Genomic DNA, 133,668 nt, shown 5'->3' with positions numbered 1-133,668 from the left:
CTCAGTGGTGCAAGTGTAAGCTGACATGCCTGAGGGATTGGATGCCATTCAGAGGGACCAGGACAAGCCCCTTGAGAAATGAGCCCATGTGACCTCATGAGGTTCAACAAGGCCAAGCGCAAGGTCCTGCATTTGGGTCAGGGCAACTCCCGGTATCAATATCCCGGCAGGGGGACGAAGGGATTGAGAGCAGCCCTGCCGAGAAGGACTTGCGGGGTATGATGGGTGAAAAGCTGGACATGAGCACTCATGGCCCAGAAAGCCAACTGAATCCTGAGCTGCAATAAAAGCAGCATGGGCAGCAGGCCAAGGGAGGGGATTCTCCTGCTCTATTCCACTCAGGTGAGACCCTTCCTGGAGTCCCGCATCCAACTCTGGAGTCCTCAGTACAGGAGAGACGTGGCCCTGTGGGAGCGAGTCCAGAAGAGGCCCCAAAGATGATCGGGGGCTGGAGCTCCTCTCCTGTGAGGAAAGGCTGAGGGATTTGGGGTTGCTCAGCCTGGAGAAAGCTCTAGGGAGATCTTACAGTGGCCTTCCAGTATCTAAAGGCTTATATATAAGGGGGGCTTATAAGAAAGGCAGGGACAGACCTCTTATCACGGCCTGTAGCAACAGGACATGGGGTAATGGTTTGAAACTTATGGAGGGTAGATTCAGACTAGATATCAGGAAGAAATATTTTATGATGAGGGTGGTGAAGCACTGGCACAGGTTACTCACAGGCTGTAGATGCCCCATCCTGGGAAACACTGAAGGTCACATTGAACAGGACTCAGACCAACTTGATATGGTTGAAGATGTCCCTTATTACGGCAGTGGGGTTGGACTACCTGGCCTTTAAAGGTCCCTTCCAGCCAAAGCCATTCTGTGACTCTGTGAAGAGCCCAGATACAAATTGGACAGATATCACCTCACTCTGACACCTCACCCTCACCACAGCCCAGCTCTACAATGGACTCCACCATGCAGTGCAGTGCAGGGAGCCTATGGGATGCCGCAGCTCTGCATGCAGGCAAAGGTGTTCAGCTTCAGGTACAGGCAGGAGATTGTAGCTCCCAGCACAGGCAGAAGTGCAGGCAGCAGGGCACAGCTCCCAGCAGTTGGTTTCAGGCAGGGAGCAGCTCCAGCTGGAGGTAGGGGTGGTTGTGAGCAGGGAGTACAGGCAGTGGCAACCACTACAGGTGCTGTGGGTGCACCCCACAAGAGGGCACCGGGGGAACAGCCCACCCTTGCTGGGCCCACAGTAGTGAAGTCTTACTCTCACCCAGGCAGCCTTCAAACTGGGAACACCGGGGTCATCCTAGAACTGGGCACCATTGGAACCAGCAACACCAACCACCCCAGCACAAGCTGCAACTGAACTGAGACTCTTTAACAGAGCTGTGCACGCCCAAACCAGGACCATTAGGATCCCCTCAAACACAGAGCTGCTGCCAAACCGGGTTGGTTCAACTGCAAACACTGGAATCCTCCCAGACCCAGACTCTGCTTTACTGGGAACACTAGGATGCCCACATTACCACAGCCCAAGCCAGCCAATGCCATCTGTTCATGCAGGTCCCCAAGGGACCCTAAAGTCAGGGGGCACCACCACTTTCATGCCAGAGGGACAGGTTTATGTAGCTGCAAGGGGGGCAGAGGCTACATCAGTGGGTAGGTGAAGGGGGTCCCAAACTGTTTTAGGACCAGCTGCCTGCACCTATTCCCTCTGGAGCCTACCAAGGACACGACATGGCCACACTGCAAGGGGCCTTCATGCCCCCCCACACCCAGGCCCCACACACCACCCACCCCAGTAAGGGGGGAAAAGAAGGGGTCCACTGTGGTTTAACTCGTTTTATTTAGACTCAAAGGTAACTGCGGCCCAGCTGGACCATGCACATGGGGCTGAAACCCAGTAGAAACGCAGCAGTAAGTCAGGAGCAGGGTGGGATGGTGTGAGCTGCAGCAGGGCACAGTGCTCATGCTGCCTAAGGAAGGGTCAGTTGCTAAGAGAAGGGTTTATGAGAGCTGCCCGCAGTCAGTAATGGTGATCTTCTTGCTTGTTTTGCCATCTTTGGAGCCACAGCGCTCCATAGCCTCCACCACATTCATCCCCTCCTTGACACGGCCGAAGACAACATGCTTGCCATCCAACCTGCAGCAAAAGCACTGGTCACAACTGGCACCTACTGTCCCCACACAGGTACCTCAGCACCAAGCCTGGCATGTCACCCTCCCCACCAGGGTGGGTGCCAGGGACCCCCTAAGCTTGCCCTCCCACAGCCCAACTCACCATTCAGTCTTGGCAGTGCAGATAAAGAATTGAGAGCCATTTGTGTTGGGGCCAGCATTGGCCATGGACAAGATGCCAGGGCCTGTGTGCTTCAGGATGAAGTTCTCATCGGGGAACTTCTCCCCATAGATGGATTTGCCACCAGTGCCGTTGTGGCGTGTGAAGTCACCACCCTGCAAAAAAGTGGCATTCAAGGTCACAGGCACAGGAGAAGACTCTCAAACCAGGTGCAACAGCCCCAAAGAGGCTGCAGACAGAGCCACCTTCCCACCCCAAATATGCCAGCACCCAACTCTGAAACACACACAAGCACCAGATCCACTGCAGCAGGGAGGTGGGTGTGTTAGGAGGGGTACCACGCACCTGGCACATGAACCCAGGAATGATTCTGTGGAAGCAGGACCCCTTGTAGCCAAATCCCTTCTCGCCAGTGCTCAGGGCACGGAAATTTTCTGCAAAAGAGGAAAATCATGATGAATGGTTTATTTTGTCTCAATTTAGGGAGAATGTTAGGGTCTGCTGCAGCTGCAGCATGGCTAATGCCACTTTACCAACCTGCTGTCTTGGGCACCTTGTCTGCAAACAGCTGCAAAAAGAGAAGCTGCCATTAGTCAGGTTGGGGTGAAGACAGGCCAGTGTCCCCACTCCACAGGGCACTCCCAGCCCATGGGGATCCCCTCCCTTCCCTGTCTGGAGCCCAGGGACCTCCTCTGGGAGGTCGGATCTCACCCGTCTGCTACTGCAGAACACTTCCCACCTCAGTTTCATCTGGAAACCCTGGACTAACAGACAGGGCACCCAAACAAGTTTAGGTCGGAGGACAGAGGCACGCATTTGTTCTGCTAGCTGGGATTAAATCAGAAACCCCCATTTTACTCGAGCCTTGCCCGGCAGAGCACACGCCGCCTCCCATTCACTGCAGGAGAATCTCGGGCAGCGAGCAGCCATCTGCGTGGCAAGGGGCAGCCCGGCAGGGAGCAGCCGCAGCGCGGCCATTCCCGGAGCAGCGCCCAGCCAAGCCAGGGATGCTCCGCGGGGCGAGAAATGCTTCCCCCGCAGCGACAATCCCGCGGCGATCCGGCTTCCGCTGCTCTCGCTCCCCGGCGGCCTCCCCACACCCGGGGGGCACCACGGGCGCCCTAGAAGCGACCCCCGCAGCGGGGTCGGGGCGCGCCGCGATGTGCCCCTGGGGCGGCTGCCGCCTGCCGAGGGGCGGCCCCGTTCCGGGGGGACTGGGACAAAATGGCGGCGCGGGCAGCCGCGGCCCCGATCCCGCGGCAGGGGAAGCCACCGCGGCACCCCCGCCCCGCCCCGGGCCCGCCGGACCCCCTTCCGCCCCCGACTACCCGGGCGCGGCGAGGCGGCCAGTGACAGAGGGCTGGGGCTGCCCGCCGTTGGCAGGGCGGCCGGGACACGCGTTGCGGCGTGGCGAGCGGCGCGGCCGGGCCGGGCTACCCCCGGGCGACGGCACACCCTGGGCTGGCAGCGTGCCGCCACTCCCCGGGCGAGCCGCACCGTGCCGCATCCTCCGCCGCGCTCAGCCCGCAGCGGGGACGGCGCGGCGGGCCCGGGGGCTGCGGTGGGTCCTTTGTTCCCTCCCCGCCGCGGCCCGGAGCGCGCTCCGCCCTCGCCCCGCGGGGGCTGCGGCCACATGGAGGCCCCCCACCGCCCCGGCGTGGCGCCCCCCGCCCTTCCCCGGCGAGGAAATGGCGGCAGCGCCCCCCCCGCCGCCCCCAACCTCGAAGGTGACGCGGCCCAGGGGCTCGCCATTAGCGGCGATGTCGAAGAAGACGACGGGGTTGGCCATGGCGGGGTAGGAGCGGGTCGTCAGCAGCAGCTCCGTGCGGCGGGCGCGGCGCAGCAGAAGGAGACCAACCGCCCGCCGCGCGTTATATAGGACCAGGCATGGCCCACCTCCTCCGCAGCGCCGACCAACGGCTGCTGGCGTTGTGGCGGAGCGACGGGCCGAGCGGCCAATCGGCAGCGCCGTGTTTCGAATGAAGGGGGGGGGAAGCGGGGGCGAGGGACGCGCGAGTCTGGCGGCTCGGCAGGGCGCGGCGCGCATGCGTACTGCTGTGGGGTGGGGGTGGGCGGGGGCATGGGGCCCGGTGCGCCGAGCGGCGTGGGGCGGCCAGGAGGTGTGAGGCAGGGCAGGGGTCTGTGGGGGTAGCCCCAGCTATCGGACCGCGTGGGTTCGGGAGGTGGCGGCCCCCCCGGTCCCGCAGCCGCCCTGGAGAAAGACCCGAGACGCCCCCAACCCGCTCCCGGCAAGGCCACCCACGAGGGACCCCCTGCCCCGGGGGATGGAGTGGAGCGTGGGGCCAGGGCCCCAGCAGGGTGACAAAGGAGCCAGGGGCACACGCAGGGGGTGTGGCCTGGCCAGCGACAGGCGTGATCCCCGCCGAAACGAAATCCTTTAATAGCCAGCGATGAGCAGACGGTACAGGGAGCTCGACGGCGGCGGGGGGGGGCAGGGGGAGGGCCGTGGGCCAGTCGGGGGGCCAAACCCCACACCCCCCCGGCCCAGCACGTATGTTACACAGGGAAGCAGCGTATGCACATTTATACAGGGGGCATGGGCTGTCCCCGTGGTGACATGCTTGCCTTTAAATACGGGGGGGGGCGTCGTCTTGGGGGGCAGGGGGCCAGTAGTGTTTCTACACTATGTACAGCCTTGTGCTTCTGGGGGGCTGAGCCTGTCCATCTGTCCATCCCATCACATCCCTTCTGGGCAAGCCCCCTTGTAGGTGGGTGTCCCCGCTCTGCAGCAGGCAGGGGCATGCCAGTGCTGCACCCCCGGCCCCGTGGCGGGGGGGGACACGGACCCCGTGGGGCAGCAAGGATGGCTCAGTTGTTCTCGAAGAGGGAGAGGAGGTCGTCATTGCTGCTGCTGGGGAGGTCGGGGGGGCCCAGGTAGGAGAGCAGCTCGTCAGGGTTCGTCAGCTCGGGCAGGAGCTGGGGGTGGCAGTGTGTGATGACAGGGGCCCCCCCAGCTCCTCCCCACCCACCCTGTGGCAGCCGGGGTCCCAAACCGGCAGTGGGACCCCCAGCCACACTCCCCAGGGTACTCACGTCGAGGGCAGGCTCCGACCCGTCACCCGCCCCGGCCATGCCGGGCGCAGGGGGGAAGGCGAGGTCGGCAGTGTGTGCGGGGCCGGGGGGGCCCAGGGGGAGCCGCGCCGGCGTGCTCCGGTGGTGCAGCGGCTGGCCCGGCGAGCTGCCCAGGGCTGGGTTGTGCAGCCCCGGCTGCACCGGGGGATGGGATGGCTCCATCCGCCCTGGCGGGGGCAGCTACAAGGACAAAGCGTGGCAGTGAGACCCTCCCTCCGCTGGGACCCCCCCTGGTCCCACCACGGGGAAACACGGGGTCCTGAGGGAACCCCCCACCCTCAGCCCAGCTGACCTGTGCAGGGAGAGGGGGTGCAGGGGGTTTCTCAGGGGCCAGGAGGCCGCCAGGGATGTCGGACTGGTAGGAGATGGGGGGGGGTCCTGGTGTGAATTCGCTCACTGTTGGTGTGGTGGGGGCGCCGGGGGGGGGAAATGGCTCTGGGAAGCCCCCTGGTCCTGGAAAGCTGGAACCTGCAGGAGGAAAGGATGTGATTGGGGGGGGGGGGGGGGGGGGGGTTGTGTGTGGCATGGACACATGACACAACACGGACAGGGCCCATCCCTGTCCTCCCTGTGACCCCGATACCTGGGGCGCTGTAATCGGCAGCAGCACCCGCCGGCGGGAGTGGCAGCGTCGGGAAGGGTGCGGAGCCAGGCCCCAGCGCTGCGATCATCTCCATGATGTTGGGCAGCACCATGTGCGTGGGACTGAGTGTCCGGCAGCGCTTCAGTGCTGGCCCCTCTGGCTCCTCCTTGACATGGACATCAGGTTTGACTGGGACAGGTTTCCAGCTGCAGGTCGGGTCAATGGTGATCTCCTCATGCTCCGAGCTGGGGGTGGCAGGATAGTGAGGGGCAGGGGGGCTCATGTTGGGGGTCAGGGGGGTCAGGGATCAGCTGCACAGCCCCCCAGGGTGGCACAGTGACAGTCACAGATGGAGAGACAGAGTGGGAACACTTACTTCTGGATGTAGATCAGGATGCCCAGCATGTACTGGTCCACCTCCAGCCCCTCCAGCAGGGCTGTTTTACTGCAGGCAGGGAGAGGCAGGGTGAGGGCAGGGAACCCAACCCCCATTCCAGGCAGGGAAACCAGGGCACGGCCCTGCTGGGGCCCCCACTCACTTGCAGACAGGACACCGCCAGGTCCCCCCTCTCACAGTTGAGCTGCAGGTAGGACTCCAAGTCAAAGCACTGTGGAGGAGGAGGAGCAGCGGCTGAGCTGGCAGAAGTGGGAGACACCGGGTGGGGGACATCTCCCACCCCTGCGCCACCATCCCCCCTACCTGTATGTGCCGGCAGTCATGGCCCCTGGCCGGGAGCTGAATCCTCCGGAAGGTGATGGGGCACTTAAGGGACACCTTGATGGCCGTCTGCTCCACGCCATCCTCGCCATTGGGCCCTGGGGTCCCCGGGATGGTTCCGCTGCTGAAGTTGCGCTTGACTGGGGAAGGGGGGGGGGGGGGGAAGCGGGGCAAGGGGCACCAAGGGTCAGAAACAGGACACCTGGGATGGAGGTGGCACCATGGTGGCACCTGGGCGTGACATCCCATCATCCCAATCATGCTTCAGCCCCCAACCAGGGTGTCCTACCACCATGCTGCAGACCCTCCCATCCCCCAGGACCCAGTGGGCTGGGGGTGCTGGCCATGGAACTCACTTTTGGCAATGCAGTGCTCGGCAGGGAGCAGGCGCTTCTTGATAAGACCCTGCAGCACCGAGCGCACCGAGGGCCGGTGCACCAGCTGCAGGACGAAGAGATGGGACTGCAGAGATACGGAGAGGGGAAAGGCTGAGCTGCGGCCCCAGCCGCAGCCCCCAGCCTTGCCGCGGGAACCCCCTGGTGACTTACACAGCAGCAAGCAGTGACAGTGATCTGGATGGTGTTCCTGCCAGGCTGGCAGACGTGCTTCAGGTAGAGTGGCTTGTGGGAGGTCTTGTTGTCACCGCGCTCGATGGTGAGCGGCGTGGCGTTGACACTCACCTGCACGGAGGCCGGCCAGTTGGTGTTCATCTGCCGGTCCTCGTGGTGGTAGCACTTGAACTGCAGCTCCAGGTCAGGCCTGGTGGGGCGGGCAGGGGTGTGGGCAGGGGGGCGGGCAGGGCACGTGCCCGCACACAAGCCGCTGCACCGAGTACCACCGCACTGTACAGCACCGTGCTGTGCCAAGCCACGCCGTGTACCATCACACCGCACAGCACTGTGACAAAGCGCACCAGGTGCCACTACGCAGTGCTGTGCCATGACAAGCCAGGCCACATACCACCACACCATATGGCGCCATGCCATGCCAGGCCACATGCTGACCCACCACACACGCAGCACTGTGCCATGCTACGGCATAGAGGGTACCACTGCACCCTACAGCACCGTGCCATGTTGAACCACACCACATCCTGCCACACCAAACCACACCACATGCTGTGATGCGATACAGCACTGTGCCAAGCTGCACCATGCCATGTACCACCACACCACGCAGCACTGTGCAGGGAGAAGCTATGCTGCGTAGCACTGCACCACTCCATGCCACACCGTGCTGTGCCATGCCATGCTGCACGGCACTACACCAAGCAAGCGCTGCGTGAGGTAGGGCAGCAGGACACCACCCATGCCATACAGCCTCCCGCTCTCCCCACCTCATCATGAGGGTCTTGTAGACAGAGTCGCGCAGCTGGAAGACGTGGTTGCTGACAGCCAGGTTGTGCTGCAGGCGGAACGGCTCCAGCACCACACCATCCCGCACCGGGAAGGTCAGCCGAAGCTCCTCCCCCGGGGCTGGCCCTGCCAGGGACACCCTCAGCAAGGACCCCTGCAGCAGGGACCCCCTGTGCCCCGCCCCTGCCCCACCAAGCCCCGCCCATGGAGGGCCCACCCTGCAGGAAGCCCCACCTACTCCAGGGCACCCCACCCCATGCAAAAAAGCCCCTCCCACTACAGCCAGCCCCACCCACCCAAGAAGCACCGCCCACTGAAGACCCCTCACACTCTGGGACATCCCACCCTCTCCAAGAAGCCCCTCCCACCCCGAGGCTCCATCCTTGCAGAAGTCCCTCCCACCCAAGCTGCCATTGACTGAAGCCCCTCCCACCAGCCAGTGCCGCCTTCATAAGCCCCTCCAACTGTCACAATCTGCTCTCCCATTGGCCAATGGCTTTGAGGCCCGCCCCCAGCCCCTGCACACCCCGGCTGTGGCCACACCCCCTTTTCTTAAGCTCCACCCCTTTCCTTAGAGGCCACCCCCTGGCACCCTGCCCTTAAAGGGGCACTGGCCACCAAGCTGCCTGCAGTCACATCCACACTAATGACCTGGGGCACTGCTGGGGGAGGGTGAGGTGTCTCTATAATGTGCCCCCTCCCCCAGCCCCGGCAGCCCCAACCCCTGCTGGAGACACCTACCCGAGGGGGATGGGTGCAGGGAGGTGACACTGGGCTTCATGTCTGGCAGGAAGGGCGACTTGACATCCTGACCCGGGGATGCGTAAGGGGGGATGCCACTACCTGGCGTCATGGGTGGCGTGGGGTTCCCAGCCAGTGGTGAGCTGGGGTACCCTGGCAGCGACCGGCCTGGCTGCGGAGGCACCGTGCACCTTCAGCACCCATCCAGGACGGCATTGCCCCCCACCCCCACCAGAGCTGAGACTCACCCCATTGATGGCCGCCTGGCTGTAGGTGCTGAAGCCGGTGCTCTGTCCATTGAACTGGTCGGCTGGCTGCAGAAGGAGGAAGGTCCCCAGGGGCTGGCACCAGAGGATGGCAAACACCCGGCTGCCCTGCGCCGTGCCCCCTGTCCCCGCTGTGGTACCTTGTAATAGGGTCCAGCATTGCCTGAGGTAGAGAGGTACTGGCCCATGCCTTGCTGCAGCCTGTGGCCAGGGTAGGAGGCGGACGGAGCAGAGGGCTGGGGGGCGCTGGGGGCATACTGGGCACCAGCCACAGCATACTGCCCGCCCTGGAGGTACTGCTGTGCCGGGTACCCCTGCAGGGCAGGGGAGGTCAGCGCTGGCAGGGGCACAGGGGACAGTCATAGCAGGCTGCGGCCCCCACCTGTGCAGATGCTCACCTCGTTGGAGTACGCCCGCTTGAGGCTCTGGCGAGGGAGCTGCTGGCTCGGGGGGGGGCCAGGATAGGCATGCTGGGGCATTCGCTGCCCGCCATAAAGGGGGCTGGTGCCGGGCACCCGTGCAGGGCTCATGCTCACAGGGGAGACACCGGAGGGAGCCATAACACCCGCCATGCCAGCTGGGCTCATGCTGGCAGGGCCACGGGGTCCAGCATGAGGCAGGAACTGGCTGCTGAAGGGCTGCCCCGCGCCTATCTGCAGAAGGGAGAGAGGGGGATCATGGCACAGCAGGGGCAGCTGCCAGCTCCCTGGCTCTGCCATGGCTGGGCTCTTACCGTGCCGTACTGGCTCAGCTCCTGGCTCTGCTTCTCTTGCAGTGCCGCCACCGTCGCTGTAGCCGTGGCCGTAGCTGTGGCAGCAGCGGCAGCCACAGCAGCAGCAGCAGCTGCCTGGGTGAAGTCAGTGGGGGGCCGGCTGGCGTGTGAGGGGAGCCCCATCCCGCCGGGGCCACCAGGGCTGCCAGCATAGCTGGAGGACAGAGAGGCGGGGAAGGGGCGTGCAGCAGCCCTGCTGTAGGGTACGTACCAGGGTTGGGAGTGTAGGGCCAGCCTTACCTGGCAGTGAAGCCCGGCCCGCTGGGGTAGGTGCTGCGGCCATAGACGCCTGGCTGCACATACCCCTTCCCGGGTGCCCCCTCGGCAAAGGGCTGCTGTGGCAGGAACGGCGGTGAGCTCATGCCTGAGCCGGTGCCAGCCATACTGGGCAGCAGCGGGGTGCTGGAGCTGCTCCCCCCAGGGCCTATGGGGCTGCCAAAAACCTGGAGAGTGGACAGCAGTTGTTGGGGGGGTGGTAGGTGTGTCAGGCAGAGGCAGCCGTGCCCAACTGCTGGAAGGTCTGTGGGGTGGGGGACAAAGATGCTGCAGGTACCTGGCTCTGGGAGGTGTTGCTGACACCCCAGACAGTGGTTACCACGGAGAGGGATCCCGCTGGCTGATTGGTGCTCGGTTGCCAAGGAACAGCCTCATATGCAAATGAACCATCACTAGAAAGAAAAACAAATTAATTAAGATGAAGGCCAGGAGGGACAGAGGCCAGGGGCCAGGGTGGCAGCGGGTGCAGCCTCAGGGTACCAGCGCTCACCCGTGCGGCGTGGGCGGCAGGGAGGGTTTCATGGGGTTCATGGAGTTCATCAGTGGCGGGCGGGCACAGGCTGGGTCTTCCGAGGCTACAGCAGGCGCTGCGGGACGGTGTCACCGTCACCGGGGCTGCAGGAGGCAGAGGAAACAGCGGGTGAGGGGGCGGCCATCCCCAGGAGATGCAGGGAACCAGGGACCCCCCGCGGCGGGGGAGGAGGGGGGCCAGAGCCTGCATGGTCCGGCCTCCGTCCGGCACCGGGACTTGGCGTCCTGCCCGGGTCTGGCACGGGGTGCCGGCCGGTACGTGCCTGCCCCCGCAGCCCCGAGGGGGGTCTGTGGCCACGCAGAAAGGCCCCCCTGCCCCGTGCCAGCCCACCGCGGCATCCACAGAAAAATTCCCGTGGGCACAGCCCCCGCGGCAGTGGGCTTTCCCCCACGCTTGCGAGTGGGGGGAACCGTGGGGACTTTCCGAGGCGACACCCGGGGGAGTGGAACGCGGCCCCACCGGCATCGCCCCCCGCCGCGGGTATTCCCCGGCGCAGCAGCGCGGGGCGGGCCGCGGGGTCACCCCGGAGCTTTCGGTTCCCCCCGATCCCGCGGGAGGGCGGCGGGGACGGGGCCACCACGGGGAAGGGAGGGGGGCGCCCGCGCCGCGCCAGGCTCGGCCTGCCCCAGTCCCCGGGCGTCCCCTCGCGGCGCTGACACCCCCCCCCCCCCCCTTCCCCTGCCCGCGGGCCCTGTGGCACCCAGGGGACAGGCCCCGGGGCCGGTCTGGGTCGGGCCGCCACCGCCCCCCCACTGCCATGGCAACCCCCCCCGGGCACGGTGGGACAGGGGGCGCGGTGCCATCTTCAGCGGCGCGGCGGGTCTGCGCGCAGGGACCCGCCCGGGGCTGCCCGCCCCGTCCCCGCCCGCCCCGGCGCTGCCCGCACTCACCGTCGGAGCAGCCCAAAATGGCCCTGGCGGCGCCGGGCGCGCGCGGCTGCGCGGAAGCTGCGCGGGATTTTCAGCCCGCGCGCGGCCCCGGCTCCATGACGGCGCGGCGGAACGGGTGGGGGGCGGGGCGCGGCGGGGCGGGGCGCGGCGCGCGAGGCGGGGCCGAGCCGAGCCAAACTGAGCCGGGCCGAACCGGGCCGGGCCGAGCCCGCGCCGCCGGCGCCGCCGCCGCCGCGCACAATAAAGCCGCGAGCTGGGTGGTGTGTGCGGGCGGCTCCGCCCCGCCAGGCGCAGACAGCCGAGCACCGAGCGGCAGAGCGGGGCGGGCGGCGAGCGCGGGGCCGCGCGCGTGCGTGGCCGCGCGTGTCAGCAGGACGCGGCGCGTGCCTGTGTGCAGGGCGGGGGATGTGCGACACGCGTGTACCACACGGCGCTGTGCCAGCAGGGGCGGGACAAGGCCGATGGGTACCAGGGCGACCGAGAGGCAGCGGCACAATGCGTCACGAGGGAGGCGCGACGGCACGGCCACCCACCTGCCTTGTGCCAGCAGCCGGTGCGAGTGCCACCCGCCCACCGTGACTCCCGGCCCCACGGCTGATGGGGAGCTGGGTGGCACCGGGGGGACCAAGGAGGCAGGAAGCGGCCCACAGCCAGCGCCCAGCGCCCCGCCCCCCCGCACCTCCACGGCAGAACACGGAGCCGAACGCCCCCTGAGCGGCTGCAGGGCCCCAGGCCGGGGTCCCAGTGCGGGCAGGGTGGGACAGCACGTCCCCGGCACGGCCGAACTGCCCTCGGCTGCCCTGGAAGCTGGGGCCGGTGGGGTGGGCATCACCCCCAGACTCGCCTTGGTCCCACGGTGGGGGCAGCCACCCCGTGTCACGCCCCTCCACGAGCAGCAGGGGCAAGTGCAACAGCAGACTGGGAGGGACTGGGAGATGGCCGGGCACATTGCACTGGTCACCCCCAGAGAGGAGCCCCAGGGAGCAGTCCCCCAGGGGACCAGGGGCACGAAGGGTCTCCCCCCCGCCACAGCAGGTGGGGGCAGCTCCCAGCCCCTCTCAGCTGCCAGGGCAGCTGCGCCAGCGCTGGCCCCAGCCCCCGTGGACAAGGACTCCAGCTGCCAGTATAGGGTTGGACAAGGTCTGTAGTTACGGAGGGAAGGGGGAGGCGAGCGCGGGACAGACACGGACAGACACAGACGGGCGCATGCTGCTGCCGCCGCCGGGCTGGCACTTAGGCCAGGTCCTTGAAGGCGTCGAGGTTGAAGGCTGTGTCAAGGAGCCGCTGCAGCTCCGTCAGGTGGGTTTTCTTGTTGCCGGTGGCAGGGGCAGCCGCTGGCTCCCGCCCTGCATACCTATGGGGGAGAAGACAAGGGGTGAGGGGGGGTCTGCACCCTCCAGCCTCCCCCGAGCATCACGACCACCCCACCCCCCAAGTTCCTACCAGACGGGCTTGGCGCGGTTGATGGTAGTGCGCAGCCGGGGTTTGACGTAGTCGTAGTAGCCCTGGTTCTTGTGCTCCTCCTGGCACCACACCAGCTCGGCAGCTGGGTACTTCTGGGCTTCCAACTGGAGGAGGTCGAAGGGGAACGGGGAGAGCTGCGGGCAACACGGAGCAGCATCACAGTGGCGCCACGGGAGCAGCACCCCCAGCCCGTGGGCTCAGAGGTGGCCGGACGCTGCTCACCTGCTCCACCCTGGTGATTGCCACGTCGGCCTCCATCTGCCGGGCCTTGCGCTCACGGGTCAGGTCGTAGTAGACCTTGCCAGTGCAGAACAGCACTCGCTTCACCCGCTCAGGACTCTGGGCCGCAGGGCCGCTGTCGGGGATGACACGGAGGAAGTGGGTGCCTGCCACGGGAGAGGGTAGCACCGTCAGCCACAGCAGCCTGCGGCACCGCACCGGCAGCTGCCTGCACCCACATCCCATGCCAGCTCCTCCGGGGACCCCAGCCTGCGCAGGCAAACCGGAGAGGCAGAGCCAGGCAGCTGGTACTGGGTCAGCTCCCAGTACAAACCATCGCAACTCTGTGCAACCTGCGGCTGCCAAATCCGGGTGGCACCGCTCTGGCGGGAAGGGGCTGCTGGCGGAGGAAGTGCCACAGCAAAATCTGGAAAGCCGAGCCACCTCTCTCCTGGGCACCAGACTCGGCGCTAACAGGGGGTGGCTCCAATTTGCTGGGTAGATGGGCGCAGCCAGCACACCCCAGCTGCAGCTGGGGCGGGCACGCCGCCTTGGCACTGGAGGGGAGCGGGGAGGGAGGAAGGCAGCCCACGTGCTGCGCTGGCACAGAGCTCTCTGCATGACTGCCTGCGATGCCCCCGTGCCAGCAGCATCAGCCCTGCCCAGCTGCTCTTCGGCACAGGGAGGCCGCTGCCAGGCGGACTTTGCCCGAGGCCACTGGCTCCTGCCCTTCACCCTTCATCCCGCAGATCGGCACGGGGTGGGGGGGGTGGGAGGGGGGGAGAAATGAGCACCTCCGCGCCGCCCATACCTGGCAGCATGTCGTCAAAGCTGGAGCGGGCTTCGGGGTGGCGCAGCAGCGACTTTGGAGTGAAAATTATCAGCTGGAAGGAGGGGGGAAGAGGCAGAGCAAGGCGGTCAGCCTTGCCAGAAACATCTCCCCTACAAACAAAGGCCAGAGCACCGACCTGCCCATCCTGCCTGGCCCCCCCCCCGCCCCCACCCCCCGAGCCCAGGAGCAGCCGCAGATTTGCTCCTCGCTCGGCTGCCGTGCTCTGCCAGATCTGGCATCTGCTTCCAACAGCACCAGCTCTCCCTGTCTGAGCTTCCCCCAGGGAAGAGGCCAAGGTGCTGCCGAAACCTGCTTGGCCCGCAGCTGGAGCTGAAGGCAAGCGGCGGGACTGCACTAGTTACCGATGCCCACCAGCCGGCCGTGGCGCCTGGCCTGCCCACACAGGAAGGGGCCACAGCCACCGCCGCCTGCGCAAGCTGGCCGGCAGCACATCATGCACCAAGCCAGTCCCGAGCACCACGAGGTCCTTGGCCTGGCCAGAGGCAAACTGCCCGTGTTTGCTGCCCAGGTGCAAGAACAAGCCCGCCCCAAGTCCCGTCCCCAGGCTCAGCAGGGTCATGGGGCTGCCCTGCCTCGGCAGGCGCAGAGCTGCTGGCACTGACCGGTTTGCGGAAGGGCAGGAGGATCTGGCGCCGGAGGACGTGGAAGAAGTTGGCCGGAGTGGAGCAGTTCACAACAATCCAGTTGCAGTCATAGAGCTGACGCACATCAAAGTCGTCCAGTTTCTGCCTCGGTGAGTGCAGTTCAAGGGATTTCAAGAAACACAAGGTGCCTCTTGGCCTCACAGCTCCAGCAGCGGGGCAAAGAGCAGCACCCAGCCCTCTCTCCCTCCCCTCCCTCTCCAGAGCACATGGACACCCACAGAGACCCGGGAGAGGCTGCAGGTCCGTGCCCCTGCCTTGAGGTGGCCAGCAACACCCCCACCTCCTGCTGCTTTTGGACCCACCTCTGCCTTGCATCCTGCAGCAGCCCCGGGGGTGGTGGAGGTGCACCCTGGGCATGGGGTTCAGCCCCCTTCCCGAAACCCTCCAGCTGCAGCACGAGCCCAGGGCACCCCACACCTCCTGCTACTGGCTCCGCAGCCCCCGCTGCGACCGTAGCACTGTGCAGGGCCCACCCTGGTGGTGTTGCCCCCCTCCCCGTTTCAAGTCAGCAGTTGGATCCAGAACACAGGAGGGCCAGGCTGAGCTCAGCACGGCCGCCACTCACAGGGAAGACGTCAGGATCGTCATTGCACATCTGCAAAAATCGCTCTGGGCGGGCGGAGGAGTGCTCAGGACCCTGCAGGGACCAAGCAGCGGGAGAGTGAGAGGGGGGCGAGGCTAGTGCAAGCAGCTGATGCTAGGCGCTGCCACTGCTGCCCTCAGCTGCTTCTTATGCAGGCCAGACAATGGGCACACCCCTGGGTGCCCGTGAGCTGGGGGCTCCTTACCATGCCCTCCATGCCATGGGGAAGCAGCAGGACAATGCCGTTCTGCCTCACCCACTTGGCCTGCCCGGGACAGATGAACTGGTCAATTATGCACTGGGCGGTGTTGTGGAAGTCCCCAAACTGGGCTTCCCAAAGCACCAGGGCGTTGGGGCTGGCCATGGCAAAGCCCAGCTCAAATCCTGAAGGATGGGAGAGAAGCGAGGGGGTTATCTTCCCAGAGTGGCCTCACCCCTGGGCAGCAAGCACAGACCTCCTCACCCACCGAGGACGCCGTACTCCGACAGAGAGCTGTTGCAGACAGTGTAAGGAGCCTGGTTGGGCCACAGGTGGTTCATGGGGATACAGGTCCTCTTGTCCACATTCTGGTCATGCAGGACATGGTGGCGATGGCTGGAAGAGGGGAAAGCGTTACTTCACCGTCACCCTTCGGATGCCTTCCAGAAAGGCTAGAAGCACCTTTGCAGCCACCAAAAGCATGGCTTTACCTAAACGTCCCCCTCTCAACGTCCTGGCCACTCAGGCGGATGTGGATGCCCTCTTTGAGCAGGGAACCAAACGCCATGTACTCTGCCAGGGCCCAGTCCACTGTCCGGTTCTTCACCATCTCCCCACGGGTTTTCAGGATACGGCTCAAACCTGCCAGGACGGAATACGGTTTGTAGCCCACACAGGAGGGAGTTCCAGTGACACCATGTTTCTCCCACAATCCACCCACGGACTGACAGACTGCAAATGCCTGGAGGTAGAGGAACAGATTCACCTCTGCCACAGGGATGAACCAGGGATGAGGAATCATCCCTGCAAAGAAGGATCGGCTCCAAAGCAGAGCTAGCTCAGTTCACTTCCCTTAACCACAGCTCCCTTGTGAACTAATTCTCATAGACTCACAGGGTGCTCTGGGGTGGAAGGGACTTTCAGAGTCCCTCCTAGTCCAACCCCTCTGCCATGAGCAGGGACGTTTTCACTAGATCAGGTCGCTCAAAGGCCCGTCCAAGCCGGCCTTGAACTCTGCCAGGGATGGGGCACCCACAACTTCTCCGGGCAACCTGTGCCAGCATCTCACCAGCCTCACCGTAAACACTCCTCCTTTATTTATGTCCAATCTAAACCGGCCCTCTTTCGGCTTCAAAGCCTCGCCCCTTGTCCTGTCACTACAGGCCCCCGTGAAGTCTCTCCACATCTTTCTCATAAGCCCCGTTACACACCAAAAGGCCGCGGTGAGGTGTTTGTGGAGCCTTCTCCAGGCTGAACACCTCCAACTCACTCAGCCTTTCGGCACAGGAGAGGTGTTCCAGCCCTGCGATCATTTCCATGGCCGCCTCTGGACCTGCTCCAGCAGGCACACACCACACCACAACACAGGGAGCTCCATCTGAACGTAAGGAAGGACTTCTTTACTCTGAGAGGGACAGAGCACTGGCGCAGGCTGCCCAGGGGGGCTGCAGGGTCTCCTTCTCTGGAGACATTCAAAACCCACCTGGATGCAACTCTGCAACCTGCTCTAGCAGAACCTGCTTTAGCAGGGGGTTGGACTAGATGATCCCCAGGTGCCTTCCAACCCCGACCACTCTGTGATTCTGTGAACAGGTCCATTCTGTCCTGCGCTGCGCACCCCAGAGCTGGACACAGTGCTCTGGGGATGGGTCTCGGGAGAACAGAGGGTGAGAATCCATTCCCCCCACCAGCTGGCCACACATATCGAAGCACTGTAGCAGGTCCCTTCATCTCAGGCCATGTTCCAGCCCTATCTCACATCTTCTCCAGAATGAACGCCCAGTTTGGCATAGCTTCCGCAAGCTCCTACCTCCGTGGATAGTGAAATCCTCCACTGGCACTGAGCTGGCCACCTGACCAATGTGCGTCAAGTCCTCTTCGTTCAGACCAGTGGAAGGGCAGGTCATGCTCCGGGGTTGGCCATCCAGAGTGAAGAAACCTGCAGAAGGAGCAGCAGCCCACCATGTTGTGGGAGCCATGCCCAGCTCTCTGTGAAGAGCTCAGATCACGGACACTGTCAAGCAAGGGCGGGGATTGCCAGGAGCGGAGAGCACCACCCCACCAGGGTGATTTACTAGAATATAGCTGTCACAGCTCTAGAGAAGCCAGGGTCTTTGCTAGGGACCTCCAAAACATGGCTAGTGGCTTACCAGGCCAGGGTGAGTCCAGCCAGTGCTTGATGTGCAAGATCTTTTCATCCTTGGATCTCGCATGGGCCTCCTCGCAGATCTTGTCATACTTGGCGATTTCCTCCTGAAAGGCAGAACCAGGAGGCAGAAAAGCATTAGCTTTTAGTTGTCTCCAAACAAGGGTGATGAGCCGGGCGGCCTCGGCGTGAGCTTGCAAGGGTGCTGGAGGACACAGCTGGTCCCCACAGCAGGGCAGCCCCAGGGCCGCACAGCTCAGCCTTAGAGCGCAGAGCTGCTGCCGGAGGCCCCTGTCCCCCTCAGGACAGCCCCGCTGCCATCTGAGCCGGCTACTCACATTCTACCCGAAAGATCCTGCAACGTGGTACCGGGGGCAACAAAGAGCTGGCAGAGCTGCTGCCACGCTTGCTGCCAGGGAGGCAGAACTTGTGCAGGGGACCTGCCCCAGATCCCCCCAGGCCACAGTGAGCCCAAGTGCTGCACAGCCCAGCTCTTCCGTGAGTCGCAGCTGCACTGCAGTGGCCCAGCACCGTATGGCTTGTGCTGCACTGATCACGGGGCATCCTTGAACTACATGTTCCTGTGCTGTTCAGGACGAGCCTTGGCTCCTAACCTGGTTGCTGCCAGGTTTGCATTGCTCACCCATCCCTAGCACAGCTCTGCCAGCTTCAGGTGACAAGCACAAGCAGAAACGGGCATCATTCACACCCAGGTAAGAACCAAACACATAGTTTTTACCCGGAGATGCCGCCTGCAGTTTTCCTTCCAGGCCCCAAGGGACAGTACCTCGTACTCCAGCTGATTTACCACCCCCTGGGAAATCAGCAGCTCTGCATATTTCTGCAGCACTGGCTTCTGTTTCCGGATCTGTTTGTACATCAGGGGCTGCGTGAACATGGGTTCGTCCATCTCGTTGTGGCCATTGCGTCTGTAACAAACCTGCCGGGAAGGGAAAGAGCCTTTGAAAGCAGCTCCTTGCAACCCGCGACTCCAAAAGCAGTCGGAGGTACCTGGATCTCTGTGCTAGGCAGGGTCTGAAACAGCCCAGGAGGGACCCACGCACGTCCTCTCCAATGTGGGAGGCGAGGGCAGGCTCCACACAGAGACAGTGTCACCTCTCCAAGTGCTATTACAGCCTCGTTGCCTTGCTTTACACCATCTCCTCCCTACCATCACGTCAAAAGGGCCAAACAAGCCCTGAGGAGAAACCTCAGCTTTCAGAAAATACACCCCAAGAGGTATCAGCAAGCACCCACAGCAGAGCCACAGCTTTAGGATAAAGCCTTTTGCCACGTTCCTCACCAAATCCACCACCACGTCCTTATGGAAGGTGCTACGCCACTCTGCTGCCACATTGCACACGTAGACGACGGCCTCTGGGTCGTCTGCATTGACGTGGAAAATGGGTGCGTTCACCACACGGGCGACATCGGTTGGGTATGGGGAGGAGCGGGCCATCCGGGGGTCTGTTGTGAACCCAATCTGTAGCAGGTGAGAGGGAACAGGACCAGCACAGCGGTAAGGATTTGGAATATGGCTCTGCTACACAGCTCCTTCTATGGACACTCATAGACTTGGGCCCCTGGGGCAGCTGTTTTACCAGTTCAGGAAAGCACCAGGTGAGCGCACACGGAGCTTCGAGGGCAGCTCGGCTGCTATGCTGAGCTGGGGGCTCCCCCACCATGGCTGCACTGCTCAGTCATAGCACAACCCGCCCGACTCCTGCACCCAGGCACCGCAGCCCGTTCCGGTCCCGGCACCTAGGCTGTTAAGCCGCTGCACCCACAGGGATGGGCTGGCCCCAGTGAAATGTCTCTGGTTTACATGGGGCACAACAGAGCAGCCCTGCGTGATCTCAGACGCCAAGCACCAGGCTGCACCACCTCTGTGCCAGGCTGGACTCAAAAGTTGCTCCTGCTGAGTAGCTGGGTGTGGAGTACCCCCTGCTGACCCCAGGATCATGGCTCATGCCAGGAACGTTGGCTGGGAAACAGCTACTGCCTGCTGCCAGCTACCACCTAGACCTGAACCTGCAGGGGCTGATCTGCAACGGACCTGCTTGGACGCAGGGGACTTGCTCCTCACCTGGTTGTTCACCACAACGTGAACAGTGCCGTGGGTGGTGTAGGAGGGAAGGTCGCTCAAGTGGAATGTCTCATACACGATGCCCTGCCCAGCGAAAGCGGCGTCTCCGTGCAGGAGGATGGACATCACCTGGGAGATGTGAAGCCACAGCAGTCAGCAGGGGCTCTGTGGGGCTGGCAGGCAGAGGCAGCCACCAGGAAAGGGCCCAAGTCTCATCCCCGTGAGCCTTTGGCATCCCAGACAGGACATGGAGCAGCTCGCCAATGCATCTGATGCTTTCTCAGGGGATCGGAGAGGGGCCAGCCACGATGGGCGCGACTGCCAGGGAGAAGGTCGTGGCCACCGGTTTCCCCCCCACGCCAGGACAGCACACTTGGGATGCCTCAGCCAGGCAGCGGGACGGCACCTGGCGCACAGCACCTGGGAGGCGAGCCCCATTCCCAGACACACACATCTCAAAGCAAAGCCTTTTGTTGACGGGGGAAGACAAGAAAAATGCCCCTTTCCCCCATGCTTTCACTCCAGAAGACCTCTGGGCAGGATCTAGGCCAGAAGCTAGCTCCAACTTCAGTGACGTTACTTTGCTATCATACCCAGGGGCTGGCTGAGGACACCGCCTGTCAGATGAGGACAGTTTGTCTATTTATATCCAGCCCTTGGGGTGTAGGAGGAAGGGAAGCACTTTTGATCTCACCCTTCCACTTCTTGGTGTTGGAGATAGGTCTGTGATGAATCAGACCACAAATAAACCCCCCCGCAGCCCGCTCCCCTCCTGCTCTCCCACCTGGGTGTGGAGAGCTGCCTCCTGCTGACGGCTCCAGCTTTCCCAGCCCCAGGAATGGTTATCCCCGGTCAGGCTGAGATCCCTCAGCTTGAGACTCCTAGTGCCGAGTCCCCCAAGCTGCCATGCTTGGATTGGCTTTTGGGAGTGCCCCTCATTTCCCTGCTTTCCAACCAGGAGTTTGGGCATCTGCTGCTCCCCGCAGCCTGGCTGAGCCAGTTGGCTCAAAGACTGAGGAAGCAGCAACGGGAGCCCGGGGTGGGCGAGCCCCTGCCAAAGTTGTCCCCAAAGACAGTGGTGAAGGATGGCAGAGCAAAGTCAGGGTGACGGCAGGGAAAGGGGCACAGCAAACAAACACCAGCTGGGTTTTTTCGCTTCCCACCAACCTGCCTCCCACCAAACCCCATCTGGCCCGGGCCACTTCATTGTGGGTGTCTCAGCACCACTCACCTTCTTCCCTTCCGTGTCCCCGCAGTAAAACTGCTCTGCTTTAGTCTTGCCCTGAACAACGGGATCAGCTGCCTCCAAGTGCGAAGGATTTGCCACCAAGGAAAGGGTGATATTCCTGTCAGTGACACGGTTAATCCGCCGGTGGTACATTCCCAGATGGTACTTCACATCACCGGAGCCCTGATGGAGGGGAGAGGAGAGTCACCCCGAGGAACCTGGGTGGCTGTGGGGGCACAGGAGACCTGAAGCAGGATGGCACTGACCCCAGGGGCTGGAAAAAGGGGGCATTTTCTGGAGGCGGTGGCAGAAGGCAGCAGGCACTCACTTTAGGAACTGACCTGGCACCCAGCAAAGCAAAAGTAGCCTGTTCCAGGTGCCAAACCACCCACACACCTCAGACACACACCAAGCCCATCTAGGTAAGGTTTAAGGTGCAGGGGAAGGACCAAGTGTGGGGAGTTTGGGGAAGACACTGGAAAACATGTCACGCTCACCCAAGCTCTATTCACCCTGCAGCAGGACAGCTGTCACTGGCACTGCTCGCAATATGCACCTTGACACCCCAGGGTGCTGCTTTCTCACCTCAAAACCCCATCTGAAGGGCACAGCAGGATAAAGCCAGCCCAGCCCAGCTTTCCAAAAGCCAAATGATCCCATCTTATGATGCTGGAAGCTTTGGAACACGAGTGCACACACAAGCGACTCAAGCCTTGGGGCTTTTGCATCTGCTTTAGGGCCCCATATGGGGGCCGGGGGCTGCTGCAAGGGTACAAGCCAACCCCTGCTCCCAGCTGCCTTCCCCTCACCTCGCCGTGCACCTCAAGGCTGCTTTATGCCCATGGAGAGCCGCTGACCAGCCAGCCCGTGCTGGAGACACCAGCAGCAGCCAGGGCACGTCACCCCCAGGACAGGCAAGGACAGACCAGCACTGGCACCAACACGAAGGCTACAGTCGCACAGGTATGCGTGGAAACCCTTGCGATGCCGACGCCACCCAGTGACACCAGTGACCCAGTCCAGCTCATTCTGCACAGGCACACACCCAGGGACCACACGGGGACAGGCAACAGCAACCAGCTACAGAGAGGAGAAGACTCACCTCATCAGCAGCCTCCAGCTTGGAGTCAAACTGGCAGAAGATCTGCTCCAGCTCTTTCCTGATCACGTTGGCAAGAACATTGAGGCGTCCCCTGTAAAAGCAAGACCATTGTTGGCCACCGGCCAACTTGGCATCGAGTGCAGACGGTGACTTGCCATCCCCCCATCAAGCAGAGGTGGTGCGCAACCCTGCACCTCCTGCGATGGCTGTAGGGTCACCCAGGGAGGGCTTTCCCGAGAAGGAGACTGCAGACCCCTCAGCACAGGGACGGACCGCCCCATCCTGACAGCTGCCCCAAAGTGGGCAGGCTGGATCCTGCTCTGGGATTCCAGCTCTGCCGACGGAGCACCACGCCCCTCCAGGTGGATTTACAAACTAGCTGAAGCTGAAAGCGCAGCCATGAGCGGAGAGCAGCCAAGGCCTGAGCTCTCCAGCTAAGGTTCACCCCCAGGCAAGACCAGTTAGGTGATGGCAGAAACCGGTGTGCCCTCCAGTACCGAACCCCGGCTGCAACCCCCTCCTCCACGCCCCAAGCATCACCACGGAGAGAGGCAGGATTACCTGTGGGGCATTCCCATGATAACATAATCCACTCCCTTCTCGCTTGACTTATCAATAATGGTCTTTAAGGCTGGGATCAGCACTTCACAGCCCTCCAGACCAAAACGCTTCTCTGAAGACCATTTCCGATGAAGGAACTCCTCAAACCTGGAAGGCAAAGAGAGAGTGGGATCAGTGCCAGGGCTACAGCTGAGGGCAGAAACCAGAGAAAGGATGGGGACCACAGCAGGGGAGCCACAGCATCAAGTGATGCTTTAGCAGGCATCGTGCAGCAGCCCAGTCACCCTGGTCTCCCGCAGAGCTTGGCTGGCCGCTCCCCCACCCCAACAGTGTGCTGCACTTCAACCTTATTTTTAGGTTTCAGGATCTTTTATTGTCTTTCAGGATCACCCACATTTGCAGGTTCTTTGCCAGCACCTGAGCCTGCCAACCCAGCAGGTCACTGGCATCACCCTGCTGATTAAGCCAACCGTGACAGATGACGACAGATGACGTCAGATGGTGACTGCCTCACTCCAGCTGGGAGCAAACCACCCCAGGCAGCAAGGGAAGATAAGGAGAAGGTGAAGGCCCCCCAGGGTACCTGGTAGAGCGGACCAGCCTGGCCAGCAGCGTGCGTTTCTCTTCATTGGTAAACTGCATGATGCCCGGAGTCTCAAACTTCTGCCGGATCCACTGGCACTGCTCCAGGTCGTTGATAAACATGAACTCTACACCGATGTGCTGGCAGTACGCCATCTGCCCCAAGGGGAGGAGAAGGGCCATGAGACAACAGCCAGGGCTGTAGGACCTCCTCACCCCTCGGCAAAGACAGGCACATGTGGCATCGTATGGGACCGGGGTGCCAGGGACTCTCTGATCCCTCTCTTCAGCCTTCCAGCAAGACAAAGAGCCCTCTTGCACCAGTGGAGACACAAACCCTCCTGCCTGGCAGCCCCACCACGCTGCCTGAACGCCCGCAAGTGCTGCCTGCGGCAGTGGCCCAGGGGACCCATGAGCAGGGCCGGGCAGCCAGCACCGTGCCAGCCCCCCTGCGGAAGCCCCATCTGAACTGTTCTCCCAGGAAAGGTGACGTGGCAGAGGACAACCTGGGATGCTGGGGGGCAGCTTGGAAACTGCACACGACCCAGCATCAAAATGTTTAATTCCCTTTCCCCAGTGGGCCCTGGATCAGACCCTCAAGTGCTTTACATCCACCTTGGAGGCATGTTTTCCCTCTTGGTGGCATCAGCTGTGGCATCAGGTCCACAACACCACTTCTCATGGCAGGGAGACAATCAGCAAAACAACCAGCCCCAACAAATAAGGAGCCCGTTCTTACAGCTTGTCTAAGATGTCGGTGCAGCTTTGCTTCTCCCAAGGTCAACCTGTCTTGGCAGAGAACATCTGAGCAAGTCCACAGCTTGCCTGAGAGCTGTCTGCGCTCTCAGACCAGGCAGAATAGGATACGAAATTTGGCAGGAAAGGGGAACTGGCTGCAAGAGGTGGAAGCCCCAGCCCCAGGTTGGAGCTCCTCCTGCACCGAGACCCTCCAAGAGGCCACCACGCAGGGCAGCCTCCTCCTCCAGCCCGCTCCTGTGCTCTCCCAGCACAGTTTGCTGCTTTCAACTCGAAAGCAGCTGGAGAGGTTTCAATAAATGGAACTGTTCAGCTGCCTGGGATTTGTTCCACCTTGGGTAGAGCAAATACGTTGCCCCAATGCAGCACGAAGCTGGAGGTGATCAGAGGTGAACAGGTAACATGGGGCAGCTGGCAAAAGTGGGGCAAGCACCGAGGAGCAGCTCCCAACGTGAAAGGCTTAAGACCTGCAGGTTGGCCCAGGCTGCAGGCAGCAGCCGGACCCAGGACCTTCAAAAAGCAACTACTCTGCCCCAGCCCCGTCTGCAAACAGGTCTTGCAGAGCCCCCCCTGCCCTCCTCACCTCCAGCCGACGGATGATCTCACGGAGCGGAAGAGCCGATTCGTTTCCACCAATGAAAGTGGTTGTGGGCAAGTGGAAGACCTTGTCGAGGTCAGACTCATCCAGCCCGTAAAAGCCTGCAGGATTTTTCATGGGTGGGACAAGCGAAAGCAAGAGAGAAAAGGAAGGAAGGGGGATGGGGGGGGACACCGTCACGCAGGGACCGGGTGCAATTGGGAGAGGCGGGGAAGGGACAAAAAAAGCAGCATAAAACCAAAAATAAGCATGAGGGAGGTTTATACAGGTAAAATCCAAGCCATAATTAAACAAAAAGACATTGAGCACAGAACAAGGTTATTATGAAAGGTAACGCAGGAAGTGAAAACACAAAGCAATATATGTATATATATGTATATGTATGTGCAGGTAAACCAGCAATTAAAATCCAGGGTAAGAGTCAGGAAGTTTGTAGCCCCAAGAACACAAAAAATACACCACAAATTGTAACAGAGGGGAGAGAACGGGAACAGGAATTGAAGAGGAGTCACCGAGCACAACAGAGGTGTCACCACATGGTGGGAATTAAAAATGAAGAGTCAACGCAAGAGAAGGAAACGGTTAAAACAGACAAACCCCAAAGAGGGAGAGAAAGAGAAGCAAAAGAGAGAAAACGGCATCAGGGCTCTGCGATGACGGACTCTCCTGAATAGCTCAGCCTGGCAGTAGGGCAGCCAGCTGGCCCCTCAGGGGTTTTGGTGCCCAGATACCCCCTCACCCAATTAACAGCCTCTCAATTAGGGGGTTAGCCTAGCTCTGCTCAGCAAACTCCCTCCTTCTAGGTCCTGGCACCTGGTGGTTTGTAGGTGGCTGCTGCTTGCGGCAGGTGGGGCTGCGGGGAGCTGGGCTGTGCCTGGAGAAGGTGCTGAGCAGTGCTCAGAGCTGAGCATCGAGCTGTAGAGCTGCAGACAGGCCCCGACACCACCCACGGCTGCAACAGCGTCGGCAGGGCCCTGCCAGGGCCCGCAGCAGCTCCACAGCACCCCAAAGCCATCGGAGGTGCCTCAGCACCCGCTGACATTCATGGCTGTCTTTGGGGAAACTGAGGCACGGAGGAGGAGTGGCAATGAACTCGCTGGGCTGATGCAGCAAGGCAGAAGTGGAGCCGGGAAGGGCCGTCCCAGGACCCTTGGGAAGCAGGAGTCTGGCTGGAAGGGGCGGGCGAGCAGAGCTGCCCGCTGCTGGCCCACAGCCCTGAAGCCCTTCTCGGGCTCCTGTTCCTTGCCCCCCGCAGAGCCAGGTTTCAGGGCATTTTCTAACCCAGGGCAGGAGCCACAGAGGAGGCAGCTGCCACCGCTCCTCCCGGCTCCCTTCACGCCACCCAGTGCCCCAGCTGGGGGCTCCTGCAGGGAGGGTACAGGGGATGCCACCTGCAAGCGCTGCAGGGCAGCGTAACCCACCTTCCTCTGAGCAAAGGGAGGCAAAAATCAGACCCTCCTGGGCTGGCCCTCCTTGAACTTCACCTTAAAAAGAGTCTGGCCCTCGCTCTCTGGTCAGGAACAGAGGATGAGCTGAAGATGGGGCTGGCCACCGCTCGTCCCTGTGCAGCCTCAAGCACAGTGCTTGCCGGCGGCTGGCAACACCCACAGCAAGCCTGGAGCAGAGGTTTTCCTGGTTGCCACTGCCGTCCATCCCCTGCTCTGCCCACACGACCCTCCTGGGCACTGCCAGCGCCAGGGAAAGGAATTAAGCTGGACCCCGGGGAGCTCAGCTCCAGAGCGGTGGTGCCTGGAAGCATCGAGCCGCAGCTGGCAGCCGCTGCGGGTTTGGCCCCATGTCTCCAGGACCTCTCTGTGGCTCCTAGGCAAAGAGAAGCCCTGGGGAGAGGTGGCGTTAGTACGCACCATCCCAGAGAAACCGCTGGTTGGAGGTTTCAGGGAAGCTTCAGGTAACTTGCTGTGGCTCCCACCCTGCAGCACAGGGCTCCGGCTCGCTCTGCCATGCTGGTTTGAAGATTCAGGCACGCTCCGGGGGGGGGAGCGGGTGGGTATCAGATTTTGCAAGGAGTTTCCAGGGCTCTAAGCATCTCTGCTTCTGCTTTGCCGCAGCCTGCCAGCCTTTTTTTGACAGTGCTCAGTATTTATAGGCAGCAATACCATCAGACGGGAGGGGAGGCTAGCGATGAGCAGCCAAATTTTCACCATGACAAAACCAGGGCAGAGTCAGAAGACAGCTTGGATTTTTAGAAGACTTGAACCAATTGGGGAGATTGAGGCCTTGTAAAATGAACATTCACAACAAAACGTGTAGTCTAGCAAGCTAGGCATGCAAACACACAGTATGGAAAAGGCCAGCAAGGCTCTAAATTGGGGATCTCTACAGGTGAAGCATCACTAACCGAGCACCTACATCAAGACTTTTAGCGGGACAAATTAAAAATAAGCATGTTACAAAACTCAAGAGTGGTGTGAGACGGGAGGGGTCCGCTTTATCAGCTTGGTTCATGCCCAGAATAACCTATTCAAAGAGAGTCCTGCACTCCAGAGGGTTAAAGGCTCATTAATTGCATACCTCCTACTGTTAACACTCTCAGCCGCTCCTTGAACACTGCGAGATCTGGGGTGGGTAGGGAAGGGGGTGCAGAAAGGGAGAAGACAGAGAGACGCAGTCAAAGTTAGTAAAAAAAAAAACAAACCTGGAACTGTGAGAACTAGTCATGGAAAGCACAAGTCAAAAAAATACAGTATTTAAAATACAGTCAAAAACCATCAGAGGCAAAAGGGTTGGGATGGAGGACGACTACGCGCTAGGTGGAAAAGAAATCCCGGTGGAAAGTCTGGTGAGAGGAGGGAGGGGCAGGGAGAGGAATGGGGGGCATCAGACACTGGGGAGCAGTTGAGCTGCATGGTTTGAGATCTCCTGTCACGTGCACCCCTCGGATGACAGAGGGAGACCGCCCACCACAGCCTCTTCACCTGCTACCTTCTTCACCAAAAAGCACCTTCCCAACAAGCTGCATCAAGGGCAGCGCTATCCGCCACAGAGCAGCGAGATGCCTCCCGGCAACATCTGCTCCCAGAGGGTTTCGCTCTGCTCATCGCTAACCAGATTTCAAGGTCACCCCCAAGGAGGCACCGCTACTGCCTACACACAGGCAGGAAGGGGATCAGGGTGTTAATGAGCAGGCCGTTAATGAGGAAGACCAGCACCGAGGCAGGCACGCACAATGCCATCATTTCTCGAGCATGCTCAGCACAGGCGGGAGCGCCGGCGCACCGTGCCGGATGCAGGCAGGGCTGCCGGAGTGGCGGGCAGCGTGCGTCACTGGAGCTGTGCCTCCCGGCTAGGTTAGGTGACCCAAGTGCCTCAATCTCACCTGGGTTACAAGAAATGCTTTGAACACACTTCTCCTTTCAGTCAGCGGGGGAAAATCACACGTTTAGGTGAGATGTTTGGGTAGTAAGGTCTCCAGCTGGGGAAAGGGGAGGTGGCAGTGCTCCCAGCGCATCTCCCAGCAGGGGCTTGCCTGGCTCTTCCCAAGCTGGAGGACTATTTCCTTCCATTCCACCGGGCAAGAGGCACGAGCAGCTGCCTTCCACAGAGAGACAGACAGACGGACAGACACTCAGACACACACTGCCTTCCATGCACCACCTGGATTTCAGTGTGCCAAGCTATTATTTCCTTGAACAGGTCACATCAAGTTCCTGCAGTCATCTTGTCCTTGTTTTACACCACTTACCATGCCGGATCAGCTGCAGCAGAAAACCAGGATGAGATGACTTTTGTTTTTTGGTTTGGTTTTCTTTTTTTTTTCAAATGGAAAAGACAAGAGAAAGAGGAATTTGGTGGCTCCAGCCCCACCACTTGTCAGACCGAGTACCCCCAGGGAAGCTTTCTCCCCTTTACATTTTCTCCAAAGCTCACACTGCTTAATCCAAAGAGAGCTTACAAACCAGACACAAATCAGTTGCTAAACAAAAGGCAACTGAGAAGAAAGATCAATTTCTGAGATTACCCATGCAGCTCCTTTGAATTACAGCAGCGCTGGGCCATGGTTTAAGCTGCTGGCAGTAGAACTTGCACCACAAAAGCTGACCTTTAAGGATTTCACTGCTCAGAAAGAGGAAACAAGATCGTTTCCAAGTTTCAAAACCACTCCTGTTATTAACTGCTCTGTCAAGTGTTAAGAAATACTCTTTCAAAGCAAAATAAGCCAGCAGGATCTGCTTAGAAATTGGCTTTCTCTGCCACAAGCCGGCAACACCCGATCTTGGGCTCAGCCGGAGCTCTGCCCACGCTCCGCACCAGCGCTGCTCTCTTCCCCTCACGCTAAGCACAGTTTGCAAGCTACATTTGCCAAGTTGTATTCTAAGACTGACCAGATGAGGCTTTCCAGGATAAGAAGACCAGAGGAAAGTATTCAGTATAAATAATACTTACAGCAAGATAATAAAGCCTCCTTTGGCTGGACATAGCCAGCCGTTTGAGTCCTACCACGAGACACACCCCCAGCATGAGCTAGTGGCTGATAGCAGCATAGCTTGTTTCCAGGACTCATTATTTCCAACGAATTCACGGATTCCTGGTAATTCAACCAACACCAGGAACTGCAATGACAGACGCTTTGGTATGAAAGCCACAAAGGAACCAAAATTAAACAACACTTGGCTCAGACACGGAGGTCGCAGGCCGAGATTCTCTTCCAGCTGATGCCTACAGACCAGCCATGCCTGAACTCCTTCCACCGCGGGGAGCCCAACTGGGTCACGCTGCTGGGCTCATGACCGCTCACCCAGGAGGAACAGGAAAAATGGAGCTTGTATCGCTGTACCTGGATTCTGTTACAGCTGACGATGCTGTCAGCCCAGCTCTGCAGTTGGGGCTCCAAGAGAGGACCTGCTCTTGGGTCACTTTGGGCTCTTCTTCCTCTGCAGCAAGGATGCTGCTGGAGCACACCTTGCTTCAGAGGAACCACGGCGTCAAAGCAGAAGAAAAGCCCTCTGAACTGACATTTGCCATTGAAGCAGCCCTGTGACTTCAATGTCACAAAGTGGAAACAAGCAAGGAGCAGTGTCCCTCAAGGGTCCATACTGGGACCAATATGGTTTAATGTCTTAATTAGCGTGGACAATGGGATTGACAGCGCCCTCTGCCCGGCTGCAGGTGACACCAAGCTGAGTGGTACAGTCCATAAGACTTGAGGGAAGGGATGCCATCCAGAGGGACCTCGGCAGGCTGGAGGAGTGGGCCCATGTGAAGTTTATGCAGTTCAACAGGGCCAAGTGCAAGGATCAGGGCAATCTCCAGCCCCAGCACAGACTGGGGAACGGACAGATGGACGGACGGACAGATGGATGGGTGGATGGACGGAGAGCAGTCCTGCAGAGAAGCACCTGGAGATGCTGGTGGGTGACAAATCGGACATGAGACAGCAGCGTGCCCTTGCAGCCCATAAAGCCAAACACATCCTGGGCTGCATCCAAAGAAGCGTGGCCAACAGGTACGGGGAAGGGATTCTTCCTCTCTACTCCCCTCTCTTGAGACTCCACATGGTGCTCTGCATCCAGCTCTGGGGTCCCCAGCACAAGACAGACAAGGACCTGCTGGAGCAGGTCCAGAGGCGGCCATGGAAATGATCGCAGGGCTGGAACACCTCTCCTGTGCCGAAAGGCTGAGTGAGTTGGAGGTGTTCAGCCTGGAGAAGGCTCCACAAACACCTCACCGCGGCCTTTTGGTGTGTAACGGGGCTTATGAGAAAGATGTGGAGAGACTTCACGGGGGCCTGTAGTGACAGGACAAGGGGCGAGGCTTTGAAGCCGAAAGAGGGCCGGTTTAGATTGGACATAAATAAAGGAGGAGTGTTTACGGTGAGGCTGGTGAGATGCTGGCACAGGTTGCCTGGAGAAGTTGTGGGTGCCCCATCCCTGGCAGAGTTCAAGGCCAGCTTGGACGGGCCTTTGAGCGACCTGATCTAGTGAAAACGTCCCTGCTCATGGCAGAGGGGTTGGACTAGGAGGGACTCTGAAAGTCCCTTCCACCCCAGAGCACCCTGTGAGTCTATGACTTACTGATCAGCATGGTAACTGCTCCCCACACCCAGCTCCCTTTTCTCCTAAGGGAGAGCAGTCACTGCTACCACTTGCAGCCGTCCGGCTCTGGGTTTCATGCAGACCCTGCTCTCCTCTCAAAAGGGAAACACATCCAACAGGCACAGGGCTTCAGGGCTCTCTGTTGCTGTGATTCAGAAGGATCGTAGTGCCCACAGCACTGGAGCACTGGCCAAAATCTCCGAGCTAAAAAAGGTTCCCCTCACGCCGCCTTCTCCCTGGCCACTGGGACTGGCTTCCAAGTCACCTAAAAAAAGTCTCCCTGCTCCCCTCGCAGCACCAACTACGAGCACATGTCCTCTCCTGCGCCTGGGTCCATGGCCATCATCTCACCGCCTCTTCCCAGCAACATCTCCCCAGGCACAGGGCTTGCTCCAACCCAGAGCCAGCCAGCTCCTGAGGCACAGCCAGGGCTTGGTCCTCCAGACAAGCATGTCAGAAGTCCAGACCTCAGGATGAAGCAGCTTCCCCGTCATCCAGCGAGCTGGGACAACTAAAAAACCTAATCCTTCCCTACAACTCCCAGTACACATAATCCTACATGAGGGTCCAGCAGGTCCAGGGTGGGTGTCCCTGTGCTGGCAGCTGAACAAGGAATCAAGATCATTTACATGCACCGTACGCTCTGATCGGCTGTTTCAGTTGTGCGAGGTTAGTAATCATCACTGCTGCTCTAAGTTAGAAGCATGCCTCTCGAGCACTCACAGTGCCAGGGTAATGACCCTTGGAAAGCACCAGCAAGGTGAAAGAGCTCAGCGCCACAACCTCATTCTAGCTAGAAGAATGGCAGCATACTATAGAGATCAAATCTAAAGCATGTTGACAGGTGCTGAGTTTAAGCACTTTCAGACTAGGATTTCAAGTCCTAGGCGCCACACACACTTCTGTGCAACACTCATGCATCTTTCGCTCGAAGGCATTGGGATTTCCACTTCTCTACTTGGACGGGAATGCATCCCAAAGCTTCCTTGTTATGATCACTGGCAGGGACTCATAGCTCAGTCTTGGAAAAAGGGGGCAATTAAGGGATTTACAAATGCTGTGGCAAGCTGGGAGCAAAGGAGGGCCGAGCATCGTTGCAGGGGCACACCAAGAGGCACTTCTCAGCCCTGCAGAGACAAAGCTAGCCCATTCCCCCCAGCTCCCGGGGCCCCCAAGAGCAGCAAGAGGAGCTGAGGGAACAGACCTCCAGCTCTTACCAACACAAAACCTCTCTGCTTCACATTTCCAGAAGATGCAATTGCTTCCACCCCTGGATGAGTGAGTTCAGTGACATCATTAATTCGGCGCCCCGCCGGCTCTAAATTTAGAGTGATCATTACTAAGGAAACTTAAGACCTTTCCCCCCTTACGGGTGAAGCGATCTACGTACAAAGCTGTGAAAGAGAGAGGAGCTCAAGCAATGCAGCACTAACTGCTCTCAAAGCCCTCACCCAGTTTGTCTGTGGATGTGATAAGATCAGCTGGAAGGGAGGAGTCCAGATCTGCATCCAAGATGCCCAGTGGGTCGAGTTGTGCTACATGATGCCCTCGAATCTATGAAATGGGCCAGGAACGGAAAGGAGAACAGGTACCAAGAGGGAGAGGGGAAAGGGAGAAAAACAAAAGAGGGGAGGGGTAAAAAAGTTAAATTACATTATAATTAATTTGCAGAGTAATTCTCACCGACGTTTGGAGAAACAGTTACTGGCGCATCATCAAAATTTACACAACTAATGCCGAGAGGATCAAGCTTTGCAATGTGATGACCCCTGACCTGGAAGCAACAACACAGATTAGTCATTAAGTTAATTGAAAAGACGTTCCTTAAAAAAAAAAAAGCATGCAATCTCCCTCTTTACATTTTCTGCAGAGCCACCCCGATTTCTACTTTCAGCTACAGCAAGTAGGTGTGAGTGTCTCCAGCTGCTGCGACCGCTCTCCTCCGCCTGAAGCCAGACTTCAGCGGGGCAGGCAGAGGGACAGCGATCTCCTCCACAGCAGAGACCTTCCAGAACTGAGGTCTGAGGGTCCCCCACCGCTTTCCCAGTGTCCAACCCCAGCACCTGCTCTCTACAGGTGCAGTAACTCCACACCAATGGTTTCTTCCTAAGCATCACAGAAACGAAGAGGCAATCTTCCAGATTTTGGCAGATTCTGCCAACACGGCAGAGAAAACAAGCATCACCACCAGCAGTAGCTCCCGAAAAGGCAGAGGAACGTGTCTGAGGAACATCTGCCTGTCGGTGCTATTAAAGGTCAGCATTTTGGAGAGAGGAGCCTACAGCAGGACTGGGAGCCCTCTTCTGGGAAGAGGCAGGTGCAGAAACACCAAAGAGCTTTGGCACCAAGAGCCCTGGTGGCTCCCAGTGGCGCCAGTCAGGTCAGGAGTCACCACACTGGGTTTGAATCCACATCAGAAGCCAGAGAACAATGAGAGGAGTTCTGCTTCTCGCCCTCACAGGAGAAGGTGCCCACAGACAGACCCCAGCACATCTTGCTGGGCAAACTGAATTCACCTCAGTGGCCAGCACCACACATGGGCAATCCACAGTTTTATTTCTTGACAGCTCCTGCTCTTTCTTGAAGCTTCAGGCTCAGCTACGCTGGGAGTGGGGCAGGAAACACTGCTGCCATGGTGCAGGGTGCGGTGCCCTCTTTGCACTGTGACAATGATCCTCCCGGTCATCAGGTCTGTTACCAGTTAGAAAAAGCACTTGCATCCATGGGGATTACTAAACCCCTTGTACAAATCGGACATGCTGAACTGACCTTATTTACCAGAAAAGCATTCCTATTCTGAGTATCTCAAGGGTACTTCAGGAAAGAATTTTTGTGGCTTCACCAGCCAGAGCCTGGAATCAGCCATAGACGTCACAGCAAACTAAGAAAGCCCCGAACCCCACATGCTCTCTGCAGGGCCTGATGACAGCGTGCCCCTGCACACCGGTGGTTGTGTGGAAAGCTCTTCTTCTGGACCAGCTTTGTCTGGGAACTATTTGCTTGTCCATCTGGCAACAAAGCGCTGGGGCTAGCCCATCACTTAGCAGCTGGCAGGACGCAAGCTCACCAGCCTGATCCCCATAGCCAGGATGCTCTCACCGGGACCAGGAGGACACTTTGTCCAGCAAACAGCTTTGATCTGAGGGTGACCGGTAGCTTTGAGGTCAACTCAGCAGTTTGCAGGTACACAGCAAAAGCTCAAATGGGTGTGGGAGCAAGGAGATGGCCTCTTCCCCCATAGGAGCCATGCTGCTCGTTATTCTCCACATGCAACACAAGCCGAAACAAGAAGCCCAATGCAAAAAAAAAAAGACCACAGCAGATCTCTGCAGGAAGCATCACGCTCGTAGGCTCTGATCGTGACCGGGGACTTCAACCACCCAGATATCTGCTAGAAAAGAGGCGCAGCAGACTGCAAGCAGCCCGGGAAACTACTGGAGCACGTTGAGGACAACTTCCTAGTAGAGACGATGGAGAGCCCGACCAGAGGAGAGGCACTGCTGGACCTGTTGCTCCCTAATGCAGGAGAACTTATGGGAGAAGTCAGGATTGGAGGCAGCCTGGGTGGCCACAACCACATCCTGATGGAATTCTCAGTCTTGAGGGGTAAAGGACGGGTAACAAGTGGAGTCAGGACCCTAAACTTCAGACAGGCAAACTTCTTTTGGCTAATTAGGGTGCTAGTGCATGGATCCCTTGGGAAAGTGCCCTTGGAGACAAAGGAGTGAACAAGAGCCAAGAGATGTTTAAGGATGTTTATATTTATATATATTATATATAAATATATACACATATATATGTGTGTGTGTGTGTGTGTGTGCGTGGATATTTAAGAGGGAAGGGATACCATCCAGAGGGACCTGGACGGGCTAGAAAGGTGGGTCTGTGTAAACCTCATGAAGTTCAACAAGGCCAAGTGCAAGGTTCTGCACCTGGGTTGGAGCAATCCCAGTCAGATACAGGCTGGGGGACAACTGGATTGAGCCCTGTGGCGAGGACTTAGGGGTACTGGTGGATGAAAAACTGACTGCAAGCCAGCAACATGTGCTCACAGCCCAGAAAGCCAAGCATGTCCTGGGCTGTGGCCAAAGAAGTGCGACCAGCAGGTTGAGGGCAGTGACTCTCCCCTCTGCTCCATTCTGGGGAGACTGCAGACTCCATTCTGCAGTGCTGCCTCCAGCTCGGGGACCCCCAACACCAGAAGGACACGGCCCTGTTGGAATGAGTCCAGAGGAGGCCATGAAGATGATCAGGGGGCTGGAGCACCTCTTAAAAGGACAGCCTGGGAGAGTTGGGATTGCTTGGCCTAGAGAAGAGAAGGCTCCAGGGAGACTTTAAAGCAGCTTCCAGTGCCTAAAGGGGGCTTCAGCAAAGATGTGGAGCGGTACTTCATCAGGGAGTATAGTGATAGGATGAGGGGTAATGGTTTTAAACTGAAAGAGGGCAGATTTAGCTTAGATATTAGGAAGAAATTCTTTACTGTGAGGGCGGTGAGGCACTGGCATGGGCTGCCCAGAGCAGCTGTGGGTGCCCCATCACTGGCAGTGCCCAGGGCCAGGCTGGACGGGGCTGGGGGCAGCCTGGGCTGGTGGGAGGGGTCCCTGCCCACGGTAGTGGGGTTGGAACTAGATGATCTTTAAGGTCCCTTCCAACACACACTATTCTACAAGAAACAATGACTTGGACATGCAACCACAGCTACAATTAAGAAGCCACTGCTGACGCTGCAGTGGGTCGGTCACTGCTCACCTATGATTACAGGGACAATCCAGCTCGATCCAATTAAGAAATTAATTGCCTGGTGGTTTAAGCAGTTTACCCACAGAGGCAGGACTTCCTCCTGCCTTCCCACTCTTCTGTACCTCCATACACTGCACTGAACTTCCCCGCCTGGACACCCCACTGCAGCCACAGCCCTTTGGTGACACCGGGGTAGGAAGGGAGGTGAACTTCTCACTGCAGACAGCTTAGAAAAACACATCCAAGAGCGACCACCTCCCAGTGGTGTCATTTGGAGACTGAAGAAGTGATGGGAATGCAGAAGAGGTTACAGATCTTTTGTTCAAACCGCTGACTTGGAGCTGCTGCCTCCAACCACACCAGTTTGAACTCGGTATCTGCCCGCTTGTTCCAGCAGCGAGAGCTGCACGGCCTTTAGAAACAGCTCACCAGGATCCGCCCGGACTGGAGAGCGGCAGGGCGGTCACCTCCCATGAAATCAGCCACGAGGAAAGAAGCAGGTCCTCACAAACAGGTCCCAGCTTCCCCTTCTTACAGAAAAGCATGGCAGTGCCCCAGCATTGGTGTCGGCACCTCAGCTGTGAAGGCGGGCAGGGCAGGGGCACCTTCTTCAAGCCAGAGAGCAAGGCCAAGGCTGGGCAGGCCTTTGGACTTGTGCAGTGCTGCAGTTTTTGCCTTAACTGCAGCAATTTGTTGAATTCATGCTGTTGTTCAGCAGCAGACTGTTGAATTTTCCCTGTACCTGAGCAGGAACACAACCTGCAGCGGGTGCTTTTTCACCGGAATGGGTGAGAAGACCACGGTCACACCTCCACAGCATCTGGGTTTGTTAAAACTTCACACGGCAGCCCAAATTAGAGCCCCCACGCTTGACAAACCAGGGTGCAACCAAATGTATTTGACAGGTGTTCTCTTTAGCCAATTTTAGGCTGGCCATCCCCTAGCCAGAGGGTGTTTCCTTCCTGCTCAAAACTTGTTTCTCCTGAAAGGCCCAGTGGCACCACAGCCCTCTTCCATGCCACAAATCACAAGGAAACATTTTCTGAACTTTTATCTTAGGACCTCAGAAGTTCTCGCAGCAACATGGGGCAAGCAGGATGTGTGTCCCGCGCCACTGTTGAGCATGGCAGGAGCCCACAGCACAGAGGCATCATTCCGGAGGCCAGCAAATCACCCTGTGAGGAGAGGACCACCCCCTCCCTGCCACTGTAATGGCTCTGTTTGGGTGACAATAGCTTTAATCTTCCTATTGTTCAGCAAAGCAACAGCTGAGCTTCTGCCCCAACAGATCAGCAGCTCCTATTAAAAACCAGGCAGCGCAGCACGCATCCTGCATGCTCTTCATGCAAAACACATGCATCAGCCACACTAACCCCAGCCCACTGCAGCCACTGCACGCCCCTCTACAGAGGACATGCTCCTCCTCCGCGCAAAGTCAGTCTCTTTACCTGATAAGCTCTGATGAGAGATTGCACTGCGAGATGGTCCTCCACCAGTTTATCTACGTTGGGCTGTGCTTGACCCAGGAACTGCGCTTGGGACAGCACGGAAAGGCTGGTACTCAGTGGAGGGGGGCTTTGGTAAGCAGTGCCTGGAGCAGCTCCAGCATTGGCGTTGCGAAAGAAGATGTCCCATGACTAGGAAAAGGGAAAGAAGAGAGGCAAGAGGGTCATTACCTGTGACTCAAACACATCCTCACTCAAGGTTACTGGGGTCTCAGCAGTATTGCCAAAGCAGGGAGCACAATTCCTGGGGGGCAGAGCTGCCTCCTCCCCCTTGCCCCAGCACCATATAGCTGCTGCCAAAGACACCCACCTGCCTGGGACAGGAGAGCCCTAAAGCTCTCCCACTATTCCAGTTACATCATTATCTTACTTCTCATCCATCTGGATTGTTTCTTTTAGGATGAGACTGTCCCCAGAGCCCCCGCCCCAGGCCCCTGAGCAGCACAGCTCAGGACAGGACATGGGTGACACCCCTAGCTTGGCTCTCAAAATCACTACTGTGAGCAACGAGCCCCAGCCTGGTCTTCAGGCTCTTCTTCCCTTTTCTACAGGGCAGGAGACTGCCCTCTGAATACCCACGATATTTTCTGAAAAAAATTTTTGCCTTGTAGTCAAATGTACCTCTTCCTCTTTGCCTTTGTCTAAATGGCTTGAGACCCAAGTCCCCGCACAAGCGGTGCTGTACAGCCCTCAGCCAGCAATGGCTTTTTTCTTTTTCTGTCCCCTCTTCAACTTTCCCCCCACCCTTTCAGCAATGCCAATGCCAGCACTATGTGGATACTCCCATGCCAGCTCTCCTGTGCCCTTAGCGAGGCAGGCATCACCTCTGCTGCTGTTCCCCTCTGCAGATGTGTATTTCCAGGTGTTAAGACAACAAAGCAAAAATTCCCTAAAAAGCCCTCAACAGACTTGATGTAACTTTGTGGGATTTACCCAGCCCTGCCTGAAGAGCTCACAAATGTCCCAGGCCAAACTCAAGGCAATCCATCTACTTGGAGAGGCAGCAACGGACCTGGGGCAGGGGAGAGACCAGCACAGCAAGGTCCAGGCCAGGGCCTCCATCACACTGTCACCCCTGCCTGCTTCCTACACGCTACTGACCGACAGCAAAGGACAGGGCCAAGGTGGAGCCGCATCTGCGTGCCCACACGTACCGAGGTGCCAGCTACAGCAAAGCCCGTCAGATCTGTGCGCTGGTTTCAGCCCGAGGGTCTCTCCACTGACTGGGAGCAAGAGCCCAGCACTCAGTTAGTTCCCTGCGCACCCTCAAACCTTGTGCCTGCGGGGAGCACCCAACCCAACCTCAGCAACGCAGCGCCAGGCACAGTGCTGCCCAGCCAACCCCAGCACATTTCAACCAAGTCAAAAAGAGCCGCGAGAGCAGCTCTAGTGGTGCTTTGGGGCAAAAAAAGCAGCTTTGCACCCTGGTAGCAGGGTGGAGGGGACTGAGAACCTGATCTTCGCCAAAGGAACACCCGCTCTCCCCTTTTGCTGGAGCTCCTCCAGCTGCAGCACCCATCACATGCCCCAGGAAGCTATTTACAGCCTGGACCTACCCAGACGCCCCATGACACGGCTGTGCAAGGTGAGTAAATTTAGAAACGGGTCACGCTGGAGGAGCATAAATAAAACGTGGAACAATTTGGCACAATAACTGATAAACAACAGCTTCCCCAAAGGAAGAAAAAAAAACAACCCACAAACCAAGAAGCAAAATCAGAAAACACCCAACCTCATTCTGATCACTGTCTGCTAAAGGAAATCTCGACAGGAAAAGAGGGAGAGCTGCTTTTTGTACAATCTTTACTGCTGGCCACTGGTGGGAGCAGCCCAAGTCCCTCCCTCAGCCTCAGAGCTCAGGGCTGCCCCAGAAGCCTGCCAGCAAGAAGGACGAGCGCCCCGGCGACAGGCTCGGTGCCCTTCAGATGGGGAGGAATCAGGCTAGCTGCTTTGCTCGGTGGTTCAAGGTTGTTTAACAAACTGGAAGATAAAGACAGGCAAGAGAAAGGGAGCACCTGCTAGCCCCAGGAGGGGCCGACAGCAGCGCTGGGGACAGAGCCAGGAGGCAGAGGTGTTGCCTTTATGACCTCCTCCCTGCTGACATTTACTAACATTAACCTCTTGGAGATGCAGTTTGCTTCTGTTTTGAAAGAAAAAGTTCATTTGAAGCTCTCCAAACAAGGTGCGGCGCCGGCTCAGTCAGCTCAGGCACTTTCGCTAAATGCTTTACTGCCCAACGTAATTACAGAAGTTCCCAGGCTACCTGGCTGCAGGCTTTGCCCCCAGTGAAGGCTGTGGCCCTGGTAAGCGCTATAAAAATGTCAGCTTTCAAGCTGCTGATGCAGTTCTGAATTCAAGAGTATTCAAGGGCCGTCCCAGGGGTTTCTGGTGACCCATGGCGGTGCCTCTGGAGCTCACGTATCCCGTGGGAGAGGCTGAACAGCCCCATCAGCACCATCCTGCTGTATCACGAGAAGGAGATCTTTGCCTTAATCCAGCACGTTATTCCCTCTCTGCCCATGGCAGCCCTGCAAGAACTCCTCCAGCTCCAAGCTCAGATTTTTGAGCACCTCATTGTTACCACTTCACCAAAGCCAGCACCTCCCCAGCGCCCAAGCCTACAGGCAGCTCCCAGGTCTCAGCACGCTGAATACCACCAACCCCAGGTCCCTGCTGTGACCGTCCCGCGGCCACATCCCACCACAGCCACGGCACGAGGCATCAGCCCGGAGCAGCTTTCCCAGTGCTCTTCTGTGCCGCTGCTCCTGCGCCGGCAAAGCCGGGCAGGAGAGCCAGCTGCCCCAGCAAAGCCTGGATAGCTCAGAGGGATTCTGAGCTTGGCTCTGCCAGCGGAGCTCACCCCAGGCTTCTCTGCTGAGAACAGCCCCAGAGCAGCTCTCCAGGAGAAACCAGCACCTTTCACTTCATTTATCAGACTCTGTTCTCGGAGAAGGGCACAGGCTCAGATGTCCCAGCCTCCGCCACAAAGCCAGCTCGGAGGTCGGGCAGGCAGAGGAGGGCGACATCTTCCATCCACTGCAAGCCACCTCGGTGGGCTGGGGGTGCAGCAGGCTGAGATGCGCAGGGGAGACACAGCCCCTGCCTAGAGCCCAGGCTGCACCCCTGCTCCTTCTCCTGATGCTGACTCCAGGGCATGGAAAGCATCAACCAGACCCACTCTGCACGGTCAGCAAGCCAGGCAGCACCTCCTGCTTTACCAGCGAGAAGAGGAGGAACATTCAGAGCTTAGAGGTGGAAGAGGAGGAGCTCAAACCAAATTTACAGCAGGTAGCCCTTGCCGAGCATAGGTGGTCAAGCAGCGATCGATCAGTTCGTGCTCTGCACATCGTCTTGTCCCTTATCAACACCAACAAGGACCTTCGGTTCTCTGAGGCGCTTGCTTTCGAAGATGGGTAACAAAACCCAGATGTTTCAGACTCTCAGGCAACACTCCTACCAGATCCAGGCTTGGACCCTGCCTGCCAGCACGGCTGCGGAGGACGCAGGGAAGGCACCTCCCATGGCCGGGCATGGGGGTCTGGCCTCGCTGAAGACTGCAGGCTCCTGCAGTCGTGGCGGGGTTACACAGCACGGTCTACACACGTTACGGTCATACAGCCACTTTCAATATAAAAATCAAAACAGCGGTGTACTAAGAAGTCCACGTTAAAGACCATTCGATGTACATACCTAAGGGGAGAGCTGTCGCCCTTTACCAAGTTCATCCTACACACTGGGGCTGCCCTGTAGGAAGGCTAAACTCGTCACGGAGGTCTGACTGCAGGTATCACCTATCTGCAGTCAAAGCCCTCCAGCCATCTACCCTGAAGCAAGCAAGTTACTTGGGGTCCTGAGGAGACGGCGTGGGCTGTGCCAAGCATCGCTAGCAGCCAGCCCCACACCTGAGTTGGCAGCGTGGGGGCAGGAGGGCGGCATCCCCGCTGCCCCGGGAAGCAGTCCCAGGAACGAGCAGCACCGACCCTCTGGCAGCCCACTGGCACTGGCCCCCGCACCCTCACCTCCTCCTTCCCCAGCTCTGCCCACCAGACTCAGAAACTGGAGTTCAGCTGAAGGACTGCACACAGAAAAAAAACCCAAACCTAAAATAGCGGGGTTTGGTTTGGTTTTGTTTTGTTTTTTAAATCTTCCCTACTCTAAACAAGCACTGAAGTATATTCTGCAGTTTTAAACACCAGCATCTGCATGCAGGAAGGGAATTCATTTTGCTCAGCTGGGACACTCATGCTGGCTGGAGGTCTCAGGTTTTTGGTGACAACAGCAAAGACACTCCAGCTCTTCCCTGGCTGAAGGTCTCACCCCCATCAGCAGAACGAGGGCGAGGAGCAGCCGCTCCCTCTCTGTGCACGGAACAGGCAAGCGGCAGCCAGGCCCGTGTGACAGCCCAGCTTTTCGGTGAACTCCACCCTTGGATCTGACCCTACATCTAACGGGACGGAAGCCAACGCTTTATCAGTGACAGGGGTGACGCGCTCCACTGCTGCTTCAGCGTCACGCCAGATGGGACGCAGGCCGGCAGGGACTGCTCACGGGCCGAGACCAGGCACAGCTGCAGCACCGATCCCACCACGGCGGCTCAGCGTCCCAGCGGGGACAGGGTGAGCCAGGAAAAAGTGCAGAGGAGAAAGGGGCGAAGCTAGGAGCTGGGAAGGGATCTTGGTGAAGGGGTCACTGGAACGAGGTGGGATCCACCCAGGAGCGATGAGTCACGCATGAGGGCCAAGTACATCAGGGAGCAACAGCAAAGTCCGAGCCAGCTCAGGTATTAACCCCACCAGAAGCTGTGGGAGCGGGAGCTGGATTTCACAGGATCACAGAATGGTTTGGGCTCGAAGGGACTTTCCAAGATCACCTAGTCCAATCTCCCTGGCCCAACGCCCTTTCTGCCAAGCAGGGTGCCAGCTTCATTTTGTTCAAAAAGCAGTCCGTAAGACTTGGGTTTTACATTGTCAGTGTCAGGTTCGCTTCCTGGCAATGATACGACCCCATTTCATTTTCATTGACATTTCATTTTCACGTGACACCGATTTTCCTGCTGTCACAAACCATTTCCAGCTGCAGCGGAGGCAAAAATCTTGTCAGCTCCTGCACTGCTCTCTGAGCACTTAAAAATACTTCCAGGGACACCGATTTCCAGGAGTGACTAATACACACTTCACCACAAACACGGGACTGGGGGCCTGGAAATGTGGTGGGAGGTCCACCCTTGTGGGGGCTCAGAACTTGGCTGCACAAGGCCCCCAGGTGACCTGCTCTAGCCATGAAGCCAGATGCCACCTCCCAAGACAGCCATGCTGGGGTAGAGGCCCCAAGGCTCCTTCCAACCTAAATTCTCCTATTTCTTCAGCCGAGCATGCACAAGGACTCCCACGCAGCACCGCATGCACTGCCTACCTATAGACAAGCTGACAAAGCTACAGGAGCTACATTAAAGAGGAGACAAGACCAGAAGAGATCCAGAGGTCCAGCCTCAGCACCCAGCCACGGTTCCCTGCCAGCTGCCCTGGTGAGTCCTGATGTTTACTCTCACATCCACTCAGAGCATCATTCAAGACTGAGCAGGGGCTGTAAGATCAAACAGCCAGTATCAAACCACAAAGACTCTTTGCCAGAGACACAACTGTGCCCGTCAGTGGGAGAAGCGTGGTGTAACCCTCACTCATTTTTAAATTAGACTACGTCATTTAGATTCATGGCTTTTAACTCAATATCCTGCCTCTGAAGGACTGCGTTGCACCATGTGCACGTGCTTGGGTAGCTTTCATGTCACTGTTTGGCAAAGGGCACAACCCAAACATACTTCATGTCTTCTGAGTCTGTATTGCTTGGCTCAGCTACCTGTTTGCCTTGAAAGAAGCATCAAGACATCCTTGTTTGTGAAAATTTCAGCTTTGATCCTACGGTAAAGCCTTTATAGCACCCTACAGGCTGCGTGTTTTGGGTGCACGGGGTTGGTGCCATTGAAAACATACTCAACGCTGATGCAAGCATTGGGGCATGAGATTCCTTCCTCACCCCTGACTGCTCATTTAACCATCGCGTCCTGGTTCGCAGGCTGCTCGTGTGCTGCTGCACAAAGAAAACGCCTGCTCTACATCAGGACATGTATGAAACTGTCTTAAAAATCCCCTGGGTAATGTTGAGACTTAGTCACTGGAACATTTTCCTTGTGAAACACTGGGAATGGGGAAAAACAGAGATGGGTTTCAGAAATTCTCTTCCCAGCTGAGCCCTCACCTGCGGGACTCTACATTGAAGAGTTGCCCTCCACCGCGCTGGGGGAGCTTCACTAATTCCGATCAAGACAGACCTCTGCAAGTACTGCCCACAGCCAGGCTGGTTCCCCAGTTTTAAGTTCAGGAGCTGCTGGTGGGAATTCCTCTGGCCTCCAGACCCAGTCCCCTCCCTAGGCTGCAGATCACCCGTCTGGCTTTACACACACAAGCTCAAAGCACAAGCTTAGCTACGGCCCGTCTACCCCGACATGTAACACCACCCACGCCTGAAGCAAAAAGGAAACTAGTCAAGGTGTGAAAAATACCCTCCCTGCACCCCCCACCCCATCCTCTGCTCCAGAATAAACTCTCCTGATGAGCCATCAGAGCTGGACAAAAAAAAAAAAACCAAAAAAACCAAAAAAGCACTGGGAGCTCATTAAAGGTGGATTCCCAGCAGAAGGCACTCCTTGTATCTGCTTGTGATCCAGGATGCTGCCCACGTCCCACAAGCCCTCGGTGTTCCCTCTTGAACGGAGAAGCTCCTCTTGGCTCTTGCTCAAGGAATCGCTTAGGTTTCTTTCCACCAAAGCAGGCAAAAGGATCATCCACAACCATCCAGCCCCTCCAGCTGAATTCAGTCCTCCTTGGGATGCGTGCACTTACCCGAACCCCCTGCTCAGACACACACACACAGAGATGTGAGGGTGATCTCCTGGCGAGGTTGCTCCTTACCTTATGTACACTTTTGGGGTTTTCCAGCCAAGCATAATACATTTCCTCCACATAGTTTGAACTAGTCCCACTCAAAAATGGCTCGGCAGCCACCGGTGCGCTATAGCACCTGATCTGCTGAAACGTCCTGGGTGCTGCCAGCCTGTGTTGGGAAATTGTCTTTACAGTCTGCGAGGCCGTCAACGGCCTCAGCTTTGCTGCACAAGTCCTTAAGTTAAGCATGTTTGTCCTGTCGCCTCACACAAGTTCCTGTTGGGACAGAAGGGAAAAGTGGCTTAGAAATTATTGCAAGAGAGCACAGAACAGAGACACACGCACCCTTCCACCCGCCGTCAACCCTGAGCACGAGCAACTGAGTTTAGGATTAATTTTTAATACAGATTAATCCATCCACACCCGCCCCACCCCAGTGAAGTCCCCAACAGCTGAGAAACAGTTTCTGCTCAAGACAGTCGGCACAACCAGGTCTGCCTCCTCCATCGCTCCTGGCATGGCACCGTCATCTCCCCTGACAGTTAAAGCAGATTTGCTTGCTGGGGCATCCAACACCGGTCTCAAACAAGCCACTGCACGTCAAAACCACCTGCACCTTTTTATATCAGCACCTTTGTACAAAATAAGGCATGTTGGATGGTGAAACACAGCCCGGATTAAGTGTAAGGTATCAGGTTCCCCCAGCGCTTCCCTCTTGAGCTCCTGGCCAGCAACATCTACTTCTTTTTCACTAATGAATCCATGAAGTATTCTTTGACTTCTTTTGATTTTTTGATTCTTCGTCTGAGAATCCTCTTTTTGTTTGCTTTAAACCAGAAAATCCTCTCAGATTTCAGCAGGAGCTGGACACTTTAGCCCTTCAACTTCCCATTCGCAGGGACATCATACGAGTTTGAAGAGAAGCACTTTAAAGCACTATGCCCAGAAAGGCACTGGAAAAAAATTGTTACCAGCTGGATCTTAATGTCACGTTTTCTGTCACATCCAGCTCATCAAATCTAGCAGGGCGTGCTCCTCCAGGTCTGCGCAAGACAGAGGACAACTCCTATCACGTCGACCCAGCACAGAAGCTTTTTCTCTCACCCAGGTAGAAGGTCTTGGCTTCGATTCTTGCTGCGTTACTCACCCCGTGACCACTCTGCTTGGCCGAGGTTTTCTTCTCACCGGTTTGCATTATATGCATCAGTATAAAGCGGGGAAGAAACTGTCTATGGGGAAGAAACTGTCTATGCAAAGCAGAGGTACGGTGGTACAAAGCACTTGGGATGTGGGCTCCACGACAGACCACTTCATCGCTTCTCCTTACAAGTTCAGACCCAAGAAGGTCAATGCAGCTGAAAGACCCAGAAAGAGGCTCTCCCCCTGCCCAGAGAACCCAGAGAAGCAACCCGGAGCTGGCAAGGGACCTTCTCAGAGGTCCCCCCCTGCAACGTCCACTTTGTAGCTCTTGGTGAGGTGCAGCCCTGCATGGACAGGGAGGCCTGAGGTTAACCACGCTCCTCCTTACGCACATGCAACCAGCAGCCACAGCTCAAGAGAAAGCACTGAGGCAAGATCACCTCAAGGGAAGCGCTGGCGCTTGGAGCCAGCTCTTCTTGCAGCTGCCCTTTCCACCCAGCGACTTCTGCCAGAGGCAGGACCCGAGGCTGGACGTGACCCAGCTGGCCAGTTTCCATAACCCCAACCAGTTTAACAAGCAGCAGCCCAATGTCGAAGCAGCTACCGTGTGTTCACCAGATTAAAATGAAGTTTCATGGCAGACTAGAGAAAAAAAACACACCTTTGTGACTGGCGTTTCATCAGCCAGGCTGCCAGGTTTGCCTTGCTGAATCTAGTTCGGGCGACCTGACACAGCAGCAGCTACGCTTCCTGCTTCAAAACATAAGGTTTTGGTCCAAAGAGCCTGAAGAAGACCCGGGATCACTCTAATTCAGCCAAGGTGTTATACAGATTCACCCAAGGGAAAAAAGGAAGCCCACTTGCCCTTTCTGCCCTGCCTGCTCAATTCTGCCCGCAGGCAAACCAGGCCCGTAACAGGCAAGAGAAGGCAGGCAGGCGCAGGACAGCAAGCGCGGCAGCACGAGACGTTTTCCCAGCTTACCCTCCTCAGAGTTAAGCAGCAAAACACAAACAGATATTTTAGGGAGTCGACTGAACTGGGCATCAGCACACAGGCACGTAGGTGGCCCCTCCAGCTTCGGTGTCTGGTTTCGTACCGCCGCTCGCAGCGTCCCGGTGACCTCTCTGGAGAACGGGGGGCTCCGGCCAGGGAATCACCCGGACCAGCTGAACCAGAGGGGCCTCTGGCAGAAGGGGCTGGCTGGCTGCAGGCGCGGGAGCCCGTGCCGTGAGGCAGAGCAGGGGAAGCCCGGAGCAGGGGCGCTTCCCGGGTAATGCAAGGCACAGCCGGGAGCCAGGGCGTAGGAAAGCGAGCCCGGTTACCGGCGCAGGGCCCACTGGCGACCGCACACACAGCTACAGCCGCAGCAGGACTGAGCAGGGGAAGCCCGGGCGTGCAGGCCGGGCCCTCGTGGCCGCAGTCGGATCACAACCCAGATTTCATCGAGAGATCAAACAACAGGACCGTTCCAACCGGTGAACGGCTGGGAGCGGCACTGAGCAGATTAAGGTGCTAAATGCGGCCCCCGGCGGGCGGCACCCCCGGCACCTGCCCGACGTACCGAGGAGCTGCGCTCGGGTCTGCCTTAGCACAACAAACGCAGCGCCAGAGCAAGCGGCTGGGCCGGCGCGGGGCCGCGGCTGGCGGCCGAGCCGCTCCAGCACCGGGCGCCCCCGGGCCGGGGCCGCCGCTGCCCCTCTGGGGAGGCAGCACCGCCGACCCCGGCAGCGCCGGCACCCCGAGGCCGCCCCGAGAGGCCCCGCAGGTGGGGACGCCCGCACCGGGCGGGACCGGGCACCCCGAGCACAGGGCGGGGGGGAGGGGGAAAGCAACACGTAGAGGCGGGAAAGGGGCGCGTGACGCCCCGCCACCGCGCGCGGCCCGCGCTGCCGGGCCCGGGCCCGCCAATCAGCGCCCGCCGCCGCCGCCCAGGCTTGGCGCCCCCGCCGCCTATAGGAGCGGTGCGAAGCGCCGAGCCGCCGTCCCATTGGCCGCTCCGGGCTGCCCGTCTAGCGGCAGGCCCGCCTCTTCCCCCCGCCCCGAGGCGCCCGGGCGGCGGCGCCAAGGACACCGGGGAGCGGCCGCGGTCCGCCGCGGTCCCCCGCGCCCGCCGCCCCGCGCCCGCCGGCCCCGGCCCGGCCCGGCCCGCCCCCCGCCAGGGCCGGCCCGGCCCGGCCCGGCCCCGACACGCCGCCCGGCCCGCCCGCGGCACCCACCGGCACGTCCGTGCGCCCCGCTCGTTGTCCCGGCTCTGACAGCGGGCCCCGGCCGCCGCCCCGCCCGCTCCTGCGTCACCGCCCGCCCCGCCCCGCCCCGCCCCCGAGCGCGCCCGGTGCGCATGCGCCGCCGCGGGCCGGGCCAGGAGGAAGCCCGGGGGCGGCGGGGGCGGGGCCGCTCTCGCACCGGGCCTCGGCGCTGGGGGCGGTGACCCCGGTACGGCCCAGGGACTGCCGCCACAGCCCGGGGACCCCCAGTTTTGCCCGGGGACCCCGGTACGGCCTGGGGACACCCGCCATAACCTGAGGACTCCCAGTATGGGCCCGGGAACCCCCAGTATGGCCCGGGGACCCCCAGTTTGCCCGGGGACCCCGGTACGGCCTGGGGACACCCACCGTAGCCTGAGGACCCCCAGTATGGCCCGGGGACCCCCGCCAGAGCCTGCAGAGCCCCACCGTGCTGGGAAGGACCCCGTGGCATGGAGGACTTCAGGCCTTCCAGGGCATCCCCGCGTGGCGGACCTTGCCCCGCGGGGCACCGGGGAGCCGGCCAGGCGCAGGCAGGGCTGGGCGGGTGGGGGGTGCCCCGGGGGTTCAGGGGCTCCTGGCAATTTCCTGCCAGCTGAGTCATAGCCACGCCAGCCCTGCGCCGAGGAGCCACGCAGCCGGGCAGCACTTTCGGGAAGTGAAACGGGCACCAGGAAAACACCTCAACAGCCCACGGCCACACAAGCCCAGCCATGCACATCCCTGGCCCGGCCGGCATGGCGCAACCGCCAGCACCCCGGCAGGATGCGTCCTGCAGAGTGGGGTGTACGGCAGCACGGTGACAAGGAATGGCCTCAAGGGCATGGCGTCCCCAAAAGCCACGTCCCCAGAGTGGCATGGGTCGGCACAAGGGACCAAGGGGACAGCAGGGTCCTGTGCCATCTGATACTGGGGTGGTAGGGACAGGAGGTGTGGCAGAGCCCTGCCAGTGCAGGATGAAGCTGTGGGGAAATTGTGGAATGGCAGCGCTTGCACCACTGGCCCTTCTGGGGCAGCCGCGGTCCCCAGCTATGACGAGGGTGGACATCATCGTGGCCCCCGTGGGATGGGGCTGGTACAGTCCCTGCTGGGTCAGCCTGGCCGCCAAGGGCCAGCACACAAGCACCAGCCCCACACCTTGACCCCAGACATCCCCCCTGCTCTGCCCCACATGCCAACCCTGGAGCATCGCCCCTGCTCTGCCCCACACCATCCCTGGAGCATCACCCCTGCTCTGCCCCACATGCCAAACATGGAGCATCACCCCTGCTCTGCCCCACACCATCCCTGGAGCATCGCCCCTGCTCTGCCCCACATGCCAACCCTGGAGCATCGCCCCTGCTCTGCCCCACATGCCAACCCTGAAGCATCCCCCCTGCTCTGCCCCACATGCCAACCCTGGAGCATCGCCCCTGCTCTGCCCCACACCATCCCTGGAGCATCGCCCCTGCTCTGCCCCACATGCCAACCCTGAAGCATCGCCCCTGCTCTGCCCCACACCATCCCTGGAGCATCACCCCTGCTCTGCCCCACATGCCAACCCTGAAGCATCACCCCTGCTCTGCCCCACACCATCCCTGGAGCATCGCCCCTGCTCTGCCCCACATGCCAACCCTGAAGCATCGCCCCTGCTCTGCCCCACATGCCAACCCTGAAGCATCGCCCCTGCTCTGCCCCACATGCCAACCCTGGAGCACCCCCCCTGCTCTGCCCCACACCCAGCCCCTCCCTCAGCCCCACAGCACTGCGTGGGGGAAGCCAGCCCCCCAGCCCTCCCAGTCTCACCAGAGGAACTGGGCAATCCCAGGCATTGCGAAAGGTGGAAATCCCGCCCTGACGGCATTTCCTTCCAGAGGCTCTTGAAAACGCACCACGCCAAGGCTGGGCTCAGAGAGCACCCAAGCGACACTGCAGGCAGGACAGGCGGAGGCAGGCAGCCAAGTGCCGCGGCACTCAACAGGTACCAGCAGGTCTCTGCCCAGGGTTTTGCAGTCAGCACTGGAGATGGCGTTCGTGCCCGATTTGGACACGCTGGAGAGCAGCAGGTAAGTGTGGCCATGCCAAAGGGGACAGTGGGGACACAATGCCATCCTGGTGCCATGATGGCCCTGGCTTCACCATCTCCCTTTGCCTTTCAGCCTGAACGAGGAGACATTTTATGGCCCAAACGGCCTCTGCCCACAGAAGGTAACACTGGAGTGGTGGGAACGGTGAGACCCCTGCGATGGGGAAGCTGGGCTCTCACCCCACATCCCCTTTCCTCCCCAGAAATCCCGCCTGGACTTGGAGGCAACATCACCCGGAGTGGACATCCAGGTGATGGTGACCAAGGCACAACCTGCTAAGACCTTTCGCCAGGCTGCCGTCCTTGTGGTGGCCGTGACCAAGCTCCTGAAGCAGCCAATGCACAAGGACTTTGCCGACAGTGACCTTGGGGCCTTCCTGGATGATATTTTTGGTATGGGGGAATGGTGTCAGGGGTATCACCCCAGCCGAGGGATGCTCTTGGACTGGAGAGCACTGGCATCTTCCTGACCACCCCCCTCTCCACAGAGCCCGTCTCCTTCCAGCAGATCAAGAGCAGCTATGCTGGGGCACCTGTCTACCGCTACACCCGCTCCCAGTCCTTCGACATTTTTGACATCGACCAGAAGTGCTTCGTGCTGGAGTCACCCACCCAGCTGGTGGCCCTGCACCTGCAGGGACCCTCCGCCGGGCGGAAAGGTGAGAGGATATGGTCCTGACCCAACGTCCCCATCCCCAACCCTGGGACCACCCAGGAGCCACCCTACAGCCCAAGGACTACCCGTTAACCCATCCCTTCTCTCTGCAGTGAAGCTCAACATCGCTCTGTACCGTCCCCAGCTATCACAGGGTGGCCCAGGGACCTGGCAGATGCCGGTGGCATTGGGCATCAAGGGCTACCAACTCTACCTCTCATGCGTGATGAGTGGTGCTGAGCCCATGCTGCAGCTGGAGGTGAGTGGGGGCCCCACTTGCTCCATCCCCTATGGGGTTGAGGGCTCCATCGCACCCTGAACCCTGTTTCACCCCCGGGTTGTAGGAAGCCGACATCAAAAGGGACATCGAGAGCGTGGAGCTGACCCGCTTCATCTTCTACCGTGTGGACAGCCTGCCAGAGAAGACAACGCGCTTCGAGTCAGCCGCCTTCCCTGGCTGGTTCATCTGCACATCCCTGCAGCCCCACCAGCCAGTTGGCATCACCAACCAGCCCGACCAGGTCAACATTGCCACCTACAAGCTGATCAGGCACTGAGGAGCCCCACACCCAACCCAACCGGCAGTCACCGGTTTTCAAGCTGTATGTACCGAGTACAACCCCTCCCACCAGGACCCTTGTCCTGCCCACCTATTTCAAGTGAAATAGCAGCTCTAGGCCCCGTGGGCCCGAGCCACCCTAATTTATACGTATTTATTGTGTCCGCCCCTTGCTTTTCATTTGTATGTATTGTGTTGGAAACGCTGCGGTCTTGTTATTGGGAATGGGGCTATTAGCGATGGAGTTGAAAATAAAAGATTTCCCAGGGAGGCATTGCTCAGCTCGTTCCTTTTGCAGGGGTTAAATGATGCAGGGGTGGTTTATGGATGGGAAAATCCCAGTTTCATCTGGTCTGGGGGACTCTCCAGGTCTCAGTGCAAAGCCCAGGGGGTGGGGTTGACCCCACAGCTCAGGGACCACCCTGGCTTGGTCGGCTGCGGTGAATGAAGAGACGGGAGGTAGCTTGATGCAAGCAAGATGTCGATTTATTGGTGATTCTTTTACATTTACATACGTTTCTGCCTTCTGCATGTTACACACTGATTGGGTAGATCTTAAGCGTGACCTACACCGATTGGTTATCTTCTAAGACACCTCATTTAAACGATAGGTACTGATTAGTCTATCTTATTTTAGCAACAATCTCTATTCTAAGGTTGGGGGGGGGGGGTGTCCTACTTGACTTTGGTGAATAACAAAGTTCCTCATCAGCACTATCCGTTCCCTCTTTGTCCTGCTGTATGTCCCTCTTTGTCCGTGGGGGTTGTCATTTCAACCGCTATGGCTCAAGAGTCTGCTGTTAACTTGTTCCTTTGTTGCCAGGGCTTATGCCCGACAAGTTCTAACACGTCTCCATTCCTCAGGCTAACGGTGCTGGACTCTTGTCCTTGAGGCCTTGCCCTTCAGCCGGCCCCATGTAGGACCCTCTGCCACCCTGTCCCCATGCTCACCCCGCAGCTGGGTGGGTGGCTGGTGTGGGCATCCTACAGGTGGGGGTCACCTGCAGCTCCCAGTAGCTACCCAGGGCTGCCACCTCTGCCCCAGCCACTGCCACCACTCCAGCTCACCACTGAGGCATGGCGGGGTGGGCTGTAGTGTGGCATGACATTGTGAGGTGTGGCGTGGCATTCCGTCACATGATGTGGCATGGTCTGGCACAGTGTGACATGGCATTGCATAGCACGACAAGGTCTGGCGTGCTGTTGTGTGGCATGGCATGGCACAGCATGGTGTGCCATGGTGTGGCATGACTTGGCCTGGCATGTGATGGGGTGACGTGGTGCGGCATGGTGTGGCACGGCATGGGCTGTCACAGTATGGTGTGGCATAGCATTGTGCGGCATGGCATGGCATCGCATAGCCTGCTGTGCCACACTGCGCCCTGGCACGGCAAGGCCTGGCATGGTCCGGCAAGACATGGTGCCCCGCCCCGCCCCGCCGCGCCGCGCCGCCCCGCCCCAGGGTAACTGACGGGAACCGGGACTAACTGACGCGACGGCAGTTGCCGTGTCCCCGCCCCTCCGCGGCTTCGCCCTCGCCATTGGTGGGTTTGAAGGAGGCGGTAGCCAATGGGCGCGGCGCGGCTGTCAGAGGCGGCGGGCGGGAGGCGGCTGTGCTGAGGCGGGGGCCCGGCATGGAGCGGACAGGGGCGGCCGCGCAGGGTGAGCGGCGGGGGCCCAGCGGGTGGCGGCGCTCAGGGGCCGATGTGGGGCGGGGGACCAGGCCGGGCTGGGGACGCCCCGGCTGGGGACGCCCCGCGGGGTGCGGGCCCGCGGTGGCCCTGCGGTGGCCGGGGCAGTCGCTAGTGCCTGTGGAATGGGGGGCAGGGGGCGATCTGGGGGCTGCTGGGCTGAGCGTGACCCGAGACAGGCCTGGGGGGCTCAGTGGGGCCGGTGGGCCTGCCGGGAGCAGGGGGGCAGGGGCAGTGGGGGGCTGCTGGGACTTACGGGGGAGGCTCGGGTGCGCGGGGTGGCCCGTGAACGCGCGCACCGGCGTGGTTGGGGGGGCAGGCAGCGGGGGGGGTTGGGGCGCGCCTTGGGGTGCTGGGGACACCGGGGGTGCGGTGTCAAGGGAAGGGGGTGGCATAGGGGGCAGGTGGGGGGGCAGAGGTGCCCTCAGCGCCCTGGGCGCGTGGGCTGTCAGGGGAGGGGGCGCTGCCCTGGGGCTGGGGTGATGCTGCCTCCAGCCAGGCCAGGCCGTCCCGCCGCGAGATGCCCGGTACCGCAGCCAGACTGGGGGTGTCACAGGTACCCCGTGCCCCACGGCTGCGGCGCTCCTCGCTTTTCCCACCCGCCTGTGTTAGCGGTGGGCTTGGCTGCTGTGGGGCACGGGCTTGCGGGACCCACAGCTGAAGCAGGGGCACGGGCAGCATCTCCCCTTTCCTTCTGCGAACTAAGCCCCACACAGCTGAGGCGTGAGCAGCGTCACGATGCCCTGAGGATCGGGGAACTCGGGTCTCTCTATGCCAGTGAGCCCCTGGGCGATGTCATGTGCATGGAAACACTCTGGGAATTTGTGGGAACAGCATTGTCAGGCTTAGGCGGGGAGCTCAGGAGACCTCCACCGTTGTGCTGTGAATGTAAAAGAAATCCATTCTTACTGGTGCTCCAACTACCGGGGTTGTGGTGCGTGCACTGCGTTTTCCTACCATCTCTTTGCAGAGGAGCAGAGAAGACTGCTCCAGGAGCGCCTAGCAGCCAAAGCAAAGCTGAAATGCCCAAGTGCAAAGTAAGTCAGATGGATGTCGGTCCCTTCCGACCCAAATCAGTGATTCTCTGAGGTACAGCTGACTCTTCTCAGCTTGCCAGTGCCTGCCTTCTCTCCCCAGCAATTCACTAGCGTACAGAGAATTGCCTCCTGCTAGTGCCAAGCACCAGTGCTGAGGCAGCAGCTGGGGGCGGCTCTGCCCCCACAGCACCCTGGCAGCAGGAGCAAAGGGATGGCTTGAGTGCTGATGCTTCCAGCTGGTTGATCTCGTTCTCTTCTGGGTATTTTCTGAGTCTCCATGAAGCTTTCTCAGCTCAGCTCTTGGCTCTGGCGGAACGTGCCTTTTTGCCAGCTTTGTAACTGGGCCTTGAAGAATGGGTGGTTGGAGTCTCACCACTGCTTTTTACTGGCAGCTTTCAGTGGCCTTCTGGGATAGGTTAATGTTAGGAAGGGGCATTTTCAATGCATTTAAAAGGAAATAGATACAACCACCTGTTAAATGAGTTACCTGGCTCTGGGACCCCTTCTCTGTCTTGCCCAGTTCTGCTGGACCCGGGTTGTGTGCAAATACACTACTGTGAGTGCAGCCTCCGCTTGCAAGCTGTCAGTAGCAAGGCACCTTTTTTTTTTTCAAAGCTTTTAATTGAAACAGCTGATGCACTTGGCAAACCTGAACACTTCAAAGACTCCCTGTTGCAGTGAGTATCATGATGTTGTAGTGCAAAGGAAGCCATAAAACTTCTCCATGGGGAGAGAAGATAAATGTAAGCAGGATCAGAGACCAGAAAAAGCAAATCAGTCCCTGTGGTCAGGCTCTGGAAAATGCCACTAGTATAACAGAAATGAGGTGAGAAGATTCACAATCTTTCTTTTTGGCATACTTATGTAGAATAGAGGACAATACCCAAAGTCTCTGAGCTTTTTCATTGCAGGAAAATAGCTGCACAGGCATTAATCTTCCCTAACTGCTGAGCTGTTCCCTAGCTCCAGAGCCAGAGGGGTGGGAGAACCCTGCAGCTGGCTGCTGTCAGAGGGCTGTAATTCAGCGAGGAGGACAGGGTGGGGGAAGCTGACAGCCAGGGTTGCTGTCCCACTTCCCAGCTTCACTACCAGTGCCTGGGGCAGCTGGGAGGCTGGTGAATCAGCTGCTGCAGTGCTGCGGCTCACCGTGGCAGAGTAAAACCTGGCCAGTGCACTCCAAGACACTGCTGTGACCTGCAACACTGCAGCAGCTGACTCCGATGCACCTCAGCTGTCTGCAGCACCTGGGGGGGGGCAACTCTGACACCAGCCAGCAGCAGCAGCAGGAGCCTCCAAACTATTGCCTGCCAGGGCCCCCTGCCTGCAGGAACTGTTCTGGTTACTTTTGTTGTCAGTGGAAGCTGGAAGTTTTGTGGCAGCCTTGGATGGCAGTGTTTTGAGCTGCTCTTCTGTTGCCCCACAAAAGAAAAAAAATAATGTGGTACTTCCTTGACAGCTTTTTGATTTACAAAAGCTTCTTGTAAGCTGTGACTGAGACAGCCAGCACTGTTTTAGATATTTAACCTTTTCTGCAACTGCTGTTAAATAACCTGATGTTTTGTCTGACTTCCTACAGACCCTTTTTAAAGCAGCAGATGAATCCCCTGAATCCGCCCTTAAAACCAGTTTATAAACTACAGCATGTAAGTAGAAATCTTCTGAGTCTGATTTTGTATTTCATGCTTGAAGTGCGAGTCTGGGTGGAACAGGGTACCCAAATCACAGCAGTGAGTTCCTGACCCCAAATGGGGTCAGATTGATAAACGGCTAGCAGTAAGTCAACTGTTTATTTTTCATAGGATCTTTGTGTGGGAAACTCATCCTCTACCCATGTGCTGGTGGGTGTTGTGTTATTGTTCTGTTGACAACTGCTTTGTCACCACAGGCCTTTGCGTGGATGTCCCCTGGGCTAGGGGGGCTTCGGCAGGAGTGAGCTGTCGGGGTCTGATCTGTCTTGAGTTCTCCTGGGGCTGAGGTTCGCTTTGTCTCTCCAGGTTGACAGGAACAAGGAGGAGGCTTGCAGAAATGTGGTGAAGGGTGCTCAGAGAGATGGCAAGCTTGGTGCCAAATCCACGCAGCATGCTGGCCACGCTGCTCAGCAGAATTCTAATACATGCCAGAGAGCCGTGGTGGTGCATCCAGAGCAACCAAGGAAGAGTGCGAAGCTTCCCACAGGGCTCATGCCAAGCATGAGCCACTCTACACAGACCAAAGGGAGGCTCCCAGCTTCAAACTCTGGTTACCTAAATCCAGGAAGGAATGAGAAGCCTGCACAGGAGACTGTCACTGCTGCAGCACCTCAGACTGAAAGTATCGATCCCCTTCCTGGGTCATTTTGCTCCCTAAATGAGGGCCTGCAGGACAAGCTGGTCTGCAACAAAGAAAACATCCGAGCACAAGCCTCTAACCACCCTGTACTGAACAGAGTTTCTCAGTCTCATGGAAACAGTCTTAGTAACAGGAAAGTCTTGACTCACAGGCAAAGCTCAGCTACGATGTCAAGAGCCATCACTGGTCCAAAGGACAGAATTAATAGCCGCCAGGCTAAGGGAGAGCCGATTCAGGATAAAATCAGGAATACTTTGCCAGGCTCAAAGAGTGTATCTCAAAAACTAAGTATCAAAACTCAGCCATTACAGTCCTGTCAGTTACTTACTCCTACTAATTCGCTACATAAAAACCCAGGAGTAAACCAGGAAAAGACTAATATGGCAAGGCAACCCATGGGAAATCCGCTCAGCACACTTCCAGTTGGAAGCCTTAAGCGCCACAGTAGATCCCCCCAGGTGAACAGATCTTCCACAAAGCCTCCAGCCTCCAGCAGGCCCCTGGGGACCACAGACCTGAACTCCAGCCTGAAAACAGCTGGCCCTGTGCAAGGGCAAAGACCTGTGGCTAGAGGGGAGGCAAACAGGAAGGACATGAAGGTGGTGCCTCCAGGAAGCACTGCAGCATCCCGAGTAACAGTGCCCCCAAACCAGCCTCGCGGTGCACACTGCTCCAAAATTCAAGCAATTGAGAGCAATTTTAGTAGGAGAGAGAGGCTTAAACCAGAGCTGCCAAAGGCAAGCCAAACACAAAGGGTACAGGCTACGTGTGTTCCCAAGACCCCATCAGCTGCAGATCGGAAGTAAGTAGCAGCTCTGGCTGACTTGTCTTCACCTCCAGGGGACAGCAGAGTTTAAAATGTTTAACTGGGTGAACCAGGGTCCAAAGTCCCCTTATTGGTGAACACTTGTTTGGATGTTATGCCTCAGAAAAGAGGAGGGTGAGGATGGGATCTGGTGGTACCCTGGGTTCCTCTTCTGCCACTTAAGCAAGCCAGAGGAGAATGTGCAGCTGCTCACCTCTTTTCCTTTCAAGGGAATATAAAGAATATTAATAAATATCCCCTTAAATTTACAAGGATTTTCCTTTCCCACCCTAGAGCTTGGATGTGTTTTTAAGATAGAGCAGCTGAAGTTGGCTAGAGGGAGAGTCCAAGGGAAACAGTAGCCTGGCAAGTGCTGGCAGTCTGCTGGGGTGGTAACAGTGGTCCCTTGGTCCTTTGACAGGAAACAGCTGGAGGAGTGGTTGGCATCCAAAGGCAAGACATACAAGCGGCCACCTATGATGCTGCTTCAGAAGAAGCCACTGGAGCTGACCTGGAGAAATGTTAAGGAGAAAGAGAAGCAAGAGAAACAAGAGCAGCTAAAGCAGCTCTGCCTGGAGAAGATCAACAACACTCTAACTGAGTGCCTGAAGCTCGTTGAGGAGGTGGGAATGGGAAAGGAGCTGCTTGAAATGGGCTTCTCCTGGAGCATCCAAGGAGATGAGGGCCACATCCCCCCAACAGCACAGAGGAGTTTGAAGCAAGCATTCTTGCTTACTTGGCTGCAGTTGCCAGAGGGTAACATCATGTGCAGGAAAAGTAAAAGTCTTCATGGAGTTATGGATAGGCCAAAGTCATGCAGCAAGGTGCACTAATGGGGAAAAGGGAGCGATACGTGGTCACAGCGCTCACGTGTGTTACTGCTGGTGTCCTGGCAGCTGCAGCAGGGATTTCTGTGGCAGCAACATGCGCCAATTGAGCCTGCTTGTGGTATGTCCCTGGTGGACCTCACAACTGTTGTGAAGTGTCTGGGAATGGTGGCTACTGGCCCTGCTGCAGGGTTCAGTGGCCCTGGTAGTGCCAGCAGTGAGGAGTCTATCCATCGTCATTCCTCTGAAATACTAGACTAATTTTATCAAGGGGAAGATAGAGGCAGGAAAGCTATTATCTGTCCACGGTCGCATAGAAGGCTTGCAAAAACACTTCAGACCCTTCCTAGAGAGTGGTGGGACAGTGGTTATACACTGACAGCTTCCCTGGTGTACGCCTCTGGCCCTTGCAATTGATGCCTTTCTCCGGGATCTTGTCCTTCTTGTAGGGTGTCCAGGCAGAAGAGCTCTCTGCAGTGCTGTCCCACGTGCCCCAGGCAGAGAAATTTGCCAAGTTCTGGATCTGCAAAGCAAAACTGCTCGCCCGGAGCGGCCCTTTTGATGTGGCAGGGTTGTACAAAGCAGCAGTCTGCGCTGGTGCTGTGGTGAGTGAGGCGTGCTTCTCTTCAGTAGCTCCCTGTGTTCCCCTGCCTCTGCGCCAGCTAGTTTCCTTGAGATCCAGGGGCTGGACTTTGTCATGACTTTAGCAGCAGTAGTCGCTGGTGAAAAAGCTGTTTAGAGCTGCTGGTCCTGTTTTGTCCCATAGAAACACCTTCGACTTTAAATCAGCTGAACAGGCACTGCCATGTGGGCACAAACAGGGCCAGGGGAAGATGTACACCGTGCGCCGTGTCAGCTGTATCTGGAAGCAGTGTGACAGCAGCTGTGCGCTGGTCTGGGCAGTGTAACTGCAGCATCTGTTGGGATTTAACCATGCAGGGTGGACTCCTGCCCAGCCGTGCCTGTGTGCTGACAGATCTCACTTGGAGAAGGAAAGTCCTGCAGCCTTTTACTGCTGTCTCCAGCATAGGGTGTCATGATGCAGCAAAATCCTTTTGTCCTATTCATTTCTAACTCTGGTCTCTGCTCCCAAGTCAGCTGTGCCTTGACCCGCATTCTGCTTTTCCTGCAGCCACTCCAGGAGCTCAGAGAAGTTGTCCTTGATATTTTGAAGGCTGCAGATCAAACATCAGAAGGTAACAACATGTGCGTGTGGGGGCTGGCTGGCAGGCTGGAGTGTGGGCAGGCTCAGGTTCCCTGCTGCTGTAGCAGGGAAGCAGCATGGTTTGCAGTCTGTCCCAGCACCCCTTGTCCCTATTGACTTTGATGGAGACAGAGTCTTTTCCTCTCCTGTCAGGGGAAAAGGCTGAGCAGCCCATTCCTAGAGAGCCTATGACGCCTTGCCCAAGGGAGATGCAGCAGGTGGTAGCAACACCCTGCCTGACAGGGGCGTCCTGGACTAAGCTGCCCATCTCCATCAAGTTACAAGTTACGTCTGCATCCAGGTAAGGCTGGGCCACCTGCTCCTGGCAGCAAGTGCCCTCTGTGCCAGCACTCCTCTGCAGGGTTTACCTAAAGGCTCTTGTCCTCTCTGCAGAGGAAAGGAGTTGCTGGAAGCCCGGGAGCTGAAATTCCTGACACCAGTGCGGCGCTCACTGCGGATAGACCGTGCTGGGAGCCACTACCCAGCGATGCTGAAAGACCATGACCCTGTGGTGTCATCCCTCAGTGAAATCATGGATGCTGAGGGGGAGACTCAGTTCTTCTTCAGGAAAAACAAGGCTTTGCCAGAAGTGGTGGAGCTGGAGGGTTTGAGTTCGTATTCCCCAGAGTGCTGTTGAGGGATTCCCAGCAGGGTGGGGGCTGCCTGCTCCCATGTGCTGCCTTACACACACCACTGACTTCTCTTGTTGCCTCACAGATGTGAGTATGTTGGGGTGGTGCATGCTAAGCCTGTTTCAAATATGTAAGCACTAGTTTAAATACATAAACACTTGTGGAAGAGGTGCAGCGTGGCCTAGTAAGTAGTGTGCAAGGTTGGAGACATGGGCTATGTCGCCTGGGGCTGCCCTTGGCTCCCTCTGCTGTGATGCACACACCTGATTTTCCCGCTACAGGATAATGGCAGTCAGACTGCAATGCTCCAGGTACCTTCTGGTGTCTTGGAAATAACGTCCTGAAGGATTCACTGCAGAACTGTGTTGTGCCCTACTGGACACCGCATGGATGCTCTCCACCGAGAGGCATGCATGGACCCAGTGTCTTGAGTCATGCAGCAGCGCTAGCTATGCCAGACTGGTGAGGGGCTGGGGTACCTGAGGGACTGCAGCAGCTTCCACACAGGCTGCTGAAGGCAGCACATGCAAGGGGTGCAGAGGTCCTTGGGATGCAGCAGGCCAGGCTCCCAGACCCCTGGGCATGCCTGGGGGTCCAGGATGGGGCAGCTGAGCCTCATTGGTGCACATGTGGCCCCCACAGCAGCACCCACCCCCACACCCCTACCTCCCAAGAGCTGTCCTTGCACCAGGGGCACAAGGCACCTGGTGCAGGGCTGGTTGCTGGGGGTTGGCACAGTTTCCCTGCTGTGAGGAAGAAAGTGGTATGGATGCCGGGAAGGGTGGAGGCAACCTTCCTGTCCTCAGCAAGCAACGGCCCTGTCCTCATCCCACCCTTTTGCTGCCTCCTAACACAGCCACCACCACTGTTGGCTCAGCATCTTTACTGAGGAAACTGTGATGCTGGAAGAAGTCTTGGAGCAGTATCTGGAAGACCTGGTGCAGGTCTGGCTGCAGTCTGGGGAACAGGGCCAGGCCCCCTCCTCTGGGGTGCAGAACAGTGCTGGCAGGAGGGGGGTGGCCTGGGACTGCCAGGGACTTGCAACTGTCCCAGCTGCTGGCCGAGGATCTGGGAACTGCCCTTTGTCCCCACCTCTCAGGCTCAGGGGCAAAGGTGTTTTCATTTAAAATAACCGATTCTGTGTCTCTGTGGTGCCAGAAGTTTGAATGTCTTTTATAAAGAGAAAAGGGTAGAAAACAGAAGTGGGCAACAGCCGGCAAAAAGGATTCCCAGGGAGCAGCAGTCACCTCCAGAGTCCTCCTACACTTCAGCAACACCCCCCCACCTCTGCCCAAAGCTGGACCACGGCACCCGGGGCAGGAGCTGCTGCAGCCGCTGAGCGGAGCAGAGGATTTCCAGTGGTACACGTGTTGCTGTTTCTCCCCAGTGCTGGGCCACCCTCAGCTGGCAGCCAGCTGACTGGGAGAAGCAGCTGGTGCTGGGGGGCCCATGAGTGAAAGTGGGGGCACCGGGCAGCCTGTGGGCTCTGTGGGGCCCCTCTCCCGGCACAGCAGGGAGAAGGGCACCATTACATGGAGAGAGGCGTGATGTGGGTGGTGGCTGACCACAGGTGGCTTCGGTCAGCCAGCTGGTGGCACAAGTGTCCTGGGGCCACTGAATGTCCTTCTGGGGGCCAGCTTGGCTGCTGTTGGCACTGGGGTAGGCTCAGGCTTCTCCATCATCTTCCTCCTCTCCGCTGGAGTCCTGTGGGACCCCAGCAACCTGAGACTGAGATGGGGGCGGCTGAACGGGCACATGGCCCCACCAGCACTGGGGGGTTGGTGCTGGCACTTCCATGCCTTTCTGCTCCTCTGTCCCCTGCCACCCACCTGCTGGCCAGAATGGCCATGCTGGGCCAGCCAGGGTGCAAGGGCTGTGCCACCTTCTCCAGTATCCAAGCGGCTGTGCTCCACTGTTGACTCGTGTGCCATCTGCAGTAGGCAAAAGGCTTGCAGAGAGGGGCCATCACCAACCAGCTAAGTGGTTGGGTGCCCCCCAAACGCCACCATGAGCCCTGTACCCCCTTAGGCAGGGAGGGAAACTGAGGCACAGCAGGGGCTGGGAGGTGCATACCAGCACGGGGGGTGCCCGGAAGAGGTAGCTGAAGGGGTAGTAGAGGAAATTGATGAAGGAGGCGGCATACAGGTCCGCATAGCGCATCAGCTGGTTGGCAAAGAGTGTCTGGCGCGAGCCGCAGCGGAACAGGCTGCCCATCTTCCCGTAGCACATGTCCATCTCGTGTGTGACTTTCTGTGGGTGCAGCAGGGTGGTCAGGGCACCCAACACTCCCCAGGGGGAGATCAAGGGGTGGGGGAGGCTGAGCTGTGTGCGAGCTGGGACGCTGACCCAGGCATCACCTGGATCCGACGCTTGATGGAGCTGATGTCTGGGCGCTCACTACTGCCACTATCCAAGTGCCTGGAGTGGGAGAGACCCGGCTGAGGGCTCGCCTGGAGGGTCCCCCACGGGTGCCTGCATGCCTGCACACACCCGCACCCCAGCTAGTGCCTCCTGCCCACCCCATGCCCACTCACTGGTACAGCTCTGCCAGGAAGAGGTCCAGGCTCCGCAGCTCCTCAAACAGCTCTGCAAGGGCAACGGGGCCAGCTCAGTGTGGGCAATGTCCTCCACTGCCCAGCACAACCAACACTGGGTGTCAGGGCACACCCCACTGGGGCTGGTTTTGCCACCAAGGCCAGGTAGGAGGCTCCAGGCCATCTCCCCCAGCTGGGCTCAGCTGCATTCCTGGCTGGGCAGGGTCCATGTCCCTGGCTGGGCACTGCTCACCGCTCTTCTCGGTCCAGACCTGCAGCTCGCGGGCCAGCTCGGGCACCACCAGGAAGGTGCGCCAGCCCTGACGCTTCTTGGACTTGAGGATGTCCCCAAAGATGTGGTCCCCCATGTAGAGGATGTCTTTGCCCTTCACACCCAGCAGGTCACACACCACGTCTGAGGAGCCTGCAACAGCCAGATGTCACCACGATGGCACAGGCATGTCCCCCATGCTGCCCATGGAGCCCAGCCAGCCGCTCACCACCAGAATAGACAGCACAGTGCTGGAGCGGGCCGGTGTACGTCCCGATGCGCAGCTTCCCCGTGTCCTGCAAGACAAGAGGACTGGGGGGGTACCATTACCTGTGCCTGCCTGGTGCCCACCCAACAGTGAATCCCCCCCTGCTGTGCCCACAGGAGCTCCTGCAGTGCCCAGCTGGTGCCCGCTGCCCCAGCCAGCCCTGTGGCAGTGGAGGGGCTCCCACCGTGTTGACTTGGCGCAGGACGGTGCCCTCCGCAAAGAAGAGCGGCTTGCGAGTGTCCACCACAATGAGGTCAAAATAGGATCGCCAGGGGCGCTGCGGGGTCTCAGCCTGCCAAGTGTTGGGGTGGGGGGTGTCAGCGAGGGGCTGCCAATGGCACCCTGAACCCCCAACTCAGCCCACAGCAGCAACAGGCTCACCTTGTCGCCATCACTGAAGTTGAACAGGTAGGACATGATGGCCTGCAAGGACACCCAACATCACTGCCACCGGCCCCAGGGAGGGCAGACCCCTGCCTGTGCTTGGCACCCCCTGCCCCAGGGCAGGCTGGACCTTGGGGTGGGGGGGACAAACACAGACACCCTCTACTCACGTCGGTGTAGTTGTAGTCGCTGTTGGTGGCCAGAAAGACCTTTCCCACCTCCTTCATGCGGCTCAGCAGCAGCGGCACGCGGGGCTGGCAGGGGGCAAGTCAGTCAGGGGCCAGGGGGGGATGGTGGGGTGGTGGGCACAGGGACTCGGCTGAGGGACCAGAATGGGGAGGGGTCCACAGGGTCCACAAATACTCACGTCCTTCACCACGTATTTCTCCAGGTTCTCCAGTGTCTTCTCCTTCAGGCAGCCCTGCAGAGGGGACAGGTGGGTCCAGCCAAAGCGTCCTTGAGGTGGTGGGTAGGGGGGCATCCCCAGCACTCTCAGCATCACACACACAGACGCGCACACCCCACTCCCCCACCCCACCCCCAGCAAACTGCCCCCAGCCGACCGCACCCACCGAGAGGTGGACATGGTCCATGGCCTCACGCACATCCTGGAACATGCTGCGGAAGGACATGAAGAGGTTCCCATGCTTGTAGCCAGTGTCGCAGCTGCAACAGTGAAGAAAAGGGTTGTGGGGTGTGGGTGTGGGGCTGCGTGGGTGCAAATGGGCTGCCCTGCCAAGGGGAAACCCCGCCACACCCCCACAGATCCAAGCCCCCATCCCCCAACTCTGCCTTACTTCACATATCTGGAGCAGTTGGTGAAGAAGTCCACAAGACAGGCATAGAGGTGGGCCTCTGCCAGGGAGGGGACTGTGAGATGGGACACAGGGGGGTGGCACCCCACAATGGGGAGGGGGCAATGGGAGAGGAATTTCTCACTCACCTGTGAGGTTGAAGAGCGTGTTGAGGATGTGGAAGCGCTTCATGTCATCCCGCTGGATGAACTTGTTGGGGTAATAGTGCAGGATTTCAGCCCTGGGGAGGGAACACAGAGCTGCACCCCACACCGAGGGTCCTGCCCGTCCCTCCCCAGCCCCCAGAGTGGGGGTCCCAGACTCACCCCTTGAGGAAGCGGAAGCCATGGGCACAGACCAGCAGGTTCCCGTGGGAGTCCACCTTCAGCAGGTTCCCGTACAGGGCATCGAATACCAGCCCCCTGCACCGCACACCCCATCAGCGGGTGGGGGTCCCACCAACACCCTCACCCTGTGCTCCCCCCTCACTCAAAAAACTTACCGGGTGGGGAAGGTGGGGTCGTACTTGTAGGCGAGGATCTCATGGGGGTACCCAATGGAGACGAGGTGCTCCAGCAGCAGGGTGAAGGCAAGCTCCTCGTAGTCAGGGGACTTGTACACTGCACAAGGACACAAGTACACAAGTACAGGCACAGGGGGTGGTGTGGGCAGGGGCTGGGGTGTCCCACCAACACCCACCCCCACGCCCCCCCCCCAGAAAAAACCAAACCAACAAAACGCACTTGCCAAGGTGTAGTCCATGTCAAAGCCGAAGCACTTGATCTTCTCCAGCGCCAGGCTCCGGTTGACGAAAATCCTGGAGGTGACCAGGGCAGGGGGTGGTTATGGGGTGAGGGGGTGACTAGGGCTGAAGGGGGGGTACAGAGGAGGGGACAGGTCCCTGTCCCCCCATGCCCCGTCCCTGGCCAGCAGCCCTGGGAGGGGGGGGCGTGCCTGCCCTGGCCCAGGGGCCCCACAACGAGTTATTGGAGCAGAAAAATGGGCTTTTGAGCTGGAAATGGAGCCGGGTGTGGGCACACGGCAGGGAAGGGGGATGGTGGGCCCCCTCTTTTGGCCTGCCCCCCCGGCGTATCTACATGGGGGGTCCCTCCCCAGGGCCTCTCCTCCACTCCCCCAAGGGTCCTCCCTCGTACCTGCAACCCTGGAGTCCTTCCCTCACGTCCTGCCCCCTCCCCAAAGCGCCCCCCTTCCCCCACAGCTCCAGCTCCTGCTGCCCCCGCCCCAGCGCCCCGGGCCCCACCGGTGCTGGCAGTCCCTCCGCAGCGCACGCGTGTCGGCCGGGACCGGGCCCGGGGCCGGCCCCGGGCCGAGGGCCGCCGCCGGCCCCTGCTCCCCCTCGCTGCCCATCGCCGCCGCCTCCGGCCGCCGCCACTTTAACGGGGCCCGGCGGGCCCGCCCCGGCCCGGCCTCCAGCCCCGGCCCGGCCCCCCCGGGCGCAGGGAGCGGGGCACCCCGGGGTGGTGACGCTCAGAACGGGGCAGTGTGTCCCCCTTGCGGACCCCCACATGGGGCAGCGGACCCCCAAAGGGGCTCCCCTCGGCCCGGCCCGTGCGCCCCCCCGGCAGTGGCCCCCCCGCGGTGCCCGAGCCGCCCCCCCGGAGGAAGCGCCCTCCCACGGCCGCAGCCCCGACGGCGCCAGGAGCGGCCGCGGGCGCCCGGCCCGGAACCCCCGGGGCCGGTGTTTGCCCAGCGGGGCCGCGGGCAGCGCGGGGCCGCCGGCGGCGAATCATTAACCGGGGTCAAGGACCGGCCCCGCCGCCGCCCCGCCGGGCCCCCCGGGCGGGGGCTGCAGCCGGGGGGGGCTGCGCCGCACCGGGGAGTGCAGCGCCAGCGGCCACCCGCCCCCAGCACCTCACGCCGAAGGGACAGGAGGGGGCACCCACGTCCCGTGGGAACAGCTCAATCCCGGGTGGAAACGCCGTCCCCTTCCCCGTGGGCCCTGCCGCAGGTCCCCGGCCCCGCAGGGCTCCGCGGGTCGGATCCCCACGCAGCTCCATGAGGCGCATCCCAAACCCCACAGGCACGTTCCCGAGTCCACACGTGCCCACAGGGCTCACCCCCACCCCCCACCCGCGGGGACCCCCGGGGTGCAGGCTACGCCCCGCCCGGGCCCGCTGCAATCACCTGCAGCTCTTGCAACACCCCGGTGCCGACCTGCTGACGTGGGTCCCCGCGGCCGGCCTTGGCCGAGCCCCCGGGACAGCAGGGAGCATCCCCGGGACACGGCAGGGTGGGGGGACACGGCAGGAGGAGCTGCTGCCCCAAGGCCCGGAGGGGGCATAGGGCTAGTGACAGGGTCAGGAGCTGTCCCCAGACGTGGGGCCCCGATAACCTCCCCCTCCCCCAGATGTGGGGCCCCGATAACCTCGCCCCCCCCCCCCCCGCCCCCCCGCTCGGGGCTGAGGCGCAGCCCGGGGCTGTTTACGGCCAACATGTGGGGCCGTTATCAGCAGCCGCAGCCCCGCTCCCTCCCAGGGTGTGGGTGCCAGAGGGCCAGGACACAGGCCATGGCACAACACACCACCCGACCCGGGGTCCCCCGCTCGCACCCCCCAGGCCCCGGGACCACAGGCAGCACTGGGGTACAAAGGAAATCTTTACTGAGTCCGAGGTAGCAGCAGGGGAGGGGCAGGGGCTGTCCCCCAGCGACCCCCGAGCAAGATGGTTGGGCAGCATCTGGTGTCTGCACTACAGCAATGGAGGCAAAGCCAAACAGCACGGACCACGGGGGGGACAGGAACGTCCCACAGCCCCCAAGCCCACCCCGGCTGGGCAAGGCCCAGCCCCAGTCCTTACACATGGAGGAGTCACTGCCAGAGGATCTTATTTTTGATGATTTTAATTAGGAAAAGTGGCCTCCCATAACTGCTAATCTAAAACTACAGCACAGCAAGGCAGGCACCCCAAGGGCAGGCACAGTCTCAGTGCTGCACACCCCCCCTACAAACTTAGCGCCAAGACATTTAAAAAAAAGAAGATACTTCAGTGACAACACTATGCAGAACTGAGGGAGCTCCATGCCACGGTGGGACGAGCCTCCCCCACTCCTGGAGGGGAGGGTGGCAGCAGGGAAGCAGGAGCAGCGTGAGCCTTCAGGATCGCATACTTGAAGACAGCCATGATGGCAGCACTGATGAGACCCGAGATGGGGACAGTGACAAACCAGGCCATGAAGATGTTGCGGAAGAGGCGCCAGTCCACCGCCTTCCTGGAACGCAGCCAGCCCACCGAGACCACAGAGCCCACCTGCCCGAGAAGCCAGGGCACAGCTCAGCATTGCACTCTGCCTGCCACCCCCCAGCCCTTCCCAGGGTGCCAAAGGAAAGCCACAGCCATGGGGCCGGGGGTCTCGCTCCAGCCCTTGGGGACCCAGCAGACCCCAGGCAGAGCAAGCAGGGTGAGGAGCTGCCATCCCAGGGCAGCAGTGGGGACAGGGCACTGAGGCACCCAGGTTCTTATGGCCGCTCAGCAGAGCCCAGGGGTCCAAAGAGGTTTTACTACCTCATCGAGTGCCCCCTCACCCAGGGGCCTCCCCCAGCCCCGGGCAGCTGCTGCCACTCCACACTGGGAAGCAAATGGCAGAGCCAAAGGCCAGCTGGAAGCCCCATTTGGGACCTCCTCCACAGCTCAGCCTTATTAGCACCAGGATTTGGGGAAAGCAGGGCTTGCACAGAGCCAGTACCATCCCCCTCCTACCTTGCAGTGGGTTGTGCTGATAGGGAGGCCAACATTGGAGGCGATCACCACCGTCAGGGCAGATGCCAGCTCAATGCTGAAGCCACTGCAAAGAGAGAAAGTGCATGAGAACCTGGGCACCAGACACCCTGCGCTGCTCAGCCCAAGCCAGAGCTGGGACTGCTCTCCCCGGGCAGACCCTGCAGAGCTGAGTCAGCTCCTCACTTGGCTCTCCAGACCCCCAGCAGTCCCAGACTGATACCCCCCCCCCCCCGGCCCCGAGGGATGCAGGAAGGTGTTACAGGGCCACACATAACCCAGCTCCACCACCCAAGCAATGAAACCCCCAACAGAGAACGGAGAGGGGCTCCAGGAGCAGGATGCAGCTCTAGGGCTGCCTGCAGCCTCCCCCCGCCCCAAGGCGGACCTTACCTCGATGGTGTGATGGGAGTCAGATCCTTCCCCATTGTCTGGATGACTCTCCTCCCCCAGACCCACAAGCCAATGCAAATCCCTGCACCTCCATAGAGCAGCAGCCAGATGGGAGTTGCCACTTCACCTGTCTGATAGACCAGGTAGAGTGCAACCAGGGGCCCTATGGCATTGCTGGAAGAGAAAGGAGAGCTGGTCTAGAAGGCCAGAGGCTTTGGGCAAGATGGGCACCAGCCCTAGTGCGCAACCCCGCCGCTCCTGCTGACTCAACTGACCTGACATCATTGCCACCATGAGCAAAGGAGCCAAAGCAGGCTGTGAGGATCTGCAGGAACTGGAAGAGGAGGGACACCTCAGGTTTGTCCTGGTCATGCCACTCTTCCAGGGAGCTCCTGCTGCCTTTGTGGTCACCGACTCCTGTCTCCACTTGGGCAGCGTTGAGATCCACATCAGCTGCCGGGTGGGCATCTGCCACTGCATTGCAGTAGCTGGTGTAGCTGTCCATGCGGACTCTCTTCTTGGTGTCCGCCATGGGCCAGGTCAGCTTCTCCATCTCCTCCACCTCCTTGGCCCGGAGGGAGTCCAGGGGCATGCCACAGATAGCCATGGTGTAGGAGGTGTAGCTGTTGTTGCGCCGCAGGGGCTTGTCCCCCGAGTCCCCCATGCAGTCCCCCATCTTGGCCAGGTGCAGTTTATGCAGCAGCTCCTTGTAGAGGCCAGAGTCCTTGTGCACGGTGTGGTACTGGTACTGCCCACTGGAGCTCATCTGGTGGCCCACGGCCTGGTTGAACTGGACGAGGTTGCCGTTGGGCAGCCGCATGGCTCCTGCCAAGGGGGACAGTGGGGGTTTAGCACCCAGGGGTACCTGGGGTGAGGGAAAACCACGCTGGCACCCTACGTCACCCCCCACACCCGCTCACCGCTGTCAGTGCTGGTTTCCTTCAGGTCGAGGCTGGGAAGCCTCTCCTGCTCCGGGGCCTCCTCCAGGTCCCCCAGGTTGAAGGAGACTGTCCTCTCCTCCACCACTGCCCGGTGGGGTGCAGCTGACCCCACATCAGCAACGGGGCTCTTGGCATCACCCAGGGGCACCCGGGGCTCGTCGTGGTCCTCCTTGGGGCTGATGTTCTTCTCCATCAAGGGGCTTTCAGAAGGGCTTGATTTGATCTCACCTACAAAGGGAGGCAGCTGCCATCAAACCCCTTCCTGACACCAGGAACAAGCCCACACCCCTCACCACTCGGATTTATGCCAGCCAAATAAAATTCACAGCTTCGCCCCCATCCTGAACTTTGGAAACTGCTGGGCAGTTGCACCTTGTCCCAGGCACAACAGCCAAACAGTCACAGGCCAGCTCATCTCCTATTTTTAGGCCCTACCCACCCACACCGGGTGTGGTGAGCACCGTTATGGGGCTTTTATGCAGCAGAGGTTCCTCTTCAAGCCATGTTTGTCCCATCTCCATTCCCGGCAGCCGTGGGATGCTCTGGACCCGCTTCGGGGCAGCTGCAGCCCTGAGGCTGATGGGAAGGTGCCCAGAAGAGCCCAGCTCCTCCACCAGCCCACGAGCCCCAGCCCCCTGGGAGGACTTGCCCGCCTGGGCTCCTCTCCAGCACCCACTGGTGGGTGACAAACCCAAACCGGAGCCGGTCCCCACCTCCCAAGGGCAGCCTGGTTTCCTGTCCCACTGGGAGAGCCAAGCCAGCAGCACCAAGCCCTGCATACTGAGGCTGCTACACCCCCTCTACCAGGAAAAGCATGTTTTCTCCAGGTGAAAACATGAGATGAGGTCAGCTCCTTCAGACAACAACAAAAACCCACTTCCTTGTCACAAACATGACCATCTTCTACCCAGTTTGCTCACTGCAAGGGCCAGGCTGTGGCCTCCAGCCCCTCACCCTGGTATCAAGCCTCTGCAGAGCCCACATCCCCCTGCACCAGCGCCGCCCCACAGCAGAGCGGGGCTCTCCAGCAGGCAGGGGAGCCTGGCTGGCAGGCAGGCAGGAGTTAAGCCGAAGCTTGAACAGCTGGAAGATTGTCAAGGGCAGCCATAAAGCTGTTAGTCACACCCCAATTACACCAGTCTGACAAGGACACTGGTTATCCCCTCATCTCCAGTTCTGCAAGTGCCCCAGACTGCACACAAAATTTATATGCAAGACCACACACAGACTCCAGGAGAGCTGCCTGTACTTTTCAGGAGGCAGAGCTCGGGACTGCTCTTTTGGATGCCTTTCAATTTTTTTTTTTTTTTTTTTTGGCTACAGGGAAAGGATTTCATCAGCTTACACAGCTTTAAACTTGTGATCTGCATCTGCCAGGCCAAAGACCGATCAGCAGGTATGCAGAGGATTAAAGGTTACACTGGTTAACAGGCTGGTTGTCTCCCGCCTTCTCTTCTTTCTCTATTAAGCAGTGAAATCAGGCTGTTCAATATTGCCTGCTGTCCGGTGCAGCCCAAGGAGAGGCTGCCTTGCTGAGGGATCAGCTGCCAGGCACCACTCAGCAGCACAACAACTACTTCAAGGGGTATTTTGGGGCCCCGGGGAGCCGCTTGCTGGTATGGCTGCGGGGTAGGTGCATGCAGGTCCAGCTCAATGGGATGTGCTCCAGTGACTCGGAGTTTGCAGAGCAGCTTAAGCTCTAACTGAAGCTGAGGATCCCTGCTAGTAACAGCCCTGGGGCTAGTGAGATCTCCCACTGGGAAAGTAAGTTGGTTAGTTCAAGCACACCCTTCCCCAAGGGATTGCAAAAAGGGAGGCATTACTTACGTTCGATTTTCTTCTTCATTCTCGGACATACAAAGAACCAGACGACGAGAGCACAGACAACAGCACTCCCCACCGAAATTAGGAGGATACCCCACAGAGGAAGTTTGTCAAAGCCCAGCACTAGGAAATAAAACAACGGATCTTTGAAAACCTCCGGGCAAAAGCCTCCTTCACGTATGACTTTGCTCTTCCCGCCACGGGGACTCCATCACCTGCAACACCCCTGAGCTAATGTGCCTGCCAGGGAGAAATGCCACTGGAAAGCCAGCACTGGCCACAATGAAACCAAGCGCTTCACTTGCACAGAAGCCCCCCTCCCCCCTAGTTACAGTCTCCCCCACCCACAAGCTGGCCTTTCACATGGGCAGACACTTTCCCCTCCCTCCCGCAGCCAAACCAAATCAGGGACTGCTGCGTGCCCTGAGCAGAGACAGGAGACAACTCACAACCCTTGTCTCCTCTCTTGCTGCAATGTCAAAGAAAAAAACAACAAACCACCCAGCACGGCTGCTGCAGCAGCAGCACCACTTCCCCATCAGGGAGAAGACATGCAGGACCTGGGCTGCTCCCACCAGAGACCCATTAACTCCTCCCGCTGCAGGGGGAAGATGGTTCTCCTGCTCCTGTGTCCCTAGGAACTTAAGCTCAAGTTTCAAGGCATTTGAGGTGTTACCTGACCCAGTTACAAGCATTCCCACATGCAGTGTGACTTTTAGCAGAGGCTCTGCATTATAGAGCCAGCCGCAGCCACACCCTGAAGCCCCCCCCCCCCCCCCCCCCCCCCGGGACTATCAGGTGCTGTGACCGACCACTCAGCTCCCTATTCCTGCTGCAGGCCATACCCGACTGCTCTTAACACACCACCAGCAACATCACAGCTACTCTACCCACACATTTGGCTACTCGTTTACAGTGAGCCTGGCTCCCTGCAGGCTGCAAGCCCTGCATTTAAGCGGCACAGAGCTCCCCCAGCTCTCCTGCAGCACAGGGCTCAGGATAAACATGAATCCACCTTGGGGGTGGCCAAGTGATGAAGTGATCTTGGAGCAGCACCGCAGCAGCCTCACCTTCTCCCCCAGGCCGGGAAGCCAAGGAAGGGGAGGCTGACTTCCCTCCAGAACATTTTCCAGCCACTGTTTACAGAGGAAGCCCTGCAGAGCCAGGGCTGACTGCTCTCACCCCACCTCCGGCAGCTCCTCCACAACAGGAAACCGATGCTCAGACCAGAAGCGGCTCACACCAAGTCATCCCGACAGATGGAGGTTACGGAGCCTCCAGCTCCACAGGCAACGCCACCCTCCCCTGCCAAGCCCTCTCCTAGTCCTGCCCACGACATGTCCCCCTGCACAACAGCCAAACAAGCATTTCAATTTGGCCTTTCAGACTGAAGTACAAACTCCTCTTATCAGTACAGGTGCCAGCTCTTCTTGCCAGGGATAGTGAGTTTATTCTGAGGGACAAAGTGAATCGGGAGGCACAGCCTCCATCCCTGCTCCTAGTCTTGCTAGTGGCAGCCCGAGGAGTCTCTTCAGCTGCAGCCGGGTACCTGAGCTTTAGCACAGGTGAGAGAAGGGAAGAGGAAGCCAAGTTATCTGCTAGTCCTGTGCAGTCTAAGGAGAAAGGTCTGGAGGGGTTTAGTTTGAGCAGGTCTCTTTGGCTGGGCAACTATCTAGCCCAGAACTCAGCGCACACTAGCCTGCAGCCTTCTGTAACTGGCACAGGCCAGCCACCTTCTAGGAGATTTCAGCCCTGTAAAGCAAAAAAGGGGTAAATCGTGCATTTAATGGAGGTTTTGTAAAGCACACAAAAGTTAAGGTTCAATTTTTCTGACAGGTACTTACAAGGTGCACCGGTGTACATGATGGAGAAGAGGTTGATCCCCACGGTACAGGCATAGAAGACTGGCAAAGCTCGCAAACCATTGGGAACAGGATCTGCCTGCAAAACAAGGATCAGTGCTGCAGAAAGCCAGACCTCGAGGGCTGTGCAGCTGTCGGAGCCACCAAGCAACACCCCCTTCCCAAAAGGGGGTCTGCACCTTCAGTCAACTGCTGACAGCAGCTCAGACACCACGCTCCTGCAAGCTCTGCCAAAAGCCAAAGCTCCCAACAGCTTCTGGATAATAACCCACGGGGCTGGCACTGTCAGACCACCCCAGCAGCCTGGGGACAGAGAAGGTGGCAGAACACTAGGGATCCCATGAGGCTCCCCAGGGACCAAGAACAGGCACAGCCAAGTGTCCCACCACTCCAACGTGGAGCATCTCATCTGTGCCTGCAGCTAGGGGCTGCCTTGCTCCTGAACCCTTCCTAAGGCTCTCCAGCCTCTGGCTGCATTTAGGTTTTCTTTCAATTCCCCAGGCACTTTCAGACAAAATAGTCTGTCAGACAAAGCCTTTACCTCTTTCCAGCCGACTTGGACAAAATAGGAGTCCATTACTCACAAAGCAGCTTATCTGGCCACGTACCTGCACAGAGAGGCCCTCACCCGAGCAGCAGGAGGACTTAATCTCCACTGCTGCTGCCCAGCAATCAGGGTCTAGCATTGGTACAAACACACCAAGCCTTACCAAATGCCAAGCAGGACGGAGCAACCAAACTATTCAGCATCAGGATGAAGCATGACAGGGCCAGCCCAGCTTTGAAAAGCCAGTTACGCAAGGTTACTCTGACAGCAGTGACGCTAAACTGTTTTTAAGGGCTGCCAGGTAGAGAGAACAGCAGCGATAAGATCTGAACATCTCTGGAACCAGAAATAGTTAGATCTAGGATTTCAAATAATTGAAGTTAGCCTCAAACATACAGATGGAAATGCTGGAGCTCCTCTGTACAGCTGGCTGGGTACCCCTGCTCTGTGCTAGCAGCATCCTGTGCTCCACGGTAGTCATCATCATCTCAGAAGGATGAGGCTTAACACCGCCACCTCCATTTCAAGCAGCTTTGGGTGCCCGATACCTCTTCCTGGGCTTTCGGACACTCCCAACAGTGGGAGCGTGTTCCTGGAGCCAGCCCAGGTGCCTCTCACTGTACCTGGGGCCCCAGATGGGAGGAAAGGACAGTCTGCGCAGCACCGGGGACAGTCCTGGCCCTCCTGGTTTAAATAAAGCCATCACTGTTGGTCATTACCTTCACCTGCAGCCTGACACATGAGGAGGTCCTGCCTTGCACCAGGACTTAGGAAAAGCCTGACAAGCAGGTCTGACCTTATCAGTTCTGGGCTACTTCCCTGCTTGGGAATTACAGCTGCTTCTGCCAAGGCCAGGCCCACATATTTTGGAGGAGGTGAAGTGCTGCCTCCTCACCTCCTGGGCTCCACATCTCATTTTCCCACCCCTTCAGCCCTTCCCAAAGGAGTCCTGAAGGGCTCACCCAACTGTCAACCCAAGGACGGATGTGCCTGGCAAAACCCTGGTGCATGGAAGCCACCCAGCCACTGCAATGGGCAGACAAGGGAGCACCTGGGAGCCCCAAAAGCCATCAGAAAGCAGAGTGGGCAGCTCTTACCTTACGGAGGATGAACCTCCGGACAAGGAAGAAGAGGATGGCAGACATGATGCCTGAAAGGAGGGGCGAGACGAACCAGGACAACACTAGGAGAGAAGAGGCACAATCAGCATCCCACTGCTGGAAGGGGAAGCCCAGGGGGCACACGGAGGCCATCACATGAGCCGGGCTTACCGATCTTTAGCAGCTCGGACCACTTGACACCTTCTTGCCCTTTGGCCACCAGTGAAAAGCCAATGGTTGCTCCAACAATGCAGTGGGTACCTGAAATGGGGAGCCTCAAGAACGAAGCCACTAGCTGCCACACAGCAGATCCTGGAGCAGGAGGAGAAGCCTGGTAAGAAAGCCATCGCCGGGGCACCCTGGGGTACACTGCTCCCCCATCTTGCCCCCCCTCCCCCCCTCCTCACCAAACATGGCACTGATCGAACCCGCCATCAGCAGCTGCTGTGTGGAGTTGTACATCTCCACATCAATCAGTCCCTTCCGGATGGTCTCACTGACTTTGGCTCCCAGGAGGACGGAGCCCAGCGTCTCAAAGATGCTGGCGAGGATGCAGGCTTGCCGGAGGGTCACAACCCCCGAGCCCACTGCGACGGCACGGCCACCCACCTGCCTTGTGCCAGCAGCCGGTGCGAGTGCCACCCGCCCACCGTGACTCCCGGCCCCACGGCTGATGGGGAGCTGGGTGGCACCGGGGGGACCAAGGAGGCAGGAAGCGGCCCACAGCCAGCGCCCAGCGCCCCGCCCCCCCGCACCTCCACGGCAGAACACGGAGCCGAACGCCCCCTGAGCGGCTGCAGGGCCCCAGGCCGGGGTCCCAGTGCGGGCAGGGTGGGACAGCACGTCCCCGGCACGGCCGAACTGCCCTCGGCTGCCCTGGAAGCTGGGGCCGGTGGGGTGGGCATCACCCCCAGACTCGCCTTGGTCCCACGGTGGGGGCAGCCACCCCGTGTCACGCCCCTCCACGAGCAGCAGGGGCAAGTGCAACAGCAGACTGGGAGGGACTGGGAGATGGCCGGGCACATTGCACTGGTCACCCCCAGAGAGGAGCCCCAGGGAGCAGTCCCCCAGGGGACCAGGGGCACGAAGGGTCTCCCCCCCGCCACAGCAGGTGGGGGCAGCTCCCAGCCCCTCTCAGCTGCCAGGGCAGCTGCGCCAGCGCTGGCCCCAGCCCCCGTGGACAAGGACTCCAGCTGCCAGTATAGGGTTGGACAAGGTCTGTAGTTACGGAGGGAAGGGGGAGGCGAGCGCGGGACAGACACGGACAGACACAGACGGGCGCATGCTGCTGCCGCCGCCGGGCTGGCACTTAGGCCAGGTCCTTGAAGGCGTCGAGGTTGAAGGCTGTGTCAAGGAGCCGCTGCAGCTCCGTCAGGTGGGTTTTCTTGTTGCCGGTGGCAGGGGCAGCCGCTGGCTCCCGCCCTGCATACCTATGGGGGAGAAGACAAGGGGTGAGGGGGGGTCTGCACCCTCCAGCCTCCCCCGAGCATCACGACCACCCCACCCCCCAAGTTCCTACCAGACGGGCTTGGCGCGGTTGATGGTAGTGCGCAGCCGGGGTTTGACGTAGTCGTAGTAGCCCTGGTTCTTGTGCTCCTCCTGGCACCACACCAGCTCGGCAGCTGGGTACTTCTGGGCTTCCAACTGGAGGAGGTCGAAGGGGAACGGGGAGAGCTGCGGGCAACACGGAGCAGCATCACAGTGGCGCCACGGGAGCAGCACCCCCAGCCCGTGGGCTCAGAGGTGGCCGGATGCTGCTCACCTGCTCCACCCTGGTGATTGCCACGTCGGCCTCCATCTGCCGGGCCTTGCGCTCACGGGTCAGGTCGTAGTAGACCTTGCCAGTGCAGAACAGCACTCGCTTCACCCGCTCAGGACTCTGGGCCGCAGGGCCGCTGTCGGGGATGACACGGAGGAAGTGGGTGCCTGCCACGGGAGAGGGTAGCACCGTCAGCCACAGCAGCCTGCGGCACCGCACCGGCAGCTGCCTGCACCCACATCCCATGCCAGCTCCTCCGGGGACCCCAGCCTGCGCAGGCAAACCGGAGAGGCAGAGCCAGGCAGCTGGTACTGGGTCAGCTCCCAGTACAAACCATCGCAACTCTGTGCAACCTGCGGCTGCCAAATCCGGGTGGCACCGCTCTGGCGGGAAGGGGCTGCTGGCGGAGGAAGTGCCACAGCAAAATCTGGAAAGCCGAGCCACCTCTCTCCTGGGCACCAGACTCGGCGCTAACAGGGGGTGGCTCCAATTTGCTGGGTAGATGGGCGCAGCCAGCACACCCCAGCTGCAGCTGGGGCGGGCACGCCGCCTTGGCACTGGAGGGGAGCGGGGAGGGAGGAAGGCAGCCCACGTGCTGCGCTGGCACAGAGCTCTCTGCATGACTGCCTGCGATGCCCCCGTGCCAGCAGCATCAGCCCTGCCCAGCTGCTCTTCGGCACAGGGAGGCCGCTGCCAGGCGGACTTTGCCCGAGGCCACTGGCTCCTGCCCTTCACCCTTCATCCCGCAGATCGGCACGGGGTGGGGGGGGTGGGAGGGGGGGAGAAATGAGCACCTCCGCGCCGCCCATACCTGGCAGCATGTCGTCAAAGCTGGAGCGGGCTTCGGGGTGGCGCAGCAGCGACTTTGGAGTGAAAATTATCAGCTGGAAGGAGGGGGGAAGAGGCAGAGCAAGGCGGTCAGCCTTGCCAGAAACATCTCCCCTACAAACAAAGGCCAGAGCACCGACCTGCCCATCCTGCCTGGCCCCCCCCCCGCCCCCACCCCCCGAGCCCAGGAGCAGCCGCAGATTTGCTCCTCGCTCGGCTGCCGTGCTCTGCCAGATCTGGCATCTGCTTCCAACAGCACCAGCTCTCCCTGTCTGAGCTTCCCCCAGGGAAGAGGCCAAGGTGCTGCCGAAACCTGCTTGGCCCGCAGCTGGAGCTGAAGGCAAGCGGCGGGACTGCACTAGTTACCGATGCCCACCAGCCGGCCGTGGCGCCTGGCCTGCCCACACAGGAAGGGGCCACAGCCACCGCCGCCTGCGCAAGCTGGCCGGCAGCACATCATGCACCAAGCCAGTCCCGAGCACCACGAGGTCCTTGGCCTGGCCAGAGGCAAACTGCCCGTGTTTGCTGCCCAGGTGCAAGAACAAGCCCGCCCCAAGTCCCGTCCCCAGGCTCAGCAGGGTCATGGGGCTGCCCTGCCTCGGCAGGCGCAGAGCTGCTGGCACTGACCGGTTTGCGGAAGGGCAGGAGGATCTGGCGCCGGAGGACGTGGAAGAAGTTGGCCGGAGTGGAGCAGTTCACAACAATCCAGTTGCAGTCATAGAGCTGACGCACATCAAAGTCGTCCAGTTTCTGCCTCGGTGAGTGCAGTTCAAGGGATTTCAAGAAACACAAGGTGCCTCTTGGCCTCACAGCTCCAGCAGCGGGGCAAAGAGCAGCACCCAGCCCTCTCTCCCTCCCCTCCCTCTCCAGAGCACATGGACACCCACAGAGACCCGGGAGAGGCTGCAGGTCCGTGCCCCTGCCTTGAGGTGGCCAGCAACACCCCCACCTCCTGCTGCTTTTGGACCCACCTCTGCCTTGCATCCTGCAGCAGCCCCGGGGGTGGTGGAGGTGCACCCTGGGCATGGGGTTCAGCCCCCTTCCCGAAACCCTCCAGCTGCAGCACGAGCCCAGGGCACCCCACACCTCCTGCTACTGGCTCCGCAGCCCCCGCTGCGACCGTAGCACTGTGCAGGGCCCACCCTGGTGGTGTTGCCCCCCTCCCCGTTTCAAGTCAGCAGTTGGATCCAGAACACAGGAGGGCCAGGCTGAGCTCAGCACGGCCGCCACTCACAGGGAAGACGTCAGGATCGTCATTGCACATCTGCAAAAATCGCTCTGGGCAGGCGGAGGAGTGCTCAGGACCCTGCAGGGACCAAGCAGCGGGAGAGTGAGAGGGGGGCGAGGCTAGTGCAAGCAGCTGATGCTAGGCGCTGCCACTGCTGCCCTCAGCTGCTTCTTATGCAGGCCAGACAATGGGCACACCCCTGGGTGCCCGTGAGCTGGGGGCTCCTTACCATGCCCTCCATGCCATGGGGAAGCAGCAGGACAATGCCGTTCTGCCTCACCCACTTGGCCTGCCCGGGACAGATGAACTGGTCAATTATGCACTGGGCGGTGTTGTGGAAGTCCCCAAACTGGGCTTCCCAAAGCACCAGGGCGTTGGGGCTGGCCATGGCAAAGCCCAGCTCAAATCCTGAAGGATGGGAGAGAAGCGAGGGGGTTATCTTCCCAGAGTGGCCTCACCCCTGGGCAGCAAGCACAGACCTCCTCACCCACCGAGGACGCCGTACTCCGACAGAGAGCTGTTGCAGACAGTGTAAGGAGCCTGGTTGGGCCACAGGTGGTTCATGGGGATACAGGTCCTCTTGTCCACATTCTGGTCATGCAGGACATGGTGGCGATGGCTGGAAGAGGGGAAAGCGTTACTTCACCGTCACCCTTCGGATGCCTTCCAGAAAGGCTAGAAGCACCTTTGCAGCCACCAAAAGCATGGCTTTACCTAAACGTCCCCCTCTCAACGTCCTGGCCACTCAGGCGGATGTGGATGCCCTCTTTGAGCAGGGAACCAAACGCCATGTACTCTGCCAGGGCCCAGTCCACTGTCCGGTTCTTCACCATCTCCCCACGGGTTTTCAGGATACGGCTCAAACCTGCCAGGACGGAATACGGTTTGTAGCCCACACAGGAGGGAGTTCCAGTGACACCATGTTTCTCCCACAATCCACCCACGGACTGACAGACTGCAAATGCCTGGAGGTAGAGGAACAGATTCACCTCTGCCACAGGGATGAACCAGGGATGAGGAATCATCCCTGCAAAGAAGGATCGGCTCCAAAGCAGAGCTAGCTCAGTTCACTTCCCTTAACCACAGCTCCCTTGTGAACTAATTCTCATAGACTCACAGGGTGCTCTGGGGTGGAAGGGACTTTCAGAGTCCCTCCTAGTCCAACCCCTCTGCCATGAGCAGGGACGTTTTCACTAGATCAGGTCGCTCAAAGGCCCGTCCAAGCCGGCCTTGAACTCTGCCAGGGATGGGGCACCCACAACTTCTCCGGGCAACCTGTGCCAGCATCTCACCAGCCTCACCGTAAACACTCCTCCTTTATTTATGTCCAATCTAAACCGGCCCTCTTTCGGCTTCAAAGCCTCGCCCCTTGTCCTGTCACTACAGGCCCCCGTGAAGTCTCTCCACATCTTTCTCATAAGCCCCGTTACACACCAAAAGGCCGCGGTGAGGTGTTTGTGGAGCCTTCTCCAGGCTGAACACCTCCAACTCACTCAGCCTTTCGGCACAGGAGAGGTGTTCCAGCCCTGCGATCATTTCCATGGCCGCCTCTGGACCTGCTCCAGCAGGCACACACCACACCACAACACAGGGAGCTCCATCTGAACGTAAGGAAGGACTTCTTTACTCTGAGAGGGACAGAGCACTGGCGCAGGCTGCCCAGGGGGGCTGCAGGGTCTCCTTCTCTGGAGACATTCAAAACCCACCTGGATGCAACTCTGCAACCTGCTCTAGCAGAACCTGCTTTAGCAGGGGGTTGGACTAGATGATCCCCAGGTGCCTTCCAACCCCGACCACTCTGTGATTCTGTGAACAGGTCCATTCTGTCCTGCGCTGCGCACCCCAGAGCTGGACACAGTGCTCTGGGGATGGGTCTCGGGAGAACAGAGGGTGAGAATCCATTCCCCCCACCAGCTGGCCACACATATCGAAGCACTGTAGCAGGTCCCTTCATCTCAGGCCATGTTCCAGCCCTATCTCACATCTTCTCCAGAATGAACGCCCAGTTTGGCATAGCTTCCGCAAGCTCCTACCTCCGTGGATAGTGAAATCCTCCACTGGCACTGAGCTGGCCACCTGACCAATGTGCGTCAAGTCCTCTTCGTTCAGACCAGTGGAAGGGCAGGTCATGCTCCGGGGTTGGCCATCCAGAGTGAAGAAACCTGCAGAAGGAGCAGCAGCCCACCATGTTGTGGGAGCCATGCCCAGCTCTCTGTGAAGAGCTCAGATCACGGACACTGTCAAGCAAGGGCGGGGATTGCCAGGAGCGGAGAGCACCACCCCACCAGGGTGATTTACTAGAATATAGCTGTCACAGCTCTAGAGAAGCCAGGGTCTTTGCTAGGGACCTCCAAAACATGGCTAGTGGCTTACCAGGCCAGGGTGAGTCCAGCCAGTGCTTGATGTGCAAGATCTTTTCATCCTTGGATCTCGCATGGGCCTCCTCGCAGATCTTGTCATACTTGGCGATTTCCTCCTGAAAGGCAGAACCAGGAGGCAGAAAAGCATTAGCTTTTAGTTGTCTCCAAACAAGGGTGATGAGCCGGGCGGCCTCGGCGTGAGCTTGCAAGGGTGCTGGAGGACACAGCTGGTCCCCACAGCAGGGCAGCCCCAGGGCCGCACAGCTCAGCCTTAGAGCGCAGAGCTGCTGCCGGAGGCCCCTGTCCCCCTCAGGACAGCCCCGCTGCCATCTGAGCCGGCTACTCACATTCTACCCGAAAGATCCTGCAACGTGGTACCGGGGGCAACAAAGAGCTGGCAGAGCTGCTGCCACGCTTGCTGCCAGGGAGGCAGAACTTGTGCAGGGGACCTGCCCCAGATCCCCCCAGGCCACAGTGAGCCCAAGTGCTGCACAGCCCAGCTCTTCCGTGAGTCGCAGCTGCACTGCAGTGGCCCAGCACCGTATGGCTTGTGCTGCACTGATCACGGGGCATCCTTGAACTACATGTTCCTGTGCTGTTCAGGACGAGCCTTGGCTCCTAACCTGGTTGCTGCCAGGTTTGCATTGCTCACCCATCCCTAGCACAGCTCTGCCAGCTTCAGGTGACAAGCACAAGCAGAAACGGGCATCATTCACACCCAGGTAAGAACCAAACACATAGTTTTTACCCGGAGATGCCGCCTGCAGTTTTCCTTCCAGGCCCCAAGGGACAGTACCTCGTACTCCAGCTGATTTACCACCCCCTGGGAAATCAGCAGCTCTGCATATTTCTGCAGCACTGGCTTCTGTTTCCGGATCTGTTTGTACATCAGGGGCTGCGTGAACATGGGTTCGTCCATCTCGTTGTGGCCATTGCGTCTGTAACAAACCTGCCGGGAAGGGAAAGAGCCTTTGAAAGCAGCTCCTTGCAACCCGCGACTCCAAAAGCAGTCGGAGGTACCTGGATCTCTGTGCTAGGCAGGGTCTGAAACAGCCCAGGAGGGACCCACGCACGTCCTCTCCAATGTGGGAGGCGAGGGCAGGCTCCACACAGAGACAGTGTCACCTCTCCAAGTGCTATTACAGCCTCGTTGCCTTGCTTTACACCATCTCCTCCCTACCATCACGTCAAAAGGGCCAAACAAGCCCTGAGGAGAAACCTCAGCTTTCAGAAAATACACCCCAAGAGGTATCAGCAAGCACCCACAGCAGAGCCACAGCTTTAGGATAAAGCCTTTTGCCACGTTCCTCACCAAATCCACCACCACGTCCTTATGGAAGGTGCTACGCCACTCTGCTGCCACATTGCACACGTAGACGACGGCCTCTGGGTCGTCTGCATTGACGTGGAAAATGGGTGCGTTCACCACACGGGCGACATCGGTTGGGTATGGGGAGGAGCGGGCCATCCGGGGGTCTGTTGTGAACCCAATCTGTAGCAGGTGAGAGGGAACAGGACCAGCACAGCGGTAAGGATTTGGAATATGGCTCTGCTACACAGCTCCTTCTATGGACACTCATAGACTTGGGCCCCTGGGGCAGCTGTTTTACCAGTTCAGGAAAGCACCAGGTGAGCGCACACGGAGCTTCGAGGGCAGCTCGGCTGCTATGCTGAGCTGGGGGCTCCCCCACCATGGCTGCACTGCTCAGTCATAGCACAACCCGCCCGACTCCTGCACCCAGGCACCGCAGCCCGTTCCGGTCCCGGCACCTAGGCTGTTAAGCCGCTGCACCCACAGGGATGGGCTGGCCCCAGTGAAATGTCTCTGGTTTACATGGGGCACAACAGAGCAGCCCTGCGTGATCTCAGACGCCAAGCACCAGGCTGCACCACCTCTGTGCCAGGCTGGACTCAAAAGTTGCTCCTGCTGAGTAGCTGGGTGTGGAGTACCCCCTGCTGACCCCAGGATCATGGCTCATGCCAGGAACGTTGGCTGGGAAACAGCTACTGCCTGCTGCCAGCTACCACCTAGACCTGAACCTGCAGGGGCTGATCTGCAACGGACCTGCTTGGACGCAGGGGACTTGCTCCTCACCTGGTTGTTCACCACAACGTGAACAGTGCCGTGGGTGGTGTAGGAGGGAAGGTCGCTCAAGTGGAATGTCTCATACACGATGCCCTGCCCAGCGAAAGCGGCGTCTCCGTGCAGGAGGATGGACATCACCTGGGAGATGTGAAGCCACAGCAGTCAGCAGGGGCTCTGTGGGGCTGGCAGGCAGAGGCAGCCACCAGGAAAGGGCCCAAGTCTCATCCCCGTGAGCCTTTGGCATCCCAGACAGGACATGGAGCAGCTCGCCAATGCATCTGATGCTTTCTCAGGGGATCGGAGAGGGGCCAGCCACGATGGGCGCGACTGCCAGGGAGAAGGTCGTGGCCACCGGTTTCCCCCCCACGCCAGGACAGCACACTTGGGATGCCTCAGCCAGGCAGCGGGACGGCACCTGGCGCACAGCACCTGGGAGGCGAGCCCCATTCCCAGACACACACATCTCAAAGCAAAGCCTTTTGTTGACGGGGGAAGACAAGAAAAATGCCCCTTTCCCCCATGCTTTCACTCCAGAAGACCTCTGGGCAGGATCTAGGCCAGAAGCTAGCTCCAACTTCAGTGACGTTACTTTGCTATCATACCCAGGGGCTGGCTGAGGACACCGCCTGTCAGATGAGGACAGTTTGTCTATTTATATCCAGCCCTTGGGGTGTAGGAGGAAGGGAAGCACTTTTGATCTCACCCTTCCACTTCTTGGTGTTGGAGATAGGTCTGTGATGAATCAGACCACAAATAAACCCCCCCGCAGCCCGCTCCCCTCCTGCTCTCCCACCTGGGTGTGGAGAGCTGCCTCCTGCTGACGGCTCCAGCTTTCCCAGCCCCAGGAATGGTTATCCCCGGTCAGGCTGAGATCCCTCAGCTTGAGACTCCTAGTGCCGAGTCCCCCAAGCTGCCATGCTTGGATTGGCTTTTGGGAGTGCCCCTCATTTCCCTGCTTTCCAACCAGGAGTTTGGGCATCTGCTGCTCCCCGCAGCCTGGCTGAGCCAGTTGGCTCAAAGACTGAGGAAGCAGCAACGGGAGCCCGGGGTGGGCGAGCCCCTGCCAAAGTTGTCCCCAAAGACAGTGGTGAAGGATGGCAGAGCAAAGTCAGGGTGACGGCAGGGAAAGGGGCACAGCAAACAAACACCAGCTGGGTTTTTTCGCTTCCCACCAACCTGCCTCCCACCAAACCCCATCTGGCCCGGGCCACTTCATTGTGGGTGTCTCAGCACCACTCACCTTCTTCCCTTCCGTGTCCCCGCAGTAAAACTGCTCTGCTTTAGTCTTGCCCTGAACAACGGGATCAGCTGCCTCCAAGTGCGAAGGATTTGCCACCAAGGAAAGGGTGATATTCCTGTCAGTGACACGGTTAATCCGCCGGTGGTACATTCCCAGATGGTACTTCACATCACCGGAGCCCTGATGGAGGGGAGAGGAGAGTCACCCCGAGGAACCTGGGTGGCTGTGGGGGCACAGGAGACCTGAAGCAGGATGGCACTGACCCCAGGGGCTGGAAAAAGGGGGCATTTTCTGGAGGCGGTGGCAGAAGGCAGCAGGCACTCACTTTAGGAACTGACCTGGCACCCAGCAAAGCAAAAGTAGCCTGTTCCAGGTGCCAAACCACCCACACACCTCAGACACACACCAAGCCCATCTAGGTAAGGTTTAAGGTGCAGGGGAAGGACCAAGTGTGGGGAGTTTGGGGAAGACACTGGAAAACATGTCACGCTCACCCAAGCTCTATTCACCCTGCAGCAGGACAGCTGTCACTGGCACTGCTCGCAATATGCACCTTGACACCCCAGGGTGCTGCTTTCTCACCTCAAAACCCCATCTGAAGGGCACAGCAGGATAAAGCCAGCCCAGCCCAGCTTTCCAAAAGCCAAATGATCCCATCTTATGATGCTGGAAGCTTTGGAACACGAGTGCACACACAAGCGACTCAAGCCTTGGGGCTTTTGCATCTGCTTTAGGGCCCCATATGGGGGCCGGGGGCTGCTGCAAGGGTACAAGCCAACCCCTGCTCCCAGCTGCCTTCCCCTCACCTCGCCGTGCACCTCAAGGCTGCTTTATGCCCATGGAGAGCCGCTGACCAGCCAGCCCGTGCTGGAGACACCAGCAGCAGCCAGGGCACGTCACCCCCAGGACAGGCAAGGACAGACCAGCACTGGCACCAACACGAAGGCTACAGTCGCACAGGTATGCGTGGAAACCCTTGCGATGCCGACGCCACCCAGTGACACCAGTGACCCAGTCCAGCTCATTCTGCACAGGCACACACCCAGGGACCACACGGGGACAGGCAACAGCAACCAGCTACAGAGAGGAGAAGACTCACCTCATCAGCAGCCTCCAGCTTGGAGTCAAACTGGCAGAAGATCTGCTCCAGCTCTTTCCTGATCACGTTGGCAAGAACATTGAGGCGTCCCCTGTAAAAGCAAGACCATTGTTGGCCACCGGCCAACTTGGCATCGAGTGCAGACGGTGACTTGCCATCCCCCCATCAAGCAGAGGTGGTGCGCAACCCTGCACCTCCTGCGATGGCTGTAGGGTCACCCAGGGAGGGCTTTCCCGAGAAGGAGACTGCAGACCCCTCAGCACAGGGACGGACCGCCCCATCCTGACAGCTGCCCCAAAGTGGGCAGGCTGGATCCTGCTCTGGGATTCCAGCTCTGCCGACGGAGCACCACGCCCCTCCAGGTGGATTTACAAACTAGCTGAAGCTGAAAGCGCAGCCATGAGCGGAGAGCAGCCAAGGCCTGAGCTCTCCAGCTAAGGTTCACCCCCAGGCAAGACCAGTTAGGTGATGGCAGAAACCGGTGTGCCCTCCAGTACCGAACCCCGGCTGCAACCCCCTCCTCCACGCCCCAAGCATCACCACGGAGAGAGGCAGGATTACCTGTGGGGCATTCCCATGATAACATAATCCACTCCCTTCTCGCTTGACTTATCAATAATGGTCTTTAAGGCTGGGATCAGCACTTCACAGCCCTCCAGACCAAAACGCTTCTCTGAAGACCATTTCCGATGAAGGAACTCCTCAAACCTGGAAGGCAAAGAGAGAGTGGGATCAGTGCCAGGGCTACAGCTGAGGGCAGAAACCAGAGAAAGGATGGGGACCACAGCAGGGGAGCCACAGCATCAAGTGATGCTTTAGCAGGCATCGTGCAGCAGCCCAGTCACCCTGGTCTCCCGCAGAGCTTGGCTGGCCGCTCCCCCACCCCAACAGTGTGCTGCACTTCAACCTTATTTTTAGGTTTCAGGATCTTTTATTGTCTTTCAGGATCACCCACATTTGCAGGTTCTTTGCCAGCACCTGAGCCTGCCAACCCAGCAGGTCACTGGCATCACCCTGCTGATTAAGCCAACCGTGACAGATGACGACAGATGACGTCAGATGGTGACTGCCTCACTCCAGCTGGGAGCAAACCACCCCAGGCAGCAAGGGAAGATAAGGAGAAGGTGAAGGCCCCCCAGGGTACCTGGTAGAGCGGACCAGCCTGGCCAGCAGCGTGCGTTTCTCTTCATTGGTAAACTGCATGATGCCCGGAGTCTCAAACTTCTGCCGGATCCACTGGCACTGCTCCAGGTCGTTGATAAACATGAACTCTACACCGATGTGCTGGCAGTACGCCATCTGCCCCAAGGGGAGGAGAAGGGCCATGAGACAACAGCCAGGGCTGTAGGACCTCCTCACCCCTCGGCAAAGACAGGCACATGTGGCATCGTATGGGACCGGGGTGCCAGGGACTCTCTGATCCCTCTCTTCAGCCTTCCAGCAAGACAAAGAGCCCTCTTGCACCAGTGGAGACACAAACCCTCCTGCCTGGCAGCCCCACCACGCTGCCTGAACGCCCGCAAGTGCTGCCTGCGGCAGTGGCCCAGGGGACCCATGAGCAGGGCCGGGCAGCCAGCACCGTGCCAGCCCCCCTGCGGAAGCCCCATCTGAACTGTTCTCCCAGGAAAGGTGACGTGGCAGAGGACAACCTGGGATGCTGGGGGGCAGCTTGGAAACTGCACACGACCCAGCATCAAAATGTTTAATTCCCTTTCCCCAGTGGGCCCTGGATCAGACCCTCAAGTGCTTTACATCCACCTTGGAGGCATGTTTTCCCTCTTGGTGGCATCAGCTGTGGCATCAGGTCCACAACACCACTTCTCATGGCAGGGAGACAATCAGCAAAACAACCAGCCCCAACAAATAAGGAGCCCGTTCTTACAGCTTGTCTAAGATGTCGGTGCAGCTTTGCTTCTCCCAAGGTCAACCTGTCTTGGCAGAGAACATCTGAGCAAGTCCACAGCTTGCCTGAGAGCTGTCTGCGCTCTCAGACCAGGCAGAATAGGATACGAAATTTGGCAGGAAAGGGGAACTGGCTGCAAGAGGTGGAAGCCCCAGCCCCAGGTTGGAGCTCCTCCTGCACCGAGACCCTCCAAGAGGCCACCACGCAGGGCAGCCTCCTCCTCCAGCCCGCTCCTGTGCTCTCCCAGCACAGTTTGCTGCTTTCAACTCGAAAGCAGCTGGAGAGGTTTCAATAAATGGAACTGTTCAGCTGCCTGGGATTTGTTCCACCTTGGGTAGAGCAAATACGTTGCCCCAATGCAGCACGAAGCTGGAGGTGATCAGAGGTGAACAGGTAACATGGGGCAGCTGGCAAAAGTGGGGCAAGCACCGAGGAGCAGCTCCCAACGTGAAAGGCTTAAGACCTGCAGGTTGGCCCAGGCTGCAGGCAGCAGCCGGACCCAGGACCTTCAAAAAGCAACTACTCTGCCCCAGCCCCGTCTGCAAACAGGTCTTGCAGAGCCCCCCCTGCCCTCCTCACCTCCAGCCGACGGATGATCTCACGGAGCGGAAGAGCCGATTCGTTTCCACCAATGAAAGTGGTTGTGGGCAAGTGGAAGACCTTGTCGAGGTCAGACTCATCCAGCCCGTAAAAGCCTGCAGGATTTTTCATGGGTGGGACAAGCGAAAGCAAGAGAGAAAAGGAAGGAAGGGGGATGGGGGGGGACACCGTCACGCAGGGACCGGGTGCAATTGGGAGAGGCGGGGAAGGGACAAAAAAAGCAGCATAAAACCAAAAATAAGCATGAGGGAGGTTTATACAGGTAAAATCCAAGCCATAATTAAACAAAAAGACATTGAGCACAGAACAAGGTTATTATGAAAGGTAACGCAGGAAGTGAAAACACAAAGCAATATATGTATATATATGTATATGTATGTGCAGGTAAACCAGCAATTAAAATCCAGGGTAAGAGTCAGGAAGTTTGTAGCCCCAAGAACACAAAAAATACACCACAAATTGTAACAGAGGGGAGAGAACGGGAACAGGAATTGAAGAGGAGTCACCGAGCACAACAGAGGTGTCACCACATGGTGGGAATTAAAAATGAAGAGTCAACGCAAGAGAAGGAAACGGTTAAAACAGACAAACCCCAAAGAGGGAGAGAAAGAGAAGCAAAAGAGAGAAAACGGCATCAGGGCTCTGCGATGACGGACTCTCCTGAATAGCTCAGCCTGGCAGTAGGGCAGCCAGCTGGCCCCTCAGGGGTTTTGGTGCCCAGATACCCCCTCACCCAATTAACAGCCTCTCAATTAGGGGGTTAGCCTAGCTCTGCTCAGCAAACTCCCTCCTTCTAGGTCCTGGCACCTGGTGGTTTGTAGGTGGCTGCTGCTTGCGGCAGGTGGGGCTGCGGGGAGCTGGGCTGTGCCTGGAGAAGGTGCTGAGCAGTGCTCAGAGCTGAGCATCGAGCTGTAGAGCTGCAGACAGGCCCCGACACCACCCACGGCTGCAACAGCGTCGGCAGGGCCCTGCCAGGGCCCGCAGCAGCTCCACAGCACCCCAAAGCCATCGGAGGTGCCTCAGCACCCGCTGACATTCATGGCTGTCTTTGGGGAAACTGAGGCACGGAGGAGGAGTGGCAATGAACTCGCTGGGCTGATGCAGCAAGGCAGAAGTGGAGCCGGGAAGGGCCGTCCCAGGACCCTTGGGAAGCAGGAGTCTGGCTGGAAGGGGCGGGCGAGCAGAGCTGCCCGCTGCTGGCCCACAGCCCTGAAGCCCTTCTCGGGCTCCTGTTCCTTGCCCCCCGCAGAGCCAGGTTTCAGGGCATTTTCTAACCCAGGGCAGGAGCCACAGAGGAGGCAGCTGCCACCGCTCCTCCCGGCTCCCTTCACGCCACCCAGTGCCCCAGCTGGGGGCTCCTGCAGGGAGGGTACAGGGGATGCCACCTGCAAGCGCTGCAGGGCAGCGTAACCCACCTTCCTCTGAGCAAAGGGAGGCAAAAATCAGACCCTCCTGGGCTGGCCCTCCTTGAACTTCACCTTAAAAAGAGTCTGGCCCTCGCTCTCTGGTCAGGAACAGAGGATGAGCTGAAGATGGGGCTGGCCACCGCTCGTCCCTGTGCAGCCTCAAGCACAGTGCTTGCCGGCGGCTGGCAACACCCACAGCAAGCCTGGAGCAGAGGTTTTCCTGGTTGCCACTGCCGTCCATCCCCTGCTCTGCCCACACGACCCTCCTGGGCACTGCCAGCGCCAGGGAAAGGAATTAAGCTGGACCCCGGGGAGCTCAGCTCCAGAGCGGTGGTGCCTGGAAGCATCGAGCCGCAGCTGGCAGCCGCTGCGGGTTTGGCCCCATGTCTCCAGGACCTCTCTGTGGCTCCTAGGCAAAGAGAAGCCCTGGGGAGAGGTGGCGTTAGTACGCACCATCCCAGAGAAACCGCTGGTTGGAGGTTTCAGGGAAGCTTCAGGTAACTTGCTGTGGCTCCCACCCTGCAGCACAGGGCTCCGGCTCGCTCTGCCATGCTGGTTTGAAGATTCAGGCACGCTCCGGGGGGGGGAGCGGGTGGGTATCAGATTTTGCAAGGAGTTTCCAGGGCTCTAAGCATCTCTGCTTCTGCTTTGCCGCAGCCTGCCAGCCTTTTTTTGACAGTGCTCAGTATTTATAGGCAGCAATACCATCAGACGGGAGGGGAGGCTAGCGATGAGCAGCCAAATTTTCACCATGACAAAACCAGGGCAGAGTCAGAAGACAGCTTGGATTTTTAGAAGACTTGAACCAATTGGGGAGATTGAGGCCTTGTAAAATGAACATTCACAACAAAACGTGTAGTCTAGCAAGCTAGGCATGCAAACACACAGTATGGAAAAGGCCAGCAAGGCTCTAAATTGGGGATCTCTACAGGTGAAGCATCACTAACCGAGCACCTACATCAAGACTTTTAGCGGGACAAATTAAAAATAAGCATGTTACAAAACTCAAGAGTGGTGTGAGACGGGAGGGGTCCGCTTTATCAGCTTGGTTCATGCCCAGAATAACCTATTCAAAGAGAGTCCTGCACTCCAGAGGGTTAAAGGCTCATTAATTGCATACCTCCTACTGTTAACACTCTCAGCCGCTCCTTGAACACTGCGAGATCTGGGGTGGGTAGGGAAGGGGGTGCAGAAAGGGAGAAGACAGAGAGACGCAGTCAAAGTTAGTAAAAAAAAAAACAAACCTGGAACTGTGAGAACTAGTCATGGAAAGCACAAGTCAAAAAAATACAGTATTTAAAATACAGTCAAAAACCATCAGAGGCAAAAGGGTTGGGATGGAGGACGACTACGCGCTAGGTGGAAAAGAAATCCCGGTGGAAAGTCTGGTGAGAGGAGGGAGGGGCAGGGAGAGGAATGGGGGGCATCAGACACTGGGGAGCAGTTGAGCTGCATGGTTTGAGATCTCCTGTCACGTGCACCCCTCGGATGACAGAGGGAGACCGCCCACCACAGCCTCTTCACCTGCTACCTTCTTCACCAAAAAGCACCTTCCCAACAAGCTGCATCAAGGGCAGCGCTATCCGCCACAGAGCAGCGAGATGCCTCCCGGCAACATCTGCTCCCAGAGGGTTTCGCTCTGCTCATCGCTAACCAGATTTCAAGGTCACCCCCAAGGAGGCACCGCTACTGCCTACACACAGGCAGGAAGGGGATCAGGGTGTTAATGAGCAGGCCGTTAATGAGGAAGACCAGCACCGAGGCAGGCACGCACAATGCCATCATTTCTCGAGCATGCTCAGCACAGGCGGGAGCGCCGGCGCACCGTGCCGGATGCAGGCAGGGCTGCCGGAGTGGCGGGCAGCGTGCGTCACTGGAGCTGTGCCTCCCGGCTAGGTTAGGTGACCCAAGTGCCTCAATCTCACCTGGGTTACAAGAAATGCTTTGAACACACTTCTCCTTTCAGTCAGCGGGGGAAAATCACACGTTTAGGTGAGATGTTTGGGTAGTAAGGTCTCCAGCTGGGGAAAGGGGAGGTGGCAGTGCTCCCAGCGCATCTCCCAGCAGGGGCTTGCCTGGCTCTTCCCAAGCTGGAGGACTATTTCCTTCCATTCCACCGGGCAAGAGGCACGAGCAGCTGCCTTCCACAGAGAGACAGACAGACGGACAGACACTCAGACACACACTGCCTTCCATGCACCACCTGGATTTCAGTGTGCCAAGCTATTATTTCCTTGAACAGGTCACATCAAGTTCCTGCAGTCATCTTGTCCTTGTTTTACACCACTTACCATGCCGGATCAGCTGCAGCAGAAAACCAGGATGAGATGACTTTTGTTTTTTGGTTTGGTTTTCTTTTTTTTTTCAAATGGAAAAGACAAGAGAAAGAGGAATTTGGTGGCTCCAGCCCCACCACTTGTCAGACCGAGTACCCCCAGGGAAGCTTTCTCCCCTTTACATTTTCTCCAAAGCTCACACTGCTTAATCCAAAGAGAGCTTACAAACCAGACACAAACCAGTTGCTAAACAAAAGGCAACTGAGAAGAAAGATCAATTTCTGAGATTACCCATGCAGCTCCTTTGAATTACAGCAGCGCTGGGCCATGGTTTAAGCTGCTGGCAGTAGAACTTGCACCACAAAAGCTGACCTTTAAGGATTTCACTGCTCAGAAAGAGGAAACAAGATCGTTTCCAAGTTTCAAAACCACTCCTGTTATTAACTGCTCTGTCAAGTGTTAAGAAATACTCTTTCAAAGCAAAATAAGCCAGCAGGATCTGCTTAGAAATTGGCTTTCTCTGCCACAAGCCGGCAACACCCGATCTTGGGCTCAGCCGGAGCTCTGCCCACGCTCCGCACCAGCGCTGCTCTCTTCCCCTCACGCTAAGCACAGTTTGCAAGCTACATTTGCCAAGTTGTATTCTAAGACTGACCAGATGAGGCTTTCCAGGATAAGAAGACCAGAGGAAAGTATTCAGTATAAATAATACTTACAGCAAGATAATAAAGCCTCCTTTGGCTGGACATAGCCAGCCGTTTGAGTCCTACCACGAGACACACCCCCAGCATGAGCTAGTGGCTGATAGCAGCATAGCTTGTTTCCAGGACTCATTATTTCCAACGAATTCACGGATTCCTGGTAATTCAACCAACACCAGGAACTGCAATGACAGACGCTTTGGTATGAAAGCCACAAAGGAACCAAAATTAAACAACACTTGGCTCAGACACGGAGGTCGCAGGCCGAGATTCTCTTCCAGCTGATGCCTACAGACCAGCCATGCCTGAACTCCTTCCACCGCGGGGAGCCCAACTGGGTCACGCTGCTGGGCTCATGACCGCTCACCCAGGAGGAACAGGAAAAATGGAGCTTGTATCGCTGTACCTGGATTCTGTTACAGCTGACGATGCTGTCAGCCCAGCTCTGCAGTTGGGGCTCCAAGAGAGGACCTGCTCTTGGGTCACTTTGGGCTCTTCTTCCTCTGCAGCAAGGATGCTGCTGGAGCACACCTTGCTTCAGAGGAACCACGGCGTCAAAGCAGAAGAAAAGCCCTCTGAACTGACATTTGCCATTGAAGCAGCCCTGTGACTTCAATGTCACAAAGTGGAAACAAGCAAGGAGCAGTGTCCCTCAAGGGTCCATACTGGGACCAATATGGTTTAATGTCTTAATTAGCGTGGACAATGGGATTGACAGCGCCCTCTGCCCGGCTGCAGGTGACACCAAGCTGAGTGGTACAGTCCATAAGACTTGAGGGAAGGGATGCCATCCAGAGGGACCTCGGCAGGCTGGAGGAGTGGGCCCATGTGAAGTTTATGCAGTTCAACAGGGCCAAGTGCAAGGATCAGGGCAATCTCCAGCCCCAGCACAGACTGGGGAACGGACAGATGGACGGACGGACAGATGGATGGGTGGATGGACGGAGAGCAGTCCTGCAGAGAAGCACCTGGAGATGCTGGTGGGTGACAAATCGGACATGAGACAGCAGCGTGCCCTTGCAGCCCATAAAGCCAAACACATCCTGGGCTGCATCCAAAGAAGCGTGGCCAACAGGTACGGGGAAGGGATTCTTCCTCTCTACTCCCCTCTCTTGAGACTCCACATGGTGCTCTGCATCCAGCTCTGGGGTCCCCAGCACAAGACAGACAAGGACCTGCTGGAGCAGGTCCAGAGGCGGCCATGGAAATGATCGCAGGGCTGGAACACCTCTCCTGTGCCGAAAGGCTGAGTGAGTTGGAGGTGTTCAGCCTGGAGAAGGCTCCACAAACACCTCACCGCGGCCTTTTGGTGTGTAACGGGGCTTATGAGAAAGATGTGGAGAGACTTCACGGGGGCCTGTAGTGACAGGACAAGGGGCGAGGCTTTGAAGCCGAAAGAGGGCCGGTTTAGATTGGACATAAATAAAGGAGGAGTGTTTACGGTGAGGCTGGTGAGATGCTGGCACAGGTTGCCCGGAGAAGTTGTGGGTGCCCCATCCCTGGCAGAGTTCAAGGCCGGCTTGGACGGGCCTTTGAGCGACCTGATCTAGTGAAAACGTCCCTGCTCATGGCAGAGGGGTTGGACTAGGAGGGACTCTGAAAGTCCCTTCCACCCCAGAGCACCCTGTGAGTCTATGACTTACTGATCAGCATGGTAACTGCTCCCCACACCCAGCTCCCTTTTCTCCTAAGGGAGAGCAGTCACTGCTACCACTTGCAGCCGTCCGGCTCTGGGTTTCATGCAGACCCTGCTCTCCTCTCAAAAGGGAAACACATCCAACAGGCACAGGGCTTCAGGGCTCTCTGTTGCTGTGATTCAGAAGGATCGTAGTGCCCACAGCACTGGAGCACTGGCCAAAATCTCCGAGCTAAAAAAGGTTCCCCTCACGCCGCCTTCTCCCTGGCCACTGGGACTGGCTTCCAAGTCACCTAAAAAAAGTCTCCCTGCTCCCCTCGCAGCACCAACTACGAGCACATGTCCTCTCCTGCGCCTGGGTCCATGGCCATCATCTCACCGCCTCTTCCCAGCAACATCTCCCCAGGCACAGGGCTTGCTCCAACCCAGAGCCAGCCAGCTCCTGAGGCACAGCCAGGGCTTGGTCCTCCAGACAAGCATGTCAGAAGTCCAGACCTCAGGATGAAGCAGCTTCCCCGTCATCCAGCGAGCTGGGACAACTAAAAAACCTAATCCTTCCCTACAACTCCCAGTACACATAATCCTACATGAGGGTCCAGCAGGTCCAGGGTGGGTGTCCCTGTGCTGGCAGCTGAACAAGGAATCAAGATCATTTACATGCACCGTACGCTCTGATCGGCTGTTTCAGTTGTGCGAGGTTAGTAATCATCACTGCTGCTCTAAGTTAGAAGCATGCCTCTCGAGCACTCACAGTGCCAGGGTAATGACCCTTGGAAAGCACCAGCAAGGTGAAAGAGCTCAGCGCCACAACCTCATTCTAGCTAGAAGAATGGCAGCATACTATAGAGATCAAATCTAAAGCATGTTGACAGGTGCTGAGTTTAAGCACTTTCAGACTAGGATTTCAAGTCCTAGGCGCCACACACACTTCTGTGCAACACTCATGCATCTTTCGCTCGAAGGCATTGGGATTTCCACTTCTCTACTTGGACGGGAATGCATCCCAAAGCTTCCTTGTTATGATCACTGGCAGGGACTCATAGCTCAGTCTTGGAAAAAGGGGGCAATTAAGGGATTTACAAATGCTGTGGCAAGCTGGGAGCAAAGGAGGGCCGAGCATCGTTGCAGGGGCACACCAAGAGGCACTTCTCAGCCCTGCAGAGACAAAGCTAGCCCATTCCCCCCAGCTCCCGGGGCCCCCAAGAGCAGCAAGAGGAGCTGAGGGAACAGACCTCCAGCTCTTACCAACACAAAACCTCTCTGCTTCACATTTCCAGAAGATGCAATTGCTTCCACCCCTGGATGAGTGAGTTCAGTGACATCATTAATTCGGCGCCCCGCCGGCTCTAAATTTAGAGTGATCATTACTAAGGAAACTTAAGACCTTTCCCCCCTTACGGGTGAAGCGATCTACGTACAAAGCTGTGAAAGAGAGAGGAGCTCAAGCAATGCAGCACTAACTGCTCTCAAAGCCCTCACCCAGTTTGTCTGTGGATGTGATAAGATCAGCTGGAAGGGAGGAGTCCAGATCTGCATCCAAGATGCCCAGTGGGTCGAGTTGTGCTACATGATGCCCTCGAATCTATGAAATGGGCCAGGAACGGAAAGGAGAACAGGTACCAAGAGGGAGAGGGGAAAGGGAGAAAAACAAAAGAGGGGAGGGGTAAAAAAGTTAAATTACATTATAATTAATTTGCAGAGTAATTCTCACCGACGTTTGGAGAAACAGTTACTGGCGCATCATCAAAATTTACACAACTAATGCCGAGAGGATCAAGCTTTGCAATGTGATGACCCCTGACCTGGAAGCAACAACACAGATTAGTCATTAAGTTAATTGAAAAGACGTTCCTTAAAAAAAAAAAAGCATGCAATCTCCCTCTTTACATTTTCTGCAGAGCCACCCCGATTTCTACTTTCAGCTACAGCAAGTAGGTGTGAGTGTCTCCAGCTGCTGCGACCGCTCTCCTCCGCCTGAAGCCAGACTTCAGCGGGGCAGGCAGAGGGACAGCGATCTCCTCCACAGCAGAGACCTTCCAGAACTGAGGTCTGAGGGTCCCCCACCGCTTTCCCAGTGTCCAACCCCAGCACCTGCTCTCTACAGGTGCAGTAACTCCACACCAATGGTTTCTTCCTAAGCATCACAGAAACGAAGAGGCAATCTTCCAGATTTTGGCAGATTCTGCCAACACGGCAGAGAAAACAAGCATCACCACCAGCAGTAGCTCCCGAAAAGGCAGAGGAACGTGTCTGAGGAACATCTGCCTGTCGGTGCTATTAAAGGTCAGCATTTTGGAGAGAGGAGCCTACAGCAGGACTGGGAGCCCTCTTCTGGGAAGAGGCAGGTGCAGAAACACCAAAGAGCTTTGGCACCAAGAGCCCTGGTGGCTCCCAGTGGCGCCAGTCAGGTCAGGAGTCACCACACTGGGTTTGAATCCACATCAGAAGCCAGAGAACAATGAGAGGAGTTCTGCTTCTCGCCCTCACAGGAGAAGGTGCCCACAGACAGACCCCAGCACATCTTGCTGGGCAAACTGAATTCACCTCAGTGGCCAGCACCACACATGGGCAATCCACAGTTTTATTTCTTGACAGCTCCTGCTCTTTCTTGAAGCTTCAGGCTCAGCTACGCTGGGAGTGGGGCAGGAAACACTGCTGCCATGGTGCAGGGTGCGGTGCCCTCTTTGCACTGTGACAATGATCCTCCCGGTCATCAGGTCTGTTACCAGTTAGAAAAAGCACTTGCATCCATGGGGATTACTAAACCCCTTGTACAAATCGGACATGCTGAACTGACCTTATTTACCAGAAAAGCATTCCTATTCTGAGTATCTCAAGGGTACTTCAGGAAAGAATTTTTGTGGCTTCACCAGCCAGAGCCTGGAATCAGCCATAGACGTCACAGCAAACTAAGAAAGCCCCGAACCCCACATGCTCTCTGCAGGGCCTGATGACAGCGTGCCCCTGCACACCGGTGGTTGTGTGGAAAGCTCTTCTTCTGGACCAGCTTTGCCTGGGAACTATTTGCTTGTCCATCTGGCAACAAAGCGCTGGGGCTAGCCCATCACTTAGCAGCTGGCAGGACGCAAGCTCACCAGCCTGATCCCCATAGCCAGGATGCTCTCACCGGGACCAGGAGGACACTTTGTCCAGCAAACAGCTTTGATCTGAGGGTGACCGGTAGCTTTGAGGTCAACTCAGCAGTTTGCAGGTACACAGCAAAAGCTCAAATGGGTGTGGGAGCAAGGAGATGGCCTCTTCCCCCATAGGAGCCATGCTGCTCGTTATTCTCCACATGCAACACAAGCCGAAACAAGAAGCCCAATGCAAAAAAAAAAAGACCACAGCAGATCTCTGCAGGAAGCATCACGCTCGTAGGCTCTGATCGTGACCGGGGACTTCAACCACCCAGATATCTGCTAGAAAAGAGGCGCAGCAGACTGCAAGCAGCCCGGGAAACTACTGGAGCACGTTGAGGACAACTTCCTAGTAGAGACGATGGAGAGCCCGACCAGAGGAGAGGCACTGCTGGACCTGTTGCTCCCTAATGCAGGAGAACTTATGGGAGAAGTCAGGATTGGAGGCAGCCTGGGTGGCCACAACCACATCCTGATGGAATTCTCAGTCTTGAGGGGTAAAGGACGGGTAACAAGTGGAGTCAGGACCCTAAACTTCAGACAGGCAAACTTCTTTTGGCTAATTAGGGTGCTAGTGCATGGATCCCTTGGGAAAGTGCCCTTGGAGACAAAGGAGTGAACAAGAGCCAAGAGATGTTTAAGGATGTTTATATTTATATATATTATATATAAATATATACACATATATATGTGTGTGTGTGTGTGTGCGTGCGTGGATATTTAAGAGGGAAGGGATACCATCCAGAGGGACCTGGACGGGCTAGAAAGGTGGGTCTGTGTAAACCTCATGAAGTTCAACAAGGCCAAGTGCAAGGTTCTGCACCTGGGTTGGAGCAATCCCAGTCAGATACAGGCTGGGGGACAACTGGATTGAGCCCTGTGGAGAGGACTTAGGGGTACTGGTGGATGAAAAACTGACTGCAAGCCAGCAACATGTGCTCACAGCCCAGAAAGCCAAGCATGTCCTGGGCTGTGGCCAAAGAAGTGCGACCAGCAGGTTGAGGGCAGTGACTCTCCCCTCTGCTCCATTCTGGGGAGACTGCAGACTCCATTCTGCAGTGCTGCCTCCAGCTCGGGGACCCCCAACACCAGAAGGACACGGCCCTGTTGGAATGAGTCCAGAGGAGGCCATGAAGATGATCAGGGGGCTGGAGCACCTCTTAAAAGGACAGCCTGGGAGAGTTGGGATTGCTTGGCCTAGAGAAGAGAAGGCTCCAGGGAGACTTTAAAGCAGCTTCCAGTGCCTAAAGGGGGCTTCAGCAAAGATGTGGAGCGGTACTTCATCAGGGAGTATAGTGATAGGATGAGGGGTAATGGTTTTAAACTGAAAGAGGGCAGATTTAGCTTAGATATTAGGAAGAAATTCTTTACTGTGAGGGCGGTGAGGCACTGGCATGGGCTGCCCAGAGCAGCTGTGGGTGCCCCATCACTGGCAGTGCCCAGGGCCAGGCTGGACGGGGCTGGGGGCAGCCTGGGCTGGTGGGAGGGGTCCCTGCCCACGGTAGTGGGGTTGGAACTAGATGATCTTTAAGGTCCCTTCCAACACACACTATTCTACAAGAAACAATGACTTGGACATGCAACCACAGCTACAATTAAGAAGCCACTGCTGACGCTGCAGTGGGTCGGTCACTGCTCACCTATGATTACAGGGACAATCCAGCTCGATCCAATTAAGAAATTAATTGCCTGGTGGTTTAAGCAGTTTACCCACACAGGCAGGACTTCCTCCTGCCTTCCCACTCTTCTGTACCTCCATACACTGCACTGAACTTCCCCGCCTGGACACCCCACTGCAGCCACAGCCCTTTGGTGACACCGGGGTAGGAAGGGAGGTGAACTTCTCACTGCAGACAGCTTAGAAAAACACATCCAAGAGCGACCACCTCCCAGTGGTGTCATTTGGAGACTGAAGAAGTGATGGGAATGCAGAAGAGGTTACAGATCTTTTGTTCAAACCGCTGACTTGGAGCTGCTGCCTCCAACCACACCAGTTTGAACTCGGTATCTGCCCGCTTGTTCCAGCAGCGAGAGCTGCACGGCCTTTAGAAACAGCTCACCAGGATCCGCCCGGACTGGAGAGCGGCAGGGCGGTCACCTCCCATGAAATCAGCCACGAGGAAAGAAGCAGGTCCTCACAAACAGGTCCCAGCTTCCCCTTCTTACAGAAAAGCATGGCAGTGCCCCAGCATTGGTGTCGGCACCTCAGCTGTGAAGGCGGGCAGGGCAGGGGCACCTTCTTCAAGCCAGAGAGCAAGGCCAAGGCTGGGCAGGCCTTTGGACTTGTGCAGTGCTGCAGTTTTTGCCTTAACTGCAGCAATTTGTTGAATTCATGCTGTTGTTCAGCAGCAGACTGTTGAATTTTCCCTGTACCTGAGCAGGAACACAACCTGCAGCGGGTGCTTTTTCACCGGAATGGGTGAGAAGACCACGGTCACACCTCCACAGCATCTGGGTTTGTTAAAACTTCACACGGCAGCCCAAATTAGAGCCCCCACGCTTGACAAACCAGGGTGCAACCAAATGTATTTGACAGGTGTTCTCTTTAGCCAATTTTAGGCTGGCCATCCCCTAGCCAGAGGGTGTTTCCTTCCTGCTCAAAACTTGTTTCTCCTGAAAGGCCCAGTGGCACCACAGCCCTCTTCCATGCCACAAATCACAAGGAAACATTTTCTGAACTTTTATCTTAGGACCTCAGAAGTTCTCGCAGCAACATGGGGCAAGCAGGATGTGTGTCCCGCGCCACTGTTGAGCATGGCAGGAGCCCACAGCACAGAGGCATCATTCCGGAGGCCAGCAAATCACCCTGTGAGGAGAGGACCACCCCCTCCCTGCCACTGTAATGGCTCTGTTTGGGTGACAATAGCTTTAATCTTCCTATTGTTCAGCAAAGCAACAGCTGAGCTTCTGCCCCAACAGATCAGCAGCTCCTATTAAAAACCAGGCAGCGCAGCACGCATCCTGCATGCTCTTCATGCAAAACACATGCATCAGCCACACTAACCCCAGCCCACTGCAGCCACTGCACGCCCCTCTACAGAGGACATGCTCCTCCTCCGCGCAAAGTCAGTCTCTTTACCTGATAAGCTCTGATGAGAGATTGCACTGCGAGATGGTCCTCCACCAGTTTATCTACGTTGGGCTGTGCTTGACCCAGGAACTGCGCTTGGGACAGCACGGAAAGGCTGGTACTCAGTGGAGGGGGGCTTTGGTAAGCAGTGCCTGGAGCAGCTCCAGCATTGGCGTTGCGAAAGAAGATGTCCCATGACTAGGAAAAGGGAAAGAAGAGAGGCAAGAGGGTCATTACCTGTGACTCAAACACATCCTCACTCAAGGTTACTGGGGTCTCAGCAGTATTGCCAAAGCAGGGAGCACAATTCCTGGGGGGCAGAGCTGCCTCCTCCCCCTTGCCCCAGCACCATATAGCTGCTGCCAAAGACACCCACCTGCCTGGGACAGGAGAGCCCTAAAGCTCTCCCACTATTCCAGTTACATCATTATCTTACTTCTCATCCATCTGGATTGTTTCTTTTAGGATGAGACTGTCCCCAGAGCCCCCGCCCCAGGCCCCTGAGCAGCACAGCTCAGGACAGGACATGGGTGACACCCCTAGCTTGGCTCTCAAAATCACTACTGTGAGCAACGAGCCCCAGCCTGGTCTTCAGGCTCTTCTTCCCTTTTCTACAGGGCAGGAGACTGCCCTCTGAATACCCACGATATTTTCTGAAAAAAATTTTTGCCTTGTAGTCAAATGTACCTCTTCCTCTTTGCCTTTGTCTAAATGGCTTGAGACCCAAGTCCCCGCACAAGCGGTGCTGTACAGCCCTCAGCCAGCAATGGCTTTTTTCTTTTTCTGTCCCCTCTTCAACTTTCCCCCCACCCTTTCAGCAATGCCAATGCCAGCACTATGTGGATACTCCCATGCCAGCTCTCCTGTGCCCTTAGCGAGGCAGGCATCACCTCTGCTGCTGTTCCCCTCTGCAGATGTGTATTTCCAGGTGTTAAGACAACAAAGCAAAAATTCCCTAAAAAGCCCTCAACAGACTTGATGTAACTTTGTGGGATTTACCCAGCCCTGCCTGAAGAGCTCACAAATGTCCCAGGCCAAACTCAAGGCAATCCATCTACTTGGAGAGGCAGCAACGGACCTGGGGCAGGGGAGAGACCAGCACAGCAAGGTCCAGGCCAGGGCCTCCATCACACTGTCACCCCTGCCTGCTTCCTACACGCTACTGACCGACAGCAAAGGACAGGGCCAAGGTGGAGCCGCATCTGCGTGCCCACACGTACCGAGGTGCCAGCTACAGCAAAGCCCGTCAGATCTGTGCGCTGGTTTCAGCCCGAGGGTCTCTCCACTGACTGGGAGCAAGAGCCCAGCACTCAGTTAGTTCCCTGCGCACCCTCAAACCTTGTGCCTGCGGGGAGCACCCAACCCAACCTCAGCAACGCAGCGCCAGGCACAGTGCTGCCCAGCCAACCCCAGCACATTTCAACCAAGTCAAAAAGAGCCGCGAGAGCAGCTCTAGTGGTGCTTTGGGGCAAAAAAAGCAGCTTTGCACCCTGGTAGCAGGGTGGAGGGGACTGAGAACCTGATCTTCGCCAAAGGAACACCCGCTCTCCCCTTTTGCTGGAGCTCCTCCAGCTGCAGCACCCATCACATGCCCCAGGAAGCTATTTACAGCCTGGACCTACCCAGACGCCCCATGACACGGCTGTGCAAGGTGAGTAAATTTAGAAACGGGTCACGCTGGAGGAGCATAAATAAAACGTGGAACAATTTGGCACAATAACTGATAAACAACAGCTTCCCCAAAGGAAGAAAAAAAAACAACCCACAAACCAAGAAGCAAAATCAGAAAACACCCAACCTCATTCTGATCGCTGCCTGCTAAAGGAAATCTCGACAGGAAAAGAGGGAGAGCTGCTTTTTGTACAATCTTTACTGCTGGCCACTGGTGGGAGCAGCCCAAGTCCCTCCCTCAGCCTCAGAGCTCAGGGCTGCCCCAGAAGCCTGCCAGCAAGAAGGACGAGCGCCCCGGCGACAGGCTCGGTGCCCTTCAGATGGGGAGGAATCAGGCTAGCTGCTTTGCTCGGTGGTTCAAGGTTGTTTAACAAACTGGAAGATAAAGACAGGCAAGAGAAAGGGAGCACCTGCTAGCCCCAGGAGGGGCCGACAGCAGCGCTGGGGACAGAGCCAGGAGGCAGAGGTGTTGCCTTTATGACCTCCTCCCTGCTGACATTTACTAACATTAACCTCTTGGAGATGCAGTTTGCTTCTGTTTTGAAAGAAAAAGTTCATTTGAAGCTCTCCAAACAAGGTGCGGCGCCGGCTCAGTCAGCTCAGGCACTTTCGCTAAATGCTTTACTGCCCAACGTAATTACAGAAGTTCCCAGGCTACCTGGCTGCAGGCTTTGCCCCCAGTGAAGGCTGTGGCCCTGGTAAGCGCTATAAAAATGTCAGCTTTCAAGCTGCTGATGCAGTTCTGAATTCAAGAGTATTCAAGGGCCGTCCCAGGGGTTTCTGGTGACCCATGGCGGTGCCTCTGGAGCTCACGTATCCCGTGGGAGAGGCTGAACAGCCCCATCAGCACCATCCTGCTGTATCACGAGAAGGAGATCTTTGCCTTAATCCAGCACGTTATTCCCTCTCTGCCCATGGCAGCCCTGCAAGAACTCCTCCAGCTCCAAGCTCAGATTTTTGAGCACCTCATTGTTACCACTTCACCAAAGCCAGCACCTCCCCAGCGCCCAAGCCTACAGGCAGCTCCCAGGTCTCAGCACGCTGAATACCACCAACCCCAGGTCCCTGCTGTGACCGTCCCGCGGCCACATCCCACCACAGCCACGGCACGAGGCATCAGCCCGGAGCAGCTTTCCCAGTGCTCTTCTGTGCCGCTGCTCCTGCGCCGGCAAAGCCGGGCAGGAGAGCCAGCTGCCCCAGCAAAGCCTGGATAGCTCAGAGGGATTCTGAGCTTGGCTCTGCCAGCGGAGCTCACCCCAGGCTTCTCTGCTGAGAACAGCCCCAGAGCAGCTCTCCAGGAGAAACCAGCACCTTTCACTTCATTTATCAGACTCTGTTCTCGGAGAAGGGCACAGGCTCAGATGTCCCAGCCTCCGCCACAAAGCCAGCTCGGAGGTCGGGCAGGCAGAGGAGGGCGACATCTTCCATCCACTGCAAGCCACCTCGGTGGGCTGGGGGTGCAGCAGGCTGAGATGCGCAGGGGAGACACAGCCCCTGCCTAGAGCCCAGGCTGCACCCCTGCTCCTTCTCCTGATGCTGACTCCAGGGCATGGAAAGCATCAACCAGACCCACTCTGCACGGTCAGCAAGCCAGGCAGCACCTCCTGCTTTACCAGCGAGAAGAGGAGGAACATTCAGAGCTTAGAGGTGGAAGAGGAGGAGCTCAAACCAAATTTACAGCAGGTAGCCCTTGCCGAGCATAGGTGGTCAAGCAGCGATCGATCAGTTCGTGCTCTGCACATCGTCTTGTCCCTTATCAACACCAACAAGGACCTTCGGTTCTCTGAGGCGCTTGCTTTCGAAGATGGGTAACAAAACCCAGATGTTTCAGACTCTCAGGCAACACTCCTACCAGATCCAGGCTTGGACCCTGCCTGCCAGCACGGCTGCGGAGGACGCAGGGAAGGCACCTCCCATGGCCGGGCATGGGGGTCTGGCCTCGCTGAAGACTGCAGGCTCCTGCAGTCGTGGCGGGGTTACACAGCACGGTCTACACACGTTACGGTCATACAGCCACTTTCAATATAAAAATCAAAACAGCGGTGTACTAAGAAGTCCACGTTAAAGACCATTCGATGTACATACCTAAGGGGAGAGCTGTCGCCCTTTACCAAGTTCATCCTACACACTGGGGCTGCCCTGTAGGAAGGCTAAACTCGTCACGGAGGTCTGACTGCAGGTATCACCTATCTGCAGTCAAAGCCCTCCAGCCATCTACCCTGAAGCAAGCAAGTTACTTGGGGTCCTGAGGAGACGGCGTGGGCTGTGCCAAGCATCGCTAGCAGCCAGCCCCACACCTGAGTTGGCAGCGTGGGGGCAGGAGGGCGGCATCCCCGCTGCCCCGGGAAGCAGTCCCAGGAACGAGCAGCACCGACCCTCTGGCAGCCCACTGGCACTGGCCCCCGCACCCTCACCTCCTCCTTCCCCAGCTCTGCCCACCAGACTCAGAAACTGGAGTTCAGCTGAAGGACTGCACACAGAAAAAAAACCCAAACCTAAAATAGCGGGGTTTGGTTTGGTTTTGTTTTGTTTTTTAAATCTTCCCTACTCTAAACAAGCACTGAAGTATATTCTGCAGTTTTAAACACCAGCATCTGCATGCAGGAAGGGAATTCATTTTGCTCAGCTGGGACACTCATGCTGGCTGGAGGTCTCAGGTTTTTGGTGACAACAGCAAAGACACTCCAGCTCTTCCCTGGCTGAAGGTCTCACCCCCATCAGCAGAACGAGGGCGAGGAGCAGCCGCTCCCTCTCTGTGCACGGAACAGGCAAGCGGCAGCCAGGCCCGTGTGACAGCCCAGCTTTTCGGTGAACTCCACCCTTGGATCTGACCCTACATCTAACGGGACGGAAGCCAACGCTTTATCAGTGACAGGGGTGACGCGCTCCACTGCTGCTTCAGCGTCACGCCAGATGGGACGCAGGCCGGCGGGGACTGCTCACGGGCCGAGACCAGGCACAGCTGCAGCACCGATCCCACCACGGCGGCTCAGCGTCCCAGCGGGGACAGGGTGAGCCAGGAAAAAGTGCAGAGGAGAAAGGGGCGAAGCTAGGAGCTGGGAAGGGATCTTGGTGAAGGGGTCACTGGAACGAGGTGGGATCCACCCAGGAGCGATGAGTCACGCATGAGGGCCAAGTACATCAGGGAGCAACAGCAAAGTCCGAGCCAGCTCAGGTATTAACCCCACCAGAAGCTGTGGGAGCGGGAGCTGGATTTCACAGGATCACAGAATGGTTTGGGCTCGAAGGGACTTTCCAAGATCACCTAGTCCAATCTCCCTGGCCCAACGCCCTTTCTGCCAAGCAGGGTGCCAGCTTCATTTTGTTCAAAAAGCAGTCCGTAAGACTTGGGTTTTACATTGTCAGTGTCAGGTTCGCTTCCTGGCAATGATACGACCCCATTTCATTTTCATTGACATTTCATTTTCACGTGACACCGATTTTCCTGCTGTCACAAACCATTTCCAGCTGCAGCGGAGGCAAAAATCTTGTCAGCTCCTGCACTGCTCTCTGAGCACTTAAAAATACTTCCAGGGACACCGATTTCCAGGAGTGACTAATACACACTTCACCACAAACACGGGACTGGGGGCCTGGAAATGTGGTGGGAGGTCCACCCTTGTGGGGGCTCAGAACTTGGCTGCACAAGGCCCCCAGGTGACCTGCTCTAGCCATGAAGCCAGATGCCACCTCCCAAGACAGCCATGCTGGGGTAGAGGCCCCAAGGCTCCTTCCAACCTAAATTCTCCTATTTCTTCAGCCGAGCATGCACAAGGACTCCCACGCAGCACCGCATGCACTGCCTACCTATAGACAAGCTGACAAAGCTACAGGAGCTACATTAAAGAGGAGACAAGACCAGAAGAGATCCAGAGGTCCAGCCTCAGCACCCAGCCACGGTTCCCTGCCAGCTGCCCTGGTGAGTCCTGATGTTTACTCTCACATCCACTCAGAGCATCATTCAAGACTGAGCAGGGGCTGTAAGATCAAACAGCCAGTATCAAACCACAAAGACTCTTTGCCAGAGACACAACTGTGCCCGTCAGTGGGAGAAGCGTGGTGTAACCCTCACTCATTTTTAAATTAGACTACGTCATTTAGATTCATGGCTTTTAACTCAATATCCTGCCTCTGAAGGACTGCGTTGCACCATGTGCACGTGCTTGGGTAGCTTTCATGTCACTGTTTGGCAAAGGGCACAACCCAAACATACTTCATGTCTTCTGAGTCTGTATTGCTTGGCTCAGCTACCTGTTTGCCTTGAAAGAAGCATCAAGACATCCTTGTTTGTGAAAATTTCAGCTTTGATCCTACGGTAAAGCCTTTATAGCACCCTACAGGCTGCGTGTTTTGGGTGCACGGGGTTGGTGCCATTGAAAACATACTCAACGCTGATGCAAGCATTGGGGCATGAGATTCCTTCCTCACCCCTGACTGCTCATTTAACCATCGCGTCCTGGTTCGCAGGCTGCTCGTGTGCTGCTGCACAAAGAAAACGCCTGCTCTACATCAGGACATGTATGAAACTGTCTTAAAAATCCCCTGGGTAATGTTGAGACTTAGTCACTGGAACATTTTCCTTGTGAAACACTGGGAATGGGGAAAAACAGAGATGGGTTTCAGAAATTCTCTTCCCAGCTGAGCCCTCACCTGCGGGACTCTACATTGAAGAGTTGCCCTCCACCGCGCTGGGGGAGCTTCACTAATTCCGATCAAGACAGACCTCTGCAAGTACTGCCCACAGCCAGGCTGGTTCCCCAGTTTTAAGTTCAGGAGCTGCTGGTGGGAATTCCTCTGGCCTCCAGACCCAGTCCCCTCCCTAGGCTGCAGATCACCCGTCTGGCTTTACACACACAAGCTCAAAGCACAAGCTTAGCTACGGCCCGTCTACCCCGACATGTAACACCACCCACGCCTGAAGCAAAAAGGAAACTAGTCAAGGTGTGAAAAATACCCTCCCTGCACCCCCCACCCCATCCTCTGCTCCAGAATAAACTCTCCTGATGAGCCATCAGAGCTGGACAAAAAAAAAAAAACCAAAAAAACCAAAAAAGCACTGGGAGCTCATTAAAGGTGGATTCCCAGCAGAAGGCACTCCTTGTATCTGCTTGTGATCCAGGATGCTGCCCACGTCCCACAAGCCCTCGGTGTTCCCTCTTGAACGGAGAAGCTCCTCTTGGCTCTTGCTCAAGGAATCGCTTAGGTTTCTTTCCACCAAAGCAGGCAAAAGGATCATCCACAACCATCCAGCCCCTCCAGCTGAATTCAGTCCTCCTTGGGATGCGTGCACTTACCCGAACCCCCTGCTCAGACACACACACACAGAGATGTGAGGGTGATCTCCTGGCGAGGTTGCTCCTTACCTTATGTACACTTTTGGGGTTTTCCAGCCAAGCATAATACATTTCCTCCACATAGTTTGAACTAGTCCCACTCAAAAATGGCTCGGCAGCCACCGGTGCGCTATAGCACCTGATCTGCTGAAACGTCCTGGGTGCTGCCAGCCTGTGTTGGGAAATTGTCTTTACAGTCTGCGAGGCCGTCAACGGCCTCAGCTTTGCTGCACAAGTCCTTAAGTTAAGCATGTTTGTCCTGTCGCCTCACACAAGTTCCTGTTGGGACAGAAGGGAAAAGTGGCTTAGAAATTATTGCAAGAGAGCACAGAACAGAGACACACGCACCCTTCCACCCGCCGTCAACCCTGAGCACGAGCAACTGAGTTTAGGATTAATTTTTAATACAGATTAATCCATCCACACCCGCCCCACCCCAGTGAAGTCCCCAACAGCTGAGAAACAGTTTCTGCTCAAGACAGTCGGCACAACCAGGTCTGCCTCCTCCATCGCTCCTGGCATGGCACCGTCATCTCCCCTGACAGTTAAAGCAGATTTGCTTGCTGGGGCATCCAACACCGGTCTCAAACAAGCCACTGCACGTCAAAACCACCTGCACCTTTTTATATCAGCACCTTTGTACAAAATAAGGCATGTTGGATGGTGAAACACAGCCCGGATTAAGTGTAAGGTATCAGGTTCCCCCAGCGCTTCCCTCTTGAGCTCCTGGCCAGCAACATCTACTTCTTTTTCACTAATGAATCCATGAAGTATTCTTTGACTTCTTTTGATTTTTTGATTCTTCGTCTGAGAATCCTCTTTTTGTTTGCTTTAAACCAGAAAATCCTCTCAGATTTCAGCAGGAGCTGGACACTTTAGCCCTTCAACTTCCCATTCGCAGGGACATCATACGAGTTTGAAGAGAAGCACTTTAAAGCACTATGCCCAGAAAGGCACTGGAAAAAAATTGTTACCAGCTGGATCTTAATGTCACGTTTTCTGTCACATCCAGCTCATCAAATCTAGCAGGGCGTGCTCCTCCAGGTCTGCGCAAGACAGAGGACAACTCCTATCACGTCGACCCAGCACAGAAGCTTTTTCTCTCACCCAGGTAGAAGGTCTTGGCTTCGATTCTTGCTGCGTTACTCACCCCGTGACCACTCTGCTTGGCCGAGGTTTTCTTCTCACCGGTTTGCATTATATGCATCAGTATAAAGCGGGGAAGAAACTGTCTATGGGGAAGAAACTGTCTATGCAAAGCAGAGGTACGGTGGTACAAAGCACTTGGGATGTGGGCTCCACGACAGACCACTTCATCGCTTCTCCTTACAAGTTCAGACCCAAGAAGGTCAATGCAGCTGAAAGACCCAGAAAGAGGCTCTCCCCCTGCCCAGAGAACCCAGAGAAGCAACCCGGAGCTGGCAAGGGACCTTCTCAGAGGTCCCCCCCTGCAACGTCCACTTTGTAGCTCTTGGTGAGGTGCAGCCCTGCATGGACAGGGAGGCCTGAGGTTAACCACGCTCCTCCTTACGCACATGCAACCAGCAGCCACAGCTCAAGAGAAAGCACTGAGGCAAGATCACCTCAAGGGAAGCGCTGGCGCTTGGAGCCAGCTCTTCTTGCAGCTGCCCTTTCCACCCAGCGACTTCTGCCAGAGGCAGGACCCGAGGCTGGACGTGACCCAGCTGGCCAGTTTCCATAACCCCAACCAGTTTAACAAGCAGCAGCCCAATGTCGAAGCAGCTACCGTGTGTTCACCAGATTAAAATGAAGTTTCATGGCAGACTAGAGAAAAAAAACACACCTTTGTGACTGGCGTTTCATCAGCCAGGCTGCCAGGTTTGCCTTGCTGAATCTAGTTCGGGCGACCTGACACAGCAGCAGCTACGCTTCCTGCTTCAAAACATAAGGTTTTGGTCCAAAGAGCCTGAAGAAGACCCGGGATCACTCTAATTCAGCCAAGGTGTTATACAGATTCACCCAAGGGAAAAAAGGAAGCCCACTTGCCCTTTCTGCCCTGCCTGCTCAATTCTGCCCGCAGGCAAACCAGGCCCGTAACAGGCAAGAGAAGGCAGGCAGGCGCAGGACAGCAAGCGCGGCAGCACGAGACGTTTTCCCAGCTTACCCTCCTCAGAGTTAAGCAGCAAAACACAAACAGATATTTTAGGGAGTCGACTGAACTGGGCATCAGCACACAGGCACGTAGGTGGCCCCTCCAGCTTCGGTGTCTGGTTTCGTACTGCCGCTCGCAGCGTCCCGGTGACCTCTCTGGAGAACGGGGGGCTCCGGCCAGGGAATCACCCGGACCAGCTGAACCAGAGGGGCCTCTGGCAGAAGGGGCTGGCTGGCTGCAGGCGCGGGAGCCCGTGCCGTGAGGCAGAGCAGGGGAAGCCCGGAGCAGGGGCGCTTCCCGGGTAATGCAAGGCACAGCCGGGAGCCAGGGCGTAGGAAAGCGAGCCCGGTTACCGGCGCAGGGCCCACTGGCGACCGCACACACAGCTACAGCCGCAGCAGGACTGAGCAGGGGAAGCCCGGGCGTGCAGGCCGGGCCCTCGTGGCCGCAGTCGGATCACAACCCAGATTTCATCGAGAGATCAAACAACAGGACCGTTCCAACCGGTGAACGGCTGGGAGCGGCACTGAGCAGATTAAGGTGCTAAATGCGGCCCCCGGCGGGCGGCACCCCCGGCACCTGCCCGACGTACCGAGGAGCTGCGCTCGGGTCTGCCTTAGCACAACAAACGCAGCGCCAGAGCAAGCGGCTGGGCCGGCGCGGGGCCGCGGCTGGCGGCCGAGCCGCTCCAGCACCGGGCGCCCCCGGGCCGGGGCCGCCGCTGCCCCTCTGGGGAGGCAGCACCGCCGACCCCGGCAGCGCCGGCACCCCGAGGCCGCCCCGAGAGGCCCCGCAGGTGGGGACGCCCGCACCGGGCGGGACCGGGCACCCCGAGCACAGGGCGGGGGGGAGGGGGAAAGCAACACGTAGAGGCGGGAAAGGGGCGCGTGACGCCCCGCCACCGCGCGCGGCCCGCGCTGCCGGGCCCGGGCCCGCCAATCAGCGCCCGCCGCCGCCGCCCAGGCTTGGCGCCCCCGCCGCCTATAGGAGCGGTGCGAAGCGCCGAGCCGCCGTCCCATTGGCCGCTCCGGGCTGCCCGTCTAGCGGCAGGCCCGCCTCTTCCCCCCGCCCCGAGGCGCCCGGGCGGCGGCGCCAAGGACACCGGGGAGCGGCCGCGGTCCGCCGCGGTCCCCCGCGCCCGCCGCCCCGCGCCCGCCGGCCCCGGCCCGGCCCGGCCCGCCCCCCGCCAGGGCCGGCCCGGCCCGGCCCGGCCCCGACACGCCGCCCGGCCCGCCCGCGGCACCCACCGGCACGTCCGTGCGCCCCGCTCGTTGTCCCGGCTCTGACAGCGGGCCCCGGCCGCCGCCCCGCCCGCTCCTGCGTCACCGCCCGCCCCGCCCCGCCCCGCCCCCGAGCGCGCCCGGTGCGCATGCGCCGCCGCGGGCCGGGCCAGGAGGAAGCCCGGGGGCGGCGGGGGCGGGGCCGCTCTCGCACCGGGCCTCGGCGCTGGGGGCGGTGACCCCGGTACGGCCCAGGGACTGCCGCCACAGCCCGGGGACCCCCAGTTTTGCCCGGGGACCCCGGTACGGCCTGGGGACACCCGCCATAACCTGAGGACTCCCAGTATGGGCCCGGGAACCCCCAGTATGGCCCGGGGACCCCCAGTTTGCCCGGGGACCCCGGTACGGCCTGGGGACACCCACCGTAGCCTGAGGACCCCCAGTATGGCCCGGGGACCCCCGCCAGAGCCTGCAGAGCCCCACCGTGCTGGGAAGGACCCCGTGGCATGGAGGACTTCAGGCCTTCCAGGGCATCCCCGCGTGGCGGACCTTGCCCCGCGGGGCACCGGGGAGCCGGCCAGGCGCAGGCAGGGCTGGGCGGGTGGGGGGTGCCCCGGGGGTTCAGGGGCTCCTGGCAATTTCCTGCCAGCTGAGTCATAGCCACGCCAGCCCTGCGCCGAGGAGCCACGCAGCCGGGCAGCACTTTCGGGAAGTGAAACGGGCACCAGGAAAACACCTCAACAGCCCACGGCCACACAAGCCCAGCCATGCACATCCCTGGCCCGGCCGGCATGGCGCAACCGCCAGCACCCCGGCAGGATGCGTCCTGCAGAGTGGGGTGTACGGCAGCACGGTGACAAGGAATGGCCTCAAGGGCATGGCGTCCCCAAAAGCCACGTCCCCAGAGTGGCATGGGTCGGCACAAGGGACCAAGGGGACAGCAGGGTCCTGTGCCATCTGATACTGGGGTGGTAGGGACAGGAGGTGTGGCAGAGCCCTGCCAGTGCAGGATGAAGCTGTGGGGAAATTGTGGAATGGCAGCGCTTGCACCACTGGCCCTTCTGGGGCAGCCGCGGTCCCCAGCTATGACGAGGGTGGACATCATCGTGGCCCCCGTGGGATGGGGCTGGTACAGTCCCTGCTGGGTCAGCCTGGCCGCCAAGGGCCAGCACACAAGCACCAGCCCCACACCTTGACCCCAGACATCCCCCCTGCTCTGCCCCACATGCCAACCCTGGAGCATCGCCCCTGCTCTGCCCCACACCATCCCTGGAGCATCGCCCCTGCTCTGCCCCACATGCCAACCCTGAAGCATCGCCCCTGCTCTGCCCCACACCATCCCTGGAGCATCACCCCTGCTCTGCCCCACATGCCAACCCTGGAGCATCGCCCCTGCTCTGCCCCACACCATCCCTGGAGCATCGCCCCTGCTCTGCCCCACATGCCAACCCTGAAGCATCACCCCTGCTCTGCCCCACACCATCCCTGGAGCATCGCCCCTGCTCTGCCCCACATGCCAACCCTGAAGCATCGCCCCTGCTCTGCCCCACATGCCAACCCTGGAGCACCCCCCCTGCTCTGCCCCACACCCAGCCCCTCCCTCAGCCCCACAGCACTGCGTGGGGGAAGCCAGCCCCCCAGCCCTCCCAGTCTCACCAGAGGAACTGGGCAATCCCAGGCATTGCGAAAGGTGGAAATCCCGCCCTGACGGCATTTCCTTCCAGAGGCTCTTGAAAACGCACCACGCCAAGGCTGGGCTCAGAGAGCACCCAAGCGACACTGCAGGCAGGACAGGCGGAGGCAGGCAGCCAAGTGCCGCGGCACTCAACAGGTACCAGCAGGTCTCTGCCCAGGGTTTTGCAGTCAGCACTGGAGATGGCGTTCGTGCCCGATTTGGACACGCTGGAGAGCAGCAGGTAAGTGTGGCCATGCCAAAGGGGACAGTGGGGACACAATGCCATCCTGGTGCCATGATGGCCCTGGCTTCACCATCTCCCTTTGCCTTTCAGCCTGAACGAGGAGACATTTTATGGCCCAAACGGCCTCTGCCCACAGAAGGTAACACTGGAGTGGTGGGAACGGTGAGACCCCTGCGATGGGGAAGCTGGGCTCTCACCCCACATCCCCTTTCCTCCCCAGAAATCCCGCCTGGACTTGGAGGCAACATCACCCGGAGTGGACATCCAGGTGATGGTGACCAAGGCACAACCTGCTAAGACCTTTCGCCAGGCTGCCGTCCTTGTGGTGGCCGTGACCAAGCTCCTGAAGCAGCCAATGCACAAGGACTTTGCCGACAGTGACCTTGGGGCCTTCCTGGATGATATTTTTGGTATGGGGGAATGGTGTCAGGGGTATCACCCCAGCCGAGGGATGCTCTTGGACTGGAGAGCACTGGCATCTTCCTGACCACCCCCCTCTCCACAGAGCCCGTCTCCTTCCAGCAGATCAAGAGCAGCTATGCTGGGGCACCTGTCTACCGCTACACCCGCTCCCAGTCCTTCGACATTTTTGACATCGACCAGAAGTGCTTCGTGCTGGAGTCACCCACCCAGCTGGTGGCCCTGCACCTGCAGGGACCCTCCGCCGGGCGGAAAGGTGAGAGGATATGGTCCTGACCCAACGTCCCCATCCCCAACCCTGGGACCACCCAGGAGCCACCCTACAGCCCAAGGACTACCCGTTAACCCATCCCTTCTCTCTGCAGTGAAGCTCAACATCGCTCTGTACCGTCCCCAGCTATCACAGGGTGGCCCAGGGACCTGGCAGATGCCGGTGGCATTGGGCATCAAGGGCTACCAACTCTACCTCTCATGCGTGATGAGTGGTGCTGAGCCCATGCTGCAGCTGGAGGTGAGTGGGGGCCCCACTTGCTCCATCCCCTATGGGGTTGAGGGCTCCATCGCACCCTGAACCCTGTTTCACCCCCGGGTTGTAGGAAGCCGACATCAAAAGGGACATCGAGAGCGTGGAGCTGACCCGCTTCATCTTCTACCGTGTGGACAGCCTGCCAGAGAAGACAACGCGCTTCGAGTCAGCCGCCTTCCCTGGCTGGTTCATCTGCACATCCCTGCAGCCCCACCAGCCAGTTGGCATCACCAACCAGCCCGACCAGGTCAACATTGCCACCTACAAGCTGATCAGGCACTGAGGAGCCCCACACCCAACCCAACCGGCAGTCACCGGTTTTCAAGCTGTATGTACCGAGTACAACCCCTCCCACCAGGACCCTTGTCCTGCCCACCTATTTCAAGTGAAATAGCAGCTCTAGGCCCCGTGGGCCCGAGCCACCCTAATTTATACGTATTTATTGTGTCCGCCCCTTGCTTTTCATTTGTATGTATTGTGTTGGAAACGCTGCGGTCTTGTTATTGGGAATGGGGCTATTAGCGATGGAGTTGAAAATAAAAGATTTCCCAGGGAGGCATTGCTCAGCTCGTTCCTTTTGCAGGGGTTAAATGATGCAGGGGTGGTTTATGGATGGGAAAATCCCAGTTTCATCTGGTCTGGGGGACTCTCCAGGTCTCAGTGCAAAGCCCAGGGGGTGGGGTTGACCCCACAGCTCAGGGACCACCCTGGCTTGGTCGGCTGCGGTGAATGAAGAGACGGGAGGTAGCTTGATGCAAGCAAGATGTCGATTTATTGGTGATTCTTTTACATTTACATACGTTTCTGCCTTCTGCATGTTACACACTGATTGGGTAGATCTTAAGCGTGACCTACACCGATTGGTTATCTTCTAAGACACCTCATTTAAACGATAGGTACTGATTAGTCTATCTTATTTTAGCAACAATCTCTATTCTAAGGTTGGGGGGGGGGGGTGTCCTACTTGACTTTGGTGAATAACAAAGTTCCTCATCAGCACTATCCGTTCCCTCTTTGTCCTGCTGTATGTCCCTCTTTGTCCGTGGGGGTTGTCATTTCAACCGCTATGGCTCAAGAGTCTGCTGTTAACTTGTTCCTTTGTTGCCAGGGCTTATGCCCGACAAGTTCTAACACGTCTCCATTCCTCAGGCTAACGGTGCTGGACTCTTGTCCTTGAGGCCTTGCCCTTCAGCCGGCCCCATGTAGGACCCTCTGCCACCCTGTCCCCATGCTCACCCCGCAGCTGGGTGGGTGGCTGGTGTGGGCATCCTACAGGTGGGGGTCACCTGCAGCTCCCAGTAGCTACCCAGGGCTGCCACCTCTGCCCCAGCCACTGCCACCACTCCAGCTCACCACTGAGGCATGGCGGGGTGGGCTGTAGTGTGGCATGACATTGTGAGGTGTGGCGTGGCATTCCGTCACATGATGTGGCATGGTCTGGCACAGTGTGACATGGCATTGCATAGCACGACAAGGTCTGGCGTGCTGTTGTGTGGCATGGCATGGCACAGCATGGTGTGCCATGGTGTGGCATGACTTGGCCTGGCATGTGATGGGGTGACGTGGTGCGGCATGGTGTGGCACGGCATGGGCTGTCACAGTATGGTGTGGCATAGCATTGTGCGGCATGGCATGGCATCGCATAGCCTGCTGTGCCACACTGCGCCCTGGCACGGCAAGGCCTGGCATGGTCCGGCAAGACATGGTGCCCCGCCCCGCCCCGCCGCGCCGCGCCGCCCCGCCCCAGGGTAACTGACGGGAACCGGGACTAACTGACGCGACGGCAGTTGCCGTGTCCCCGCCCCTCCGCGGCTTCGCCCTCGCCATTGGTGGGTTTGAAGGAGGCGGTAGCCAATGGGCGCGGCGCGGCTGTCAGAGGCGGCGGGCGGGAGGCGGCTGTGCTGAGGCGGGGGCCCGGCATGGAGCGGACAGGGGCGGCCGCGCAGGGTGAGCGGCGGGGGCCCAGCGGGTGGCGGCGCTCAGGGGCCGATGTGGGGCGGGGGACCAGGCCGGGCTGGGGACGCCCCGGCTGGGGACGCCCCGCGGGGTGCGGGCCCGCGGTGGCCCTGCGGTGGCCGGGGCAGTCGCTAGTGCCTGTGGAATGGGGGGCAGGGGGCGATCTGGGGGCTGCTGGGCTGAGCGTGACCCGAGACAGGCCTGGGGGGCTCAGTGGGGCCGGTGGGCCTGCCGGGAGCAGGGGGGCAGGGGCAGTGGGGGGCTGCTGGGACTTACGGGGGAGGCTCGGGTGCGCGGGGTGGCCCGTGAACGCGCGCACCGGCGTGGTTGGGGGGGCAGGCAGCGGGGGGGGGTTGGGGCGCGCCTTGGGGTGCTGGGGACACCGGGGGTGCGGTGTCAAGGGAAGGGGGTGGCATAGGGGGCAGGTGGGGGGGCAGAGGTGCCCTCAGCGCCCTGGGCGCGTGGGCTGTCAGGGGAGGGGGCGCTGCCCTGGGGCTGGGGTGATGCTGCCTCCAGCCAGGCCAGGCCGTCCCGCCGCGAGATGCCCGGTACCGCAGCCAGACTGGGGGTGTCACAGGTACCCCGTGCCCCACGGCTGCGGCGCTCCTCGCTTTTCCCACCCGCCTGTGTTAGCGGTGGGCTTGGCTGCTGTGGGGCACGGGCTTGCGGGACCCACAGCTGAAGCAGGGGCACGGGCAGCATCTCCCCTTTCCTTCTGCGAACTAAGCCCCACACAGCTGAGGCGTGAGCAGCGTCACGATGCCCTGAGGATCGGGGAACTCGGGTCTCTCTATGCCAGTGAGCCCCTGGGCGATGTCATGTGCATGGAAACACTCTGGGAATTTGTGGGAACAGCATTGTCAGGCTTAGGCGGGGAGCTCAGGAGACCTCCACCGTTGTGCTGTGAATGTAAAAGAAATCCATTCTTACTGGTGCTCCAACTACCGGGGTTGTGGTGCGTGCACTGCGTTTTCCTACCATCTCTTTGCAGAGGAGCAGAGAAGACTGCTCCAGGAGCGCCTAGCAGCCAAAGCAAAGCTGAAATGCCCAAGTGCAAAGTAAGTCAGATGGATGTCGGTCCCTTCCGACCCAAATCAGTGATTCTCTGAGGTACAGCTGACTCTTCTCAGCTTGCCAGTGCCTGCCTTCCCTCCCCAGCAATTCACTAGCGTACAGAGAATTGCCTCCTGCTAGTGCCCAGCACCAGTGCTGAGGCAGCAGCTGGGGGCGGCTCTGCCCCCACAGCACCCTGGCAGCAGGAGCAAAGGGATGGCTTGAGTGCTGATGCTTCCAGCTGGTTGATCTCGTTCTCTTCTGGGTATTTTCTGAGTCTCCATGAAGCTTTCTCAGCTCAGCTCTTGGCTCTGGCGGAACGTGCCTTTTTGCCAGCTTTGTAACTGGGCCTTGAAGAATGGGTGGTTGGAGTCTCACCACTGCTTTTTACTGGCAGCTTTCAGTGGCCTTCTGGGATAGGTTAATGTTAGGAAGGGGCATTTTCAATGCATTTAAAAGGAAATAGATACAACCACCTGTTAAATGAGTTACCTGGCTCTGGGACCCCTTCTCTGTCTTGCCCAGTTCTGCTGGACCCGGGTTGTGTGCAAATACACTACTGTGAGTGCAGCCTCCGCTTGCAAGCTGTCAGTAGCAAGGCACCTTTTTTTTTTTCAAAGCTTTTAATTGAAACAGCTGATGCACTTGGCAAACCTGAACACTTCAAAGACTCCCTGTTGCAGTGAGTATCATGATGTTGTAGTGCAAAGGAAGCCATAAAACTTCTCCATGGGGAGAGAAGATAAATGTAAGCAGGATCAGAGACCAGAAAAAGCAAATCAGTCCCTGTGGTCAGGCTCTGGAAAATGCCACTAGTATAACAGAAATGAGGTGAGAAGATTCACAATCTTTCTTTTTGGCATACTTATGTAGAATAGAGGACAATACCCAAAGTCTCTGAGCTTTTTCATTGCAGGAAAATAGCTGCACAGGCATTAATCTTCCCTAACTGCTGAGCTGTTCCCTAGCTCCAGAGCCAGAGGGGTGGGAGAACCCTGCAGCTGGCTGCTGTCAGAGGGCTGTAATTCAGCGAGGAGGACAGGGTGGGGGAAGCTGACAGCCAGGGTTGCTGTCCCACTTCCCAGCTTCACTACCAGTGCCTGGGGCAGCTGGGAGGCTGGTGAATCAGCTGCTGCAGTGCTGCGGCTCACCGTGGCAGAGTAAAACCTGGCCAGTGCACTCCAAGACACTGCTGTGACCTGCAACACTGCAGCAGCTGACTCCGATGCACCTCAGCTGTCTGCAGCACCTGGGGGGGGGCAACTCTGACACCAGCCAGCAGCAGCAGCAGGAGCCTCCAAACTATTGCCTGCCAGGGCCCCCTGCCTGCAGGAACTGTTCTGGTTACTTTTGTTGTCAGTGGAAGCTGGAAGTTTTGTGGCAGCCTTGGATGGCAGTGTTTTGAGCTGCTCTTCTGTTGCCCCACAAAAGAAAAAAAATAATGTGGTACTTCCTTGACAGCTTTTTGATTTACAAAAGCTTCTTGTAAGCTGTGACTGAGACAGCCAGCACTGTTTTAGATATTTAACCTTTTCTGCAACTGCTGTTAAATAACCTGATGTTTTGTCTGACTTCCTACAGACCCTTTATCCACGCAGCATGCTGGCCACGCTGCTCAGCAGAATTCTAATACATGCCAGAGAGCCATGGTGGTGCATCCAGAGCAACCAAGGAAGAGTGTGAAGCTTCCTACAGGGCTCATGCCAAGCACGAGCCGTCCTACACAGACCGAAGGGAGCTCTCAGCTTCAAACTATGGTTACCTAAATCCAGGAAGGAATGAGAAGCCAAAAGACTAATATGGCAAGGCAACCCATGGGAAATCCACTCAGCACACTTCCAGTTGGAAGCCTTAAGCACCACACTAGATCCCCCCAGGTGAACAGATCTTCCACAAAGCCTCCAGCAGGCCCCTGGGGACCACAGACCTGAACTCCAGCCTGAAAACAGCTGGCCCTGTGCAAGGGCAAAGACCTGTGTCTAGAGGGGAGGCAAACAGGAAGGACATGAAGGTGGTGCCTCCAGGAAGCACTGCAGCATCCCGAGTAACAGTGCCCCCAAACCAGCCTCGCGGTGCACACTGCTCCAAAATTCAAGCAATTGAGAGCAATTTTAGTAGGAGAGAGAGGCTTAAACCAGAGCTGCCAAAGGCAAGCCAAACACAAAGGGTACAGGCTACGTGTGTTCCCAAGACCCCATCAGCTGCAGATCGGAAGTAAGTAGCAGCTCTGGCTGACTTGTCTTCACCTCCAGGGGACAGCAGAGTTTAAAATGTTTAACTGGGTGAACCAGGGTCCAAAGTCCCCTTATTGGTGAACACTTGTTTGGATGTTATGCCTCAGAAAAGAGGAGGGTGAGGATGGGATCTGGTGGTACCCTGGGTTCCTCTTCTGCCACTTAAGCAAGCCAGAGGAGAATGTGCAGCTGCTCACCTCTTTTCCTTTCAAGGGAATATAAAGAATATTAATAAATATCCCCTTAAATTTACAAGGATTTTCCTTTCCCACCCTAGAGCTTGGATGTGTTTTTAAGATAGAGCAGCTGAAGTTGGCTAGAGGGAGAGTCCAAGGGAAACAGTAAACACCCCAAGGGCAGGCACAGTCTCAGTGCTGCACACCCCCCCTACAAACTTAGCGCCAAGACATTTAAAAAAAAGAAGATACTTCAGTGACAACACTATGCAGAACTGAGGGAGCTCCATGCCACGGTGGGACGAGCCTCCCCCACTCCTGGAGGGGAGGGTGGCAGCAGGGAAGCAGGAGCAGCGTGAGCCTTCAGGATCGCATACTTGAAGACAGCCATGATGGCAGCACTGATGAGACCCGAGATGGGGACAGTGACAAACCAGGCCATGAAGATGTTGCGGAAGAGGCGCCAGTCCACCGCCTTCCTGGAACGCAGCCAGCCCACCGAGACCACAGAGCCCACCTGCCCGAGAAGCCAGGGCACAGCTCAGCATTGCACTCTGCCTGCCACCCCCCAGCCCTTCCCAGGGTGCCAAAGGAAAGCCACAGCCATGGGGCCGGGGGTCTCGCTCCAGCCCTTGGGGACCCAGCAGACCCCAGGCAGAGCAAGCAGGGTGAGGAGCTGCCATCCCAGGGCAGCAGTGGGGACAGGGCACTGAGGCACCCAGGTTCTTATGGCCGCTCAGCAGAGCCCAGGGGTCCAAAGAGGTTTTACTACCTCATCGAGTGCCCCCTCACCCAGGGGCCTCCCCCAGCCCCGGGCAGCTGCTGCCACTCCACACTGGGAAGCAAATGGCAGAGCCAAAGGCCAGCTGGAAGCCCCATTTGGGACCTCCTCCACAGCTCAGCCTTATTAGCACCAGGATTTGGGGAAAGCAGGGCTTGCACAGAGCCAGTACCATCCCCCTCCTACCTTGCAGTGGGTTGTGCTGATAGGGAGGCCAACATTGGAGGCGATCACCACCGTCAGGGCAGATGCCAGCTCAATGCTGAAGCCACTGCAAAGAGAGAAAGTGCATGAGAACCTGGGCACCAGACACCCTGCGCTGCTCAGCCCAAGCCAGAGCTGGGACTGCTCTCCCCGGGCAGACCCTGCAGAGCTGAGTCAGCTCCTCACTTGGCTCTCCAGACCCCCAGCAGTCCCAGACTGATACCCCCCCCCCCCCCGGCCCCGAGGGATGCAGGAAGGTGTTACAGGGCCACACATAACCCAGCTCCACCACCCAAGCAATGAAACCCCCAAGAGAGAACGGAGAGGGGCTCCAGGAGCAGGATGCAGCTCTAGGGCTGCCTGCAGCCTCCCCCCGCCCCCAAGGCGGACCTTACCTCGATGGTGTGATGGGAGTCAGATCCTTCCCCATTGTCTGGATGACTCTCCTCCCCCAGACCCACAAGCCAATGCAAATCCCTGCACCTCCATAGAGCAGCAGCCAGATGGGAGTTGCCACTTCACCTGTCTGATAGACCAGGTAGAGTGCAACCAGGGGCCCTATGGCATTGCTGGAAGAGAAAGGAGAGCTGGTCTAGAAGGCCAGAGGCTTTGGGCAAGATGGGCACCAGCCCTAGTGCGCAACCCCGCCGCTCCTGCTGACTCAACTGACCTGACATCATTGCCACCATGAGCAAAGGAGCCAAAGCAGGCTGTGAGGATCTGCAGGAACTGGAAGAGGAGGGACACCTCAGGTTTGTCCTGGTCATGCCACTCTTCCAGGGAGCTCCTGCTGCCTTTGTGGTCACCGACTCCTGTCTCCACTTGGGCAGCGTTGAGATCCACATCAGCTGCCGGGTGGGCATCTGCCACTGCATTGCAGTAGCTGGTGTAGCTGTCCATGCGGACTCTCTTCTTGGTGTCCGCCATGGGCCAGGTCAGCTTCTCCATCTCCTCCACCTCCTTGGCCCGGAGGGAGTCCAGGGGCATGCCACAGATAGCCATGGTGTAGGAGGTGTAGCTGTTGTTGCGCCGCAGGGGCTTGTCCCCCGAGTCCCCCATGCAGTCCCCCATCTTGGCCAGGTGCAGTTTATGCAGCAGCTCCTTGTAGAGGCCAGAGTCCTTGTGCACGGTGTGGTACTGGTACTGCCCACTGGAGCTCATCTGGTGGCCCACGGCCTGGTTGAACTGGACGAGGTTGCCGTTGGGCAGCCGCATGGCTCCTGCCAAGGGGGACAGTGGGGGTTTAGCACCCAGGGGTACCTGGGGTGAGGGAAAACCACGCTGGCACCCTACGTCACCCCCCACACCCGCTCACCGCTGTCAGTGCTGGTTTCCTTCAGGTCGAGGCTGGGAAGCCTCTCCTGCTCCGGGGCCTCCTCCAGGTCCCCCAGGTTGAAGGAGACTGTCCTCTCCTCCACCACTGCCCGGTGGGGTGCAGCTGACCCCACATCAGCAACGGGGCTCTTGGCATCACCCAGGGGCACCCGGGGCTCGTCGTGGTCCTCCTTGGGGCTGATGTTCTTCTCCATCAAGGGGCTTTCAGAAGGGCTTGATTTGATCTCACCTACAAAGGGAGGCAGCTGCCATCAAACCCCTTCCCGACACCAGGAACAAGCCCACACCCCTCACCACTCGGATTTATGCCAGCCAAATAAAATTCACAGCTTCGCCCCCATCCTGAACTTTGGAAACTGCTGGGCAGTTGCACCTTGTCCCAGGCACAACAGCCAAACAGTCACAGGCCAGCTCATCTCCTATTTTTAGGCCCTACCCACCCACACCGGGTGTGGTGAGCACCGTTATGGGGCTTTTATGCAGCAGAGGTTCCTCTTCAAGCCATGTTTGTCCCATCTCCATTCCCGGCAGCCGTGGGATGCTCTGGACCCGCTTCGGGGCAGCTGCAGCCCTGAGGCTGATGGGAAGGTGCCCAGAAGAGCCCAGCTCCTCCACCAGCCCACGAGCCCCAGCCCCCTGGGAGGACTTGCCCGCCTGGGCTCCTCTCCAGCACCCACTGGTGGGTGACAAACCCAAACCGGAGCCGGTCCCCACCTCCCAAGGGCAGCCTGGTTTCCTGTCCCACTGGGAGAGCCAAGCCAGCAGCACCAAGCCCTGCATACTGAGGCTGCTACACCCCCTCTACCAGGAAAAGCATGTTTTCTCCAGGTGAAAACATGAGATGAGGTCAGCTCCTTCAGACAACAACAAAAACCCACTTCCTTGTCACAAACATGACCATCTTCTACCCAGTTTGCTCACTGCAAGGGCCAGGCTGTGGCCTCCAGCCCCTCACCCTGGTATCAAGCCTCTGCAGAGCCCACATCCCCCTGCACCAGCGCCGCCCCACAGCAGAGCGGGGCTCTCCAGCAGGCAGGGGAGCCTGGCTGGCAGGCAGGCAGGAGTTAAGCCGAAGCTTGAACAGCTGGAAGATTGTCAAGGGCAGCCATAAAGCTGTTAGTCACACCCCCAATTACACCAGTCTGACAAGGACACTGGTTATCCCCCTCATCTCCAGTTCTGCAAGTGCCCCAGACTGCACACAAAATTTATATGCAAGACCACACACAGACTCCAGGAGAGCTGCCTGTACTTTTCAGGAGGCAGAGCTCGGGACTGCTCTTTTGGATGCCTTTCAATTTTTTTTTTTTTTTTTTTTGGCTACAGGGAAAGGATTTCATCAGCTTACACAGCTTTAAACTTGTGATCTGCATCTGCCAGGCCAAAGACCGATCAGCAGGTATGCAGAGGATTAAAGGTTACACTGGTTAACAGGCTGGTTGTCTCCCGCCTTCTCTTCTTTCTCTATTAAGCAGTGAAATCAGGCTGTTCAATATTGCCTGCTGTCCGGTGCAGCCCAAGGAGAGGCTGCCTTGCTGAGGGATCAGCTGCCAGGCACCACTCAGCAGCACAACAACTACTTCAAGGGGTGTTTTGGGGGCCCCGGGGAGCCGCTTGCTGGTATGGCTGCGGGGTAGGTGCATGCAGGTCCAGCTCAATGGGATGTGCTCCAGTGACTCGGAGTTTGCAGAGCAGCTTAAGCTCTAACTGAAGCTGAGGATCCCTGCTAGTAACAGCCCTGGGGCTAGTGAGATCTCCCACTGGGAAAGTAAGTTGGTTAGTTCAAGCACACCCTTCCCCCAAGGGATTGCAAAAAGGGAGGCATTACTTACGTTCGATTTTCTTCTTCATTCTCGGACATACAAAGAACCAGACGACGAGAGCACAGACAACAGCACTCCCCACCGAAATTAGGAGGATACCCCACAGAGGAAGTTTGTCAAAGCCCAGCACTAGGAAATAAAACAACGGATCTTTGAAAACCTCCGGGCAAAAGCCTCCTTCACGTATGACTTTGCTCTTCCCGCCACGGGGACTCCCATCACCTGCAACACCCCTGAGCTAATGTGCCTGCCAGGGAGAAATGCCACTGGAAAGCCAGCACTGGCCACAATGAAACCAAGCGCTTCACTTGCACAGAAGCCCCCCTCCCCCCTAGTTACAGTCTCCCCCACCCACAAGCTGGCCTTTCACATGGGCAGAACACTTTCCCCTCCCTCCCGCAGCCAAACCAAATCAGGGACTGCTGCGTGCCCTGAGCAGAGACAGGAGACAACTCACAACCCTTGTCTCCTCTCTTGCTGCAATGTCAAAGAAAAAAACAACAAACCACCCAGCACGGCTGCTGCAGCAGCAGCACCACTTCCCCATCAGGGAGAAGACATGCAGGACCTGGGCTGCTCCCACCAGAGACCCATTAACTCCTCCCGCTGCAGGGGGAAGATGGTTCTCCTGCTCCTGTGTCCCTAGGAACTTAAGCTCAAGTTTCAAGGCATTTGAGGTGTTACCTGACCCAGTTACAAGCATTCCCACATGCAGTGTGACTTTTAGCAGAGGCTCTGCATTATAGAGCCAGCCGCAGCCACACCCTGAAGCCCCCCCCCCCCCCCCCCCCCCCCCCCCCGGGACTATCAGGTGCTGTGACCGACCACTCAACTCCCTATTCCTGCTGCAGGCCATACCCGACTGCTCTTAACACACCACCAGCAACATCACAGCTACTCTACCCACACATTTGGCTACTCGTTTACAGTGAGCCTGGCTCCCTGCAGGCTGCAAGCCCTGCATTTAAGCGGCACAGAGCTCCCCCAGCTCTCCTGCAGCACAGGGCTCAGGATAAACATGAATCCACCTTGGGGGTGGCCAAGTGATGAAGTGATCTTGGAGCAGCACCGCAGCAGCCTCACCTTCTCCCCCAGGCCGGGAAGCCAAGGAAGGGGAGGCTGACTTCCCTCCAGAACATTTTCCAGCCACTGTTTACAGAGGAAGCCCTGCAGAGCCAGGGCTGACTGCTCTCACCCCACCTCCGGCAGCTCCTCCACAACAGGAAACCGATGCTCAGACCAAAAGCGGCTCACACCAAGTCATCCCGACAGATGGAGGTTACGGAGCCTCCAGCTCCACAGGCAACGCCACCCTCCCCTGCCAAGCCCTCTCCTAGTCCTGCCCACGACATGTCCCCCTGCACAACAGCCAAACAAGCATTTCAATTTGGCCTTTCAGACTGAAGTACAAACTCCTCTTATCAGTACAGGTGCCAGCTCTTCTTGCCAGGGATAGTGAGTTTATTCTGAGGGACAAAGTGAATCGGGAGGCACAGCCTCCATCCCTGCTCCTAGTCTTGCTAGTGGCAGCCCGAGGAGTCTCTTCAGCTGCAGCCGGGTACCTGAGCTTTAGCACAGGTGAGAGAAGGGAAGAGGAAGCCAAGTTATCTGCTAGTCCTGTGCAGTCTAAGGAGAAAGGTCTGGAGGGGTTTAGTTTGAGCAGGTCTCTTTGGCTGGGCAACTATCTAGCCCAGAACTCAGCGCACACTAGCCTGCAGCCTTCTGTAACTGGCACAGGCCAGCCACCTTCTAGGAGATTTCAGCCCTGTAAAGCAAAAAAGGGGTAAATCGTGCATTTAATGGAGGTTTTGTAAAGCACACAAAAGTTAAGGTTCAATTTTTCTGACAGGTACTTACAAGGTGCACCGGTGTACATGATGGAGAAGAGGTTGATCCCCACGGTACAGGCATAGAAGACTGGCAAAGCTCGCAAACCATTGGGAACAGGATCTGCCTGCAAAACAAGGGTCAGTGCTGCAGAAAGCCAGACCTCGAGGGCTGTGCAGCTGTCGGAGCCACCAAGCAACACCCCCTTCCCAAAAGGGGGTCTGCACCTTCAGTCAACTGCTGACAGCAGCTCAGACACCACGCTCCTGCAAGCTCTGCTAAAAGCCAAAGCTCCCAACAGCTTCTGGATAATAACCCACGGGGCTGGCACTGTCAGACCACCCCAGCAGCCTGGGGACAGAGAAGGTGGCAGAACACTAGGGATCCCATGAGGCTCCCCAGGGACCAAGAACAGGCACAGCCAAGTGTCCCACCACTCCAACGTGGAGCATCTCATCTGTGCCTGCAGCTAGGGGCTGCCTTGCTCCTGAACCCTTCCTAAGGCTCTCCAGCCTCTGGCTGCATTTAGGTTTTCTTTCAATTCCCCAGGCACTTTCAGACAAAATAGTCTGTCAGACAAAGCCTTTACCTCTTTCCAGCCGACTTGGACAAAATAGGAGTCCATTACTCACAAAGCAGCTTATCTGGCCACGTACCTGCACAGAGAGGCCCTCACCCGAGCAGCAGGAGGACTTAATCTCCACTGCTGCTGCCCAGCAATCAGGGTCTAGCATTGGTACAAACACACCAAGCCTTACCAAATGCCAAGCAGGACGGAGCAACCAAACTATTCAGCATCAGGATGAAGCATGACAGGGCCAGCCCAGCTTTGAAAAGCCAGTTACGCAAGGTTACTCTGACAGCAGTGACGCTAAACTGTTTTTAAGGGCTGCCAGGTAGAGAGAACAGCAGCGATAAGATCTGAACATCTCTGGAACCAGAAATAGTTAGATCTAGGATTTCAAATAATTGAAGTTAGCCTCAAACATACAGATGGAAATGCTGGAGCTCCTCTGTACAGCTGGCTGGGTACCCCTGCTCTGTGCTAGCAGCATCCTGTGCTCCACGGTAGTCATCATCATCTCAGAAGGATGAGGCTTAACACTGCCACCTCCATTTCAAGCAGCTTTGGGTGCCCGATACCTCTTCCTGGGCTTTCGGACACTCCCAACAGTGGGAGCGTGTTCCTGGAGCCAGCCCAGGTGCCTCTCACTGTACCTGGGGCCCCAGATGGGAGGAAAGGACAGTCTGCGCAGCACCGGGGACAGTCCTGGCCCTCCTGGTTTAAATAAAGCCATCACTGTTGGTCATTACCTTCACCTGCAGCCTGACACATGAGGAGGTCCTGCCTTGCACCAGGACTTAGGAAAAGCCTGACAAGCAGGTCTGACCTTATCAGTTCTGGGCTACTTCCCTGCTTGGGAATTACAGCTGCTTCTGCCAAGGCCAGGCCCACATATTTTGGAGGAGGTGAAGTGCTGCCTCCTCACCTCCTGGGCTCCACATCTCATTTTCCCACCCCTTCAGCCCTTCCCAAAGGAGTCCTGAAGGGCTCACCCAACTGTCAACCCAAGGACGGATGTGCCTGGCAAAACCCTGGTGCATGGAAGCCACCCAGCCACTGCAATGGGCAGACAAGGGAGCACCTGGGAGCCCCAAAAGCCATCAGAAAGCAGAGTGGGCAGCTCTTACCTTACGGAGGATGAACCTCCGGACAAGGAAGAAGAGGATGGCAGACATGATGCCTGAAAGGAGGGGCGAGACGAACCAGGACAACACTAGGAGAGAAGAGGCACAATCAGCATCCCACTGCTGGAAGGGGAAGCCCAGGGGGCACACGGAGGCCATCACATGAGCCGGGCTTACCGATCTTTAGCAGCTCGGACCACTTGACACCTTCTTGCCCTTTGGCCACCAGTGAAAAGCCAATGGTTGCTCCAACAATGCAGTGGGTACCTGAAATGGGGAGCCTCAAGAACGAAGCCACTAGCTGCCACACAGCAGATCCTGGAGCAGGAGGAGAAGCCTGGTAAGAAAGCCATCGCCGGGGCACCCTGGGGTACACTGCTCCCCCATCTTGCCCCCCCTCCCCCCCTCCTCACCAAACATGGCACTGATCGAACCCGCCATCAGCAGCTGCTGTGTGGAGTTGTACATCTCCACATCAATCAGTCCCTTCCGGATGGTCTCACTGACTTTGGCTCCCAGGAGGACGGAGCCCAGCGTCTCAAAGATGCTGGCGAGGATGCAGGCTTGCCGGAGGGTCACAACCCCCGAGCCCACCGCCGTGCCGAAGGAGTTGGCCACATCGTTGGCACCGACGGAGAAGGCCAGTACAAAAGCAATGATGAAGCCCAGGACCAGCATCCAGAGGAAGTCCTCCATGGGGAGGAGTGGCGCCGTGGGGGTCGGGTCCATGGTTTGGGGGGAGCTGGGCGAGGTGCTAATAAATTAGGTATAAAATTAAATACAGCGGGGGGTGGCGGGGTCGCTATAGGGCGTGGGGTGGCTCCGCCGTCCTACGGCCCCGGCGGCCGCGGGGACTGGGGACCGGATTCCGCGCCATGGCCTGCGCCACTCTTCATCCTGCAGGAGAGACGGGGCTCAGCGGGGCCGCCGGGATAACGGCCCTTCCCGCGCCCGGTAACGGCCCTTCCCGCCGCCATGTGCCCGCCCTACCCCCGCCCAGCACCATCGCCCAAGGCCACCGCTCACCGGCAGGGCCGGGCCAAGCCGCACTCACCGGGAAGCTGCCAGGAAGGGCCGAGGCCTGGGCCTGTCCGTGTCCGCACCCACTCTGTGCCCACGCCGCGCCACCCCCGCCCGGTGCCGCCGTCGCCCTTTAACGGCTCCCGCCGTCACACGTGACCTCCGCCCCGCCCCTACCACCTGACGCCTGCGCCGCGCGAGACCGCCATTGGCCCGCTCGTCGCCGGGGCGGGGCGGGGTCGCGCCGCCATTGGGCACCGCTCAGCGCAGAGCCCCCGCCCCGCCCCCGCCCGCCGCCGCGCCCCCGCGCGGGCAGCGCGCCCCGACACCACGTGCGCGCTCAGTGGCGCCCCGAGCGGAGCGGGGCGGGAGAGCCCGGCACCGGCACTGGACGTCACGGCCAGACCCAGGCACCGGCACCGGCACCGGCACCGGCACCGGCACCGGCACGGGACGGCCTGACACAGGCACCGGCACCGGCACCGGCACCGGCACCGGCACCGGCATGGTCTGGTCTGACACAGGCACGGGGTCAGCTCCAGTGCAGCCTGGCGCTGGCCTGGCTCAGCTCTGGCACAGTTTGGCCCTTGTGTGGCACAGCCTGGCACAGGTGTGGGCTCTGGCCCGGCCCGGCATGGGTGTGGGGCTGGCTCAGCTCTGGCACTGCCTGGCACGGGCGTGGGCTCAGTTCTGGCATGGTCCAATATGGGTTTGGGATCGGCTTGGCTCCAGCATGGATTGGCATGGATGGGCAGAGGTGTGGGCTTGGCTCCAGCATGGTCTGCTTTGGGTCCATGTGGGTCTGGCCCCCATCCGGCACGGTCCGGCATAGCCCCAGAGTGGCCCTGGCACGGCTTGGCACCAGGCACAGCACTTGTGGCACACCGGCTCGGGGGGGCACCGACCCACAGACCACCAGACCAGCACCATGGTGCAGCCAGGTGCTGCTCTAGGCTCTGAATCTGCATCACACACAGGCTGTGGGCCAGCACCCAGCAGCAGCACCAGCCTGGGGGGGCACCTGGCCATGGGGGCATCCCCCTTGCCCTGGAGCACAGCCCAGCTTTCCCCCACCAGCAAAGGCCCCATGCAGGGACCAAAACTGAGTCCCACCAGGACCAACTGCCGCACCTGGCCTGGGGGATCCTGTGAGGTCCCAGTGGATTCATAGGTCCCCCCAGCCCCCCTGCCTGGGTGGCACAGCCAGGGTGCACCCCTGCGTGCTGCTGGTGCACCCACCCCCCATGGACATGTGTGCACACACAGCCCCCATGTACACACACGCATGCTGAGTGCACACATGTGCCCCCAGGAGGGCCGGTGCCCATTCCCACCTTGGGGTGACCATTGCCCGGCAGGAACCGCGGCTCAGTGGGCAGAGCCACCATGTTCCAGCCCCAGGGCAGTGGGTCAGCCTGGCATGGGGAGCTGGGGTGGCCGGTGGGTGGTTGTGTCCATGGTTCATCGGCTCAGTGCCGGCTGGGGCTGGTCCGTCACAAGCTGCTGCACTGCTGGGCTGCCGGTGACGTGGGCCTGTGGATGGCACCCGGTGGGGGGAAGCGTCCGGGGTGCCCCGGCCCTGCTGCCCCACTGCCCCTGTGTCACTGGGCCAGAGTCCATCCTGTGTCCCTGCAGGCCCTGTGTCCCCAGCTACATGTGGTGCTGGGTGTGCGGAGCCGCAGCGTGGCCCAGCGTGGGCCTGAGGGGTGAGGGGGCGCGTGTGCCTGGAGCCTGGGGCCCCCTTTCCTCTCTCAGCCCCCTGAGGAGGTAGTAGGGGATCAGCCTGCACCCTTACACCATCCCTGTCCTGCATTCCTGTCACCCCTGGGTGGCCCCATCTGCCCTAGATGGGCGAGTCTGTGGGGGAAACTGAGACAAGAGCCCCTGGATGAAGCTGGCAAAAAACATGGCCTGGGCTCCTGGATCCCATCCCCCTGCACCCCCAAAGCTAGGAGAGCACCGAGGTGCATCTGCATCCCTGCAGGGGCAGAGGCAGCCTGGGGGTGCATTGCTGAGCATGTGGGGTGCAGCACAGAGGGTGTGGGATGTGAGGCTGAGCGCTGAGAAGTGTGGCACTGAGCATAGGGGGTGCAGCAGTGGGCACGAGGTGCAGCACTGAACAAAAGGGGGTGCAGGGCCACATACATGGGGAGCAGCATCAAGCACACGGGGTGCAGTGCTGAGCACACAGGGTGCAGTGCCAAGGATGCACTGGGGAATGAGCAGGCTGAGTGCCTTTCCTAGATGCCTCCAGGTGAATTCGTAGTGTGAGGACCCAACAGGAGTCAGCAGCACTGAAGTGCTGGCAGGAGCTGGATCTCAATGAGCTTTGAACAGTCGTGATGGGGAGAGCTTCCCGAGGAAGAGAGTACAATGTCACTCCTGCCTTAAAGGAGCCCTCTAGCGATGGTATAGCCATTTCCACCACATTCAGCCCCAACGTTTTTCCCAGCCAAGTAAATTTGAGGCTCCATCCCTTGGCTACTGAAGGCAGCGGACATTTTAATTTCCTCTTTTAATGCCTTAACCTCTGCCATCTCCATCAGTACCCTGGGGGGAATACCAGCAGGCCCCCTCGGCTCATCAATGCCGAGCTGATACGGCTGCTCTCTGGCAATATCAGCACCCAAACAAATGGAAAGTCACTATTCCCGCACTCATTCTACTCTGTCTTGGAGGATCAGGCAGCCCACAGTCTAACAGTATTCTGAAAGACAGAGGCAAAGCATTGAATCCCTCACTTTTCCCTCATCCCTATTCCTCAGGTGACCACCATCAGCAAGTAGCGCTCCAATGCTTTTGTTAGGCCTCTGGCCATGAACATTAATTCCAACCCCCTTCTTGCTGTCAGACACAGCCCTGGCCAGTTGCAGCTCTCCCCGAGCTTTGGCCTTTTAAGTCTCCTCCCGGCAGATGGTAGCCTCAGCTCTGGCATCTTCCTGTGAAGCCTGACCTCGCTTCCAGTGATTGTGTGATTCCTTTTTCCTCTGGAGCTCTGCAAGCATCTCCCTGTTCAGCCTGGCCAGCCTTCAGCCCCGCTAGCCTGATGTCCAACACAGGGCAATTGCCTGCTCCTGAGCTTCTCCAAGATGCTTCTTCAAAACTGACTGGCACTCACCGATTCCTGAGCCCTCAACAGCGGGTTCCCAGGGCACTCTGCCAAGTGCCTCCCTGAGCAGCAGAATGCTTGCTCTCTCAAACTCCAGGGGAGAAACTCTGCTGTCTGTTTTTTCTCATTACACTGCCCATTTCGAAGTCAACCATCCCACGATCACTGTGGTCGAGACCATCTCGTCTCCCATGAAAAGGCGTCAGGGTTGTGCAGCCCAAGAGCTTCATTGCTAGCAGGATCCAAAGGCAAGGGGAAGGACAGTGAGAGCCCACACATAGCAGTGGTACTGGGTAACCTGGGCACAGGTTTCTGCCACCATTCCTGAGGCCTTTGGGGACCCGACACCTCTGCGTGCGCAGGGAGACGCGACACCCAGTGTGGCTCTAAGTCCCACCCTGGCAGTGGGCCAGGAGCCGGCAGAGGCTCCAACAGCAGCAGCAGGCACAGCTGGGCCAGCTGGGCTCGGTTTCCTGCGGCGCGGCTGCTCACGGGCACGGGCCCCGGCCCGGCCCAGGCCGCCCACCCCCGGCCCGGCTCGGCTCCGCGGTGAGGGGCGGCGGGGCTGAGGCACCGAGGGAAGCGCAGAGCCCCCGCGCCGCTGGCTGGGATCTGCCCGCCGGCAGCCAGCGGCCAGCAGGAAGGGCAGAGCATCGGGCCGCCCCCCGCACCGCCGCCGCGGGCCCAGGGCCGCCCCCCGACCCCCGCCACAACGAGCCGCTGCCGCACCACCCGCCGCCACGGCGCCAAGCTCGCCCAGCGTCACTTCCGCCACCGCCACGTCCCGCGGCCCCGCCCCCTGGGATGAGGCCCCGCCCCCTGTGCGGCGGGGGGGCGCAGCGCCGCCTAGCGGCGCGGCAAAGGCAGCGCGGCGGCGGCAGGCGGGCGGCAGGGACCCCGCGGGAGGCAGGAGGGGGGAGCCTGGGGGGGAACCGGTGTGGGGAGGGGGGATTGTTGGGGCAGGAAACCGTCGTGAGAGGAGGAAACCATTGTGGGAGTGGGGAACGCTCGTGGGGGGTGGGAATCCTTTGTCAGGATGTGAAACCAACATTGGGATGGGAAGCCTCTGGGATGGGAAACCATCGTGGGGCTGGGAAACCACCGTGGGGGTGAGAAACCGTCGTGGGAGTGGGAAACCCTCATGGGGCTGAGGAACCATCGTTGGGATGGGAAACCATCACTGAGGACAATAGGATGGGAAATCATTGAGGTGGGAAGTTCCAGTATGAAGAATGAAACCATCGCAAGGGTGGCTGAAGCAGGTTCTGGCAGAAAGATCGCCATGGGGATGGACCCCCCAGAACACTGTCCACAACAAACCCCCACTGACCAACACCAGAGCAGGTACAGCAGCAGGCTCCTGCTCCTCGTGGGGCCCCTGACTGCCAGGTTAACCCCCCACCAGCTCTGCCTGCCAATATCTTGCCCCATCACCCCTCCTTGCTCCCCCCGACAGAGAGGTTCCTTCTCCAGCTGTGATGGCATCAGAGGTGCCTGGCGTGAGCTTCACCGCCCTGGCCATGCCGCCAGGGACACTGGTGCCCCACCAGCCGATGGGGCCAGGGTGCAGGGGAAGCCCCTGTACCCCGTGGGCTCCTGTTTGCTTCACATTGCTGCCCACCCTGGCCCCACCACCTGCTACCCCACGGCTCAGCACTGGGCATGGAGCCCCACTGTGCTCCATGCCCTGCCCAGCAGTGCCCAGAACCTGGCGGAGGCTTTTCTGAGCTGGCAGGGGACATCCCACAGGTGCAGGACCAGCAGCCATTCACCATGGACATGACCAGCATCCATGATATGCTGGCTTGGCTCAACACTGGTGATGGCAAGGACACCATCCCTGATGTCCCCTGCCGCAGCCAGCTGCCCGACTTGGAGTCAGGGTGGAGGGTGACTGCCCCAAGGACTGAGTAGTGACAGCGATGCTGGGGGACACTGACCCCTCCTGGGGCAAGGTAGTGATGTCTCCCTTGCTGCAGCCCCAGAGGGACCAGGGTGGGCTGGCAGCGGTCCTCCCCACCTGGCTGCCAGAGAGGCCCATGAAGCCCTCTCAGGAGAGTCCTGTGGAGACTTCACAGGAGAGTTCTCCAGAGAGTCTCACAGAGAGTTCAGAGGGCACCGATGTACACTTTTATGGGGAGCCCCCTGAAGGGTCACCCAGAGGGTCCCCTGAAGAATCCCCTGAAGAGACCCCTGAGGGTCCCCAGACACTCTCCTGCAGCAGCATCCTTCCCCATCCATCGCCGGCAGGTTCTGCAGAACCCGCTGTCTCCGGGCAGCAGTGCAGAGCAACTGGCCAAGCTGGAAGGTGCGAACACCTCAGCTCACCTGGGGGGCATTGGAAGGGGGCCTGGCCACAGCTGCGCCGCTGGGGCCTCCTGCTTCCCAGGGCAAGGCAGGGGACACACCGTGCTGGGGCAGAGGAGGAGGGATGGGCACCTTCACCTTCTCCCACCTCACAGGAGCAGGACTCACAAATTATGGATTCGAGAACATGCAGGTGAGAAGTGTGTGATGTAAGCGACCAGATAGTGAGTGCAGGAGTTAGACCAGCCCCTGCAGGGGGATGGAGCCCTCGTTCACATCATTGTCGCTTTCCTAATGAGCTTGTAAATTAAAACTTAATTTACAGTGTGTGTAGTCCTATAAATTTGAGAGATCCAAACAGACCATGACAGGGGACTTGGGGACACAGGAATGGGGAGGGGGTGGCTGGGAACATGTGGGCAAGTGGGGACGTGGGGCCAAAGAGGGGGAAGAGCTGTGGCGGATGGGGGACAGTGGGGTGAGGGGAACACCGGGGACAGTGCCAGGGTGCGGGGCTCAAGCCAGGGGGCTGTCCACCTGTGAGGGTCCGAGGGACCCCATCGCACCCCTGATCTCGGGAGGAGGGACAAGGGGGTGCTTTCCCCCCACCACGGGGCACCCTCACGCTCCTGGGGGCCAGGACCCCTGCACCCCCAGAGGGATGGCAGCCTGTGCCACCAGGCTGGATGTGAAGCTGGGGTTCCCTTTGTGGGGGCGGCCGTGGAGGCAAACCTGCTGCCAGGGCCCCCCAGGACTCATGGAGTGGCGGGGTGCTATTGCCCCATGGGGGGCAGGGTGCTGTGCCCTATGGGGACCCTGTGCCAGGACCAGCCAGGGTGAGGCTGAGAAGTGGCCGTGTAGCCCCCCCGGCTGGCTGCAGTGGGGCTGGGGTGGGTGGGCACTAGGTGCCACAGTGGGGCTGGGGTCCCACTGCCACCCTGGGGGGCTGGGGGTCCCCGGGGCACTGCAGCACAGCAGAGTGCCCACCGGTGCCACAGGCTCGGGGGATCCTCTGGGCGTTGAGGTGATGTGGGGGGGCCTGGGGGCTACCGGGTGTCCCCCGGGTACTGGAGGAGGATGCGGGGCCCCACCGGTGCCACTGGGGGTCCCACTGCCGCTTTAAGGGGGCTGGGGACCCCCGGGGAACCCCAGAGAGAGGGCCGGGGGGCCCGGGCGTCCGGAACGTCGCGGTGCGGGGCGAGTTCCGAGCGGGCCGAACCGGAAGTGCGGGACCGGAAGCGCGGGGTAGGGCGCGGGCGGACCGGAAGCGCGGCCGGGCGCGGTTGCCGTGACAGCGGGCCCGGAGCCGCTATGGAGGCCGCGGCCGCGCTCACCGACATGTACGACCAGGCGCTGCTGGGAATCCTGCAGCACGTCGGGAACGTGGAGGAGTTTCTACGCGTCCTCTTCGGCTTCCTCTACCGCAAAACCGACTTCTACCGCCTCCTCCTGCGGCCCGGGGACCGCCTGGGCTTCCCGCCCGGCGCGGCGCAGGCCATGACCCTCCAGGTATCGGCGGGCCGCGCGGGCCTGCTGCGCTCTCTCGGCCCTGAGGGCCTCCCGGGGCCGCTGGGCCTCGGCAGGCTGTGGAGGTGACGAGGCCGGGCCGTGCTGCCTGTCGGGTGGGAGGTGGAGGCCCCGGTGGCCGGTACTGTCCCCTCCGAGCCGCGCGGGCCGTGTCCCCCGGGGCTGGACGGGTGTGTGCCCGCGGGACAGCCGGGTCTACGCTGTGACGGCTGCAGTGCAGAGCCAGGCAGGGCAGGTGGGGCTGGGACCGGGCAGCACAGCAGCCCCCGGGTTACCGACCCTGCCCGGAGGGGTGGAGGAGGTGGGTAAGGTGTTGTGGCCGGTGAGGCAGGACGGTGGGTGCGTGGATGGGAAGCATCCCTCGTGTAAGGTGCTGAGCAGCCCCGGGAGCAGGCGGGGACTGTGAGACTTAGGGCAAGAGCTGGGGTGTGAGAGATCTCTCACAGCCTGAGACCGACTGCTGGCAGCACAGGGCCA

General features: G+C 58.7%; 11 protein-coding genes and 1 long non-coding RNA gene across 44 annotated transcripts in view; 5 read left to right on the top strand and 7 right to left on the bottom strand.

Moving 5' to 3' along the window:
• Window positions 1-1,821: 1,821 nt before the first annotated feature.
• PPIA (peptidylprolyl isomerase A) lies at window positions 1,822-4,168 on the bottom strand. Its single transcript, XM_055820127.1, has 5 exons — window positions 4,014-4,168; window positions 2,831-2,861; window positions 2,639-2,727; window positions 2,276-2,448; window positions 1,822-2,137 (listed from the first exon to the last, which is right to left on the bottom strand). The coding sequence occupies exons 1-5, from the start codon at window positions 4,080-4,082 to the stop codon at window positions 2,002-2,004; spliced, it is 498 nt and encodes a 165-aa protein (XP_055676102.1). The 5' UTR covers window positions 4,083-4,168; the 3' UTR covers window positions 1,822-2,001.
• Window positions 4,169-4,359: 191 nt separating this feature from the next.
• On the bottom strand, window positions 4,360-10,680 carry ZMIZ2 (zinc finger MIZ-type containing 2). Its single transcript, XM_055820117.1, is given in 19 exon segments — window positions 4,360-5,230; window positions 5,348-5,566; window positions 5,679-5,854; window positions 5,970-6,214; window positions 6,346-6,414; window positions 6,509-6,534; window positions 6,536-6,577; window positions 6,670-6,827; window positions 7,044-7,149; window positions 7,236-7,446; window positions 8,024-8,168; window positions 8,784-8,955; window positions 9,032-9,097; window positions 9,190-9,363; window positions 9,448-9,702; window positions 9,783-9,975; window positions 10,062-10,264; window positions 10,375-10,489; window positions 10,588-10,680. Coding segments are annotated over 19 exon segments (2,733 nt in total). The 5' UTR covers window positions 10,638-10,680; the 3' UTR covers window positions 4,360-5,122.
• Window positions 10,681-12,645: 1,965 nt separating this feature from the next.
• On the bottom strand, window positions 12,646-48,967 carry OGDH (oxoglutarate dehydrogenase). 17 transcript variants are annotated; one of them, XM_055820091.1, is made up of 24 exons: window positions 48,949-48,967; window positions 43,807-44,055; window positions 36,782-36,970; window positions 32,277-32,367; window positions 27,073-27,117; window positions 24,526-24,641; window positions 23,188-23,342; window positions 22,605-22,751; window positions 22,044-22,134; window positions 20,945-21,124; window positions 19,714-19,842; window positions 18,931-19,110; window positions 18,415-18,567; window positions 17,632-17,734; window positions 17,292-17,420; window positions 15,973-16,123; window positions 15,750-15,877; window positions 15,488-15,666; window positions 15,265-15,336; window positions 14,658-14,780; window positions 14,014-14,086; window positions 13,206-13,369; window positions 12,963-13,117; window positions 12,646-12,873 (listed from the first exon to the last, which is right to left on the bottom strand). In XM_055820091.1, the coding sequence occupies exons 2-24, from the start codon at window positions 44,026-44,028 to the stop codon at window positions 12,753-12,755; spliced, it is 3,096 nt and encodes a 1,031-aa protein (XP_055676066.1). In that variant the 5' UTR covers window positions 44,029-44,055; window positions 48,949-48,967; the 3' UTR covers window positions 12,646-12,752. The 17 variants fall into 17 exon arrangements, with proteins under 17 accessions (XP_055676066.1, XP_055676064.1, XP_055676065.1 ...); XM_055820089.1 differs by lacking the exon at window positions 32,277-32,367 and adding an exon at window positions 32,045-32,147; XM_055820090.1 differs by lacking the exons at window positions 32,277-32,367; window positions 48,949-48,967 and adding exons at window positions 32,045-32,147; window positions 47,137-47,225.
• Window positions 48,968-49,015: 48 nt separating this feature from the next.
• LOC129785793 (interleukin-1 receptor antagonist protein-like) lies at window positions 49,016-50,705 on the top strand. Its single transcript, XM_055820126.1, has 6 exons — window positions 49,016-49,208; window positions 49,302-49,350; window positions 49,432-49,621; window positions 49,717-49,887; window positions 49,997-50,142; window positions 50,228-50,705. Exons 1-6 carry the CDS (start codon window positions 49,168-49,170, stop codon window positions 50,438-50,440), a joined length of 810 nt encoding a protein of 269 aa, XP_055676101.1. The 5' UTR covers window positions 49,016-49,167; the 3' UTR covers window positions 50,441-50,705.
• A 1,298-nt stretch (window positions 50,706-52,003) lies between these two features.
• CKAP2L (cytoskeleton associated protein 2 like) lies at window positions 52,004-59,134 on the top strand. 3 transcript variants are annotated; one of them, XM_055820119.1, is made up of 10 exons: window positions 52,017-52,104; window positions 52,840-53,170; window positions 53,786-53,996; window positions 54,747-54,813; window positions 55,165-56,300; window positions 56,725-56,926; window positions 57,580-57,735; window positions 58,263-58,326; window positions 58,488-58,635; window positions 58,728-59,134. In XM_055820119.1, exons 3-10 carry the CDS (start codon window positions 53,992-53,994, stop codon window positions 58,969-58,971), a joined length of 2,022 nt encoding a protein of 673 aa, XP_055676094.1. In that variant the 5' UTR covers window positions 52,017-52,104; window positions 52,840-53,170; window positions 53,786-53,991; the 3' UTR covers window positions 58,972-59,134. The 3 variants fall into 3 exon arrangements, with proteins under 3 accessions (XP_055676093.1, XP_055676094.1, XP_055676095.1); XM_055820120.1 differs by having other exon boundaries at window positions 52,088-52,104; window positions 53,104-53,170; XM_055820118.1 differs by lacking the exon at window positions 53,786-53,996 and having other exon boundaries at window positions 52,004-52,104; window positions 53,104-53,170.
• Window positions 59,135-60,118: 984 nt separating this feature from the next.
• On the bottom strand, window positions 60,119-65,466 carry LOC101921091 (cytosolic purine 5'-nucleotidase). 4 transcript variants are annotated; one of them, XM_055820122.1, is made up of 18 exons: window positions 65,363-65,466; window positions 63,961-64,034; window positions 63,720-63,837; window positions 63,544-63,639; window positions 63,367-63,458; window positions 63,221-63,278; window positions 62,996-63,089; window positions 62,791-62,844; window positions 62,594-62,677; window positions 62,421-62,462; window positions 62,224-62,331; window positions 62,001-62,067; window positions 61,754-61,924; window positions 61,501-61,552; window positions 61,324-61,384; window positions 61,040-61,216; window positions 60,796-60,897; window positions 60,119-60,694 (listed from the first exon to the last, which is right to left on the bottom strand). In XM_055820122.1, exons 1-18 carry the CDS (start codon window positions 65,449-65,451, stop codon window positions 60,632-60,634), a joined length of 1,602 nt encoding a protein of 533 aa, XP_055676097.1. In that variant the 5' UTR covers window positions 65,452-65,466; the 3' UTR covers window positions 60,119-60,631. The 4 variants fall into 4 exon arrangements, with proteins under 4 accessions (XP_055676097.1, XP_055676096.1, XP_055676098.1 ...); XM_055820121.1 differs by lacking the exon at window positions 65,363-65,466 and adding an exon at window positions 64,479-64,632; XM_055820123.1 differs by lacking the exon at window positions 65,363-65,466 and adding an exon at window positions 64,479-64,632 and having other exon boundaries at window positions 60,119-60,670.
• Window positions 65,467-66,061: 595 nt separating this feature from the next.
• LOC101912774 (sodium-dependent phosphate transporter 1-like) lies at window positions 66,062-74,903 on the bottom strand. The gene is made up of 11 exons (XM_055820426.1): window positions 74,880-74,903; window positions 74,027-74,750; window positions 73,791-73,931; window positions 73,617-73,702; window positions 71,955-72,051; window positions 70,114-70,233; window positions 68,266-68,514; window positions 67,621-68,170; window positions 67,346-67,519; window positions 66,935-67,019; window positions 66,062-66,484 (listed from the first exon to the last, which is right to left on the bottom strand). Exons 1-11 carry the CDS (start codon window positions 74,901-74,903, stop codon window positions 66,233-66,235), a joined length of 2,502 nt encoding a protein of 833 aa, XP_055676401.1. The 3' UTR covers window positions 66,062-66,232.
• LOC101924442 (2-oxoglutarate dehydrogenase complex component E1) lies at window positions 74,822-110,960 on the bottom strand. 11 transcript variants are annotated; one of them, XM_055820108.1, is made up of 24 exons: window positions 110,942-110,960; window positions 105,983-106,231; window positions 98,958-99,146; window positions 94,453-94,543; window positions 89,249-89,293; window positions 86,702-86,817; window positions 85,364-85,518; window positions 84,781-84,927; window positions 84,220-84,310; window positions 83,121-83,300; window positions 81,890-82,018; window positions 81,107-81,286; window positions 80,591-80,743; window positions 79,808-79,910; window positions 79,468-79,596; window positions 78,149-78,299; window positions 77,926-78,053; window positions 77,664-77,842; window positions 77,441-77,512; window positions 76,834-76,956; window positions 76,190-76,262; window positions 75,382-75,545; window positions 75,139-75,293; window positions 74,822-75,049 (listed from the first exon to the last, which is right to left on the bottom strand). In XM_055820108.1, the coding sequence occupies exons 2-24, from the start codon at window positions 106,202-106,204 to the stop codon at window positions 74,929-74,931; spliced, it is 3,096 nt and encodes a 1,031-aa protein (XP_055676083.1). In that variant the 5' UTR covers window positions 106,205-106,231; window positions 110,942-110,960; the 3' UTR covers window positions 74,822-74,928. The 11 variants fall into 11 exon arrangements, with proteins under 11 accessions (XP_055676083.1, XP_055676081.1, XP_055676082.1 ...); XM_055820106.1 differs by lacking the exon at window positions 94,453-94,543 and adding an exon at window positions 94,221-94,323; XM_055820107.1 differs by lacking the exons at window positions 94,453-94,543; window positions 110,942-110,960 and adding exons at window positions 94,221-94,323; window positions 109,313-109,401.
• Window positions 110,961-111,008: 48 nt separating this feature from the next.
• On the top strand, window positions 111,009-112,698 carry LOC101924267 (interleukin-1 receptor antagonist protein-like). The gene is made up of 6 exons (XM_005235755.4): window positions 111,009-111,201; window positions 111,295-111,343; window positions 111,425-111,614; window positions 111,710-111,880; window positions 111,990-112,135; window positions 112,221-112,698. Exons 1-6 carry the CDS (start codon window positions 111,161-111,163, stop codon window positions 112,431-112,433), a joined length of 810 nt encoding a protein of 269 aa, XP_005235812.1. The 5' UTR covers window positions 111,009-111,160; the 3' UTR covers window positions 112,434-112,698.
• A 1,238-nt stretch (window positions 112,699-113,936) lies between these two features.
• LOC129785802 (uncharacterized) lies at window positions 113,937-117,631 on the top strand. Of its 2 annotated transcripts, XR_008750050.1 has the most exons (3): window positions 113,937-114,097; window positions 114,834-115,164; window positions 116,741-117,631. It is a non-coding gene; the product is annotated as an uncharacterized LOC129785802 (long non-coding RNA). The 2 variants fall into 2 exon arrangements; XR_008750049.1 differs by lacking the exon at window positions 113,937-114,097 and having other exon boundaries at window positions 114,497-115,164.
• A 190-nt stretch (window positions 117,632-117,821) lies between these two features.
• Window positions 117,822-126,409, bottom strand: LOC101924095 (sodium-dependent phosphate transporter 1). Its single transcript, XM_055820267.1, has 11 exons — window positions 126,283-126,409; window positions 125,642-126,125; window positions 125,406-125,546; window positions 125,232-125,317; window positions 123,570-123,666; window positions 121,722-121,841; window positions 119,870-120,118; window positions 119,225-119,774; window positions 118,950-119,123; window positions 118,537-118,621; window positions 117,822-118,086 (listed from the first exon to the last, which is right to left on the bottom strand). Exons 2-11 carry the CDS (start codon window positions 125,955-125,957, stop codon window positions 117,835-117,837), a joined length of 2,070 nt encoding a protein of 689 aa, XP_055676242.1. The 5' UTR covers window positions 125,958-126,125; window positions 126,283-126,409; the 3' UTR covers window positions 117,822-117,834.
• Window positions 126,410-132,898: 6,489 nt separating this feature from the next.
• Window positions 132,899-133,668, top strand: part of NUDCD3 (NudC domain containing 3) — a 31,985-nt gene continuing 31,215 nt past the window's right edge. The window contains exon 1 of the mRNA XM_013297870.3: window positions 132,899-133,173. Coding sequence (XP_013153324.2) covers window positions 132,976-133,173 — 198 coding nt within the window. The 5' untranslated portion in view covers window positions 132,899-132,975. The remainder of the gene's footprint in view (window positions 133,174-133,668) is intronic.

Source organism: Falco peregrinus, chromosome 17 (genome assembly GCF_023634155.1).
Source record: "Falco peregrinus isolate bFalPer1 chromosome 17, bFalPer1.pri, whole genome shotgun sequence".
In the NCBI taxonomy this organism is placed as follows: Eukaryota; Metazoa; Chordata; class Aves; order Falconiformes; family Falconidae; genus Falco; species Falco peregrinus.
Note: the sequence above shows the minus strand (reverse complement) of the source record. Positions and strands in the feature narration are given on the sequence as shown.

Excerpts from the sequence above, each read along its gene's own strand:
- PPIA (XM_055820127.1), bottom strand. The coding sequence starts at position 4,082 with ATGGCCAACCCCGTCGTCTTCTTCGACATCGCCGCTAATGGCGAGCCC. Across the intron at positions 2,862-4,013 it reads TGGGCCGCGTCACCTTCGAG|CTGTTTGCAGACAAGGTGCC; the intron begins GTTGGGGGCGGC and ends CTCTTTTTGCAG. Across the intron at positions 2,449-2,638 it reads TTCCTGGGTTCATGTGCCAG|GGTGGTGACTTCACACGCCA; the intron begins GTGCGTGGTACC and ends ACTTTTTTGCAG.
- OGDH (XM_055820089.1), bottom strand. The coding sequence starts at position 44,028 with ATGCTTAACTTAAGGACTTGTGCAGCAAAGCTGAGGCCGTTGACGGCC. Across the intron at positions 22,752-23,187 it reads AGGCTGGTCCGCTCTACCAG|GTTTGAGGAGTTCCTTCATC; the intron begins GTACCCTGGGGG and ends TTTGCCTTCCAG. Across the intron at positions 17,421-17,631 it reads GCTGGACTCACCCTGGCCTG|GTTTCTTCACTCTGGATGGC; the intron begins GTAAGCCACTAG and ends CTCCTTCTGCAG.
- LOC129785793 (XM_055820126.1), top strand. The coding sequence starts at position 49,168 with ATGGCGTTCGTGCCCGATTTGGACACGCTGGAGAGCAGCAG. Across the intron at positions 49,351-49,431 it reads ACGGCCTCTGCCCACAGAAG|AAATCCCGCCTGGACTTGGA; the intron begins GTAACACTGGAG and ends TTTCCTCCCCAG. Across the intron at positions 50,143-50,227 it reads AGCCCATGCTGCAGCTGGAG|GAAGCCGACATCAAAAGGGA; the intron begins GTGAGTGGGGGC and ends CCCGGGTTGTAG.
- CKAP2L (XM_055820118.1), top strand. The coding sequence starts at position 52,077 with ATGGAGCGGACAGGGGCGGCCGCGCAGG. Across the intron at positions 52,105-53,103 it reads GACAGGGGCGGCCGCGCAGG|AGGAGCAGAGAAGACTGCTC; the intron begins GTGAGCGGCGGG and ends ATCTCTTTGCAG. Across the intron at positions 54,814-55,164 it reads CAGTTTATAAACTACAGCAT|GTTGACAGGAACAAGGAGGA; the intron begins GTAAGTAGAAAT and ends TTGTCTCTCCAG.
- LOC101921091 (XM_055820121.1), bottom strand. The coding sequence starts at position 64,585 with ATGGGCAGCGAGGGGGAGCAGGGGCCGGCGGCGGCCCTCGGCCCGGGG. Across the intron at positions 64,035-64,478 it reads CGGAGGGACTGCCAGCACCG|GATTTTCGTCAACCGGAGCC; the intron begins GTGGGGCCCGGG and ends GGTCACCTCCAG. Across the intron at positions 60,898-61,039 it reads TCCGGGCACCCCCCGTGCTG|ATGGCACACGAGTCAACAGT; the intron begins GTATGCACCTCC and ends TGCCTACTGCAG.
- LOC101912774 (XM_055820426.1), bottom strand. The coding sequence starts at position 74,903 with ATGCGCCCGTCTGTGTCTGTCCGT. Across the intron at positions 74,751-74,879 it reads GCCCGTCTGTGTCTGTCCGT|GGGCTGGGAGCTGCCCCCAC; the intron begins GTCTGTCCCGCG and ends GGCAGCTGAGAG. Across the intron at positions 72,052-73,616 it reads GGAGGTTCATCCTCCGTAAG|GCAGATCCTGTTCCCAATGG; the intron begins GTAAGAGCTGCC and ends CTTGTTTTGCAG.
- LOC101924442 (XM_055820106.1), bottom strand. The coding sequence starts at position 106,204 with ATGCTTAACTTAAGGACTTGTGCAGCAAAGCTGAGGCCGTTGACGGCC. Across the intron at positions 82,019-83,120 it reads GGGACACGGAAGGGAAGAAG|GTGATGTCCATCCTCCTGCA; the intron begins GTGAGTGGTGCT and ends CACATCTCCCAG. Across the intron at positions 79,911-80,590 it reads TAAATCAGCTGGAGTACGAG|GAGGAAATCGCCAAGTATGA; the intron begins GTACTGTCCCTT and ends TCTGCCTTTCAG.
- LOC101924267 (XM_005235755.4), top strand. The coding sequence starts at position 111,161 with ATGGCGTTCGTGCCCGATTTGGACACGCTGGAGAGCAGCAG. Across the intron at positions 111,615-111,709 it reads CTTCCTGGATGATATTTTTG|AGCCCGTCTCCTTCCAGCAG; the intron begins GTATGGGGGAAT and ends CCCTCTCCACAG. Across the intron at positions 112,136-112,220 it reads AGCCCATGCTGCAGCTGGAG|GAAGCCGACATCAAAAGGGA; the intron begins GTGAGTGGGGGC and ends CCCGGGTTGTAG.
- LOC101924095 (XM_055820267.1), bottom strand. The coding sequence starts at position 125,957 with ATGGACCCGACCCCCACGGCGCCACTCCTCCCCATGGAGGACTTCCTC. Across the intron at positions 125,318-125,405 it reads GTCCGAGCTGCTAAAGATCG|TGTTGTCCTGGTTCGTCTCG; the intron begins GTAAGCCCGGCT and ends CTTCTCTCCTAG. Across the intron at positions 119,124-119,224 it reads CATGGTGGCAATGATGTCAG|CAATGCCATAGGGCCCCTGG; the intron begins GTCAGTTGAGTC and ends TTTCTCTTCCAG.